At 41.8% G+C, this 135293-nt stretch overlaps 2 protein-coding genes and 2 long non-coding RNA genes across 4 annotated transcripts; all 4 read right to left on the minus strand.

The window, feature by feature from the left end:
* Nucleotides 1-20826: 20826 nt before the first annotated feature.
* Nucleotides 20827-51889, minus strand: LOC116888634. The gene is made up of 3 exons (XR_004386331.1): nucleotides 51702-51889; nucleotides 51497-51575; nucleotides 20827-24860 (listed from the first exon to the last, which is right to left on the minus strand). It is a non-coding gene; the product is annotated as an uncharacterized LOC116888634 (long non-coding RNA).
* Nucleotides 51890-60223: 8334 nt separating this feature from the next.
* On the minus strand, nucleotides 60224-66083 carry Tspyl2 (TSPY like 2). Its single transcript, XM_032889616.1, is given in 10 exon segments — nucleotides 60224-60947; nucleotides 62172-62815; nucleotides 63054-63148; nucleotides 63283-63368; nucleotides 63371-63427; nucleotides 63501-63531; nucleotides 63534-63565; nucleotides 63568-63619; nucleotides 63727-63804; nucleotides 64938-66083. Coding segments are annotated over 10 exon segments (2022 nt in total). The 5' UTR covers nucleotides 65736-66083; the 3' UTR covers nucleotides 60224-60798.
* A 932-nt stretch (nucleotides 66084-67015) lies between these two features.
* Gpr173 (G protein-coupled receptor 173) lies at nucleotides 67016-71121 on the minus strand. Its single transcript, XM_032889615.1, has 2 exons — nucleotides 69895-71121; nucleotides 67016-67985 (listed from the first exon to the last, which is right to left on the minus strand). Exon 1 carries the CDS (start codon nucleotides 71023-71025, stop codon nucleotides 69904-69906), a length of 1122 nt encoding a protein of 373 aa, XP_032745506.1. The 5' UTR covers nucleotides 71026-71121; the 3' UTR covers nucleotides 67016-67985; nucleotides 69895-69903.
* Nucleotides 71122-92456: 21335 nt separating this feature from the next.
* LOC116888347 lies at nucleotides 92457-93886 on the minus strand. The gene is made up of 3 exons (XR_004386304.1): nucleotides 93542-93886; nucleotides 92865-92954; nucleotides 92457-92713 (listed from the first exon to the last, which is right to left on the minus strand). It is a non-coding gene; the product is annotated as an uncharacterized LOC116888347 (long non-coding RNA).
* Between the last annotated feature and the right edge of the window lie 41407 nt (nucleotides 93887-135293).

Genomic DNA, 135293 nt, shown 5'->3' on the forward strand with positions numbered 1-135293 from the left:
TAGTCTATGTTGAAAGGTAAACACCAGTAAACAGTGAATATCCCTGCCCTGGGTCCATTTTGATACTAAGTGTCAATCAAGGGTCTTTTGCCCAGCCATTGGAATTAATCATGGTTTCCAATAAGAGTTGGAGATAGCAGAAGAGATACCCAAAGGAGCTTGATCTTGACATTTTACTACCACTCTACTCCAGGAAGCCAGGCACAGCACAGGAAGAAGTGGCCAAAGGAAAGGTAAAGATGGTGCCTACAACCTACAGCAACTCCTAGGCTAGTGAACTGCTCAGGCCAAGGTAGGGGTCCTTTGTGGTATGGGCCTGCCCCTTACCAAGTTCCAGACAGCCTTTTTCAGTTAGCCCTTCCCTGCCATATCCCTTATACACTTTCCGCCCTCTTCACAGTGTACATGTAGCTATTAGTGAAGCAAAACTGTCTTAATTAGGTTTCTGTTGCTGTGATAAAACCGAAACAGCTTGGAGAAGAAAGTGTTTATTTCATCTTACACCTTGTAGTCCATCCAGAGAAGAAAGCAGGAACCTGGAGGCAGGAGCTGCTGCAGAGGCCATGGAGGAGTGCTGCTTACTAGCTTGCTTATCATGACTTGCTCAGCCTACATATGGTACCCAGGACCACCAGCCCAGGGATGGCACGGCCCACAATGAGCTAGGTCCTACTATATCAGTCATCAATCAAAAAAAATGCACCCTGGGCTGTCCAATCTGATGGGGGCATTTTCTTAATTGGGTTTTCCCTCTTTGTCCAAGAAAGCACCAAATGAGTGGGCAAGTTTTACCTCAGAGTCATTTAGTTTACAGATACCATCTTGCTGCTACATCCTACCAGACAGTTCCACTCCTGTCAGGATAGCACCTGAGTATGCAGGGATGGAAAGAGATAACTGCTTCTATTAAGGACAAATCTTCCTCCTCCCCTGATCCCCATTCTCTTACTGAGACAGAACCTGTATCCCTGGCTGTCCTGGAACTCACTATGTAGACCAGGCTAGCCTCAAACTCATAGGGATCTGCCTGCCTCTGCCTCCTGAGTGCTTGGATTAAAGATGTGCCACCACATCCAGCATCTAAGTTCCTCCTTTGGCCCAACTCTGCATTTCTTCCTGTCTCTAGCTTTTCCATGCCTCCACTGTGCCTTAAATCATGTCCAAAACACTAGGTTTAATGATTCTTTAACCCACCTACCTTCAAGTACCTATTCTGAGAGTTCCTGGAGGAGAAAAACAAGAACCAGGTCTGAGTCCTCTGCTAATTCAAGGCTGAGAGTTGGGAGGTGGGAATGAATTGTGTATGGTCAGTTCAGATCAAGCAGCATTTCCAACTCTACAGTGCATGTGAATTCTGTTCCTTATGCACTGTATGAAGTCTGATGATCCAAGATGACTGAATCTGGACCATGATCACCAGAGCCCTGAAAGAGAAACATTAACCATGTGTCCTAGAAGACCTAAATTTAGGGGGTGCTTAAATCCTGGGTGCCACACTCCATGTAAGATACTTGGCAAAGTTCTTAGTACACAAGGAATAGGCCCCTAGTATAATAGGCTGGGCACAGCCAAAACTCACCAAAGTTGTGACTCCCAATTTCCATGCAAAAATACAATAAAGCCCTACTTATATCAGAAGGGGTCTAAGTAATTGGCATGTTCATGGTAGAAATTTACTGTTAGTAAACTGGGGCATCAGCAACACTGGTTAGGTGGGTAGAAGCCGGTATTGCTATTGTTCTGTGGAATCATTCCCATGCCTGTCTGTGTTAGGTATGTATTGCCAAAAGACAGTAATATGGCTGACATATTTATCTAATCTCTAAAACAAAACTATGGAGGTAAAAGCAGGAAGATTGCAAATTTGAAGCTAGTTGAGTTGTAGAGTGGGACCCTGTCTCAAACAAAAGCCAAAACTGCCGTAAAGCAACATTTAGCTGACTTCAAGGTCATTCACAGGCATCAATCAAGGTGTCAGCCAGCACAGCTGACATCTCCAGGCTTACTGGGCTAGGATGTGTTTATAAGATCTGTAGTTGGCTCTTTGCAGGAGTCAGTTTCTCACTGGCTGTTGAACAGGTTCAGTCAGTTTCTTGAATGTGGGGTGGACCTTTTCACAGGGCAGCTCACAATATGGCTTCTTGTTTCATGAGATCAAGATGGGCAAGAGTCAGAAATGACATTTCATCATTTTTACAATTGACGATATTCATTACAAGCCATTAGGAGAAAGAAAGGAGGGAAGGTCTAGACCATATTCAGAAGGAAGGAATTAAGAGGATGGGGTTTGTTGAGGGTCATCTTGGAGATGAACTATTATGATTTACTCTGATAATTATTCATGTCCCTTCCGTGTACAAAATATATTTACTCCTTAAGTTCTTTTAAGTCACATCCCATTACAACATATCCTCAAAGGTGCTAAATATGAATGAATTGCCTTGTGCATAATCCCTACATATGGCTCAAGTACTGTTTTCTCTCTATGGCTAGAGCTGTGAAACTTAAAAACAGGAGTTGTCCATCCCTACCACTTCCTAATATACAATGGAGGGAAGGCATATACAAACATTCCAGTTCAAAAAGGGCAAAGGATATGTGTATGCCTCTGGCAATTGAAGCTACTAATCTGTTACAAGTTAAATCCAGCTGGGCAAATGAAGTTCCTTGAATTGGTTCCAAGGTGGGACGATTTTCATACTGTTTTCTGGGCTCTTGCTGTCACCTGTGCTTTTTCATGAGAAGTAGCACATATTTGCCATGGGAAATTTTTTTTTCTCTACTGTTTCCTGCCAGAATTTTGGAGGACCAGTGACTTCTTGCAGAGCATGTGTCATCAGTTACCATCAAGACAAAGGGCTTAGACTTCTTTTGGGCATGTTGATCATTCAGCAGTAAACTAGAATGAGATTGGCCTTCAGGGCAACCCTGACTTAGAGCCTACCATCATGGCCACTTTGTTCAGAAGCCAGAAGTGACAGGATAGAGATGAGCCACACCCATAGAATGGGATATCACGTTTGAGATCTTCCATAGTGGTGCTTCTTTATTTGGGTCATGAAAATTCTCACATTCTGCTCATTCCAAGATGGCCAGCTATACGCATAGGCCTTTTCCCTCAGATGTCTCTTCAACATTTCAGTCTTGTTCTTCCCTAATCCTTGACTGCAGACACAATCCGTAAGCTATCTATGCTTTTGACTGTTTCTGTGATAGTAATTTTAATCAACCCAAAGTGGATCTGTAATTCTGAAATTAGCCACTTGTAGCCGACACCAGCATGTCCCGCAGAACATCTATAAGCGAAGGTTGAATATTGTATCCCTTAGTTGTCTGGTCTCAAGGAACCCCCTATGGGGTCTCAGAGGACAGGAAAAAAAGGGTGACAATGTAGCAAGTGTGCATTTCCAGACCTTCACATAATTGGGCAGACCTGATAAAATAGTTAATGCAAATTACTATTTGATGTCATGTGCTCAGATGTTCATGAGAAAATAAGTCTACTTTTCTATTTTTATCTTTCTTTGCTTCTGAGATCTTGCTGCTTGCAGTCTTACTCTCCATTTTTGTTTGTTTTGTCTTATAAATATGTTGTATCTTGGCCGTGAGGGCTGGCAGTTAGGTAAAAGCACTTGCTACAAGCCTGGTGGCCTGAATTCAACCCAGGGATCCACATAAGAGAGAAATTCATGCAAGTTGTCTTTTGTGTGTACCTTCACACATAAATAGATGTAATAAAAAATACTTTTAAAATGTTGTATCTCTTTATTCTGTTAATTCCCAGAGGAAAAATGACTTCCTCCCCAACTAGGTCCCTTCTTTATGTGATGTATATTGTGTATATTTACATAATGTATCCAGAAACTGGAAACATCTGGTATACAAAACTTCATGTATAATCTAATTCCACTCTAACTGGTGGACCATAATGATAGTCTGGGCCAGCAGACATTAGCACTTACTCAAAGTCAATATTCCATGTAATTCAAAAAGTGTATTTTTTTTTTTCACTAAAACAGTGAAGGAAGGGAAAAACTTTGACCTATACACTTAAAAAATGTGAAGTTTTTTTTGGGGTCTCTTTCCTTCATTTAAAGGGCTTCTGAACCAAGAAGAGGCTTGGGACTCTGTTAATGTTACCTACAAAATCTTTATATGATATAGACTTTGTTATATGAGTAGGCCTTTGGTTTTGTTTGTTTTGAGACAAGGTTTCTCTATGTAGCCCTAGGTGTCCGGGAACTCACTCTGTAGGCCTCTAATGTGGAGATCTAGCTGCCATCAGTTTTGGTACTAGGAAACCATACTAAAATAATCATTATAGATCACACAGGTTAGTAAAGTTCTGGTTACTGCCATGTTCTGTTATCCATTATTATCAAAACAAACCCAACCTATGTTCTCCACTGGAATCTTCAAAGCATGGCATCACTGTAGTCTTTGTCATCTACACTCTAGTCAATTAAAGGTGAAAATGACCAAGTAAGAGGTTCTTGGAGTACTAAAAAGATGAAAATCAGACAGTGGGCATACTCAATTGCAAGGAACACTGTAAAATGCCTGAATTTATTCTCAGGAGGCAAAAAGGCTACCAGGCTTCTGACTACCAGGCCTGTGCCAACTATATTTTGTAATATACTTTTGCGGGGTTCTTATGAAAGGAATGTTAATATAGTGAATTGAGTGGTTTACTATGGCTAATCTAAGATCCTGTTGCCTTAAACATTTACATTCTTTGTCTACGTTGCCCCACAGAAGTTCTGGCAACATAACTTCACTTCGTAAACTTACAGACAGTTGGACAGTTGTAATCTGTCCTGTGGGCGCTAGGAACTGGATCCAGGTCCTCTGCAAGAGCAGTACGTGCTCATGGCAACTGAGCTCGCTCTTCTACCTTCTCTTTTAAAACAGCTGATGAGTATAATTAGTCCTGCCTGGGTAAGCATGCGCAACCTTCAAGTGGCTGTACCCCTAAAGGGAAAATTACTCGTCGCCATGGGGCCCTTCTCTTAATGCCATGTATATTGTATAAAGTTAAATGATGTATCCAGCAGCTGGAAAAATCTGGGCCAATAAAACGACTCATTTAACAAATTATTGTTGAGCCTAAGTTTTGAGAAAACAATAAACAACTTTAAGAAATAGCTCGGGGTGCGGTGCACACAGCTTTCATCTTAGCACTCCAGAAGCAGAGACAGCTGAATCTTGGAGTTTAAGGTCAGCCTTATCTACATAGCGAGTTCCAGGATAGCAAGATACATACTGAGATACTGTCTCCAAAACAAACAAAAAATAAAACGCATAGCTGCTTCAATAAAGTATATTTAACATTGTGTGTACTGTGTGATTGCTAATGTCTATCCATATTGAAATGGTATCAAAAGCAAAGATATCACAAGGAAAGATGATTATAAAACACCTTTAATGATATAAACAAAATCTTCAGCCAAATCCAGCAACGAATTTAAAGTATTATACAACCATGACAAGTAAGAGTTACTCTAGGAATGCAATAGTGATTTATCATAAGAAAATGACATTAATAGAACAAAAGGAAAAAGTATGAGCATCTCAGTTCACACAGAAAATACTTTTCAGATGTAATGCTGATACCAAAACGTTGCAGAATGCAAGAACGATGCCTACAAATCAGTTTTTACACATTTATGATTCAAAATGAAATCTAAAGCAATTCCATTTACAGTAGCATCTGAAAGAAAATACTTAGGAGTAAACTTAATTATGGAGGAGAAGTTCACATTGAAAAAATGTTAAGGGATGGGACTGGAGAGATGGCTCAGAAGTTAAGAGCACTGACTGCTCTTCCAGAGGTCCTGAGTTCAATTCCCAGGAAACACATGGTGGCTCATAATCATCTAAAATGAGATCTGGCGCCCTCTTCTGGTATACAGGTGTACATAATAAATAAATCTTTTTAAAAAAATGTTAAGGGATAAAGAGATGGCTCAGTGGTTAAGAGCACTGACTGCTCTTCCAGTGGACTCGGCTTCTGTACCCACGTGGTGGCTTACAGCTGTAACTCCAGTTCTAGAGGATCTCACCTCCGAGGGCACCAAGCATGCCTGTGGTTTCAGACATACATGCAAGCAAAACACTCATAAAATATTAAAACTACAAGAAATTGTTTAAAAGTTGCTGAAATAAAAGGCCTAAAGAAATAGATACTAATATGCATGGATCGGAAGACAATGTTAAGATGTGATAGTAGCCAAAGTGAGCGACAAATTCAGTGCACTCCCTTTGAAAATTCAAACAGCCTTTTAAAAATTGTTTTATTTACATTCTAAATGTTGCCCCCCTCCCACTCCGCCCTCGAAGAGCTCTTCACCCCCTACCCTTTGCCTCTGAGAGGATGCTTTTCCCCCACTGATCCCCACCCTCCCCGAATTGTTCCTGTCTAAAAGAAATACCAGGAGAATGGAGTAGAAACTGAAGGAAAGGCCATCCAGTGATTAGCCCAGCTTGGGATCCATCCCATGGGCAGGTACCAAACCCTGACACTCTTACTGATGCCATGTTGTGCTTGCAGACAGGAATCTACCAGGGCTCTCCTCTGAGAGGCTCTACCGGCAGCTGACTGAGACAGATGCAGATACTTACAGCCACCCATTGGACTGAAGTCATAGGGACCTCTATGGAAGAGTTAGGGGAAGGATTGAAGGGGCTGAAGTGAACGGTAACCCCAACAGTATCAACTAACCTGGAACCCCCCTTTCTTTAAGAAATGGAAAAGCTAGTCCTCTGATTCATGTGGACTTACAAAAGACCAATACAATAAATAGCCCAAATAATCTTGAAAAAAGAGCAAATGATGTTGGAGATTGAATTCATCTAAATTCTCCCAGGCAACGAGTTAGTTTCTGACAAGCATAACACTATACAGTGAGAACAGTTTCCCTCACATATGATGCTGTGACAACTGAATTTCCACATACAAAGTACAAGATTAGACCCCCTACCTTTCATCATGTATCATTTACTCAAAATGAATCAATTATGTAAATTTAAGAGATAAAGCCAAAAATCTCTTAAGGATGAAATGTAGTTGGCTATGACCTTAAATTCAGCAATGGATTCTTTTTGTTTTTGCTTTAAGCCACGATCTCACTATATAGCCTGGAATAGCCTGGTGCTTACTATGTAGGCCAAACTGGCCTCAAACACACAGAGATCTGTATAAGCATGTCTGCCTCCCAAGTGTTAGGATTAAAGGCGTGCCACCGTGTCCAGCCAGCAATAGATTCTAAAACAACATAACACTAAAAGCATGAGCAACATCAGAGGCATTGTGCTTTATCAGCATTTGGTTCTGAATCAAAGGACATTGTGAAAGAAGTAAAAAGGCAACCTATAGAACTGTGTGTGTGTGTGTGTGTGTGTGTGTGTGTGTGTGTAATGTATGTATGTATGTATGATTTTAAAGTTTTATTTTTAATTCTGCGTCTGTGCATGGAGATGTGCTCACAAGTGCAGGTGACTTTAGAGGCCAGGAGAGACCATCTGATCCCACCTAGAGCAGGAGTCACAAGCAGTTTTGAACCACCCAATAATGGGTGCTGTGGACAGAACTTCAGTTCTCCACAAAAGCACCATGTGGGGGTTCTTAACTGATGAGGCAGCCCCTCAAATATGGTTTTCAATTTTTATTTAATGTATGAGTGCTCTATCTGCATGTACACCTGCATGCCAGAAGAGAGCATCATTATAGATGGTCGTGAGCCGCTATGTGGTTGCTGAGAATTGAACTCAGGACCTCTGGAAGAGCTGACAGCTGACAGTGCTCTTAACCACTGAGCAATCTCTCTGGACCTCAAATATATTTTTTTTAAATGTTTATTTAACGTGAGAACACTGTTGCTATATTCGGACACACCAGAATGGCATCAGATCCCATTGCAAATGGTTGTGAACCACCATGTGGTTGCTGGGAATTGAACTCAGGACCTCTGGAAGAGCAGTCAGTGCTCTAAAGCACTGAGCCATCTCTCCAGCCCCATATATATTTTTAATTCATGTATCTGGTAAGAATGCAATGTTTCAACTATAAGAAAAGAATTTATCAGCAAAAGGATACTACAGTTTAAAAATGGACAAAACGTGTAGGCATGGCAACATATGACTAATCCCAGTACTGAGGAAGAAGAAACAATAAGATCTCAAGTTAGAAGGTAGCCTTGTCTATATAGGGAAAAAATAAGGCCATGCCAAGCCTTATGGTGCACACCTTTAGTCCCAGCATTCAGGAGGCAGAGGCAAATAGAGCTCTGTGACTTTGAAGCCAGCCTGGTGAACATAGCAAGTTCTAGACCAGGAAGGGATACATGATGAGACACTGTCTCAAAAACAAAACAAAAATAAGTAAAAGCAAAACTAAAAAAAGGAGATGGAAGATAGAGAGATGGGTTAGTGGTTGAGAGCACTTGCTGCCCCTGCACAGGACCTGGGTTTAATTACTAGCATCTACATGGTGGTTCACCATCTGTCGTTCCAGTTCTAGGCAATCTGATGCACTCTTCTGACCTTCGCTGGCACTCAGCACACACCTGAAGCCTATGTAAACATACAGGCTGTGATAGTTTTATATGTTTGGCCCAGGGAGTGGCACTATTAGGAAGTGTGGCGTTGTTGGAGTAGGTGTGTCACTGTGGGCGTGGGCTTAAGACCTTCATCCTAGCTGCCTGGAGGCTAGTATTCTACTAGCAGCCTTCAGATGAAGATGTAGAACCCTCAGTTCCTCTTGAATCATGTCTGCCTGGATGCTGCCATGCTGGATACTGGGCTGATCCTCTGAACCTGTAAGTCAGCCCCAATTAAATGTTGTCCTTTATAAGACTTGCCTTGGTCATGCTGTCTGTTCACAGCAGTAAAACCCTAATGAAGACACAGGCAAGACACTCATACACACAAATCTGGAAAAAAAAATGCGGCTGGAGAGGTGACTTGGCAGTTAAACTGGCTGGTCTTCCAGAAGACCCATGTGGCTCATAACTGTCTGTAATTCCAGTCCCAGGAAAGCCAATACCCTCTTCTAATTCTGCAGGAAACAGGCATGCACATGATGCACAGACATCCACATTGAGAAAACACCGTACATGCATTTACGTATGGTACACAAAGAGCAATTTGAAGTTTTTTCTCCAAAGATATGAAAACAACCAAGAAACCGATTAAGAGGTTCTTAATGTTACACACACAGACACAGATAAAGACACAGACACACATGCACATATGCGCACACACATACACACACTTTTTTTCTGAGATGAGGTCTTTCTGTGTAGCTCAGATTGTCTAGGAGCTTCCTATGCATTCCAAGCTGGCCTTAGACTGGGATCTTTCTGGCTCAATCTTCCAAATGCTGGTATTAACTATCTACTTCTAATAAACATTCTTTTTAAAAAATAAACCATTTTGTGGGAATTTCTTTCAGCTTTACTTTTTAATTAGTTTTTTTAATTGTATGTGCTTTGTTGTTTTGCTTGCATGTATGTCTGTGTGAGGGTGTCAGATATTAGAGTTACAGACAGCTGTGAGTTGTCATGTGGGTGCTGAGATGTAGAGGGCCGCAATAACATGCGCCACCACTAGATGGCGCTGGCTTCCACTGCGCCCCACGTGGAAGGCCAAGTCAGTCAAGATGGCGCCAGCCTTTGCCGCGGCGTCCCGGCCCCCCTTCTCAGGAAGTTAACTGTGTGCATGTGCAAAAGAGTGCCCATGCCAGGTCTTTGCCCATTCCGGGCGTGCCTTGATGAGGTCATGAGTAAGCAAAATCAATCAGGTGTGGATGCCTGCCTGAGGGTTAAATAGCGCCCCTAGCCGCCAGCGGGCTTCTCCATGAGATAGGAATAAAAGTATCACTCATAGCAAGAATTTCTATGTCTCGTGCTTCTTTGCCGCGGAAAGTCGCGCTGACCGGACATTTGGTGCCGAAAACCCGGGACAAAAACATCATTGCCGGTGCTACGAGAAGCCTCCGTTTCACGGAAGAAATTCAGAAGCTATGGAATGCAGGTAAAAAACTCTGAGAGACCATGGCTAGCCTTGATCTGCTCCAACTCAGTCCCCTGCCGGACGAGGTAGGTGCCACTATGGTTGCTCTGGCAACCCTCGGGTGGTTTCTATTGACCTTTGAGTTTCTAGTTACCGCCAAACGGCGTCTAACAGCAAAGCAGAGAGCGTTGGGGAAGGGCGAGACAGAGCCGTCAGAAACAGAGGGTAGTGAAAAAGTTGCAACGAGAAAAGGATCCTGATCGATCTCAAGCATTAGGCCCCCCCTGCGGTCTTACCACCGCCAGAGGTGAAATATTGGGGAAAGAATGCCCCTGGTGAGAAGGAAGATGTAAAGGAACACAATATTTTGGGAGAAAAATTTTGTCTTTATGCCTGTAAAGGTGTACTTAAGCTCGCCGCCAGCTCTCGGGACGCCACAAGGTCCGGCGCTTGACAGCTTTTGTAGAGTCATGCTGATCAGATTTTATCGAGGCAGACCGCCTGAAAATTTATTCAGGAGAATCAAACAAAAGGACATCTCAGTGCCGTGCACAGCCTGATGGAGTTTATGTAATTGGGTTGTGAGTAAAAAATATTCAGGGCTGTGTTTCCTTTCCATACCATTGGCAAATGTCGGTCGTGCCGCTCAGATAATATATCTCAGTATCTTACAGGAATTGGGTTTCAACACGTTGGTGACTAGTCCAGGAATTGAGACAATCCATCGCCCATATCAACTCCACCCGAGTGGATAGTCACCGTGGACACCATATCTGCCGGTCGTACACACCTTGACTTGGTTTTAACTCGTTTCAAAAGGGAACAAATGAATAGAAAAAAGTTTCAATCAGGTCTTTGAAGCCCTGTGCCTGGAGCCAGGTGTCTAGATTAGCTGGAGGAGCTGCTTAGAGGCTGGCTAAGCGTCTACACGGGCTGATCTTAAAGGCGCTAACAGCTTCTCAGCTTTTTTGGTACAAGAGTTGATAGCTGTTTCTCTTAGAAAAATCCCTGACTGATTAATTGACTCAACAGGTGACAAGGTGCATCTCTTAAAATCATAGCTAAAAAGGTAAAAATGGTGTCTGGTGTATATATATTAAGATATGTGTAGCCACTTCAATTTTGTTTCTCATTGGTTTTAAATGTATAAATATGCTCTGCTTGTCTTGGTTGTGGACTATTGGCTTTCAAGTTATTAGATATGGTTAAAAAGGTATAATATTGGTAACAGAAAGTTGGCTTAAAACTGTAATTTGGATGAAGTAATTCTAGACAACATGTGACATTGGGCCACCCTAGTGAGACAGGTCTAAATTGAGGTAATATTTTTATGGAATTCTTATGCTAGAAACCAGGCTTCTAAAAGAATTTAAGACATTGTCTCGAAAGGTATTGGAGACCGCACCATTGTGCGTTCAAATGTAGAATTGACAGTCAAACTTTACAACATAATAGATAGACTTGGGGTGCCTTGGAGACTAGATTGTTTGTTGGGGGTTGACTTTTGCTGTGGCTTGCCCTGAAGTTATCTGTATTTTAATGCTAATTCCACTGCCACAAAAAACAGATGCCTAGCAAGTTTTGCTTTCTAAAGCTGTGGCTTGCCCTGTAGTTATCTGTATTCTAATGCTAATTTCCACTGCCCGGAGAACAGCTGCCTAGTCACGTACTCAGAACTCAGGTGACCTTGTGGTGGTGGTCTGGTGTTACAAGGAGAACTTAAGGATTTGATTAAGGATTGCCAGTGTTACATTGACTAACTCAAATTTATTTATAATTGAGGAAAAATCAAACAGGTAGAGATTGTTACAAGATTTACAAAGGATTGATGAGGTTTTAGAACTTATGAGAGCATTACAGCCAGTTTCCTTACTCCAACTGCCATTTCAAGACAGATTTAGAGGATTGATTTTATACAATTTGTTTTCGTCATAGCAATTGTGAGTTTTCATTTCGTGAGCTTGCTTATAGTTTTAGAGAGCCCATAAAGTGATATCATTAAGAATGGCTAACAGCCTTATATTATATAATTTTGTTGCTTCTTCAATGTAAAAAGTTATCACCTTGAATCTTTCAGTGTATATGAAAATTTTTACTACAAACTTTTGCTCTCAAAATGAGCTTTAATATTTGGGGAGTAGCTGTTACACTACTCCAAAAAAGAATATTTGAAACTAATTTTAAGCTACTAAAGATATGTTAATTTGGCTAAGTACCTCATCTTACCAGAGGACTTAGGTCTTTGTTATGCACATTGGAGATAAAGCTTCAGCTGTGTTAGTACAGAGTTGTGGACTGGAGTCATTGGAAGTATTTTGAAAAGAAACCTGATAAAACATATCTTATTCCAAACAACAGTTAATTGGTTATTACTAAATAATGATATTTGGCCTATTACTTATACAAATTTTTCAGGCAAAATTGATAATTTTATTCTTTACATGCTTTTGTACTTCCTACATATTTGTGCGTACTACCCATAGGAAATGCGCTTACTGTATTTATAGGTGGTTCATCTAATGAAAAGGCTACAGGTATGATTGATCACTTGCTTATTCTCTGAGTTTCTGCTGCTTCAGCACAGATTATTAAATTCCATGCTTTAGCCGCTGTTTTTAAAATGTTAAAAATCAAGCTTTACTTCATATACTGATAGTCATTGTGTGGTTTGTGGTTTACAATTGATTTCTATTACTTAATGCTTTATTGGAGACAGGTTTTCTACTTAAAATCAGTGAGTGATTCCAGTGTAAATTGTCTGACAACTCACTGTCCTTTCAGTGCTCTGGCTCAGACAACTAAACAAAACCATAGACCCAGCTCTTTAAAAATGGTAATGGGGTTGATAACACACCCTCACGAAAAGAGGAAGCTCCATTTGCTTACTTTCAACTCCCAGCCTCACCCTGCCAGCTGGACTGAATCTGGACAATGTTTATAGGATTTGACATTTCTAATTAATGCTTATGTTTAGGCAAATAAAGCTGGTGAGGGGCTGGAGAGATGGCTTAGTGATTAAGAGCACTAAATACTGTTCCTTAATAGACCATTTAAGAACTTAAACTGGATTGCCTGGGCTCCTTAACTAGGGAGGACAGATACCAGACAAATTAGGCCTTACATAAGAACAATTAGTGAAAAAATCTCATTCTTTATATATCCAATACAATTATGCTAGAGACAATAATTTGGTATACAAGTCAATTTATATATACAAGTGCTCAGTGTCCTCAATTTAATCCTCGAGGACTTACCTTAATAAATAATATCTTTACTATATCTTTATAAATAAAAAAGGGGAGTTATCCTGTATGCTAAAAAACAATGCTCCTTTTATTTCAATTTTAAAAATTTGGATGCCAAAGTTTATGGCCCTGCCAACTAGGCATACTTCTGCCTAGGTGAAATAGAGAGATCCACTTAGTGACATGTTCCTGTCCAGATATTTTATATGGGAAGAGGGAATGTTTGTGTTTTTTCTACAGGATGCTACAAGAGTGCAGCTGCCTGGGTGGTTGCTGAGACTTGCTGGATCCTGGTTGCATGAAGATTCAGCTCTCGTGGTTCCTAGAGTCATTCCTCTGCCCTGAAAGGAAGGTGGAAGATCCCCCTTCACCTTTTTGTCATCACAGATTTTGCCGTTACTGCAGTCAGTGTTACCGCTGCGTGTTTCCCGTCCCACTGTGGCCTATGCTCAGACTCTGTACACTGCTGCTTGCTGACTCCAGCTGTTACCCCTGTCCCTTCATTTCCCTGGTGACTCTTGCTGCCTTAACTGGTAACTGGTGTTGCCATTTTACAGACTGTAGCTTCACAGAAAGCCACCTGTGTAAAGCTACAGTGACTGGAGAACTCTGTCCTGGTCATACAGATCTCAGAAATTGGTTCCATTGTCTGCTGGTTGTTCCAGAGAAAAATGACTGATCCTGAACTGTCCTGGAAAAGACCTTGACACTTTCGCTGCTATTGTAGCAGCCATTACTGCTACAGACATTGTGTCTGCAGTGTCTGGAGTTATCCTCCCCCAATCTATTGTTAGACAAGTACAGTGGGTGAACTTTCTGGAGTAGTTACTAACAATTGGAAATTCTAAATTTCATTATAGGAGTGGCTTGACCATGGCCCTTGGTGGCAACAGCTGAGGAGGACCAAATGAGGTGCCCACTACTTATCGGGAGTGGGTCTGTTTGATGCAGCCCTATGCTGTGGATCAGTATTCATACCATGGTTGGTTTGCAAACTCAGATCTCAACAGTAATGTGACAAGGCCGTTATCACTCAAGCACTTGTGGCCATTGTACAAAAGGGCCTCCCCTGAATTTGGTTATCTTGCTCAGGACTTTCTGTATCTGAGTTCCCTGCTCCTTGCACCCCATGGACCTGGGTCCATTTGCACTGGGAGGAGAGGATTCTCTGTATTCTGAGTTCTCTGCTTTGCACCCCATGGACCTGGGGTCCATTTGCACTGGGATTGAGAGAGACTCAGTGATTTCCTTTGATCAGCCCCTGCACATCGCTGAGGTTTCCTCATTGCACGCGATAGGGTGATCATGACTGCTATAAAATTATAATTATAAAGGTGAGATGTAGAGGGCCGCAATAACATGCGCCACCACTAGATGGCGCTGGCTTCCACTAAGCCCCCACGTGGAAGGCCAAGTCAGTCAAGATGGCGCCAGCCTTTGCATGGCGTCCCGCCCCCCTTCAGGAAGTTAACTGTCGCATGTGCAAGAGTGCCTTCGTGCCAGGTCTTTGCCCATTCCGGGGCGTGCCTGATGAGGTCATGGTAAGCAACCAATCAGGTGTGGATGCCTGCCTGAGGTTAAATAGGGCGCCATTAGCCGTGTGCCAAGGGCTTCTCCATGAGATAGGAATAAAGTATCACTCATAGCAAGAATTTCTATGTCTCGCATGCTTCTTGCCGGCGGAAAGTCGCGCGTGGGACACTGAGACTTGAACCTGGGTCCTCTGGAAGGGCAGTCAGTGCTCTCCAGTATTGAGCCATCTCTCTGACCCTAAATATGCTTATTTTCTGAGACTGCGTAGATCAGCCTGGCCTTGAACATGTGATCCTCTCTTCTAAGTGATAGAATTCATAATAAAATTTAAAAACCAGAATATAATAAGTACTGGAGATGATACTGAATTTGTTGGTGAGAATATAAAATGGGCAACCACTGCATAAGAGAACAATTCTTCTCCTCAGTACATACTTAAAATAACTGAAAAGAGTAACACAGATAGCTATACACTAATGTTCATTGTGGTATTATACACAATAGCCTAAAGGAGAAAACCATGCATGTCAACAGACAAATGTAAACAAAATGTGGTAAAACAAATGCTGGAGTATTACTCAGGCATGAAGAGGAATGGGGAATGGAATTCAGGCACATATCATAAGATGGATGCATTATTAATCAGCTGGCTGGGTCCTTTTGCTCTACCCAGATAGACATTGTGAGTAGGTGAGAAATTCTAGTGTTGATAGTTCTGAGCCTTTAAGTGGCTGATGTCTAGGAGATGGACCGGTAGGACTCAGATGTATACCGGATAGATATAGTGTCAATACCTGAGCTCTAAGTGCTTACTGTTCCTAGTTTCAGGAGCTAAAGGTTTATAGTTCTAGCTTTTCAGGTGCAGGACTTATTACTTTGGGTTATAACCACCAACAACCCTGGTACTTGACAGCTATTTTCCTCAACCTCCAGAAGCAGTGCACACACTATTTTTAGTTCCTGGATGGGTGCCAGGGCCCTCAGCTCCTACCGTGGCCAGTGTTATGGGTTTTCAGGCCTAGGGTGTTCAAGTTTGGCTGCTCCCTAGCACTGTTTTAGTGACTGAGAACCACAGCTTGTCATCTCTGGCATTCCACAGCCAATCATTTAGCATTGGTTCTCCCTTTTCAATCACAAATATACTTCCACTTTGTCTTCCTCATTGCTTCTGCCTCTCCCAATGTTTTTTTTCCAACGCATTCTGAAATTCTTCAGCTGTCCTGTTACTACTATTGATACTCCTACCACTGCTGCTATGGTGGCAGCATGTGCTTTGCCACTGTCATGACTCTCCTACCTCTTCCTTCCACTGTGTCCTCTAAATGCTACTACTTCGGTTACTCCCTTAATGATAAAGGTCCAAAACAATATGCCAATGTTGCAACACTAGAGGGACAGCACAGGAAGTTTTGAGAAATGAGCCAAACAGCCCGAAATAAGCACAAAGTGGGTGTGGCATCAATCTATCACAGGCCTGCTTGGGACACATAGTGTTTGAAAGCCGCTGGTGCGAATGGTGCCTTCTGGGGCTGGAGTTGTCCTTCCATAGCAAGTGGCTGTGGCTACAGTGTAGGTTCCTCTAGGCCTCTATGTAGTATTCAAAGCAAGGAGGCTGACGTGAGGGTAAAAATGTGTGGCTGCCAAAGGGTTTGGTTGACTATGATTACCATAGCCAGGAATAAGAGAAGGAAGGGCCTCTCAAACAGCCTGATTTTGAAACTGTTAACAATTCACAAAACATTAAACATGAAAGGTTTTTAAAGTGAAGGCTCAATGGAAGAATCAACAACTCTAACAGGATTTAACTGTATTACTAACTAGTATTTACCAACGATTAACATCACACTTGAGAATTCCAGGGAGAGATGGTTCTACCATAGATAAACCTTAAAAGCATTCTAAATGAAATAATCCCAATACAAAAGAACAGAAATCTTGTGATTTAATTTAAGTGATATCTTTTGAACTTGTATATTCACAAAAAACAAAAAGTAGATTAGAGGTTGTCAGAGGCTGGGAATATGGTGGGATGATTACTTGGTAGAGAGTTTCTGTTTGGGGTGATGAAAAGGTTTAGAGATGGCTGAAAAACTTTTTTAACTATAACTATTGCCATGTAGTTGTAGAATCGAAAATGGTTAAAACGCCACAAAAAAACTCTGAGCTCAATCTACTATGATGATTTTTTTCTTCTGATCTAGTCGTTTTCCACTCGTGTCTGTCTCTGGGGTTCTCTCAACCTATCATAATTTGTGTGTATAAGTGTACATTCTCTCCCTCATAGTTTGGATTCTACTTCTTTTTTTTTTTTTTTTGGTTCTTTTTTTCGGAGCTGGGGACCGAACCCAGGGCCTTGCGCTTCCTAGGTAAGCGCTCTACCACTGAGCTAAATCCCCAGCCCCTTGGATTCTACTTCTTAAACATTCAAGACTCAATCTAGTAATGAGTCTGGACATTGAGAAAGATTACCAAATATCTCTTGTTTTCTTTCAATTTTTTATTAAATTTTTTATTAATCATTTCATTCATTTACATCTCAAATGATATCACCCTTCCCAACTACCCTCCACCACCCCTCCATCCCATCTGCCCCTCCCCCTCTCCTTTGTGAGGGTGCTCCGCCCACCCACCCACCCCACCCACCCACTCCTGCCCCACCACTCCAGCATCCCCCTACACTGGGGCATCAAACTTCCACAGGACCAGAGACTCCCCACCCATTGCTGTCAGACAAGGCCATCCTCTGCTGCATATGTATCTGGAACCATGGCTCCCTCCCTGTATACTCCTTGGTTGGTGGTCTAGTCTCTGGGAGCACGGGGTGGTCCGGTCAGCCAATGTTGTTCTTCCTATGGAGTTGCAATCTTCCTCCAAAGAGCAGGGGTTTTTCATCAAAGTTTATTTACTGAATCAGTGTATTGCTAAATAATATTTTGCTTCATTTTGAAAACATAGGTAACATGCCCACACCTAGTTGGTTATGGGAGGAATGAAGAATTCCAGGCAAGGACAGACAACAAACATCTCCCTAAAAATGTACATGAGCTACTTTTAGGGAATTTCAGAACATAAGGTGCTGAGTGAGTCCAGGGAAATCCATCCATGGCTGAGTAGAGCTGGGGCACCAGTAGGATTGGTATTGGGAACACAAGCTGGTATCTGGTAACTGTGTGGTTGGTAAGGAACAGGCTGCTCTGGTTTTCTGTTTATCATCCTCCCATGGCCAGCTCTCATCCTTAAGACATTGCTACTGGTGAGTACTGCGGGACCTGTACACCTTTTCATGCAGTTGCAGAGCTGGAGGGAGCAGTGGGCAACAGCTGCAGCCACATATGGTCAAGACTATAGGAGGTCTTGGGAATTCTGGCTTCAGATTAACAGAGATCAGGTTGGCCTGCCTCCTCTTGAGAATAGAATAATAAGGGGTGGAAAAGTGGCTCAGTATTAGAGTGCCTGCTTGCCTAACATATATAGGCTTCTCAGTTTGGTCCCCAGAAGCATAAAGCAAATGATAAATAGGGTTGATGAGATGGCTTAGCAGGTAAAAGTTCTTATCACACAAGTCTGATGACCTGTGCTCAATGCCCAGAACCCATAGGAGAGAAGTAATTCCTGAAAGTTGTCCTCTGACCTCCACACATACCCCTATGTATGTGCATGTGTGCACAAATGCGTGCGTGTGCGCGCGCGCACACACACACACACACACACACACACATCACAAATAAAAATAATACAAAAAACACTAAAGGATGAATGCCACAGGGAAGTGGATAACTAGGCCAAGGGACTACGGTCATCCCTTGGTACCTTTGAGGGATTGACACCATGACCCCCTGTGGATAGTAAAATGATGGATGCTCAAGTCCTTTACGTAAAATTGCATAGCATTTGCAGATCACCCATACAACTAGTCCAAAATGTGTGTTTGAGTGTGCAATGCATGTATTATTGGTCAGAGGACAAACTCGGGTGTTCTTCCTCAGATGCCACCTACCTATTTTTTTCTGAGATGGCCTCTCATCGACCCAGAATTCCCCAACTAGGTAGGTGCTCTACTATTTTTGTTTAAGACCTTGGAGCTTTGTGACAGGTGTCCTTTAGACCCACCCTGGGGCTGTGACAATCCTGGAGGTAACAGTATCTTCCAGGCCCACGTATAGAAAGGAATCTTTTTTGACTTCCAACACTAGCCAGGGAATGGAAAAATTTTTCAGGGAATAGTTGGCTTTTCCATTTTGTCCTCAACTATAAGGGTCCATAAACCCTTGAGTTTCTTGTTTGCTTGTTTAAAGTCTGACTTAAAAATATTAATGATTTATTTACTTTTATGTGCATTGATTGGTGTTTTACCTGTATGTATTTCTGTGTGACAGTGTCAGGTCCCCTGGAACTGGAGTTACAAATAGTTGTAAACTACCGTTTGGTGTTGGGAACTGAAAGACATTAGAGGCTGATATAGGCAAACTCGTGGGCAGTCAGTCATGTCAGGCAAACTTGTTAATAACCTTTTAACAACTATCAGATTAGCATGTCAGAGGAGACCACAACTCCTCATATCTAAATTTTCATATGTATCAAAGTGTGCTAGCATGCTATCATAGAGAGAATGGTGAAAGGTTAGCATAGCGAGGCAGGTTGACCTAGTGTGCTGTTTATTAGCTATGTGTCATTGCATAGAATGTGCCCATTGCCTGAATTACTGCCCTTTCACCCTTGTTTATCAACTAGAACAGGAATTACCAACTAAAAATTTATCAACTACAATAAGATTTCATCATTTAAATATCCCATCTCTTTCAAGGAACCTCATTGGTCTCCTATGCAGAACTGAAAATTCTGTAGGGATTCTTGGTCTACTGTGTCCATCACTGAACCACACTGTTGATCCTGAAATTAGGGTGTTATATCTTTTTTTAATCTTTATTAACTTGAGTATTTCTTATTTACATTTCGATTGTTATTCCCCTTCCCGGTTTCTGGGCCAATATCCCCCTTAACCCCTTCCCCTCCCCTTCTATATTGGCTTCCCCTCTCCATCCTCCCCCCATTACTACCCTCCCCCCAACAATCCCGTTCACTGGGGGTTCAGTCTTGGCAGGACCAAGGGCTTCCCCTTCCACTGGTGCTCTTACTAGGCTATTCATTGCTACCTAAGGGTGTTATATCTTAATTATAACGTATCCATCTTGATGTTGTCAGTGCAGAGCAGAAGGCCTAAGATGTAGTAGGTGGTCAGTCAAACTTTATACAACTATTCATAGAATTAGATGATTCAACTCAGTGTGCTAATGGTTACTGAACTGATAATGGCCTGGAAGGCATGGTCTATAATGATATACTGCATAGCTGTGGATATTAGCATTTTGATAAAATTAGTGATGACAGAAGTGTGTGTGTATGAGGGGGTTAGATGGGGGATAAAGGTTGGCAGCAGTTAGACAACAGCATTAGTATCCAGAGCCATTCTCATTGCAGAAACACTGGAGCCAGCCTAGTACCCAAGTGGGTCAGGGGAAAAGTCAGGACTAAAACATCAAAGCCTGTTGCTACCTTGACAATAGGGGAGGGACGGATATCCTTTCAATCTGAAAACTACCTTCTATGGCATTTACACGTAGAATGGTATTGGCTATAGACCAGACATTGTACACTATCCTCTTCTCTCAAGGACCACAGATAGTCTAACGGGAGTGATCTGCTTGAACTGAGAAACAAGATACAGTTGCTCACAAGGCAAGAGAGCCAGTGCTTTGTTCAAAGTAACAGGAAGGTACGACACCATAAGTCTGAGAGTTGATTAATGTAGGTTCAGCCACAAAGAACATAGGGCTTTGCATGATCCCACCCATTGTGAACTTGCTACTCCAGAAAACCTAGGAGTTGTCCTCAGTGTGTCTTTCTACCCAGTACCTTTGTGAATAATGGCATTTATGCTTCCTACCATGCCAATAAAGGCCTTTATGCTGACCCTATTTCTCTGAGTATTTCTATCTGTGTTTTTCATATTAAAAAATGAGGTCACACAGTCATTCACTTTATTTCACAAATATTTTATTGAATGTTCACTGAATATCATTACACACTGTTCTTGACACTGGAGTTACAGCAGTAAACAACACAGAAATCTCTGTTTTGAGGAGCTTACAGGTTATTTGGTAGAGACAAACACTAACCACAATAAATAAAGATATATCAAATAGTGATCAGTGCTTTGAGGAAGATAGAACATAAAATAGGATAAGACACAACATGGAGAGGAATATGGTTATTTTATATATGTTGGTTAGGAAATACTTCTCTAGGGAAAACGTAATAGGAATACTTAGTTAAGTCATCAAATTATTTGAGAAGAAGGATGTCACAGGTAGTGAAAACAGCAAATACAGAGGCCCTGCAGGTGGAAGGTCCCTAGCATGCTTGAGGAATAGGAAAAAGGCCAGGCTAGCTAGAGAAGCATTAGGTCGATAGCAATGAGAAGAAGGATGTGAAGGCTCTAGCCTGTGTAGGAACATCTAGGCCATGGAGATGACTCTGGCTTGTGTACTGAGGGGATTAGGGGTCATGGGAGAATTTTCAGCAGACTAGGGGCATGATCTGATTTGGATTCCACAAATAATTTCTAAAGAAGAATTTTTAATTCTTATAGAATTATTGAGAATTAGTAGCAAGTGCTACACCACCAGGAAAAGAAAAAAAATAACAATTCCTAGAACACTGGATTTTAGGAAAACAAAAAGGTGCACAGTAGAGAGGATATAGTCAGTGTGCTGTGTAGTTCAGATGTGAACAATATTTACAATGCCATACACAAAAAAGGTGAATTCTGATTTAACAAAAGCTAGGCTTAAAGAAGTAGTAGATGTAATCACAATTTGAACAAGCAACAAATGACTTAATTAGGGACACAAAAAAAGACTAGAAAGTAAATGAACCTTTTACAAAGAAAACCACAAAAAACTCAATGGAAAAATCAGAAGGCAGATTAAACAGAGCTGGAGAAGAGAATAAACTAAAATATATACCTGATGAAATGTCCTCAAATGAAGTACCAGGAGACAGAAAATATCAAAGAGTTGTTATGAGTTATGAAAAACAGGAGGTACAAAATACAAGTAGCTGGATTCTGAGGGAAAAAAAGACCCAGAAAGACTCTAATAGTTAATAACTTTCCAGAAATTATAAAAAAAAAAAAAAACTCCATGCATCTACTAAGCCATGAAACACGTTTCAAAAGCAGAATAAATAAGAAAGAAACAAGTCTAAACACGTTGGAATGAGCACAGTGTTCCCTGTGCACCCCACTCACTAACCAAATGAAAGCAAACCACAATTAGACTGATGATGTACTTTTTAAAGGCAACGAGGCATATACACGTATTTTAAAGGTTGAGCAAGCTCTCCTAAGGAGGAAGATAAAGCCTTTAACTCACAGCAAAGATTCAGGGAGTTTTATAACAGGAGAACTGAACTAAAACAACAAACACACACTGTTTTCATAAGGAAAGAGAATAATGCCATAACGGGGGGTCTGAGATGCTAGAATGTATGCATGTACATCTGAACAAATACTGTCTGTCTATACAAACAATACCAATAATATATAACTAGGAAATTACAAAACAAACAAGCAAAAAACAAGGAATAAATTTACATACTTAAAAACAAAATCAAGTGCTTAGGAGAGGAACGACTAAAAATCGAGTTTCTCAGCTTCCCGCATTCTTCAAGAAAACTGAAATATTGTTTGAACTTTGTAAGTTAAACAATCATGGTAGAACATCAAGAATAAACAAAGAGTAGAAAATAGAAAAAAACCTAAAACTAAAAAAAAAAAAAAAAAAAAAAAAAAAAAAGAAAGGTGAAAAAGGAGAAAAGGAAGCATACAAAAGTAGCAGAAAAATCCAAACAAGAAAGTAATGGCAGAAACAATTCCAAACACCCCTGAAGCAAATGTAAACTAAACTTGCTAAGTTTTAAAGGCAGAGGTCATTAGATAAGCTTTTTTTTTTTCTGAGACAGGGTCTCACTGTATAGCTTTGACTGGCCTGGAACTCACTCTGTAGACCAGGCTGGCCTAAAATGCAGAGATCCACCTGCCTTGGCCTCCCAAGTGCTAGGATTAAAAGCGTGCGCCACCACGCCCAGCCCAAGATTAGTTTATTTTTTTTAAAAAAAGTCCAGCCATATGCTGTTTTCAAGAAATATAATTAAAACACAAAGGTGTAAAAAATTCTTAAAAGTAAAAAGATAGAAAATTATATACCACCCAAACCCTAACAAGAAGAAAAGCTTGTGCTGTTACATTAGTACAAGATAACCTGGCATAATTCCTCTGTCATCAGGAATAGAGAAGGATATTACACTTTTACAAGAAATATAACAATTCTTAATTTATGTTAAAAAAGGGAAACTATAAGAAGAAAACACTCCACTGTCAGAGTTAACTTTAAAAACTCTTGGTAGATCATAACAAAAGCAACCAGTTTAGATAAATATAATTTGAATAAGATAGTTGCAAATAGACACACAAAGATTTCTATATTCAATAATTAGAGGACATACATTCTTATAAAGCACATAGGAAACAATAATTATCAATTGTGTACCAAGCAATAGAACAAATCTCAATAAATTTCAGAGTTACCACACAGACCACAGCATCTGAACACGATAGGTTTCAATAAAAGAACAAACTTAAAAATCCCCCAAACCTTTGGGAACTTAAAAACATACTTCTGTATAATTCACGAGTCAAAGAAGTAATAATAATAGATATACTGAAGCACTTGGAACTGAACAGCCATGAAATTACTTCCGCAGATGATCATGTTTGAGAGTAGTATTATTGGGAAATTCATAGCTTTCAAATAGATAAATTAGAAAACAAGAAAGACTGAAAGCTAAGCTCAGTGCCTCACACCTGCAATCCCTGTACTTGGGAGGGTAAGGGAAAAGATCATTGTGAGTTTGAGGTGAGCCTGAGCTATAGATCAGTGAGCAAAACAAACATTAAACCAAGCAAAGGGGCGGAAAAAAAAAAAGAGGCAAGACTGAAAAATGAATGAACTCAACATACAATTGAAGAAATCAGAAAAAGAGCAACAGAATGAATCCAAAAAACGTGGAAGGAAGGAGGTCAAAAAAGATCAGAGCAGAAATTAAAGAAATAGAGAACAAAGACACAATCGAGAGGAGCAGCAGAGCCAGAAGTTGGTTCTTTGTAAAGACTAATAAAATAGACAGACCTCTGCTGAGGTTGATCAAGAAGAAAAGGGAGAAGGCGCAAATAACCAGTATTAGCAATGAAAATGGAGACATAGCTACAGATAGGACAGAGCAGAGACTTTCAAAACGGGAACTTGATGCCAGTGAAATTGAAAACACAGACAAAATGGACCAATTCCTAAGGAACTATATCCAAAGTTTACTCAAGAGGAAAAATAAATTCTTAGTAGTCCCACAACTACTGATGGGACAGAAGCAATATTGAAAACTCTTCTTACCAGAAGGATAGAGAAACAAAAGTACACAGTTTTCTACTTGGGATATGGATTAGAGCTAGGTAAAGAGCTCCTGATGTCTGCAGCCCTACAGCTGCTCAGGTAGGACCCAAGGCAGTAAACCCTAGGAAGACCACGCCTTTCTAGTAGAGCCTCTTCTGACAGATCGCTAGAGAGTAGTCCTTAGTGAAGTGTGGGCCTGACAAATCTCTCTGTAGTCCCTGCAGGTGGTCAGCACTCAGAGACTGCTCTGTGGTAAAGGTGCTAAGCAAGGCCAGCCTCTTCAGTAGCCAGCTTCTGTGGTCTTCTGCTCATCGAGGACAAAGGGCCTGGAGAGCAGTCGGAGGAGTCTGGGTTCCAGTTTCCAAGAAACACCATGCACAGCCCAAGTTGTAACGGGTTGAGATGGGGCTGGGTGCAGGGGAAGCCAAGCAGGGGCTCCTGGAGGGTGTAGCTCCAGGCAGAAACCCTGAAACTCTGTCTTCATGAATATCAGATACTTCTGATGAGCCCTTTTAATGATGTCCAAGCTAGCTGCAGGGTGATGGTTTTAATAATGGTGGATGTTCTGTAAATAAGAGCTTCATCATTATTTTGAAATAGCTAGTAAAAAAGAGATAATGGGTTTGAAATCTACTCACATTATTATAGAAATTTCAACAATATATTTGTCAGTGAAACAAAATAAAAACTTGCATTTTCCCCCCACTGTTAAACATCTTTGAACATTTAAAGAACTGGTTTTAAGTATCTTATCACTTATTCATATAACAAAAGATTTTTATTGGCGGTGACTGTTAAAATTTGATAGACACATTATTACAAAGTTTTGGTTAGAGTTTGTGTATACCCATTTCAAATATAAAATGTTATATACATTAAGTAGTTTATAAACTAAATAATGTTATATAAACTAGTTTATAAGCATATAAACTATATGCTGTGGAAAGACATTTCAAAAAAAATTGAAAAGGGGAGCTGGAGAGATGGCTAAGCTGTTAAGAACACTTGCTGCTCTTGCAGAGGACCTGGGTTTCATTCCCAGTACCCACATGACAGCCATCAATCATCGGTAACTCCAATCCATTGGATCCAACACCCTCTTTTGGCCTCTGTCACTACTACATGGCATACTGCATAGCCATACATGCATAAATCTTTAATTTTATTTGTCTGTTTGTTTATGTATATTTTATGGTCATTAAGTATTTTGCATGTCTGTGTACCACGTGCATGCCTGCTCCTTGTAGAGGCCAGAAAAGGGACTTAAATGCCCTGGAACTGGAGTTCTAGGTGGTTGTGAACCACCATGTGGGTGCTAGGAATCGAACCTGAATCCCCTGGGAGAGCAACTATGCTCAAAACCACTGAGCCATCTTTCCAGTACCCATGGATAAATCTTAAAAAACAAACAAAACACAAACAAACCCCACAAAATTACTCTAACACAAGAAAAGTCTATACATTTAATTGAGCCGCATTATCAGACTATTAGAGACAAAACATGATTATCATAAGAAACAGAAAAGAATTTGATTTAAAAAACACCCTTCATGGTTTAAAACAACAAAACTCTTAGTATTGAAAAATAGGTTGAAATTTGCTTAACTTGAGGAAACCTATAGAAAGCAGATAACAATACTGTTCTAAAGAAGGAAAACTTAATGTTGTTTCTTTGAAAACACACAATTGAGGAATGCCACTGTAGCCTGTCTATTCAAAACTGTACTAGATGTCCTGGGCATCTCCTTAACACAAGAAAAATATATTAAAGACACAAAACCTCAAAAGGAAGAAAACTTGATTTATATAGTTGACAAGGTTGTCAGCATAGAAAACACAAAAGAAGAGAAGCCATCTTGGAGGAAAACAGATCTTTTTGGAGAAGTGGCTGATTCAAGGACTTCCTTGTGAAATGACAAGATGACTGTAGAGTATTTTTTAAAAAGATTTATTTATTTTCTTTATATAAGTATACTGTAGCTGTCTTCAGACACACCAGAAGAGAGCATCTGATCTCATTGCAGATGGTTGTGAGCCACCATGTGGTTGCTGGGAATTGAACTCAGGACCTCTGGAAGAGCAGCCAGTGCTCTTAACTGCTGAGCCACCTCTCTAGCACTGACTGTAGAGTATCTTATAATGCCAGAAAGCAAGTGTGGTTGTTTGAATACGTATGACCTCCATGGATTCATGTGTTTTGACCAGTGCCACTTATCAAATTTAAGATTGAGATCAAAGACTGTGGGGGCAGGTTTTGAGGTCTCCTATGTTCAGGCTCTGTCCAGTCTCCTCCTGGCTGCCTTCAGATCAAGTTGTAGAACTCTTGGCTTCTCCAGCACAATGTCTGCCTGGATGCTGCCATGCTCCCCACCATGATGATAATGGACTGAACTTATGACCCTGTAAGCCAGCCCAAATTAAATACTTTCCTTTATAAAAGTTCCTATGGTCTTGGTGTCTCTTCAAAGCAATGAAACCCTCACTAAGGCAGCAAGGAAGTCCTTAAAAACTATGAGTGAGGGGCAGAAGAGATAGTTCAGTGGTTAAGCATGCTTACTGCTTTTGTAAAGGACTCAAATTCAGATCCCAGCACCCATATCAGGTGGCTCACAACAGCCTGTAATTCCAGTACTAGGGGATCCAGTATCCTATTCTGGCCCCATGGACATCTCTACACCTATGGTATATATGCACACAGACACACAGAAATACATATAAATGTAAATGGCCAACAAGAATGAGAACATGGCAAAGGGACACAGGAGCCAATCTGAAAGAGTTGTCAGTGGGCAAAGGCGAAACAATTTGAGCATCAAACCAAAGGACAGAGTACTGGATTTATAACTTGAATTATTAAAACAAATATGCATAAGCTCATACAGATACAAACAAGTGACAGAATAATAAAAGACAAGACATAAATCATTACAGGAGAATTCCAAGTAACATATATATAGATACACCCTCTTCTAGGGGCTGAAGCTTAAATCATTCCTTCTCTCTGTGAGAGTGTATTAGATTCCTTCAAAGAACAAAATTTAAAAGGGAAAAAAAAACTCAGCGACTTTCCCTTGCAGAAACAGTAAATAAATAGCTTAGGCAATAGATTATAGTTCACATCACCAGCGATGTCATGTAGATACAATGTACTCCTTGATATATGTGATGAGAAGAACATTTAAATTCTGTGGTATTCTTTCTAAAAAGAAGCTCAGCCTAATTACAACAAACACTTCAGACAACTTGTGATGGTTGGTATATATGCTCGGTCCCAGGAGTGGCACTATTAGAAGGTGTGGCCCTGCTGGAGTAGGTGTGGCCTTGTTGGAGTAGGTGTGTCACTGTGGCCTTGGGCTTAAGACCCTCATCCTAGCTGCCTGGCAGTCTTATACTAGCAGCCTTCAGATGAAGATGCAGAATGCTCAGCTCCTCCTGCACCATGCCTGCCTGGATGCTGTCATGCTCCTACCTTCATGATAATCAACTAAACCTCTGATCCCATAAGCCAGTTCCCAGCTAAATGTTGTCTAAGAGTTGCCTTGGTCATGGTGTCTGTTCACAGCAGTAAAATCCAAAGACACAACTCCAAGTTGAGGAACATTCTATAGTACTCAAAATCATTAATGTTATAAAAATAAGGACCAACAGATGAGGGTTGTCTGAGATCCTCAAAACAATGTAGGCTATTGCTACTGCCCTTAGTTGCTACTCAGTGGCTGAAAGTTGAGACACAATATGCTTTGGACATAGGATCTGTGTGATCTGAGCTGGATCTGATCTGAAAGTCTCCTTCCTGAGGACTAGCTTCTTTTGGGACTGGAAAGTGCTGTGCAAACTTCCAAGGGAGGAAAGCAATCAATAGTCCTACCCAGCTGTAATGCCTATGAGCCACAGCACTGACAGTATAATAAGATGGCCCTGGAAGTGCAATAGTGGCGTTTACATGTTGGTGGTAACCAATAGCTGTCTAATTGGACTTAAGACCCACTACAACAGGAAGGAAACAGTCCTGATACTGGAAACCGACCAACCTTCCTGGAGCTAGTGCAGCCATGGATATGGATCTTACAGGAACACTTTCTACCTCCAGTTCATTAAAACAGCACAATTCCCAAGCACATTCTAAATACTCACAGGTAAGTGTGGCTCTCATGCCGAATCAAAGAAACTTTCCCTTGCAACACATGGAAAGCATTGCAGAAAACCACAACTGATCAAAATGCAGAGAACAACTGATCATGGGGTACCTGGTCCCAACAGATACACCGACAACCCAATTCATGCACATAGAGCTCAATGAACATCATGGTAGAAAGATTCCAAGAGCCAAAGGACCAGGAAATCTGCTGTGAGACTGTCTCCTAGAACTCAGATTGAGGCTCCACTCATGAAGTCTCACCACCATGGCTGTCTAAGCAAGACCTCAACAAGTACAACACCAACAGACATGTTAACATGGAAGGGGGAAATCAGACAGGACTCCACCCTAAATAAATAACTACAATGACTAACTGCTGAGAGCAGAAGAATATAGTCTTTCCCAGGGATGAACCCCCAATTGGTTATCCAGTACTAATTGGTCAGCCCTGAAATTATACACATACAAATAGCACTAAATAGACTGAGAAAATTGTATTCATGTACATATACATACATGTATGCATATACATATCTATACAGGTAACAATAACAAGAAAAGGAAGCCATAACTTGAGAAGAAGCAATGGTGGAAGAAACACAGGAAGGCTAGAAGGAGAAAGAGAAGGGGAGAATGATTTAATTACATTTTAATTTCAAAAAATAAAAATCACTACAAGAAAAAAGGGGACCAATAGAAGAATTGGCTTACACCAGAGAACACTGTGAAGATATGACAACTAAATACAAGGTAGTATTTTGAACTGAACAATAGTAAGAAAACTGACAAATTCTTATAAAAGTTGGATATCTAGTTAACAAGAATATATTGATGTTGCTTTCTTTTTCTTTCTTTTTTAAATATTTATTTGTTACATATAAGTACACTGTAGCTGTCTTCAGATACACCAGAAGAGGGCATCAGATCTCATTACAGATGATGTGAGCCACTATGTGGTTGCTGAGAATTGAACTCAGGACCTCTGGTAGAGCAGTCAGTGCTCTTAACCACTGAGCCATCTCTCCAGCCCCTTTGATGTTGCTTTCTTACTAACTTACTAACTTTTTTGTACAACTTGTAAAGTGTAGACATAGTGGTGCATAGCTGTAAATAACAGTTACAGCAGCAACAATAGTGGTTTATAGTGAATGATTATAATATCAACAAAAAAAATATACCTCTAGGAAATGGATGCATTATATCAAGTATGAGGAATATTAGAAAATGCATGAAGCTTTTGAATTTAATATCCAATACCATGAGAATAAAAAATTTCACTTATTACAGCACACAAATCCACAAAATACGAAGGGGTATATCTAATACAATATATAAAAGGTTTTATATAAAAAAATCATTAAACATCTATAGTCATACCACCCCAAACAGGTTGATCTTCTCTGATCTCAGAAGCTAAGCAGGGTTGAGCTTGGTTAGAACTTGAAATAGGAAATAATACTGGGAATAATACTGGGTGTTGTAGGCTAAACAAAATTATTTTAAATGTTACACTTAGACAAAAAACATGAAATTTATTTAAAATAGAAGGATATGCCAAATTTATAGCTAAGACTAAGTTTCATAAGCTTCAATTATCTTCAAACTGGTTTATATAGTAACTGCAATTCCAAAAACCTTATAAAACATAACAAGTGGACTCTGAAATATGTTCAAAATATACAAAAAAATCTAAAGAAGGTTGGGTATGGTTGTACATACCTTTAATTCTAGCAGTTGTGAGGCAAAGGCAGGTGAAATTTCTGTGAGTTTGAGTCTAGCCTGGTCTAAATAGTTTTGGGCTCCCCAGAGCTACATAGTGAGACCTTCTTGCAAATAAAAATGAAAATAAAGCAGAGTATATGGGCAAAAAGGTGGGAACATTTTGCTTTGATAGATACCAATATTTACTAGGAAACTGAAATAATTTAGGGAGTGTAATAGTGGTTCAGGGACAAAAGGTTAGGCAACAGCAAAGAGAGCCTATAATCAGACTTAACAGACAAACTGTGGCTAATACTGACTGTTAACTTTACTAGATTAATTAATACCTAGTCTAGAACATCAGTGAGGTACACCTCTTGGCTGTGGTTGTGAGGGTGATTCCAGAGATGTTTAAATGAGAAAGATCCATCCTGAATGTGAGTGGTACTGCTTGTGGGCTGAGGTCCAGAGTAATTCAAAAGCAGAAAGGAAGCCAGTAGAATGCTGACATTCACTTTTTTTCCTGTTTCCTGGACCACTGATATATGAACCAACAGCCTCCAGCCCCCTGCATGGACTGCACCCTAGACCTGTGAGCCAAAACAAACCTTTCATCCCTTACGTTGCTTATTGTCAGCTAATTCAGGCGCTTTAATGTATGACAGAAGTGGCATTAAGTTATCTATGTGGAAAATAATGAAACTAGCTCCCTACCTGATAGCACACAAAAATCAATTCCAGGTGGACTAAAGACTTAAATACAAAAAGTAAACTTTTGTTAGAAAAAAAATAAACATGTGTATGTTCATGGGCCAAAGAACTGTAGAAAACTGCTGCCTACAATAGAGAAAAGATTAATTTATTCAAACTCCTGTAAGAAAAGATGTTCTGGGACTTGGTGTAGAGTATTTGCCTAGCACTGGTAAGGTTATAGTACTCTGGCTTTATTCCCCAGCATTATAGGAAAAACAAACAAACAAACAAAACAAAACCAAACCAAAACAAAAAAACCTCACATAAAACAACAACTACAAAAAATAAAACAAAACAAAACCGATAAAACTAAAAACCATCTAATGGGGAGTATGATGAAGTTTTAGCAACTTGGCAACAGCTAGTAGAGTCATTTGAGATGGGAACCCCAATTGAGAAAATACCTCCGGGTTGGGATCAGCTCAGTGGTAGAGCGCTGCTTCAGGCAAGCACAAGGCCCCTGTCTGGCCCCCAGGCCCGAAAAAAAAAAAAGAAAAATACCTCCATAAGATCAGGTTATATGCAAGCCTGTAGGGCATTTTCTTAACTAATGATGGTGGGGAGAACTCAGCCTGGTGGGTGGAGCCTGGGCCTGAGTTTTGTAAGAAAGCAGACTAAGCAAACCATGAAGAAATTAGTAAGCAGCACCATTCTGTGGCCTCTGCATCAGCTCCTGCCTCCAGGTTCCTGCCCTGTTTGAGTTCCTGTCCTGACTTCCTTCAATGATGGAAGAGGAAAGTGTATGCCAAATGATGTGGAAGTGTAAGCCAAATAAACCCTTTCCTTCCCAACTTGCTTTTGGTCATGGTGTTTCATTATAATAGTCACCTTAACTAAGACAGAAAGGATTTGACACACCTAACTGCAAAAGATTTGACTCTAAAACAAAAGAATTTCACTTTACACTGTACAGACAAAAGAGACAATGATTACGGTTCAATACTTTTATACATTGAAAAGAGCATACGTTGTATAGTTTAAAATACTGTTTGACAGAATCCTGTCAGGCTAGACTTTTATATAGCCTATTAACCAGCAACCCCTTCCTTAGATTGGGTATACCTTAGAACAAGAGCTGTGTATGGAAAGTGGAGACACATAGAGGAACATTAAGCAGTGCTGTTTTTAAGAGCAAAAATCTGGAAAGGACCCAAATGCCCACCAATAGAAACATGGATTATTTGGTTTATGATCATCTGAAGTGTTACACATCATTGAGAGTGAACTATACAACTACATGCAGCAAATGATGTAAATCTCATTGGTATTGATGAAAAAAAAATAAGTGACCGAAAACCATACTTATAGTGTTCTGTAGTTATTTCACCTGAATTGAAACTTTCTCCAGAAGGGAGAAAGAAGGCGGGCATATGAAAACTCAAGAAGCAAAACAGATTTCCAAGGCCCAGCGAGCTCAGCAAGCGCACGAGACCTCTTCTCAAGTTTATAAAAACAGCAAGGAATTAATGGAGAGTGGAGAGCCTCAGTGGGACAGGCAAAAAGCTCCAGGGATGTGCATTTTATGAGTTATCATCCATGCTGGGATGGGCATTTCAGCAATGTGGCTGACTTTCAATCATTCATGATCCTAAAAGTAACTCTGACAAACTCTTATGATGATTAACACTGACTGTCAACTGGACAGGATCTAGAAGACTGAAGATCAAACCTGTGGGGATGTCGGTGAGATTTTATCTAAATTAGGATAACTGTGGGGGGTGGGGAGACTCACCCAAACTGGATGGTGCCATTTCTATATACTGGGCCCCTAGACTGCATTAAAAGGAGACAGTAAGCTCAGTGCATTTCTTAGTCACTGCTTCTGACTGTGGACACAATGTGGAAAACTGCCTCAAGGTTTTGCTGCCATGACCCTTTCTACCACAATGGACTGTATTCTCCAACTGTGAGTCAAAACAAACTTTTCTGACCATCAAAGAATAGGGGACAGAATGAGTGTAAGAACCAGAGGTCAGGGAACATCTGTATACCACAGGAGTGCTGTACTATAAACTCACAAGATCAAGTCAGTCAACATTCCAGCGTGGAAGGAGACAGGCTCAAGAGCCCTCACATCTAATAGAGGAGCTATTGACAGCTGATGGCTTCTGGAAGAAAGAGAATTATTTTTCTGATGTGGTCTCTGGTAGGTTGACCATATTCTGGTGGATGGCCATGAGTGTATGGGCAACATATATTAGAATCAGTGAGATATTAAAGAGGACATGAAGTTGGATGCCGATGGGGATGGCAATGGTGAAAATGGAGGAGTGGGGGGGTAAGATGATTGAAACAATTGTATGTAGGACAAGTGGGGTTGTGCATATATCTTTCTTCCCTCTCTTTCTCCCTCCCTCCCTCTCTAATGTATGTTCACCCTGCAGACACACCAGAGGAGGGCATTGGATTCCATTACAGATGGTTGTGAGCCACCATGTGGTTGCTGGGAATTGAACTCAGGACCTCTGGAAGAACAGCCAGTGCTCTTAACCACTGAGCCACCTCTCCAGCCCCGAGTATACCTTTTAATTCCAGCATGAAGGATACAGCAGCAGGTAGGTCTGTATGCGTTCTGGGACAGCTAAGGCTCCATAATCTCATCTTCTTTCCAAAAACAAACAACCCCCCCAAAATCCAAAGAACCCCCCAAATCCTTATATACATGTGAAATACTAAACAGATTAATTAAAATATCATATTTTACAAAAATAAATGTTTCTATAGGTTGCTTTTGTTGAAGCAATGTCATAAATAACTAACACAGAAGTTGGAGCAGTTTTTGTATTGCAGCAGAACTTGATGGTCATTCACATGGTGCTAGTTTTGAAGGCATGAAAGATGGATGATTGAAGGGGGTCACGAACTCTTGTACTATGGCCCATGACAAGGCTGAAGTCCCTGAAAGGCATAGGAAGCCACTGTGTGAAGCTGTGAAGGTAAAGCCATGTAAGGTCTTCAGGCAGTAATGAGCTACTCTAAGAGGTTTATATGAACTGCAGGACGCAGAGATGGAGGAGTGAGGATACTGAGGCCTTTGAGCCCAGATAATTTTATCACGAGTTTCAACTGCTTAACATAGAACTGTAGGAGTTTGTTTGTTTGTTTGTTTTTGTTTTTTTATTTTTTTTAACTCTGGTCCAATTATTCCTTGCTATGTCCCCATGCTTTTCTTTTGGAATGGCGTTTATTCTGTGCCATTATGTACAAGAAATCTGTAACTTGGCTTTCACTTTATAGGATCGCAACATCACATCTAAGAGATTGCCTTGAACCTGACAGGAGATAGTAACTTAGAACTTTTTTGAGACAGTGTCTCTCTATGTAGTCCTGTAGTCCTCGCTGTCCTGGAACTCACTCTATAAACCAGGCTGGCCTGAACTCACCCATAAACCAGGCTGTCCTGGAACTCACTCTATAAACCAGGCTGGCCTGGAACTCAGTCTATAAACCAGGCTGGCCTGAAACTCTCAGAGATCTGGCAGTCTCTGCTGCCACCACCTGGCTTGACTTTGAAAATTCTAACACTGTTGAAACTGAGATTTATGACTGCCTGAAAAAGATTCAATATAATTGTTGTAAAGTTCATTGAGAGCTAATAAAAATACAGAGTAAAAAATTCAATGTTAGCAAAAACAACACTAAATGACCAAAAGGAAAAATTAACAAAGATACTGAAATTATTAAAAAAAAATCAAACAAAAATTCTGAAATGGAAAAAAAATGTAATTATCAAGGTAGAAAATACAATATAGAGCATCAATAGAATCAAAAAGAGGAAATAATCTGTGAATTCAAATGCACACTATTGGAAAATATATAGTCAGAGTAGAATAAAAGAATGAAAATGAAGAAGCTTATGGGTTAATATCAAAAGAGCATGGGTATGTGACAGAGAAGAGGTAGATAAAGGGACAAAGCACTTAAAGAAAGAACAGAAAATGATTTGACTTTTACAAAGCTATAACTATCCAAGTATGGGGAAGTCAAATAGATTCAATCAGGTTTAATGTAAAAAGAGTCAAATTGTCAAAGCCAAGAACAAAGAATTCTGAAAGTGGCAAGAAACAAGTGGAGAGTATGGAGAGCTGCGATAAGTTTAGCATTAGATTCCTCAGCAGAGATCCTACAGGCCGGTTCAGAGATGGTCTATTCAATCTGCTATAACAAAGCAAAGCAAAACAAAACAAAACCTTCCCAATCAAGAACACTGTCCCTGGCAAAGCTATTCTTCACCAATGAAGAAACCTACCACACAAAGAAAGCCAAGGAAGTCAGCCATCCTTGACTGTCTTTTAAGAAATGCTAAAGGGAGTTCTCTCAAGTTTATACCTTTACTATGACTATTAAGAAACAAAATATTTTAAAAATAGTGCAACAATTTAACATATAATACAAAAATGTATGTTGTGACATTAAAACCCTAAGATGTCACGAGAAATAAAAGGATAGTTAATTGATTCAATCAGAGTTGTTATCAGCTTAAAATCACCTCTTACAGTTAACTTGAATTTAAGTAGATTAGGTCTCTAATCAAAAGGCTAAGTGGAAGCTGGGTGGTAGTGGTGCATGGCTTTAGTCCCAGCAGGCAGAGGCAAGTGGATCTCTGAGTTCAAGGCCAGCTTGATCTACAGAGTGTGTTACAGGATGCCAGGGCTACACAGAGAAACCCTGCCTCAGAAAAAAAGAAAACAGAAAACAAACAAAACAACCATAAAAAGCTAAATGGATAAAAACTATACCCAATTATGTGCTGCTCATAAGAGACTCAGTCTTGGGCTGGAGAGATGGCTCAATGGTTAAGAACACTGGCTGCTCTTCCAGCAGTCCTGAGTTCTATTCCCAGCATCCACGCGGTGGCTTTAACCATCTATAAAGGGATCAGATGTCCTCTTCTGGCATGCAGACATACAGGCAGACAGAGCCCTCCTTTATTAAAAAAAAATATTTTTAAGAAATTTTCAGAAACCCAGTCTTTAAGGACACATACAAACTAAAAGTGGAAAGATGGAAAAGGATAGTCTATGTAAATGGACACTGAGTGAGAGCATCACCCCTGAAGCAGAGGGATGGCTCGGGGTCTCAAGCACTTAATGCTCTCGTAGAGGTGACCTGGGTGCAGTTCCCCACATTCACAAAGAATCCTGGAAAGTGGCAAAATTGATGAAAATAATCTACACATTTAAGTAGCTCGATATCTATACCAAGAAATATCTGGGTGAAACTGGCAAGTTAATAACAAATGTCTGGGAAGCAGTAACAGAAAATTCCTTAATAAGGCAGTTCCTCCTGAATTGTGCTTGTGTTGTCAAGGTAAAGGACTCACCAAGGCAGGCTGATGTCATCTGGTTTGTGGTGTACCCATCTATCCAGCAGAGCTTACTCTAGTGGTGTGTGTGTGTGTGTGTGTGTGTGTGTGTGTGTGTGTGTGTGTGGTGGTCAGAGGGTAGGGTTGGGTATACTCTCAGCAACCCCTTAGAGCAGGTCAAAGTCTACACCCTTCAGATGGTGTCATGAGAATGTGGCTGTGCACCCTCGGACTGTAGGGTTCAGGGCTTAGCTATGACTCCAAACTGCCAGGCATCCCTACATATAATTTTCCAGGACAAATAGTAGACAGCCTTCCAGCTAATTCTATTAGTGTCTTGGTTAGTGTCAGAAGTAGGGATATTTATACAATGTTGGTGCACATAGGACAGAAACCATACTACAAGAATAAAATAAGTTCATGGAAATTCATATCATGTACAGGGGTTTTCTGTGGGGAGATCTTCAGTACAGTCAGTCATTGTTGGCTACCCTAGACCATAAAATAATCCTGAGCAAGGTGTGGTATTATCTTTAATCCCAGCACTCAAAAGTTCAAGATTATTAAGAGCATTTCAAGATCATTAAGAGCACTGAGTTTGAGTCCAGGACAGCCAGAACTGTATAGAGACCCTATAAAAGAAATTAAAGGGGGTTGGGGATTTAGCTCATTGGTAGAGTGCTTGCCTAGCAATCACAAGGCCCTGGGTTCAGTCCTCAGCTCCGGGGGAAAAAAAAAAAGAAATTAAAGGGCCGGAGTGGTGGCTCAGCGGTTAAGAGCACCTGACTGCTCTTCCAGAGGTCCTGAGTTCAATTCCCAGCAACCACATGGTGGCTCACAACCATCTGTAAAGAGATACGATGCCCTCTTCTGGTGTATCTGAAGACAGCTACAGTGTACTTATATATAATAAATGAATAATAATAAAAAAAATTAAAGAAAGAAAGGAATCTTCCTTTTTTAGTCAGTAATTCTAGTAGATACTAAAGAAGTTAAAAAATGACTATATCTACATTTTAAAGTCAAATATAGTAATTATTTTCATATTTCTAAAGGAAAAATGATGAATGGCCAGCAATGAACAATTACCTCACTTAAATATTCACTGTTTCTAGTATTTCATTATTCATAATGGCAGTTATGAATCTTCACTGTATTTTAAAGGTCAAACATTCTACAGTTCTGAATTAAACAGTGTACTATAGCTATCCTATTATGCCTAAACTATTAAACTCACCATGCTATGAGTACTAAAAGTACTCATTTAAGATTCAATATTCTTTGTATGTAATGTTGATTAAAATGTGCCATGCACCATTAGAAAATGATTAAGTAACACCCATGTAGACGGGTAGGGGAGGGTTAGGGGATGTTGAAAGGAATAACAATCAAAATGTAAATAAGAAATACCCAAGTTAATAAAGATAAAAAAAAAAAAGAAGAAATAAAATGATAAAATGTTTAAACAGAAAGGAATAAAAAAGAAAAAAAAAAAAAGAAAAAAAAAAAAAATTAAAAAAAAAAAAAAATAGGGAGAAAGAATGGGAAAAAAAGAGGGAAAAAGAAAAAAAAAAGAAAACGATTAAGTATCTTGTAATAGAAATGAAACATAGGTTAGTATATGGGTAAAAAGCAGACATGTACTTGTATAGCATATGTGACTAAAGAGAGAAGGAACATAAAGGTAGATGCATTAAAAGGAAGTCTGGAGGGCTGGAGAGACAGCTCAGTGGTTAAGACTGTTCACTATTCTCCCAGAGGATCAGTTTAGTTCCTAGCATCCACACTGTGGTTCACAACTGTCTGTAACTCTAGCTCTAGGAGAGCTAATGCTTCTGTTCCCTGTGGGCTCTTCAACAAATGTGGTGCACATACATATGCTCAGGCACAACTTTAGTTAATAAATGAAATTAAAGAAACACTTTAAAAGTTTGATAAATCATTAACAACTAATGAAGGAAAATCTAGATCCCAATTTTGGTATTTTGTACCCTGACATAGTACTGACAAGAAGTCTTGTGAGTTTTATTTCACTTACTTTCCTTGTGTCAAAGCCATTGCACAGCCTTTGTATTTGTGCTTGCCTCGATCTCTATGAGATTCCCTTTGTCTAGTAGATATTCTTTTTTTTCTTCAAAAGATAAAATCAATTTCTTGATTTAATAGATTTTGGTTGGGGTTGGGGATTTAGCTCAGTGGTAGAGCACTTGCCTAGCAAGCGCAAGGCCCTGGGTTCGGTCCCCAGCTCCGGAAAAAAAGAAAAGAAAAAAAAATAGATTTTGGTTTCTATAGTACACCTTTCTTCTTCCTTACGGGATTAAAGGCCCCCCACCAGTTTCTCAAATAACACAAATATTTGTTTTCCCCTTAAGGAAATTCTTTAATAAGAAACTAAACCATGAAACAGAAGGTAATTTTTAATGAGGTTGTATGTTTCAGAGTTGTGTATGCACTGTGAGTTAAATATCATTTAGTGCTAGTCCTGAGTACACTTATTGCTTGAGAGAAAGGTATGAAGTTTTAGTAAAATAATCTTCATAGTTTACATTTTTCTCACTATTAAACTGTTAAGTTTTGGTCACTTAAATACTTTCATTTCTATTGTCTGAAAGTTGATATTTTAGAAATGTAAGGGATTTCTTTGTTTTCCCCATTATATAATAAACCACATCACTCTTAACTTCAACAACAGATGTGCTAGTGGAGAGGCAGTGGGAGGGTAGCACTAAAGTACATGAAGGTAATTTTTTTTTCTTTTCTATTTTTTGGAGCTGGGGACCGAACCCAGGGCTCTACCACTGAGCTAAATCCCCAACCCTGGAAGGTAATTTTTAAATTGTCTCTATGTTCATGTGTGCCTGTGTGTGTGTTCATGTGCATGTACACGCATCATGGAATGCACATGGAGATCAGAGGACAGCTTTCTTGAGTAGCTTTCTCCTTCTACCTTTATGTAGGTTCTAGGAATCAAAAAAGATTCAGTCATCTGGGGCAATAGCCTTTACCCACTTAGCCATCTTGCTGGGCCTAATTGTTTTGTTTTGTTTTTGGTAGGAGATAATTTCAAAGATTATGTGGACCTTTTTGCAGCGCTCTGGATAGAACCTGGAGCTTAAGACTGCCCAGAAAGTGCTCTATCACCTTACCACTGAACTGCATCCCTGGGCTTGAAAATAGTAATATTAAACCTCATACTTGGAAGAAGCCTCAGTGATCAGTGGCTTAATGATGAGGTGCTCAAAGCAAACCTAGAAAGCACAGAAATGGATTTGCATTTGTTTTATATGAATAACCTGAAGATTACATGAATTTTATGAAGCAAACTTTTTGTTTGTGATTTTTTTTTCTTATTCTGGAGAAAGTCCCTTTCCCTCACTCCCTTCTTTGACAGCATTTTTCTATGTACATGCTCTTCTTGCTGACTTCCTGCCTCAGCACCACAGCAAACTTTGGATACACACCCAAAGTACATCATTTTGAGTTGCAATTTTAATTGTTAACACCTAGAGTAATCACTGAAAACTTAACTTAAAACACAGTTACAAAGGAATAAAAGTAGATAGGATATATTTAACACAAAAGAGAAATTGGCTGGGTGGTGGTGGTGGTGGTGGTGCATGTCTTTAATTCCAGCACTGGTGAGGTAGAGGCAGGTGGTCTGGTCTACAAAGAGTCCCAGTTAGGGCTGTTGCACAGAGAAATCCTGTCTCAAAAACAAAAACAAACAAACTCAAGAAACAAACGAGGGGGGATTAAGGATGAAAGACACACATAACAAATAGCTGTCTGTATTAGTTACTTTCCTCCTTGCTACGAAATGCCTGACCAAAGTAACATAGGGAAGGAAAAGCTTCTGGCTTACAGTTCAAGGGTATAGGCTCACCCAGTCCGGACGAGGCAACAGGCATGCCCAGAGGCTTGTCTCCTAGGTGATTCTAGATCTGTCAAGTTGTCAATTGATACTAAGCATCACACAATTCTTCATAAAACTTTTGCAAAAATAAGGGAGGAAGAAGTTGCTAAGTCATTCTAAAGTAAAACAAGCAAGCAAACAAACAAAAAATCCCCCAAACCATGGCTCTGAAACTAAAACCACATGAAGCTGTTAGGAGAAAACTGTGTCTTGTACGGAAATGTAAAAATTACAAGTGGCATATTAAAAAAATCTTGAAAAAATTTTTTAAAAAGTTACACTTAGTGTGTGTTTGCTTGTGTGCATGCCATGCCACCTCACATATGTGGAGGTCAGGTGATAACTTGGGGTGGTGGTGGTTCACTCATCCTTCCACCCTGTGACACTACCACCACTGGGTGTCACTGGCAAAGACACTCTCACAGACTGAGAGCCAAAGCAAGAAGGTCAATTTGTCAAGCAAATGGAGGCTGAAAAAAAAGCTGGGGTAGCTCTTCTAACTTTGACAAAATAGACTTCAAATCAAACGTAGTTAGAAGTGATACAGAAGGCCAGTAATAAAAGAAACAATCCAAAAGGAGGATTGTCTTAGTTAGGGTTGGAAAGGCAGCTTAGCAGCTAAGAGCAGGTGTTGTGTGGGCATTGGGGACTATGGTGCATGCCTTTGACCTCAGCACTAAGGAGACAGGTCTGTGAGCCCATTTCAGGCCAGCTAGGGATACACAGCAAGACCCTGTGTCAAACAAACAACCGAGGTGCTCTTCCCACAGAGGTCCTGAGTCCCTTCCCAGACAGCACATTATAAGGCTGACAACCATATGTAACCCTAGCTCCTGAGGCATTTGATATTGCTGGCCTCTACAAGCACATGCACTCACAGGAATGAGTCCACACAGACGTACACATGTAACTTAACAGAGCCCTTAGGATATGGAAAAAGTTCTAAGAGGGAAGTTTATAGCTATGAGTGCTATAAATCAGAGAGAAGTCAAGTATATTATTTAAAGATTCATCTCAGGGTCTTAGCAAAAACAAGAACAAGCCAAACTCCAAAGCTATAGACAGAATGAAATGATAAAGGTCAGGGTAGACAGGGCTAGGGGAGTGGCTGCTCTTGCAGAGAACCCAAGTTTGGTTCCCAGAACTCATTCAGGATAGCTCACGACCATCTGTAACTCCAGGGAGACCTGACACCTCTGGGTTCCACAGACATCTGTACTTAGGCTCCAGGGTGTACACACACACACACACACACACACACACACACACACACACACACTTTAAAAAAGGTAATTAGTGAAATGGAGACTAAAAGAATAGAAGGGAGGAGCGGGAGAGATGGCTTGGAGGTTAGGAGCACTGACTGCTCTTCCAGTGGTCCTGAGTTCAAATCCCAGCAACCATGTAGTAGTTCACAACCATCTGTAATGGTTGAACAACAGAAGGAATCAAGGAAATAAAAAAAAAAAGAGCAGTAAACCCCTAGCCAAACTAAAGACAAGAAATATGAATTTAATTAAGATCAGAGATGAAAAAGGGATATTAGTTAATTTTAATACAATCTAGAGGATCATTAGGGAATACTTTCTTTTTTGAGACAGGGACTCAGCATGTAGCCCTGGCTGTCCTGGAACTTACTATGTAGACCAGGCTGAACTGAAACTCATGGAGATCCTCCTGCCTCTTATTAGGGAATATTTTGAAAATACATTGTAGCCAGGCATAGTGGTGCATGCCAATAATCACAGCACTCTGGGGACAGCAGCACAAGGATCTGTACAAGTTAAAGAGCATCCTGATCTATATAGAAAGTTCTAGCTCAGTGAGGGACCTTGTCTTAAGAACAAATAAAGAAGAGATTAAATATTCTCAACTCACAATTAAATTTCAACTCCCCTGGAAAACCTAGAACAAATGGATAAACTGCTATGTGCTAAAATGGATAAACATCTGATGTGCTAAAATAAAAGCAAGGGTATATAAGCAACACACAGAAATCAAAATTAAAAAGAAACTCATAAGCTGGTAGAGAAATTCATATGGTTAAAGTAAGGGTCTTCAATACCCAAAATAAGCTTTTAAAAGAACAAAACTGGAGGACTCCCCCTTTTTTTTTAACTTCAAACATGCTATTCTAATATAGCCACTAACAAAGACAATGCCTTGTGTAGTGAGTGATAAAACATAGAGATGAATGAAATTTAGAGTCTAGACATTAGCCTTCATATTTACAAAACATAGTTCATTGACTTTGTCAAGACAATGTAATGGGGAAAATACTCTCCTTTTCAGCAAAAGGTGCCAAGAAAATTAGATATCTCTAACATAGGAAAGAACATGTACCCACTATTGTTTGAATGTGCCCTCCAGAAGTTCATGTGTTGGAAACTTAATCCTCCACACTGATAGTGTTGGAAGCAAGGCCATTGGAAGGGAATCAGAATGTGGTAAGGCTTGACAGTGGGGCCCCATGAGCAGATGTGTGACTTTCTAAGAAGAGATAGAGGTCTGTTTCCATCATGCAACGTTGTCAGTTCCAGTTCTGACATCAAGAAGGTGCTCTCCAGATGAGGTCCCTTGGTCTTGGACTTCCTGGCCTTAAGAACTGTGAACACCAACTTCTTTTCTTTATCTATTGCCCAGTTTCAGGCATTCTGTTGTAGCAACACAAAATAGATTAAAACAGAGCCCTACTTCACACTAAACAGAAAAATTAAGTCAAGTGGGTCATCAACCTAAACATAAAGAGCTAAAGCTATAAAGTTCCTAGCAGAAAGCACAGAAACCCATCTTTGTGATACTGAGTTAGGCAATGACTTCTTGGACCACACCAAAATACCAAGTGATAAATGGAAAGAGATTAATTGGATTTCGTCAAAATGTAAAAATTCTGTGCATCAAAGAACTCAATGAAGCTGGGCAGTGGTGGTGCACACCTTTAGTCCTAGCACTTGAGAGGGAGAGGCAGGTGGATATCTGAGTTCAAGGCCAGCCTGGTCTATAGAGCAAATTCCAGGACAGTCAAGGTTACACAGAGAGAGACCTTGTCTTGGGGGAATAAAGGACACAATGAAGAAAACAAAGGACAACCCATAGAACAGGACAAAGTATTTGCAATTACTATATTTGACAAGGGTCTTCTATTCAGACACCAAAGCAAAAACAAAAACAAAAACCTTTCATACTTCAAGACTATAAGGATAATAAATAATTCAATTAAAAGTGAGTAAGGATTTAAACAGACATTTCTTTAATGATTATACACAAATAGAGAATAAATGGACAAAAGGGTATTTCAAAGCATTATTATGAAATGAAAATCAAAACCGTGAGATACTATATTTACTAGAATATTTATAATCAAAGGCAAAACAAAAACAAAATGGCAAAATAATGTGCTGCTGCGGATGTGGAGAAATTGGCACATTGTTGGTAGGAATGCAAAATGGTAGAGGAACCTGTGCAAACAATTTTTTCTCAAAAAAGTTAAATACAGAATGTCATAAGACACAGTGATTCGATTAAGGAGAGAAGAAAACATATTCCGATAAACACAAAGACATTCAAGAAAATCTGCAAAAATATAAAAACAACTGAAATGCTTATCAACTGACCAATGGATAAACAAAACACAGAAAATCTGTACAATAGAATACTATTTTGTAATAAAAATAACATATACAACAACACGGATGAACTTGGAAAACATTTTTTGTGCATGTGCACATGGGGACCAAAGGTCAATCTTGTACGTCTTACTTTTGGTGCCACTCACCTTGTTTTTGAGATAGGATCTTTCACTGGTCTGGTTCGACAAGTAAGCTAGGCTGGCCAAGCCATTATTGAGCCCCATGGATCAGCCTATCTTTCCTTTCTCAGTGGACAGGATACAGGTGTGTACCACAATGCCTAGGGTTTTTTGTTTCTGTTTGTTTGTTTGTTTGTTTACATTCGTTCTTGGGGTGGAACTCAGGATGCTTGCATAGCCAGCACTTTACTGATGGAGCCATTTCCTTAGCCCCTGGAAAACATTATTTTTAAGTGAAAGAAGCCAGTGCAGTATATTACATGGAATCTTTTTTTTTTTTTTTTTTTTTTTTTAGACAGTCATTTTTAGATTTTCCTGGCTTGGGGCTTGCTTTTTTGAGCGGGCTGCTCTTTAACTCCCATAAATCTGCCTGCTTCCCCTTCCCCTTTACTGGAGCTAAGGGCACCCACCCCTGTGCTTGGCTACATGAAATCATTTATATGGACTACGGGGGCAGGAAGGAGCAAGGAGGAAATATTAGGAACTTACTAATAATGAGTATGAAGCATCTTTAGTAGGAGCAAGGATAAAAAAGGTTTAAAGACTGATCATGGTGATTGTTGCATGTCATTATGAATGTACTACAACCACCGACTATCCTTCAAGAAGTTAAATTTTATGGTATATAAAATATATCTCCATAAAGTTGTAACAAAAAAGATGGAAGTCGGCAGGGGGGTGTAGCTTAGTGGTAAAGCATATGCTTAGTATTTGAGATGGTTCAATTCTCAGCACCAGAAATATGGGACAGAAAAGATGGGAAGTAATAATAGAACATTTGTCTATTAATGCTGTTTTATATAGAAGATGAAACGGGTGGAGAGACGTCCTCAAGACAATATGGGGCTTTTGCCAGGCATAGTGGTACACACCTTTAATCCCAGCACTTGGTAGGCAGAGGGGGAATCTCAGTGAGTTCCAGAACAGCCAGAGCTGCAAAGTGAGTCTTGGGAGAAAAAAATCAGAGAGAGAATATGGGGCTTCTTAAAAATTGAAGTGGAAAGATTAGACTTGAATGACAGGAAGAAAGGATTAATATATAATAAGAAGACAGGTAAATGAATCCACATGGCATACGGCAGATTGTGGGGGATCTAGGGTTCTCCTTCCTCCTTTTGTGAGACAGGATCTTTGCTCAGACTTTTGTACCCAGACTTTGCCTGGAACTGATGGTTCTCACCCTCAGCCTCATGAGTGATGGCCATTTTTTCTGAGAGCTTTACATTTTAGGTAAACGGCAGGCCTCAGCATGAGGACCAAAGCATGGAGATTTCGGCTGAGAGAAGAGATGAAACTGTCTTTCTGGATGGGAGGAGAGTAGGGCACAGAACTGAGAACTGAGAAAGATCATCTATGAGGATATTAAAATCACCTACAGTTAGCCTGGAAGGACATGGGGAAAAAAGTGGGTGGCAGTGACTAACATTGTAGAAAGGCTCCTGACAAGCATGTGCAAGGTTCTGATTACAGTACCAGGAAGGGAGGAAAATGAGCATTCATGTGGTCAAATTCTTGTGGAAAAGGAGTGGCAATGCCAGCTGTTGGTCATGTGTACAACTAACATAGAGGGGCAGTGGATAGTTTAACATTTGAAATGGAGTATCTTACTATAAATAAACCACTTATTAATTATACAGAAGAAAAACCACAGGCTTGGGGCAGTGTTTATCATTCAATCCTTGGCAACAAACACAAAAGCAACCAAATAGTTTGGGTCCAGCATGAGGGCTTTATTGGGCAAATGTGTTTGCTGCCAAGTCTCATAACCGAGTTTGATCTTCAGAGCACTTGTTGGGTACAAAAAGGACTGATCCCTACAGGCTGTCCTTTGACCCCCACTGTCATGCTGTGTGTGACATGTGTGTACTCATACACATAATAAATAGATAAATAAATGCAATATAAGTACAGTAATGTGTTGTTTAACCGCAGATACATTCTAAGAAACTTGTTCGTTTTAAAGGGTCTTATGTTCTACCTAGCATGACAGTAAAACACGTCAAAAATTTTTTTCTAACCAGGCCCTGACCTTACTTAGCTTCTGAGATCAGATGAAGTCAGTCTTGTTCATGGTGGAGCTTTTCTCAAGTGTTCATTTTTATCAGCATGTACTTATACAAACCAATGTGTATGGTGTCACTAGATGATTAACTGTATGAGACCAGTGCCATGGCAGTTTGTTGTTGGCCAAAACATTGTGATACAGAATATGAATGTAACTATGGTGAAGGAACATGGCAAGCATCACATTGGATAAGTTGTCGAAGCAAAAAAGAAATGTCAGGAGCCATCTAGGATAGGCTAATGCTACCAGGTAGTCTTCCTGGAGGTGGTCCACCATGTTTTGCACAGTCTGCGATGGATGAGCTGTATGAAACAAAGTTCCAAAGAGACTTCCTCTCATGACTGCTTCTTGCCGCTGATATGCCTTCCCTCCTCTCATTATTAAATTAATATAAATAATCTCTGGGCATGAGCCCTCCCTATTGACCAGATCTCCTGCATAAAGATGAACTTTCATGAATTAATGCTATTTAGATGAGTTAATGATTCTATAGAATTCTTGATTTGATTCAAATAATTTTAGGAAGGAAGTTTTAAGAAATGGTCTCAGTTGCTTGCTAGAAAGATGTAATAAAGTTAGAATCAAGAATAGAATGTGCCCATTCCTCATAATAGTAAGTAAAGGTTGCCATAAATAAGAAACACAATGAGCTTTCATAATTACACTAAAAAGAGAAATAGACTTGGGGCAAATTTGTGTTCAAGGAAAAGCATTTAGGTCCAAGGATAAAGCCACAGGTGTGCACTATGAAAAGGCAAGGCCACATAAAAACATTGCTTTGAGCTTACAACGAGCATACAGAATGAAGTACTGCTTGGAACTTAATATCAACATCCTTCTGTAACTCCCATTTTATATAACATTCTATCTGTGAGGTAATTTCCTAAAGAACTCTTTATCTAAGAAGGTATAAAAAGGCCAGAGAAAGGAAAGTTATTGGTTGGATGGTTTGGCTAGGGGGGCTCTGCCCTATCTGTTCATCTGTCCATCCATCCATCCATCCATCCATCCATCCATCCATCCATCTGTCCATCCATCCGTCCATCTGTCTGTCTGTCTGTCCGTCCATCCATCCATCCATCCATCCATCCATCCATCCATCCATCCATCCATCCATCCAATGTATATGTCTGCTTGTCTATATGTACATGTTAGGTATATGTGTGTATGGAAGCATGCATGAATACTTGTGGAGTGTATGAGAGAGGTGATTGGGCCCAACAAAAATGTGAATGTGTTAATATGTGAGAATGTGAGAAGTTAAATGTATATATGAATGTATATGTGACTGTGCACATCTACCTGTATAACGCATCTTCATTGTTTTCCTTTCCGTCCTTTCTGGTTCACAAAGAGTTAACCAGCCAAGCAAGAGAGGCTTCTGGCTGCCTGGACAGAGAAAGGAGTGATTTCCCTGCTGCTAGGCAACAGGTGTTAATTGCCCAAGCCAGTGGTTTTTAACCACAGAATAAGCAAGAAAAATTTTAGGACATTTTAGAAGCTATCAGCCAGCATTCAGTATAAAGAACTAGAAGGTTAGAGACTATCAGTCTTTAAAGCTACCTCTGAGACCATCAGTTTTTTTTAAAACATATGCCCAACTCTGTGTACTATTTCAAACCATTCCAGGCCAGGCTGGCTCCCAGCAAAAATATTAAAAAAAAAAAAAGAATATTAGGGCAAAATGTTATCATGTTCCTCCTGAAATAACAACAAACATATCTTTTGGCATTCATGCCCAAAATGCAGACCTTAAAACTAATATAATCACAACAAGACTTACACAAACCTGAATTCTATAAAATAACTGGTCAGGATGCTTCAAAAACTATCAAATTCAGCTGGGAGTGGGGGTATGCCTTTAATCACAGCATTCAAGAGGCAGAGGCAGGTGAATCTCTGTGAGTTTGAGGTCAGCTTGGTCTACATAGTGGGTTCTAGGACAACCAGGGCCATGTAGAAACCCTGTTTTTTAAGACCCTGTCTTAAAAAACAAAAACAGAAACAAATACAAAAGTCAAAGTAATGAAAGACAAGACTAAAAGAACTGATCCAGGAAACGTGATGAATGAAACTGATGAGGAAACATGACTGAATGAAAATGTTATCTAATTTAGGCAATTTGACTGAAGTAGTTATTGAAACTCTTCCAAAAAGTTTAAAAATTTGAAAGTTTAAAAATTCTGGGGTTGGGGATATAGCTCAGTGGTGGAACACTTGTCTGACAAGCACAAGGCCCTGGGTTCAGTCCTCAGCTCTGAAAAAAAAAAAAAAAGACAAAAAAAGTTTTGAAAACACAGGCTGGAGAGATGGCTCGGTGTTTAAGAGCACTTGTTGCTCTTGCAAAGCACCTCTAACTCCAGTTCCAGGGAATACTTTGCCCTCTTCTGGCCTCTGTGGGCAGTGCATGCACATGCTGGCAAAACACATAGAAAATAAACATACCTTTTTAAAAATATGAAAACACAGTCAGGCAATGGTGGCATATGCCTTTAATCCCAGCACTCGGGAGGCAGAAACAGGTGGATGTGAGTTCCAGGCTAGCCTGGTCTACAGGACAGCCAGGGCTACACAGAGCACCTTTATCTTGAAAAACAAAACAAAAATTAAAACATAGGACTGTAGAGATGGCTCAGAGGTTGAAAGCACCTGTTGCTCTTTCAGAGGACCTAGGTTCAATTCCCAGCACAACCATCCATAAACCCAGATCCAGGGACCTTATGCTCTCTTCTGACCTTTTTCTGCACCAGGCACGCACACAGTGCATATGCATATATAACGGCTAAACACTCATACATATAAAATTGAATAAATCTAAAAAAGAATACCTAAAAATATCAGAAAACAGGGCTTGGATATAGCTCAGTGGTGGAGTGCCTGCTTAGCATTCGAGAGACTATGGGTTCACTCCCCAGCACTGGAAGTAATTAGAAAACAAAAACAGGGTTAAAAAGCAAAGAAAATTCATCCAAACTATTGTTTAAGTTTAAAGAATTCTGCGTACTCATTTCTAATTTATCCACTTGACCAACATTTAAAGAAAGCCTGTCATGTACCAAGTAGTGTTTTAGGTACTACAAACCCATCCGTAAGTGGATACTGAATGGATAATTAGAAGACAAACTACAAACACAATAGAAGTAAACAGCATATAACCACACACTGTATAATGAAGTTTTGGTCCACAATGACCTGTTTAAATGATGTTCATCTCATAAAACTGTATTGTGTGGTGATGTCACAAAGGTCTTAGTTTGAGTAAGCACTCTATATTTTGAACAATGACAAAATTACATATTTCCTCGAGATATATTCCTATTGTTAAGCAACACAAAACTGTACTTTGTAAGATGATGGAATGCAATGGAAACCAATAAAGGTGAGTTAGTGTTCGGACTCTGATGGATTTTTTAAGCAGGATCATCATGGTAGACCTCAACAAGAAAATGACAACTAAACAGAAACCTGAAGAAAGTGAGGGAATGAGACCTGTGGACAATTTGGGGAAAAGTAATGTAAAGGGAGGGAAAAGCCTAAGACAGCCCCCCTCCAGGCATAAGTGTGCCTAATGCATTCAAATAACCTTAAGGAGGCTATTATAGGTGTAATGGAATAAAGGAGCAGAGTGGTATGAGGTAAGGCTAGAGGAGTTAGTGAATAAGGATATTCATTTATATTTGCTTCTCTAGAAATCTAGCACTCATACAGAGAGGCATTTACACATTCTTTTGTTTAGAACTTTATGAGGAATTAATTCATCATTTATGGAAATGGAACTATATCCTCCCTATGGTTTCTGAGTCACCACTCAATCAATACACATGTAGCTGTCACATGCACAAGTCACATTCTTGAATTAATGTGTAAAATGATTTCTTTTAGTGAAGTCATATCAAAGCATTTACATATTGAAGTGCATACTGTTTTATTACAAAAGTTTCTTCAGCCCCAGCACTTGGGAGGCAGAGTTTGAGGCCAGCCTGGTTTACAAAGTGAGTTCCAGAACAGCCAATGCTGTACACAGAGAAAGCCTGCCTTGAGAAACAGAAACAAACAAGCATACAAAAATAAATTGCTCGCCATTATATTACAATGAAAACATCATTATAAGCTGTGGAAGGATTGTGTATATAGTCTACTTTTTATGCTCTTCATTAAAAAAATAGTGAAGGAGGAAAACTATACATTATAAAAATAGAATATTGGATCTATAGTTGTCAGGATGACAAAAGTATAGCAAGAATATTGAAAAGTTAGGGCAGCAATGGGAAGAGATTTGTGGTACTTGACAGTGAGTTTCAAAAGATGTGATCTAGAAGGCCTCCTGGATGAGGACAGAAAAGATGGGGATATAATTAGAAGATCCTTGGACTATCTGTGGTGACCAACATTACATAATGGCTATCAAACTGTTTTGTGGCTCTGGTGGTGGTACATGTCTTTAATCCCAGCACTTGGAAGGCAAAGATAGGCGGTTCTCTGTGAGTTCAATGTCAGCCTGATCTGCAGAGTGAGTTCTAGGACAGTCAGGCCGTCACACAGTCCAAACCTTTTCTTAAAAAAAAAAATGTTTTGTGGGGGTCAGTGGGGGGGGGGGCAAGACACTGTTTTACATTGTAACCCAGGTTTACTTTGGATTCACTATGTAGCTGAGGCTGGCCTTGAACTTGTGGCAATACTGAATGCTGTGAATATATAGTCATGTACCACCATCAAAGCTATTGGAAAAGTAGTTTTTTTTTTTCTTTTTTTTTTTTTTCGGAGCTGGGACCGAACCCAGGGCCTTGCGCTTGCTAGGCAAGCGCTCTACCACTGAGCTAAATCCCCAACCCCGAAAAAGTAGTTTTTAATATAATTTTCTCCCCATTCTTGGTGTCTCTACCTGAACAGAAAAGGCCGAGGAGCAAAGAGCTCTTTCGTCAAAGAGACTTAAAACTAGCCCAAGACTAGGCTCCAGTTTTGTACCTTACCTTTGGGTTACTCTCATTGTTATAAATACTGCACCTCCAACTACACTACATTAGGAATAGAAAAGAGTTAGGTCCCGTGTAGGGAGAGAGGATAGAAGCATTCAAAAAAGATCCAGTGGGGAGAGGGTCAGAGACAGACACGGGTGGAAAAAAAGTCAGAGACTAAGAGAATCAATATTCTTTCAATCACAATCATCATTATTTATTGAAAAAAATTTCTAGGGACCAAGCATGCGTATTGGCTCAGGTAGAGATATACCCCCATTTAACAGTTGATGAAATCGAGATCCAAAGGAATAAATCGGATAGTTCAAAGTTTCATAGCTGGTTTCAAGGGGTTAGGTAAGATTAGGCCTCCTGAGTCTGGGATATCTTAGTACGTCTCAGAGAGAGACAGAAAATGTTGGGTAGCGGGAGATATGGAGTCAAGACCAGAACACAGACAATCACGTGAGCAGCAGACCTGCACGAAATCTTTTCTCCAGAGACTGGGATGGGGAAGCTCAGAGGTTGGGCATGGGTGGTGGGTTCAAGGGGGTACTACTCACCTGGGTATCGTCTGGAGAGGATGCAGGAGCACTCGCCTTCCTTTTTTGCTACGCAAAGGATCCTCCACCACCCACGGACCTAGAGTCGAAAGGCCGCCCAGGTAAAAGCGCGCCAGGTCCCTCCCCACAGGCGTTCTGGGCCATTCTCTCCCCTCCCGCCGTTTTCTTACCCACCGCCCCATCTTTACTGTTTTTCTTGAAATACCTCTAGTCTCCGTAGGTTCTACGGCTGCCACAGGAGAATGGATACCTGGCCCACAGCAAGATCTCGCAGATACACGGACGCTTCACGCAACGCTCCGCCTAGCCCTGGCAGGGTAGCGATGCTCCACACAACCGCGGGCTCCTCAGCTCCCATTGGAGGATTGCCTTCCTGCCTTTCCTCAGATTGGTTGGAATTGGAAGTACCGATGAAAACTCCACCCTATCGAGGGTGTGATTGGCTTAGGAGCCAAGCCCTTCCGTTAACAACACTGGCCAGGAAAGGATTACTGCTCAGTCCTTTCGCAGGTCCAGTGGATTGGGCTTCCGGGGGTTGCTTGTGAACACGCAGGAAACCCTAAACCAGACTAAGCACAAACCACCGAATAGAATTATTGCTTCCGTGACATCTTCTTTCTTTCTGTAGCCGCATTGCCCTTACACCGTTTTGCTAAGAGACACTGCAACTCTGCTTCCAATTTCCCATAGCTCCACACCCACTTGTAGGAGTTTCTGAGCTAGGTTTCTCTTTTTCCTAGTAAGCACTGTTCCTAATTCCATCTACGAAGAAAAAGGTTTTCCTACTTTGTGGTCCTGGCTGACTCACCGTGTAAACCATGGAGACTAAGGTGATTCTATTTTGTAGCCCACGGCATGACTAGCCATGTAAACCAGGCCTGCCTCTGCCTTCTGAGTGCTGGGCTTAAAGGTATGAGCCATTTATACGCAGCAGATTTTATTTTTTAATTAGGTTTATAAGTGGTCAGTGCTCAAGTAAAAGAAGCCATGGCCTGAAAAGGCAAATTTGATGAGAAATTGGTAGAATAGTGGGGAGCATAGCTGCCTTCCAGTGAAGCGAATTTACTGGCCTGAAATTGTGAAATTACCTAGGATAAAATCCAGCTGTCTTCTAAAGGAAAGGCATTTACGAAGGAAGCGAATACAGGAAGGCTCATTCTATTAGCCAATTTTAAATTTGGGTAGCATAGATCCTCCAGCAGAGTCTTGGGGTATAGCTTGGGAGCGGGGAGGAATAACTTGGGTGCGAATCGATTTGTATCTTTATTTGTTCAGCAAAATTTAGCATGTTTTCAATAAAGGGTGTAATTCACCATGACACTAAGAGTAATTTTGGTGATTGTTATCAGTGGGAATCAGAGAGAATTGCCTATCACAGTATAAAGTTGCAGCTCTTTCAAATATGTAATCTCTGAAATATATAATCAGTGCTTAAAAATCATGATAATCGGGAGCTGGAGAGCTAACTCCATGGATACAAGTGCTTGCTGCTCTTGTAAAGGACTTGAGATTATTGCCAGCATGAATGTCAATTGTCTGTAACTCCTTCTCCAGGGGACCAGATATCTTTGTCTGGCACACGCCTTTGCATAACACACACGTACAGGTACAGGACCATATACACACATAAATAAAAATAAATCTTAAATCTTGATAATCATTGTAGTCTTTTAAACCAAAGCATCCTATGATGTAATGGATTAATAATACATATATGACTCTAGCACATTTGTGTATTTTAATATTTCAGTAGTTGGCTTTCTTTCTAATTCTAGATGTATTTTTTTCTGATTTTAAAAGATTTTTTGGGGGCTGGAGAGATGTCTCAGAGGTTAAGAGCACTGACTGCTCTTCCAGAGGTCCTGAGTTCAATTCCCAGCATCCACATGATGGCTCACAACCATCTGTAATGGGACCCAGTGCCCTCTTCTGGTGTGTTTGAAGACAGATACAGTGTACTCACATAAAAAAAAAATAAATCTTTTAAAAAAAGATATTTTTGTGAGGTCTATAGACTTCACTAGATCACAAAAGAAATCAGTGACACAAAATTGAACTTGATCTCTTAGCTCCAACAGGACAGAGACATGTTTTCTATTGTTTCCTTGCTGTATTTATTTTTTTTTCTTTTCTTTTTTTTCAGAGCTGGGGACCGAACCCAGGGCCTTGCGCTTGCTAGGCAAGCGCTCTACCACTGAGCTAAATCCCCAACCCCTCCTTGCTGTATTTATATTAGTCTAGTATGAGGCACTTAGTTGGTACTCAATGAAATATGTACTGAACAAATACTTGACAGAACAAATGCTGCTTTTGTTGTTGTTGTTGTTGTTGTTTTGTCACCTAAGGAGGGATAGTCCTGAATCTAGTTTTGTCCTTGCTGATCTGATTCTGGCTACAAAAGCAAATGGCACTTTCATGACACCAGAAGATCTTGGGACATTCACACCTAGTAGCAGGACCCTTTGTTGCACAGGGCTGAAAAATATGAAATCTATCAAAACAAGTAGTTTCAACATGAGAACCAGCCCTGGGGAGCAGGGGACCCTCATTATTCATTCTCTTGGTTTCTGTTTACAGTCCCAGTTAATAGTGCTCATGTTTTCTGATGCTTGCTATATGCTATATTTTAGAGCTAGGTTTGACCTTAAAACATTCTAACCTTCTTTTTGAAGATCCAGGGTGAGAAAGGAGAGTACTGGTAACGAGATGTCACTCTGTGCGTGAAGAACTTTCTCTTGTTCCATACTTCAGCTCAGAGCATGGGCACTCTGACCAACCATATTAGACCCATAATGGGTGTTTAAGAGTGTCCCAGAAGACCTAGCTACTTTTGAGGTAGGGTGGCTAAAGAAGAGCTTCAAATGCCAGAATGAAGAGTGGAGGATTTGACTTTCAGGGAGAACATGATATAAGACTAGACTTCAAAGACTAGCTTCATGTTTGCTGACAGAAGCCTGGTATAACTCTCTCCCGAGAGGCTCTGCCAGAGCCTGACAAATACAGTGGAGGATGCTGGTGGCCAACCATTGAACTGAGCACAAGGATCCCAATGGAGGAGTTAGGGGAAGGACTGGAGGAGATGAAGGGGTTTGCAACCCCATAGGAAGAACATCAGTATCAACCAACCAGACCCCTTACAGCTCCCAGAAACTAAACCACTGTCTTAGTTAGGGTTTTATTGCTGTGAACAGACACCATGATCAATGCAAGTTTTATAAAGGACAACATTTAATTGGGGCTGGCTTACAGGTTCAGAGGTTCAGTCCATTATCATCAAGGCAGGAGCATGGCAGCATCCAGGCAGGCATGGTGCAGGAGGAGCTGAGTTCTACATCTTCACCCAAAGGAAGCCAGGAACAGACTCAACATCCTAGGAGAAGCTAGGAGGAGGGTCTCCAAGCCCATCCCCACAGTGACACACTTCCTCCAACAAGGCCACACCTTCTAATAGTGCCACTCCCTGGGCCCAGCATACGCAAACCATCACATTCCATTCCCTGGCCTCCATAGGCTTTCAAACACATGTGTCTATGGAAGCCATACCTAAACTTAGCATAATAAAAAAGTACATTTACTTCAACTTCCAAAGTCCCCATAGTTTATAGCAATATCAACAATATTAAAAGTCCAAAGTTCAGTCTCTTCTGAGATCCATCCAATCACTTAATTGTAATCTCCTAATTAAGACAGGCAACCAGCTGGGCAAACTTCAAACTCTGCCATCTCCAGGTCTGATGTCAAAGCGGTGGTCTTCAGATCTTCAACTCCTTTTTCGTCTTCGTTGACTGCAACAAATTTCTTTCTCCTGAGCTGGTTCCACTCCCAGTTAGCAGCTGCTTTCCTCAGCAGATAGCCTGTGGCTCTGATATCTTTAACATCTTTGGGTCTCCAAGGCAGCTTCTTTCAATGCCTTGGATCCACACACGGTCCTCCAAAGGGCTGGCTTCACTTCTCCAACTCTTGTCCTCTGTAGCTCTCAGGTTGAGTCACTCCACTGCCTCAGCTGTTCTTGATGATCATCCCATAGTGCTGGCATCTCCAATACACTGGGGTCTTCTGTTGCAACTAGGCTTCACCAGTAGCCTCTCACAGGCTCTTTTCCTGGTGCCAAGCCTCAACTCCTTTGCATGACCCCTTCAGTCCTGGGCCATCAATTGCAACTGAGGGTGTACCTTCACCAATGGCCTTCCATGGCCTCTCACGGTGCCCAGCCTCAGCTGTTTCATGACCCCTTCATGCCTTCAAAACCGGTACCACCTGGGTGACTCTTATACATTACCAAGTCCAGCCACAACACAAGGTACAACCTTGGCATCTCTGGAACACAGCTCTCAAATAACACTTCCCAGAAGATTTCACCTCAGTGATACTGATCTCTTTCTTAGCTCCAGGTAACCAGCATCAATTGTCCCAGTGGTCTCCCTCTCCTCTTGAATATAAAGCCAGAGACGCATGGCTGAAGCTGCTGAGTTCTGCTGCTTGTAGGAGCTGGAACATGGCCCCCTTGTTCTATTACACTGTCACTAGCTTCCTCTTTTCCAACTCCTTCACTGCCTAAACTTGGCTGTCTTGGATCTCACTCTATAGATTGACCTTGGATTTAGAGATCTGTGAGTCTGTCTCCTGGGATTAAAGGTTTGTACTAAGTTGCCTGGAGTTAACTTAGCTGGGTGGGATCTTGCCCCAAGGTCATTATTCCCTTAATTCAATTTAATACTTGAACACAGAATTCAGCTCCATTCCACTTCTGGGTGTCCCTTTAATACTTGAACGCTTATTTTATATTTTTCCTTTCTCAACTTCCTTTTTTTTTCCCATTAAAATGCTCTTCATGAGACTTAACCAGAGAACAAAATCTATAATGGGCATTTCTGAGACTTCCTTTGTCAATGCAATTAACATTTTCACCTTAGCCTCAGGCAGACTCTTCAGACAAGGGCAAAAAGCAGCCACATTCTTCACCAAAATAACTCAAAAGCAGTCTTTACAGCACAAACTGAAATTCTTCTCCTCTGAAACCTGTTGGGCCAGGTCTGCACAATTCAAATCACTCTCAATAGCAAAGACTTCAGCATTCCTACTAAGATAGCCCATTAAGCCCCATTTAAAGCACTCTACTGCTTTACAAATCCAAAGTCCCAAAATCCACGTTCTTCCAAACAAACACACGGTCAGGCCTATCACAGCAATACCCCAGTCCCTGGTACCAACTTCTTTCTTAGTTAGGGTCTTATGGTTGTGAACAGACACCATGACCAATATAAGTTTTATAAAGCACAACATTCAGTTGGGGCTGGCTTCCAGGTTCAGAGGTTTAGTCCATTATCATCAAGGTGGGAACATGGCAGCATCTAGGCAGGCATGGGGCAGGTAGAGCTGAGAGTTATACATCTTTATCTGAAGACTGCTATCAGAATAGTGACTTCCAGGCAGCTTCGAGGAGGGTCTCCAAGCCCACCCCACAGTGACACACTTCCTCCAACAAGACCACACCTTCTAATAGCGCCACTCCCTGGGCCAAACATATGCAAACCATCACAATCACCAACCAAAGAGTATGCACAAAGCAACCTATGGCTCCAGCTTCGTATGTAGCAGAGAATGGCCTTGTTGGGTACCAATGGGAGGGGAGGCCCTTGGTCCTGTGGAGGTTCAATGCCCCAGTATAAGGGGATGTTAAGGCGGTGAGGCAAGAGTTGGTGGGTGGGTGGGGGAGCACCCTCATAGAAGCAGGGGGAGGGGGGATAGGATGGGGGTTTTCAGAGGGGAAACCAGGAAGAGGATATCATTTGAAATGTAAAAGAATAAAATGATTGGGCTGGAGCAATGGCTCAGTGGTTAAGAGCACTGACTGCTCTTCCGGAGGTCCTGAGTTCAATTCCCAGCAACCACATGGTGGCTCACAACCATCTGTAATGGGACCCGGTGCCCTCTTCTGGTGTGTCTAAAGACAGATAGAGTGTACTCACATAAGATCTGATGCCCTGTTCTGGTGTGTCTGAAGACAGCTACAGTGTACTCATATACATAAAATAAATAAATCTTAAAAAAAAGAATAAAATGATTAATTAAAAAACAAAACAAGAACAACAACAACAACTACAACAACAAAAAACCCCAAAGACTAGCTTCAAAGCTAGACTGCATACTGGGATCTTGGACAGAGTGCTACCCTTCAGCTAATTTTCCCAGAATAATTAGGCTTAAGTAGTAATTGGGAGGCTCGAGGCCTGCTAGAGAGGATGAGGGAATTACACCAGTTAGGACAGATTGAATCAAGAGGAATCAGGCTTGCTCCCTATTAGACTGACAGCTATTAGACTGGCTTTAGATAGTTCAGAGATATAGTTTCATATTCTCCACGAGATGCCTTAGCTTAAGATCCTGTTCTATAAATTCTAGTCTTGAGATACTGCATTACCTTGGATAAGACTTCACCTTTTTTAATAGCTTGTTTTTCCTTTTGAGGAAAACAGACAATATAGAGTGTGCTATGTTGCTCAGGGTGGTCTTGCATTCTGGGCTCAAGCAATCTTGTTGCCTTGGCCTTCTGACTCCTTACAGGTGAGCAGCACCATGCCTGGCTGAGGCATTCCTCCCTTCTAACTCTCAGTCCTGTTTACTTAACTCTGACAAGGTGAGTCAAGGTCAGAATCAGAATCATCAAAATCTATCTTTTCTCCAAAACATTATCAAGAATATGTTTTTTAAAAAAAGGAACAAGTAAATCTATTTCCAAGATCTAGCATTTGGACCATATCAAAGAGGAGATCCAGAAAGGAAGGGGGCCTTGTCAAGGACCGCACAGCAACCTGAGATCATCTCTACTCCTTTATTCTCTTTCTTTCCATAAGTAAAGGCAGGGAGATTTCTTGTGCATTAGAATTTCAATTAATTTATGTAGTTACTTTTCTCTTAAGTAAAAGTAGTGTAATTCTTCATTTTTAAAAGCATGGGCTGCACCTAGCTTTTATTCAGAGCACAGACAAGGGAGCAACAGCAACTTTAGGGTAGAGAAACCCGATAGACATTACCTTGGCAAGGTGATCAAAGTTAACATCCACGATGATGTCATATTGATAGCTAAGTACCATTGATGTGAAGTGATCCAAAGGGTATGTTATATTTGTGGTCTTCCTCCCTCAAACCTATTATGTCCTTTGAAAAGTAGAAAACCTCAGAGAATTCTCAGTCAGAGGACATTCTACCAAATATTTCTCTGGTGTTGACAACTCCAGGGCATCAAAAACAAGGAAACTCTGAGAAAGTGCCATAACCAAGTGGAGCCTCAGTAGATATGATGATTAAACGGAGTGTGGTATTCCGGATGAGAACTAAAGACAGAAAAGGACCATAGGTTAAACTAAGAAAACCTTAATAAGACCCAGACTCTGGGTAATCATAATGTGCTGATCCTGGTTCTTTAGTTGACTAATGTGAAATATAAATAAGGAAACTGGCTGTGAGGAATTCCAGGTTTCTCTAATTTTTTTTTTACAGTATTTCTCAAATCTAAAACTAAAAAAATAAAAAAAAAAAGAACTTTAAAAGAATCTCCAAATTCATCCACCCTATACCACTCTCATCTGAGATACAGACAACCCTGTTTCCACACTGCTCTCCTTCAATGCTCCTGACAGTCAGCAGAGGGCATTTTTTAAAAAGCAAATTTGAGGAAGCTGTCCTGCAAAATAAGGGAGATATATTAGGGAAAAAACCCGCTAGGCTGTCGACTTAAAATACACCTTTGGGGATTGAAGGATAGTTTAATGGGTAAGAGTATGTATTGCTTTTCCAGAGGACCAAAGTTTGGTTCCTAGAGCACCATCATGCACCTCTTTACATTCTTTGATACCTGCACTATCATACACACACACACACACACACACACACACACACACACACACACACACACACACACACACACCCCACACTCAAAAATAAATCTATCCTAAATAATACAAATATTTAAAGCTTAGTCATCATCATGATCGAGTGTATATGGTAAAGTTTTGCTGTAATAAAGTTACTATATCTCAAGTTTAGTACTCGCCGGTCTATCCAAGGTCTCCTAGATTAAAACTTGCTTTTCAGATGCCCAGCTCTGAGCCTATCTCACCACACAGCTACATAGTAATTTCTTTTCTCTTTCCGGTTATATCTTCAACTCCTTGACCTAAGCCATCTTTTCTCCTGCCTCCCCGAGGACATCCGGCCCAGGGCCACGAAGGAACCATGCAACCCACCCCCACCCCCACCCCGCGGCTAGATTTCTGCGTGACTCGGTTGCGCTGTCTAGACTACTGTCGTGACTTTTTTTTTTTCATTTTAAACTATATATGAACAAGAAAATAGCTCCTCCAACTTAGCTCGAACTAGGCCTGAAAAAATGGTTTGACGCACTGTAAATGAATAGATGAATCACCAAATAAATTGATGTTCTGGGACGCAGATCTCTCTGCGCATGAGCCAGAGGAAAGGCGTGGGCAGCTCTTTTCTACCTAGCTGGATTTCTTAGGTCTCAGTGTGTCTGTGTGTGGGGTGGGGGGTGGGGGCTCAACCTTGTCCAGTCATTGGCTAGGATGGTCCGCATTGATCTGACGCAATGCTTTTGCAGTCTCGCGGAGCTCTACTCGGCCAGTGAAACTGTTTGGTACCACCATGGTGCCAGGGCGTTTCCTGCTGGCTTAGCGACAGCACAGAAGTGGACAAAAAAGACTCAAAGAGCACTTTGAATTTGCTCAGTTTTATTAGACTCGTCAAGGGTCACGGGGGGAGGGGCGGGGCTTCTGGGGAGCAGGAATACCACAAAGGCGAAGCTGCCTGGCAAAGACACTGAGGCGGGCTAGTGGTCAGGGCTGGTGAAGGGAAGAAAGGGATTGGAGAGAAACTCTGGAGAAAGGAAGGGGTAGTAGCAGAGTCTCGAGGCCACAGTGCAGGTGTCACGAAGGTCACATAGGCCCTTCACGCTTAGTGATAGGATGTCCACGCAGCACGGAGAGAGGGGCTTGGGCCTAAGCTCACGAGAAGGGGGCTAGAGGGGCCCTGACCAAGGCATCACAATAAATAAGATTAGCAGCACACAGAAGCCTGCAGTGGAGGAGGGCCGAAGGGGAGGGTGACCCCTCCTCCAAATAAGTAACTCTGCAGTTACTAAACCATAAAAATAAACTTTAAACCCGTGTAATCAATCGGTCTCCCCCCAGAAGTGCAATATGGGGCCGCACAGCCCTAGCTGAAGAGGAGGGCAAATGGGATAGGGTATGGGGTAATATATAGAGAGGCCCTAAAGGGCAAGATGTTTATCCAATTTTCCCTTTCTTCCCCAGGCTGGCCCAAGCATTTGGGACTGGCAGCACTTCCTGGATATCAGAATCTTCTGAGTTCACTTCACTCCCTTCCTCCTCATAGACTCGTTCGTCTTCATAGCTGTCCTCGCTTAGCTCACTAGCTGTGAAGGAGAGAGGACACGGGGCAGGTGGTTGGATGCCCCTTGAAAAGTGAACAGACCAAATACCTGTGGCTTTTGAGGGCCTGGGACCACTAGTCACCAGTGCCTCTGTTTGGGACAGGGAGGAAGAGAGAGGAGATAAAGTGCCACTCAGATTGTGCTCAGACCCAAGGTTAGAAGAGGGCAGGAGGGCAGGAGGGCAGGGCATTCATCTTTGTGAGGTGGAAACATATATTTCCCTTTCTTCTGCCCTCACACTCCTCAATGTGCTTCTTTCTGAGTGAGGCCTTGGCTTTATACTTATCAGTTACTTTTTGCACCTCGTGTGACCCAAACAGACTCTAGTCTGCCTTCTTCAGGCCAGTTCCCCACCCCCACTCCACTCCAGAGTTAGGCAACTCTGCTTCCCATCCTTGAGTTGAAGATGCTGTCAGATTGGAGGCAAGAGTTTCTTGAATTCCATTAGTTTCCCAGCCTGCCCAAAATATGTGTGCACACTTTCCCTCACTTCCTCCACTTCCCTCACTGCACACTTTCCCCCTTGGTGCCTTGCTTCTTTCTTCAATGGAAGTTTGCCAGGAGCCTCAAGACCGAACCTTCAGAAGTGGATGGTTTTCCTAACCCTGCCACCTACCCCTGGGGCTCACCTCTCCTCTGTCTGCCCATAGCCAGATTCGAATGAGTTCTTTTCCCAGTCTGCCAGGTCAGAGCTAAACCTGAGAGTCAACCTAAATACTGCATTATCCCTCAGACATCCATGTGCAATCTTTCCTAAGCAGTTTCCCAAATGTATACAGTGTTGGACAAAGAACATGTTTTGTGGTCAAGAAGTCTGGGAAATGTGGAGCTCTGCAAAGTAAAATAGGGGTTTTAAAGGCAGGATTCTTAGAATGTGTAGAGGATATTTATGCATTATCTGCCTAACCATTGGATCAACAAACTCTTCCACCAGAAACAGCTTTCAGAATGAGTGAAGGGTCCTCTGATAATCTTGGAAGCCTTGCCAAACATTGTGTCGCTAATCCATGCCATGGAGAAGGCTCCACCTTAATGGTACCTCCTTTCCCTAGTTCCCCCTCTCCTTTCCCACGCCTGGAGGTGAAATTAACTGCCCTGTCGTCCACTGAGTGTAGAGAACACATTCTGTTTACCTCACCACCAGTTGCCCAAAGAAGCCTGAGTGTTCTCAGAAGAGAAAGGAAGGGGGAGGGGCCTATATCTCACCTTCCTCACTGGTCTCTTCCTCTTCTTCCTCAACTGAGTCTTCAGAGATGATTTCTACCTCCTCCTCATAGACATCTTGGTTGGTGCGGTTATCCAGAGCCTTGTCAAAGACTTCGAAGCCATTCTTATAGTATTTAATGTCCCTGTCATCATCATCACTGCCCTCATTGTCACCCTCATTGCCATCATCATCTTCATCATCACTACCCTCATCTCCATTGTCACTATCACTGCTATCTTGGATATTAATAACCTGCTGGTTGTCACCTTCTAGGGTTTTGTCGTCCCCATCAGCTTTCTCACTGTTGGAATCCTCACTGTCATAGGTATTCTTTTCCTCTGGCTTGTCACCGTTGTCATCTGGACCGGTGGCAATGCTCCCTTTGTTGTCAGTGATCTTGTGGGAGCCCTCACTGTGGTCAGGATTCTCACTGTCGCACAGGTTCTCATTGGCATCAGTTACCTCATTATCAGTGGTCTCAAAGTAGTCAGTGGTCTCCATGAAGTCAGAGATCTTGATATCGTGAATGGTCTCATTGTCAGTGATCTCATCAATTTCTGAGATTTCACTGAGAATGTCTTCAACGGCATAATGGTCATGAGCATCTTCCATGATCACCATTTCATATTGATTCTTGGCTCTACTGCGGGGAAGTTTAAAACTTAGTGTAAGGTTAATGGGAGTAACTGGGAAGTTTCTAAGAATGGGAGAAAATCTCATTGCCACTTCTGGGCATCAACGGTCATTTGTAAACAATGTATGCATTGGGTTACCTCAATGGTCCCCTGTGCTTCTATAAATCCTGTGTGACACCAGGATAGTCTCTGCCCTATTTAAAAACAACAACCCCCCCCAACCTCTTAGGCGCCATTTCTCATCACCTTTCCTTTCCTAGTTGCTTCTTTCTGCTTGTTCTGTAGCCACCTCCTCTCATGTAGTAGCGTACTGGGTTAACCCACAGGTCATTCTTGATAATCTGTTGAGGGGTGGGGAGGAGGAGAGCGAAAAGGGCCATGAGTTTAAGTCTTAGAACCCACTCACAATTTCTCAGGCACTCAGGGGCAAGTCTGGCAAGGCTTTTCCTGGCAATGCCGGGGGGGGGGGCTTCACCTCAGCAATTCTGTCAGCTTCTGGGGGGCTGTGGTTGGAAAACCAGTTGAAGAAGCTTTCTCTGGTGTCGTGGGTTCTCGTTGTAGGCCTGGGGGTTCCTGTCCCCCATGCCAACGCACAGGGGTAGAATGAGACACCAACCGACCTAGAAGAGGAAGAGATGCAGAATGGAGGGGAAATGATAATATAGGGGCCACAAGTTTATTCTGGGACCCCACCACTTACCTGAGCGCCGCGCTGGAACTCCTGACAATCACCTTCATGTTTGTGAAGTATGGGTTGTCTGGAAGTACAGCTTCATTTTGTAGCCCATGGAGATATGTCTGAGATCCTGTACCTGCTCAGGGTGGGGGTAATAGTGGTATATATCCCTTCCAGGGCCCTTCCCCACCCACCCCCTCACCTCCAAAGACCAGATTCCTTGGTTTTCTTCCTTGGCCTGACCTGAAGATTGGTCAAGTAGCGGAAGATGTCTTCATCGCGTTGGTTGATCAAGATTGAAATTCTGGGGTGGTTGAGGAACTAATGAGTGGAGCAGTTTAGGTCAAGGATTAACTGTTCAAATGCCAGGGAGGGCAGAGCAAAACAGGCTGAAGCCAGAGGGTTCCTTCTGTGTTTGAGTGATCTATGTGGAGGAGGTGGGTGCTTATGCAATGTTAAACCTCAGTGTTAGGGAGCCTTGCTGTGGTTCATATTTGCTGTATGTCTAGATGCTAAGGGTCTCTGACCATGTGCATGTGACTCTTGTGCTTATGTTAACAAAATACTATGTGTTTGGGAGCTCAAAGCCCAAGTCTAAGTAATGATGTATTTGGTTACCAAGGGCCTGTATTTAAATGATGTTACATGTATAGATGTTGACAGTCGGTGTCCACACAGTGTATGAATGCCTCTAGAGGTTTGTGTGCGTAGGCCCAGTTGCCTCATGTCTAGATATGGAAGTTATGTATTTACATGATACCCTGTGCCTGACTGCTGAGAGCCTGTGATCATGTGATGCTTTATCTATATTAGTTCTACTAAAATGTTAAACCTGTGTATTTCAAATGTTTCATACATGTTTCTCTGGGGGTGAACTCAACAGTCACAAATAGTGGATTGTATTCTTCTTATTCTATCTTTCCCTTCATTTAACCACTTGAGCTCCACAACCAAGTGATCTTTCTCCTGATTCTTCAGGGTTCCATCCCATTTCTATCCTCCCCTCTCTAATGGACAGGACGGTAGACAGATTTGAGATTTCTAGGTATCTAAGCAGAGATTCAGGCTTACAGAGACTTGTGTGGTTTGAGCACACTTCCTGAAGAGTTTCTGTGCCCTCCCTCCTTAGTCAGTTCCTCACCTGTATTCCCCCTCCTCTCCTCCTTTATCTGCTGTTCTGTTTATGGGTTGTGTGCCTTCTCTGTTACCCCTCCCTCTTTTACTGTCTGGGATCCATTTTCTTATTAAATGTTACAATGCTACCTTTTTCCCATCTGCAGTCCAGTTTTAAATGCGATTTTGCCCTCTTGTCATCCCTCTTCTACTCTTTCTAGAATCTTCTAACGGGAGATTCATTCCTATCTCTGACCCTCCCCCACACCCCTTGTTTCTCTTTTGAACATCTCCCCTTCAGGCATGGGCTTCTGGCCCATGCATACTGATGAGAAGGATACTGCTTTGACCCAGAAGCCTGGGATATGCTGGATGATGAGGTCTCTGCGCTCCAAAAAGGGTCTTCGCATCTGGATGAACTTGCGTTTGAGACGCAAGAAGGCCTTGCCTGCCTTGATGTTCACCGCCTCCAGGTCCATTTGAATGCTCTCCAGGGCCTGCAGTATGCTTTCCATCCTCTGCGCACTCCTCTCTCTGCTCTCCTTCGCCTTCCTCTGCTTCCTCCTCCTCCTCCTCCTCCGCCGCCGACGCTGCTGCAGCCTCCTCATACTTTCCTTTTCATCCTCATCCTCATCTTCCACTATGATGATAGCCTCCTCCTTCCTCTTTGGACCGACTAACATCTGGGGCCCCCACCCTCCAAAGCTACAGGTTTCTAGGGCCTTCTCTCCAAGGCTGCTGTGCTCTGCAACCTGAAAGTCAATTTCCAGGCTTCCCCTAGAGGCTTCTGAAGACGGGAGTGTTTCTATGATCTCTGTGGACGGGACCTCCCCGAACCCTGACTCAATCGCAGGATCCCAGCCCCGACTCTCAGCACCCAGAGTGAAATACGCACGGATACCCCCCTCCTCGAGAATGACATAGGGCAGTGGTGGGGGCAGCGTGGGGCCCACCCCCCTCATGTCAGCCAGCACCTGTGCAGCCTCGGTCTCTTCCTGGGGTCTCGGACGCTGCTGGGGTGGAGGCAGGGGCAGTCGCAGGAGTGGTGGGGGTGGCGGGGGCGGCAGGTCGCGCTGACGGGATTCCGAGCTGCTCAGGCGGGGGATCTTGGCCGGAGGCCCCTCATCCGGGCGGTCCATGGTGACCGCGCTCAAAGCACTGGCTTTTCGGCTCTCAGACAAGGCCTCAGGCACCAGTCACACTTGAAGCGGAGCCGCCACACCTCACGCGACCAGCTCGGCTCACCACCTCGCTCTGACGTCCCCTCCCACAGCGCCTGCCCTACTCCCACAGCGCCAGTCGCCGAGGCCCCGCCCACTCCTTGGCATGGCGTCTGCCCACCATTGGCTGCAGGCCTTGGAGCTGGCGTTAGCGTTCCCTCAACCCCTGCCTTCTCTCACGCAATCCGCTTGCCAACACTACACATCATCATTTTCTAATTGGCTCCCTTCACGCCCACCAATCATCGGGCTGACTGCCCCCTAGTGATGAGAGGAAAAGTGCGGGGCGATTGGCTGTGAGGAAAGCTAGGCTAAGAACCCCTCACCCTCATTCTCGCAATGTTTTATCCAATGGGAAAAGTACCAGTGATTCTCAAGACCACAGGACTGGTCCCGGGGAGAGTGGCTGGGAGTGCGCAAGCACCAGGGGACGAGATGTGCTCAAATGAAATCAAAGAACCTCGCTATATTCTCCCCGCCCCGCTCCCTTGAACAACTACGCACTTTAAAAATCTGTCCCTTCCCCCACCAGTTTATGCCCGTGTGGTGAGCTCTGTAGCCCCTCGGGCGCAGGCTGCCTTGATGTGCTAATAGTTTAAGTATCTGAGGTCTTTGCTTTGGTGGTCAGGTTTTGACATGGCTTTTTCCATCTCTGCAAAATGGCTCCAGAAACAATCACAGATGCAAAAAGGAACTTCCTCTGCGTCATAAAAAAAAAAAATGGTTGTGATTCAACTAATTTGCTAGATGTTTTTTCTAGAACTTTAAAACTGTCTGCACATTATTTCTCCTCCCAGCCTTTCCTAAATGAATACTGCTATTAATTTTACCCTAATATTATATTTTATTTGTAATCAGAGATGGCTGGTCTTTGATGAGGCACGATGGTGGAGTTTTGGCTTTGGTTCTAGAATCCACATAGCAGGTGACTTCCACTGTGACCCTAGCCAAATCACTGCCCCTCTCTGAGCTTGTTTCCTCTAAATTAGATGTTCCTATGGAGAGGAGATAATTGCCCATTGCAGCCTTGCTGTGGTAGCAGAGGGAAGGAACCTCAGAATCCATCACCAGGAGAATGGATAAAATGTGATATATGTTTTAGATGAACCACTCGAATGAATTTGATCTGTGTATAGCAACATGGCTGGATTTTGCAAAAACAGAATGTTGAGTGAAAAAAGAAACAGAACAAGATTTATAGTACAATACTGTTTATGTAAATTAAAACACATCAATATCATATATTTTCCACAGATACACATAAGTAAATAAACACATGAACGGTGGTTTGGAAGGACACACATTAAGTACATAAGAGTGGTGCCTATGTGGGATTGGGAAGGATGGGATCAGGGATGGGTGATGAAGGGGACAAAGCAAAATAATAACAGGACCTTGCATGGACCAATGATGATATAGTATGCTAAGAACTGAGGAATAGGGTCAGCTCAATTCTGTGCACCTGAAGGAATAAATAAATAAATAGTAAATTAATTGAGGGCCTAGGGAATAGGCCAGTTGGGTAGACCCCTAGACTCGGGCTTTTTTTTTTTTTTTTTCATGCCATCTTTCCTTCTGAATTTAGTCAAAGCTGAACAAAGTCCCAGCTGTATACAGTGGAACCTTAAGAAGAACTTCCAGTTTAGGCTGAGCAGTTCCTCTAAAAGCCTTTACATTGCAGGGGGCCATTTCTTAACCCTATTACCTTCATGATTGACCCCTCCTCCATTCCCAGTTCCTATTTCCATGATGGTCCAATTTAAGAAATACCTTGTTTGAATTTTGGGTGAGGACTGAATCTCCAGACACTGGGAAGAGATGGGGTTCTAAAGTATTCTCTCCTTACCTGGTGCTCAGAAGCTGGGCCAAGGGAAGACAACCTTATGAGATGGGAGTTGACTCTCTTGACACATACATACATAAAAAATTTCAGGTTCCATCTCCTAAGCACTCTATTTCCTGCTGCAGGCACATACTAAGTTTTGTCTCCTCTCCAGTGTGTGTGTGTGTGTGTGTGTGTGTGTGTGTGTGTGTGTGTGTGTGTGTGTGTTGTGTACTTTATTTCTTCACATATATGTATTTGCTCACATCTGTGCACTAGGCAAGTTTTCCTCAGGGTTCTTACCCACACAAAGTCACACAGACACACACTATCTCATTCAATCATACCTCCCCACGTGATCATACACAGATAGAAGACACAGACAAAGATGTGTGCAGGGGCGCATGTGTGTGCGTGGGCACACACACGTATACACACACACACATACACACACACACACACACAGAGAGAGAGAGAGAGAGAGAGAGAGAGAGAGAGAGAGAGAGAGAGAGAACATCCAATATAACATTGTTCATTTCACTTTTTCCATTTACAAAATCCAATGATGAATCCAGGCAGTTAGAAAAGGGAAATGGAGGAAAACCCTCCTGAGTCTACCCTATTTGCCCTCCCACCTTGGTCTTTGCACCCCAGCCCTCAGAAAGGCATTCCTATCATCATCACTGAGAGAATAGCCCCACCCCAAACACATGTTCCCAGCCTCTTAGCTCCTCTGGCTTGCTTTTCCAGGGCCACTCCACAACCAGGGTCACAATATCTCTTCTGCCTAGAGTGCCCCCTTCATTGCTTTTGGGTCAAGACTTCCTCAGTTCAGTGCCTATCTTGGGGTAGAGGTGGAGTTTCTGACAGGAGCTTATAAGGAAGGAAAAGGGATGGAGACACCACTGCCCCAAACTTAGGCAAAGAATTCCAACTTGGTTCACCAGTCTACAGAACTGGCCTTGAAGTTGGTCTCTGTCCATGGAAAAAAAGGCTTGAGACCTTCCAGCTTTGCAATTTGGGTGTAGTCTGCTCCACTTTGGACATAGGTAGGAGTGGATGGAGAAAGAAAAAACTTCTGGGAACGATGCTTGGGGCCCAACCAAGGAGGGGCTCAAGGACTGTGAAGTTAGGAAGGGACAAAAAGAAGAGGTCAAGCAGGAATGGATTCAATTCCACAGTGCCTTCAAGTCTGGATAACTATTGTTGACCAAGGCCCCCAAAGAAATTTTCACTTTGGGGGGAGTAGTGTGAACCCAAGAGACAGTTGTGGGGTTGAATTTAGCTCTGACCCCACAGTCTGGACTCTAGCTCCTCTGGAGAGTTCAACTATCTCCCTATACTTCCATGGATGACTTTTCCTGTCAGCATGTACCCACATCATCCCTAGTGGGGACTAAAGTGGATATATATTCCTAGGTGGAAAGGTTAGGGGAGTCAAGAGGAAGCTTGAGTGAATGTAGCTAAGTTTGGCATATTTTGGTTGAGGAGCACATCTCTCATTCTTCTCTTCATCTAGCCTGGGCACATCATGGAGGCCCTTCTTTGTATGCTCTTGTCTTCTCAAACAGAGCCTCAAGAAACACCTTCAAAGTCTGGACATGGTAGGGAGGGGTTGGAGACTGGGCTTTGGATCAAGGTTAGCCAAAAACAACATTGCACACAACATAGCAATTTAAACATCCTTGCTCCCAAGGAATACAGCACCCTATTTGGTCCCTCTTGTCTGAAGACTTAAGTCAATATTTCCTAAACATCCAAGTCTTGCTAAAGGATTTAGAAGGGGAGGGTAAATGGGAGCCCAGGGGGCAATAAGATCTCTGGGAATCTATTTTACAGTAGAAATTTCCCATTTCTTGACAGTGTCAAAAGGAGGGACATTTTAAGCAAGAAAGCCTGTTTCCTCAGCTGTTATTATTAAAAACCCTGCATTTTCAGTTTGTTTTCATTTACTGAATTGTTATTTTAGAAAGATAGGAGAAGGGAAAGGGAAGGGAAGGAAGGGAAGGCCTGGGAAAAGGAGATTGTAGAAGTGGAGGAGGCTGAGGGACATGCCCCACAAAACTAGAAATGCCTCTTTTCCAGTTCTTCACCCCGTTTCCAACCCTAGCGAGGTGTTGGCAAAATGCCTCAGTTATGGATAGTTTGAGAGCCTGGACTGAAGCTCAAAAAAAAAAAAAGGCTTCTGTATGGGTCCCACCCTTCCCCTGTTGGCCCCAGTATGGTGATCATGACTTCCCCCTGCCTATCACCTACTGGCTTGCTTCACATGACACAGTAGGGTTCTCTGGGAGCTGGGGCACCTCCTGTGCCCCAGCAAGGGGCATGAGTCCTCAGGCACTTCTTGAGGTCCTTGTTAAGCAGGAAGCAGACGATTGGGTTGACAGCAGCCTGGGCGAAGCTCATCCAAACAGCAGTGGCCAGGTAGCGGTGGGGCACAGCGCAGGCTTTCACAAACACTCGCCAGTAGCAGGCCACAATGTATGGTGACCAGAGGAGCAGGAAGAGCAGTGTAATCGCGTAGAACATTCGGCCCAGCTGCTTTTCACCCTTGACCTCGTCCATGCCCAGTAGCCGCCGGCTAGCTGCATGCCCATTCTGCCGGATACCCAGCAGAGTTGGTGGCATGGGCCCACGGCCAAAGCCAGCGATCCAGTTGGCAGCAGCCTGGCCGGTAGCCCCAGGGCCATGGAATGTCCAGTTTTGGCTGATGGCGGGCACCATCTGCACTGGCTTCATCTTGCGGTGACGATACTCGAAGAGTAGCAGCTTGCCATAGACAGCATGTGTGGCTGCCATGAGCACAGCCAACATAAGCATAAAGCCCAGAGTGTCATTTGCTTTGAAGTAGCGATGCTCAAAGATGCACTGGTCCTCCTCTCGGATAAACTTGTAGGTGCCCACATCAAAGACAGGTGGGAAAGCCATGGCCACAGACAAGGTCCAGGCCATGCAGATGACAGCTGCGCATGTCCAGAGTGTCATGCGCTTGGCATAGAAGCGGTGGTGGGCGATGGCCATGTAGCGGGTGACGCTGATGCAGAACAGCATGAAGGCCGCATGGAAGCAAAAGAGCACAGCCATAAAGGCCACAATCTTACAGCTGAGTGCACTGAAGGTCCATGAGGAGCCATGGCGCACAGAAGCCAGTACAAAGGGGAAGCAGATGGCAGAGCGTATGCCATCGGCTAGGCACAGGTCCAGCAGAAAGTAGTAAGGAGCCTTGTGCAGGGCACGCTCCTTGAGCACCAGCAGGGACAAGATGGCATTGCCTGCCAGGCTTACACACATGATCAGTCCCAGCAGCACCAGCTTCACATAAGCCGATGCTGATGGCAGGGACAGTGCGCCGCTCACCTCTTCGGGCTCTCCGGCGGTGTTGGCCATACTGAGGGGTAAGGGCTACCCCTAACCCTATGGGATCGGCCAGTTCAGTATTTGATGGGCCCTGGCGGACTCCATCAGTTTTCTTGCTGAGCTACACCTGCAAATGGGAACAATGGAGGGAGATGCAGACAGAGAGACAGAGATGAGGGTAGGAGACAGAAAAATGCAGAGACAGAGTGGTAAATGAGATTGAAAAGTGGAAACAAGGATGTAAATTGATAGAAAACAACACTGAAGTGGAAGGGATGGATCAGAATAAGGGGAGGGAGAAACAGACGAGAAAGAAACAGAGAGGGCAGGTTAGTGTGTCTGAGCCCTTTCCATTGACTCCCCAGCTACTCCTGCCCCTCCCCTCCTTGCTGGGTATAAGTGCTTTATGTCTCCTAAGGTCCTCAGATTCCTTTCTTCCTCCACTCATGGATCTGTGGGGTTGTACATGTTGGTACAACTCTGATTCCCTTTTACAAGCCCTAAGGTTGTAGTCAAGCATTTTTTATTGCTACCCATAATCCAGTACAATTATGTGTGTCACACACACACACACACACACACACACACACACACACACACACACACACACCCCCTCAACTACAAGTTTTATGCACTATTTGTCCTAATTGTAATATACTTATGCACTTCTATTGTACTTCATGTTTTGTTTTGTTTTTTTTTTTTTTTCTTGGTTCTTTTTTTTTGGAGCTGGGGACCGAACCCAGGGCCTTGCGCTTCCTAGGCAAGCGCTCTACCACTGAGCTAAATCCCCAACCCCTCATGTTTTGTTTTGTTACACTATTGGCAGTCACTCATTAGATGTCTGTGTTTTTCTCTCTCCTATTCCCTTCCTCGCTTACTTTTTTCTTTTCTTCTCTTCTCTTTCTTTCTTTCTTTCTTTCTTTTTTTCTTTCTTTCTGCCATACTGGGGATTGAATTTAGGGTCTCAGGCCATCCAATGAGCTATATCTCTAAACATTCTTTAAACCTTTTAATTTTGTAATAGGATCTTGTGAAGTTGACCAGGTTGGCTATGAACATTTTTTCCCAGTCCAGGCAGGCTTTGAATTGGGATCATCCTGTCTCAGACTCCCATGTCTGAGGATTGCAGTTCTATGCCACCATGCCCAGAAATATATCCTTATTCATAGTTGGAAATATGTGCATCATGCTCTGTGAGCAATGAGAAGATCAATCTTGTTAAATGGTATATTTCAGAGATACAGTGGTAGGAAGTGAAGTCACAGAAGACCAAATATTGTAGGCATGTGGATTATGATGAAGCCTCTGGCTTTATTTTGTGTTAATTTAGGATTCTGTATGAACATACAAATATAGGTATGTTTGTGCTGGTCCATTGAAAAATATTTCTTGAATTTTGGTCATGTACTGTTTTATGCTCTGGGAATACAGTTGTGAATCAAACAGATAAAGGATTGCTACTCTAGCACTTGGGAGGCAGAGAGGCAGAGAGGCAGAGGCAGAGGCAGAGGCAGAAGCAGAGGCAGAGAAGCAGAGAGGCAGAGAAGCAGAGAGGCAGAGAGGCAGAGAGGAAGAGGCAGAGGCAGAGAGGCAGAGGCAGAGAGAGAGAGAGAGAGAGAGAGAGAGAGAGAGAGAGAGAGAGAGAGAGAGAGAGAGAGAGAGAGGGAGAGAGAGAGAGAGAGAGAGAGAGACAGAGAGAGAGAGAGAAAGAGAGAGAGACAGAGGCAGAGAGGGAGGGAGAGGCAGAGGATAGAGAGAGAGCAGAGAGAGAGAGAGCAGAGAGGGCAGAGAGGCAGAGGCAGAGGCAGAGAGAGAGAGAGAGAGGGAGAGAGAGAGAGAGAGAGAGAGGGAGAGGCAGAGACAGAGGCAGAGAGAGAGAGAGAGAGAGAGACAGAGAGAGAGAGAGAGACAGAGAGAGAGGCAGAGAGAGAGAGAGCAGAGGCAGAGAGGCAGAGAGACAGAGGCAGAGAGGCAGGCAGAGAGGCAGAGGCAGAGAGACAGAGGCAGAGAGGCAGAGCAGAGGCAGAGGCAGAGGCAGAGAGAAGCAGAGGCAGAGAGGCAGAGGCAGAGAGGCAGAGAGGCAGAGGCAGAGAGGCAGAGAGACAGAGGCAGAGGAGGCAGAGGCAGAGGCAGAGACAGAGAGACAGAGAGGCAGAGGTAGAGGCAGAGACAGAGAGACAGAGAAGCAGAGGCAGAGAGGAAGAAGGAGAGAGACAGAGAGGCAGAGGCAGAGAGACAGAGGGCAGAGAGACAGAGAGGCAGAGAGACAGAGGCAGAGGCAGAGGCAGAGAGCAGAGGCAGAGGCAGAGAGGAAGAGGCAGAGAGGAAGAGGCAGAGAGGCAGAGAGGCAGAGAGACAGAGACAGAGGCAGAGGCAGAGAGAGAGGCAGAGGGCAGAGGCAGGCAGAGAGGCAGAGGCAGAGGCAGAGAGGCAGAGAGCAGAGGCAGAGGCAGAGAGACAGAGGCAGAGGCAGAGGCAGACGCAGAGGCAGAGGCAGAGGCAGAGGAGAGAGGCAGAGAGACAGAGGCAGAGAGAGGCAGAGGCAGAGGCAGAGAGAGAGAGGCAGAGAGAGGCAGAGGCAGAGGCAGACGCAGAGGCAGAGGCAGAGGGAGAGAGGCAGAGGCAGAGAGGGAGAGGCAGAGAGCAGAGAGGAGAGGCAGAGGAGAGAGGCAGAGAGAGAGAGGGCAGATAGGCAGAGGCAGAGGGAGAGGCAGAGAGGTAGAGAGGCAGAGAGGAGGCAGAGAGGGAGAGGCAGAGGGCAGAGAGGCAGAGGCAGAGGCAGAGGCAGAAGCAGAGGCAGCGGACAGAAAGAGAGAGGCAGAGGACAGAAAGGCAGAGAGACAGAGGCAGAGGCAGAGGGAGAGAGGCAGAGAGGCAGAGGCAGAGAGGCAGAGAAGCAGAGAGGCATAAGAGAGGCAGAGGCAGAGAGGCAGAGAGAGAGGCAGAGGCATCAGAGAGACAGAGGCAGAGGCAGAAACAGAGAGGCAGGGAGGCATGGAGAGAGGCATAGGCAGAGAGGCAGAGGCAGAGAGAGGAAGACAGAGGGACAGAGAGACAGAGGCACAGAGAGAGAGGCAGAGGGTGAGGCAGAGAGAGAGAGACAGAGAGGCAGAGGCAGAGGCAGAGAGATAGAGAGGCAGAGACAGAGGCAGAGAGACAGAGACAGAGAGGCAGAGAGGCAGAGGCAGAGTCAGAGGCAGAGATGCAGAGAGACAGAGACCGAGGGCAGAGGCAGAGAGGCAGAGAGGAGAGAGGCAGAGAGACAGAGGCAGAGGCAGAGGCAGACACAGAGGCAGAGCACAGGCATAAGCAGAAGCAGAAGCAGAGGCAGAGGCAGAAGCAGAAGCAGAGGCAAGCAGAGGCAGAGGCAGAAAGAGAAGCAGAGGCAGAGGCAGAGGCAGAGGGAGAGGCAGAGATGCAGAGGCAAAGAGGCAGAGAGACAGATGCAGAGAGGCAGAGGCAGAGAGGCAGAGGCAGAGAGGCAGAGGAGAGCCAGAGGAGAGGAAGAGAGAGGCAGAGAGAGGAAGAGAGAGGAAGAGAGAGGCAGAGAGGCAGAGAGGCAGAGAGGCAGAGAGGCAGAGGCAGAGGCAGAGGCAGAGCAGAGGCAGAGGCAGAGGCAGAGGCAGACGCAGAGGCAGAGATGCAGAGGCAGAGACAGACAGAGGCAGAGAGGCAGAGGCAGAGAGGCAGAGGCAGAGAGGCAGAGAGACAGAGAGGCAGAGAGAGCAGAGAGCAGAGAGGCAGAGGCAGAGAGGCAGAGGCAGAGGCAGAGAGGCAGAGAGACAGAGGCAGAGAGACAGAGGCAGAGGCAGAGACAGAGAGAGAGAGGGAGAGAGAGAGAGAGAGAGAGAGGCAGAGAGGCAGAGAGAGAGACAGAGGCAGAGGCAGAGGCAGAGGCAGAGGAGCAGAGAGGCAGAGAGGCAGAGGGCAGAGAGGCAGAGGCAGAGGCAGAGAAGAGGCAGAGGCAGAGGCAGAGAGGCAGAGGCAGAGGCAGAGGCAGAGAGAGGCAGAGAGGCAGAGGCAGAGAGGAAGAGGCAGAGGCAGAGGCAGAGACAGAGGCAGAGGCAGAGGCAGAGAGGCAGAGGCAGAGGCAGATAGAGAGATAGAGACAGAGAGACAGAGGCAGAGAGGCAGAGGCAGGACAGAGAGGAGGCAGAGGCAGAGAGAGGCAGAGGCAGAGGAAGAGGCAGGGGCAGAGGCAGAGGCAGACCCTGAGTTCGAGGCCAGCCTGAGTTGCAGATAGAGTTCCAGGACACCCAGGGCTTCACAGAGAAACCCTGTCTTGAAAAACAAAAACGAAAACAAAACAAAACCCCCAAACCAATCAAACAAAAAACCCAAAACATCAACCCAAAAGATTCCTACTCTTGTTATAATCGACATTCTAGGTAACCAGAAGAGACATAGGTGAAGTTGATGACAATAGTGTAAAATATAATTGTAAAGTAGGGGAAGAGGATTTAAAGTGCTAGAGGTGAGGAAGGTATTGCAGTTGTTGATGAGGTGGATAAGGAAGGGTCGACAAAGGAGGAGTCATCTAAGCAAAAAGGTGAGGATGTAAGTTCATTGGCTGTTTGGGAGACTAGAACTCTAGGCAGAAAAAAAAAACAGGACAAAGGCTCTGAGATGGAGCTATTCATGGCACACAGGGAAAGAGCAAGGAAGTCACGGTGGGTGGAATATTGAGCAAGAGGCAAGTGTTAGGAGGTGATGTCAGTCAGAGGGTTGGCGAGGATGTAGCATAGAGGCCATAGTGAGGACTTTGATTCAGAATTACTTGGGAGGCTTTTGAACAAAGATAAGATGTGATTCTGGTTCAGGGGTGAATAAGATTCTATTTGTTGCTGTGAAAATAGGGCATGTTCCATAAAGGTAGATGTAGGGAGATTAGTGAGGCTTCATTATTAATCCAGGTAAGAGATCATAATATCTCCATGCCCCTTTCCTTTCTTACGAGAATCTCTGTCTTCTAATTATATCATTTACTCTTCAAATTTAGATTATTACTTGCCTCATCCTATTAGAACAGAAGCTCCACAAGGGCAGGGTGGGTAGGTACCCTCCCCTCTAAAAGGTCAGTAACATGCACAAAGTAGGTTCCTGCTGAAAAGATGCCAAGTTAATTGGCTGAAGAACTAGACTGAACTGAGTGTAGAGGGCTCCATGAAAGTATTCATCCTGGATTTGCTGAAAGAATAGCATTAGGAGTAGGAAAGTGCCTGTTGTGTGACAGCATTTCCTAGAGGGAAGGGAGCTGGGCCAGGCCACATGGAACTGGAGAGGCCCAGGATTACCATTAGAGTATGAAGTGAAGGCTAGGTTAGGGAGATGGGTCTTGAATCAAATGCCTTCTTGCCAACTCCTTAGTAAAGTTGTCCCCTTTGCATTGTTTCTAGCTCAAAACAATCTGGCCTGTCACCTAAAAGCAGGAAAAACAGGAATTTTTTTTTTAACAGTACCAATAAATCTCATAGCCAATGCCCTACTTAGAAAAAGAAGGTGCTAGGGCAGGAGTTAGAGAGAAAGGAAGATAGATCTCTTTCAGTCCCTCAAGACTTGATGTCTCCCACCCTTTCCAGGACTGCAGACAGTTGTCCATCATGTATAACCGAAGGCGCGCGCGCGCACACACACACACACACACACACACACACACACACACACACACACACACACAATACACCTTCGCCTTAAGGGGAGACAAGGGGTAAAGATTAGGCATAGAGACAGATTGATTGTAAGTGATAGTTAGATACACAGGGAGTGACAAAGAAAGACATTCATGTGACAGGCATCTAGATGGTGACATAGGAGAAGGAAAGACAGAAAAAACAGAAAAAGGACAGGGGAAGAGACAGAAATGGAAAAAAGAGGGGAGGAAGAGTGACTTATAAGAGACAGATAACAGAGCAACAGTGAATGGGCAAGAGAGGAGACAGAAAAGGTAGAGAAGGAAAGCCACAGGAAAAACCAACCAACCAACCAACCAACCAACCAACCAACCAACCATTCAACTGTCTAGAACACAGCTCCTTAAACCATTGTTTGTAACTGAATGAATTACTAACCTATGGGGCTGCATAACTGAATATGGAGGGTTCAATTTCTGGATATGTAATGACCAAAATTTAATTAAAAATCATAAGTGTGATGAATCCCACATGTTTCTGACAGCAGTTGTTCATGCTACATTGTAGGTGCAACGTTACTGAAGCCATGGCTTTGAGCATACAACACGAACATTTTGCACTGTACATGCCACTATACAGCCCAATGACAATAAATGGTACCTGAAATGCCCCCGTGAAGACTTGACAATAATGTATGCTATGAATTGCAGTGTTTTTGTTGTACATACAATTGTTTTTCTTTTATAAAACAAATGGTTTAAATGCAGAAAATTAAAACCTTTAATACTTTCCTACGGTCATGTAAGTATCAAAATAGCATGCCATTATATTGTATTGTATTAGAATATCTGATTTAAAAAATGCCATTTCAGATGGATCTCTGTGAATTTGAGGGCAGCCTGGTCTACATAGAAAATTGCAGGGCAGCCAGAGCTTACAAAGAGAGACCCTGTCTCAAACACCTGCCAAAACAATTAAAAAAAATAAAAATTTGCCATTTGAGTTGTTGGTTTGAGTGTCATAAAAAACCATTAGATGAGTTTTGGCTTGTAAATAGGGCAGAATTTCCATCAAACTTTGGAATGTCCCTAACTGTACTTCTGCCATTTTGTACTATGTGTTTAAGTGAAGTGAGGTTCTTAGCATTGACAGCTATAAAATCAAAATGCCAGTCAACTCTTAAAAACATTGAAGATGCCTTATATGTTTCAGTATCAAATATTCAGATAATATTTAATTATTTATGTAAAAAAGCACATCTAAGCATGCAAATTTACTTTTGTCTTGAATAGTAAAATTATATGCACGTCTGAGAATTGTTTCAAATAAGCTTGTTAATAGTAAATGTTTCCTAGTTTTTTTTTTTTTTTTTGGAGCTGGGGATCGAACTCAGGCCTTTGCGCTTATAGGCAAGCGCTCTGCCACTGAGCCAAATCTCCAACCCAATAGTAAATGTTTGATTGTATACTTACTTTTAAAACTATACATCTGGGGTTGGGGACTTAGCTCAGTGGTAGAGCGCTTGCCTAGCAAGCGCAAGGCCCTGGGAAGAGCAAGGTCCCCAGCTCCGGAAAAAAAGAAAAAAGAAAGAAAACAAAACAAAACAAAACAAAACAACAACAACAAAAACAACAACAACAACAAACCCAAAAAAAAACAAACAAAACAAAAAAACAACAAAAGGTTGTATTAATGAGGTTAGGGGCTCTTAAAGCACAGTCTGGCAGTTGTAGCTGAGGCCCAGTTGAGCCAAAGGATAAATGTGTGCACAGAAAATACCTGCCTGTGTCTAGACACCTTGTGGATAGACCTACACACTCACAGGCTTTCCCAAACTCATGGACAGTCGAGATTATATATATATATGCATACACACACATGCACAGTGCTTGAGAGGTAAGCCCAGTGGTACACACACACACACACACACACACACGCACACGCACACGCACACACACACACACGCACACACACACACACACACACACACACACACACACACACACACACACACACACACACACACACACACACACACAATGCACCAGAGGTGAGCAGGCACAGATGAGGTAGTTCTTAGTACCAGGGCTTTGTCCTTTACAAAGGCATTACTGCCCTCTAGAGGACATTTTGGAAATCTATAGGAAATCATTTGGAATCTGAGGGGAGGGGGAGGGAGAGTGAGAGAGAGAGAGGGAGGGAGGGAGAGTTCATCACTTAGTGATATGTGGGGTCTTCTGACATTACTAACATATGACCTGCAACTCCTATGATTTTGAGCTCATAATTAGCTGAGCCTAGAATCCTTTTTAAAAGACTTATTGATTATATATAAGTACACTGTAACTGTCTTCAGACACACCAGAACAGGGCATCAATCTTATTACAGATGGTTGTGAGCCACCATGTGGTTGCTGGGATTTGAACTCAGGACCTCTGGAAGAGCAGTCAGTGCTCTTAACCACTGAACCATCTCTCCAGCCCCCTAGAATCTTTTTATATTAAGATGAGATTTTTTTTTCTTCATCTAGTTTCAGCATACCAGGAATTACCCAGGGATGTGGCTGTCCTATGAATCAAGAGGAGATTGTAGTTTGCTTTTCAGTGAAGTTCATTAGTTTGTAAAATGTCAATACGAAGCCTCTGCTTATCATTTTCCTGTCCTTTGTGAGCCTGACTTCTCTTGTAAACTACATTTATTGTAAGTCTCCAATTATTTTTTGAATCTCCTGGAGTGCCATATCCAAACATTTATACATCTAAATAAAAATTATGATAAATAATTTCTTATTTGTATTATAGTTAATACAATATGTACATTACGTAGGTACAGTATGGATTTCTTTGGAAATGACATGTACAGAAATGTATTATCTACAAACTCCATTTCCAGATAGTAAAGGGCAAATTTTATGTAACGAGTTTGTTACATAAAAGGCACGTGAAGTGAGGGCCGAGAATTGGTCATCAGTGTAGACACTGTCTCACATACACATATGCAATGGTTTACAACTCTGCCTTCCCTTAGCATTCTCCTAATACACATCACACACACACACACACACACACACACACACACACACACACACACTCAAACCTACTGTCATTTTACACAGAGACTTCTATATAACCACTGAGCTGATATATCTGATTGCTTAAATACTCCCACATAGGTGAAAATTTCAGAGCATCATCACATATACAAACACTATTATATTAAATATCACTCACATCGTCAAATTCACAAACACTTGAAACGTGCTTCTTGGTTATGTATACACAGAATCCCCCTGAGATACCTACAGATATCTTTGCAGGCAAGTAAAGATTGCTCATATATACGAGTATCCTTTACCACAAAGAAACCAACTTATTTCCCCTCACATAGATTAGGCACCCCCGACAATATAGATATCTACATCCTGCCACATAAGTGTACCTGTCTATTAATATATAAACTCCCACTGATATATGGAAGTGTAATAGCTCTAACATATCTGCAAAAGAACAGAGAGGATCATACTCTCACATATACTTTAGCAATATGCAAGTGCAATCAGACAGACAAAAATTCACTTGGATGTGCAGATATTGGACTATAAACAGACATTGCATATGGACAAATGTGTGTAAACATACTAATTTGCTTTTACACACATTATACATATCCAGCAACAGAAATAATAAAAATCTGCTCATGTGCAGCAGTCAGCTAACCCCTGCAGGTATACGGGGAAATATGAGTAGAGAAGCTACCTGGCTGCTAGGGTACTTGCCACACCAGGAAGCTTGAGTAAAGACAGGCACAGGAGGCTGTGGCAAGAAGTACACTGTTTTTCAATAGCTTCTTAAAAACATCCCAGACAGCTTGATTATTATCTTCCTCTTATTTATCATAAGTGAGATTTTTGACTTGGCCTATATCTACGTGTATGGTGGTTTGCATTTTTGTTTTTTTTAATCTGTTTTTAAATTTTATTCTTCTTCTTACTTTTTCCTCACCTAAAAATAGAAGAGTTGGGGTGTGGCTTAGTGGTGCTACCTTTGTGTAGCATGCATATGCTCACAGGGGGAGGAAACGGATGAGGAGGGTGGAGGGGTGAGTGTTGTATGATTATTGCTACAGACTACAGCTTGCTTATCTCTCATCCAAAAATGCTCAGGAGTAGAGGTATGTTAGATACTGGACTTTTTCAGATTCTGGAATATTTGTCTAGATACAGTGCGTCATCTTGGGGTGAGAACTAAATGCAAACGTGCAGTTCATTTGTATATTGTATAAATCTTACACACAGCATAAAGATGATTTCATGCAATATTTTAGCATGTCTAACTTTTGCCTGTGACCTGTCACAAGACGAGGGGGAAACCTACCACTTGTAGCATCAATGTTAGCATTAAAAAAATTCAGATTGTGGAGCATTTCCGATTTCTGATTATGCATTGTATTATTGTATTTGGTGTTTTTTTTTTTTAAGATTTATTTATTGTATATATGAGTACACTGTAGTTGTCTTCAGACACACCAGAAGAGGGCACTGGATCTCATTACAGATGGTTGTGAGCCACCATGTGGTTGCTGGGATTTGAACTCAGGACCTCAGGAAAAGCAGTCGGTGCTCTTAACCACTGAGCCATCTCTCCAGCCCCAATATTTGGTGTTTCTAAAGAGAGTATAATCATTCAATTAATTTCCTTGACTGTTATTTTTTTATAAAAAGAACTCTTTATCCTAGTTATTTCAAACATTAAAATGCAAGATGGAACACCACAATGAACCTTGATGAATTCAATGCCCAGATATTCCATTATATATCCAGAGGCTAATTTTTTTCTGTCTATAACCCTATCCACTTCTCTTAACCCTCAGTTTTTTTTTTTGGTTCTTTTTTTGGAGCTGGGGACCGAACCCAGGGCCTTGCGCTTCCTAGGTAAGCGCTCTACCACTGAGCTAAATCCCAGCCCCAACCCTCAGTTTTGTAATCTGTAAATATCATAATATGTTTTTTTATTATTTCTCAGTCTATTTATTGATTTACTCTCTATTGGCATCCACTATTAAAACTTAGCCAAATCTGATTCTTGGTGGATTCCACATTTATGTCCTTGTAGTTTAAGGTGAAAATATTTGTTGATAAATTAATGAGGCTATACAATAGCTGTGCTGGTTAGTTTTTTGTTAACTTGACACAGCTAGGGTCATTTGGGAAGAGGGAACCTTAACTGTGAAAATATCTCCATAGATTGGCCTGTATGCAAGTCTGTAGGGGATATTTTCTTGATTCATGGTTGATGTGGGTGGTGCTATCCCTGGGCTATTGGTCCTGGGTTATGTAAGAAAGCTGACTGAGGAACAAGCCAATAAGCAGTGTTACTCCATGGTTCTGCTTCAGTTTCTGCCTGAAGGTTCTTGCCTTGAGTTTCTGCCCCAATTTCCCTTCATGATGTACTGTGAGCTGTCAGCTGAAATAAACCTTATCCCCCAAGTTGCTTTTGGTCATGGTACTAACACAACAATAGAAAAGAAACCAAGGTAATAGTTTAATTGAATTGATTTATCAAAGGTCAGCCTGGGATTTTATGATTTTTTTTTTTTTCTCAGTGTTTCTTTCCAAAGAATGCAGTGAAAATTCAGTTTCAGAAGCCACACATTGTTGTACCCTTCAATAAAAAGATATAGGAACTGGGCATGAAGCTTAATGGTAGGTAGAGTGCTGGCTTACCATGTAGGGGGCCTGGGGAAGTTCGTGAGAGAGGTAGGAAAAGAGGAAAGGAGAAAGGGGAAAGGGGGAATGAAAGAGAGAGAGAGAGAGAGAGAGAGAGAGAGAGAGAGAGAGAGAGAGAGATTCATTTGGATTTAAAAAAAAAAACAAAACAAGGTCTAGGTAGCCATGGATGACCTCATAACCACCATATTCACTACATAGCCTCAGGTGTCAATAAACTCCTAATAATCCAATAATCCTCCTGCCTTAGCTTCCTGACTACTGGAATTATAGGACTGTACCACCACAGCATCTAAAATTCAGATTTAAAAAAGCACTTGGGGCTCATACTGGTAGCACGAGTGAACTCTGAGTTTAAAAAAAGAAAGCACAGGGCTGGAAAGAAGGCACAGAGGTTATGAACCTTGTTGCTCTTGGGGAGAACCTGGGTTTGGTTTTCAGCTCCCACGTTATTGTTCACATCCATCTCTAACTCCAGTTCTGAGAGATCTGACACTGTACTACCCTTGCGGGCACCAGGTATGCACATAACACACATAAACACATGCATGCGCATACACTAAGAATACATAAAATATATCTAAAATAAATATTTTAAAGCACTTGGAAGTCCAAAGTAAGGAACCGAAATATTTTATGATGGTTAGACTATTCTTATACAGAGCTCAGTCAGTTAGTGATAGGGTTGCAAACTTAACAAGAAAAGCTAAACAAAATCTTACTGCTAGCATTCTGCAGGGAAATTGTCCACAATATATTTGGGATGGATGAAGTAAAGAGAATAAGCAAAGGGGCAGTTTTAATTATTGCTATTAGAAGACACACTGCTATCAGATCAGATGTGGCACTAGCTTAAAAAAACTGTTGAACTGAAAGGAATTTACTATATACTGACTTATAGATATCGTTCACATATGCTTAGTCTGCAGTACCAATCAGAGATCTTGAAGAGAAATGCAATTAGTAGAAAATAAACTAAGAAATTTACTCACGCATAACTTGAAATATGGAAATTGCATAGGTCTATGGATTGATGGTACTGGTTTTTGTTTTGTTTAGAGACAGGGTCCCATTATGTATCTTTAACTGGCCTGGAGCTCTGTATGTAGACGAGACCGGATGCTACTGTTGTGATGACAAGCTGGTTTTGGTAACACCAGAGTCACTTGTAAAACTTGGTAAGTCTAATTTCTACAATACATGATGAACTGACTAACTAAATGATGAATTTAACCAAGTGCAACGCAGTTTCCATGTATCTTTTAGTTTCGTGTGAAGAATTGAAATCAGACATATATTTTTCTGTTTCAAATCTAAGTGTGTAGGAATTTTATAAAAAAATATCAGGAGTGGTAGTAAGATATGGCTCAGAAGGTAAAGGTGATTTCTGTCAAGTCTGAAGACCTAATTTTGATTCCTGGGACCCACGTGGTTGAGAGAATGAACTCCTGCAAGTTGTCCTGTGACTTCCACATGTATTTAGTGGCATATGTGAACCACCAGTCCCCTTACCAAATAAAAACATAAATAAACATTAATTTTTAAAAAGTATTATAAGCTAAAAGCATTCAAATTACTTCTTTGTGTCTGGTTCTTTTGCAGATTTGATATTCAACTGGCTTCAACATATCCCCCTTTTAACATATGAGGATAGAATTACATAAAACCAATAGCCATATATTTTTTTTTTATGCATCAGGGTGTTATGTAGCCTTGCTCGTTCTTGAACACTCTATGTAAATGAGGATAACCTTGAACTTCTGATCCTCTTGTCTCCACTTCCCCAGTGCTGAGGTTATAGACAGGTACTACTACACCTGTCTTAGGGCTGCTGGGGATTGAACTCAGGACTTCATGAATGCTAGGTGAGCACTATGCCAGCTAAGCTACATGCCCAGTACTGTATTTGAAGACACTCAAACATCAAAGTAGACAGCATTGACATGGCTTATAGATTCACAGTAAAACTCCAAGTTCGGAAAATGGAGGTTAAGTATGGCTCCTGGAGTGATGTCTACTTGGTGTTGCAATAGGAATGATAGAATATGTATAGAGCCAAGTCTATGTCTACTTAGAGGCAATGTTTCATCATAATTTTAAGATACTTCAAATGATAATTATCTGTTAGATTCATAATTCATGCGCACCTATTACAAGACTTTTATGTGCATCTGTGTGTGTATGTGCAGTGTGGGCACACATGTGTGGAGGTTAGAGGACTATCCTATGTGTCAGTCCTTGCTTTCCACTTTGAGCGAGGTCTTTATTGTTTGTTACTGTCTATGCCATTGCTAGCTAGCCCCAAAACTTCTGCGGAGTTTTCCGTCCACTTCCCATCTCGTGTAAGTGCATGATTAGATATGCTCACTGCTGCATCTGGGTTCAAGAAGGCTCTGAGTATTTGAACTTGGGTCTTCATGCTTGCATGGCAAGTCTTCCTTCCTTTTTCTTTCTTTCGTTTTTGAAATGGGCTTTGTTGATCTGTAGAATCATATAGCTGTGTTTTATACATTCAAGTGAATTATGAGAAAATTAGGGCAAATGTGCCCGAGCCAACTCCTCGGTTACCTTGTACATGGCTCCCAAGATTAAGTGGCAGGCCATGTAGAAGTTTATATGTGCCAAAACTGTATGTTATTACTTGATGCTTTTTGTTGCTGTCGTTTGTAGTTTTCACCGAGAAATACAATTACCAAATTGATTTACTGAATCCAGATAAAAATGAGCACAAAAAAGAATGGATTGATAATATCAGAAGTCATGGTAGTCATGACCAAAGGCTCACAGAAAGTAGCCATTGATGACCACTATGTATTCCCATCAGTGAGTAAAGCTATACTCTGAGCTGAGCATGGTGGTGCATGCCTTTAGTCCCAGCACTCAGGAGGGTAAGGCAGGTAAATCTCTATGATTTCGAGGCCAGTCTGGTCTACATAGCTAGCCTCAGGTTGGCCAAAACTAAATATTGAGACCTGTCTTGAAAAAAAAAATTACACTCTGACCTAGGCGTGGTGCATCCCTGTAAACACATTTGGGAGGAAGAAGCATGTTTTTATTTACTTTTGTTTGCTTTTTTGAGACAGGGTTTCACCATGCGACTCTGGCTATATTGGAACTTACTATGTAGAGCAGGCAGAGCTAAAATACAGAGATCCGCATGTCTCTGCTTCGAAAGCACTGGGATTAAAGGTGTACTCCACAACGTCCTGCTAAGAAGCAGTTTGAAGCTGTGCCTGGGTAATACAGTGAGCTGTGGGCTAGTAAGACACTGTTTCTAAAAAAAAAAAAAAAAAAAAAAAAAGAAAGGAAGGAAGGAAGGGAGAGAGGGAGAGAGGGAGAGAGGGAGGGAGGCAAAGCAGATGTTATGCATTGAGAGGAGCAATCTAGTGTGTCATGAAATAATCTGCAAAAAGACTTTATTTGAAAGCTGTATACAAATTTAATACTTAATAAATCCCCTAAAACTTTGCAGTTTCTTCTTATAAATGTATAATATGAAGAAAATGTTGGGAATGTCTGTTTATCAAACTCCTGCACCTCTAAATAGACTTTAGTTTACTGAAGTGTGCCATATAGATTTTACTTTCTCTGGATGTTGAGTTGTGTGAATGTCCTAAAACACTCACATCTTGTCACATTGCATATACACACAGACACACAGACAGACACACACACACACAGACACAGACACACACACACACACACACACACACAGATAAATCCAAAGCACTGGGATTAAAGGTGTATATTATATGTATATGGGCACATGGACATTGAAATCTGCATTCACATACAGAGTTAAACCAGCTGATAAATCTCTCTGTCTCTGTCTCTTCCTCTCTCTCTCTCTCTCTCTCTCTCTCTCTCTCTCTCTCTCTCTCTCTCTTTCTCTCTCTCTCTCTCTCTTCTACACAAAGAAAATGTAATCTGGCATCCGCTCAACACCAAATCACCAAGGACATACAGCATCCAGATATAACATAGGGATAGGCAAAGACACATTCACCATCAAAAGGGCACTTGGAAATGTGCACACGCATAAGCCTAACTGCATGGACTTACACGTTCAGACACACTCCTGCTCGTGCAGGCACAAGAATCGACATTTAGACAGGGCTCAAATCTTGCTCACGATCCAGACCTTCTCGGCTTCACACTGGCTCTTACACTACAACATTGAAGCTACTACATTTAATTTTTATTGTAAGGAATATTTATTTATGTGTGTTCGTATGTACTCCATGTACACATGCAGAAGTCACAGAACAACTTTTGGAGTTCCCTCTTTCTACCATGTGGGTCCCAGTTACTGAACTCAGGTGGTCTGCCTTAATGGCAGTCAACTTTGCCCACTGAGCCATGTCATTGGCCCCCAAACCTAGTATTTTATAAGAAGCCATTGTCACAAATCTGCCCTGGTACACAGTCATTTGCACACAGCATTGGCTTACTTGCAGGCATCGTACTCAGGCTCACAGCTGCACAGAGAGGCAATCAAGCAGATGAAACAATCCAGACTCATGCATTGCAAAGCCACATAACCACCGAGGCTTGGAAATACATAAACACAAATCTTCAGATGCACACACATTGATTCACACATTCCACCCTCACTGAACAACACAGATGCACACATTCTAATACATGCCCACATGTTTTAGACACAAACCCACACCACACAAATGTTTCCACTGCATTTATCACATATAAAGGAATATCAGCCTTCTGAAATTTACAGGCAGAACAGAGAGACTCACACGCACACATGTAGATACGGACAATTGTAAATCTAGTTCCATAGTCAAATAAACATACACCAGCATGTGTATATACAGAATCATGTTCACATATGAAGTGTATACTAGCAAATATACACAAAGGGCTCAATGTCCTTCTATTTACCCTTGAGCAATTCTTTCTCACATATCTGTGTTTCTATATGAACATTGAGATACTTTACAACTATTAACAAATTTTCACGTACAAAGACACTCTTACAGAAAAAGAGGTTAAGCTCATTTTCTTGGACATACACATGGCACATACAATGAGGCAAATATGCATGTGAAAACCTCTTTTGCAGGGATAATTGTAACAGGTATACACAGATGAAAAAAACAGTTAATATACTGTTGTTACCTGTAATAAGTAATTCCTCGTGAGAGGGTTCATTATGTGCTAGGCACTGTTCCATGCACTCTTAGTGTATTAACTCATCCTATCCTAATGCTAATGTTACAAGATAGGTAGTTTTATTTCCTCCATTTTGCAGACAAGAGACTGGGGCTTTGTTGAGGTTATGTGATTTACCCAAACCACACAGCTAATAAACAGTAAAACCAAAGGTTGTCTCTAGAGAACTTGCAGACTCAACTTATTCACATTTAGAAATATATTCACCTCAAAATAATTTGAAATATATATATATATATATATATATATATATATAATTTCAATCATGTGCATGCATAAGCCAGTTCCCATTTACTAATGCACTTAGGTACAAATGGTCATTCATACCAAGTTATGGACAAGTTCACATTACAGACATTTTAGCAGAAATATATATGCCCAAGAAAATATATACATATGTGGTCACCATCACAAACTCTACTCATAAATGACCACACTATTGAATACACAAAACATCTAAATACAGCACCTATAAAATAGCTATGTGAATCCATGTTAGATACCTTCCCAACCAAAATATACAGAACCACACACTATCCAGATATACCTGCACACATGCTAGATTCAGTCATCTCACACAAACATACGTTCCCTCACACATACCACTTAGATTTTTCTCTTCCCCATCCATCCAGAAGATTCCACATATCCTAGTTAGATATACCCACATTCTCACACGCACCACTCAGATACATCCACTTTCTCACATATACCCGACACCAATACACCCACACTTTCATACACATCCCATTTATATAATCCATTCTCATATATATGCACATCAAATATGCTTACACTTACAGTCACTCTATCCAATTAAAGTCACACTTATACAATCTCCAACACAGTATGCCCACACTCTTACATACAGTATTTAGATACTCTTAAATGTATCCTCATCCCAACGTGGAGCACTCTTACCTGTCTTAGGTGTACCTATGATCTCTTTCAAATGCACACTCTCAAAACACACCCAAAGTGATATGTGTATCCTCTCAAAGCACTGCACTAAGACGCACCACCTAGATATATTCAGTTTCCAAAGCCAAATTGGTGTACCCAGAGGCACACATTGGCATATCACCCAGATTCTAACCTGATTCAGAGAACTATGTGTGTTAATACTTTCTGTTTGTTTGTCTTGTCTCTGTCTGTCTGTCTCTCTCTCTCACACACACGTACATACACTTTGCCACCTAAGTATATCCATGCTTTAACCTGCTTACTATTCAAACACACCTAAATTCGAATCAATTCTATTCCAAATGTGCCCACACATGGTCTCACACACAGCCAGAATATACCCATACACTTTCTCTCATGTATAATCCCAATACACACACTCTCATGCCCACCAAGTCCACTGATGTAAACTGGATGGTGTCTATGAAGAATGTACATTTGTGTGGGAAGTACTGTGCAGAGTGTGGGTTGGGTATATCCAGATGGTGTGGAGGAGAAGAAAGCATGGGTGTGTTTGGGTGGTAGGTTTGTGCAGAGGCATACACAGATTGTTTGTGGACAGTTGAAAATATTTGGGTGGGATGTGTGTGTCTGTCTTTGTGTTTAAAAGAATCCTTCCCTCCCTAGTATACACAATCATCTCACATGCACACACCATGTAGAAATACATATAATCTCTTACATATACACACTTCTCATATTCATGCCCTGCCCATACCTACTATTTTTCTAAGATATACTTTCACTTATACATATTTATTAACAGTTACATTTCTGCCCGGTGGCGTAATTTGGATACTCTCTGTGAAATGTCCAGATGTACATACCTACTTTCTCATATTATCTGTCACTTTGTCCTTTGTCTTTCCCCACACACACACACACACACACACACACACACACACACACACACACACACAAACACACACATGTCACACACACTCCAACCAAAGTTCTTAGTAACCCAGGCACTATTATGATGCCAGTGGTGAGAAAAGAGGAAGATTTTTTATCTTTCAAAGTTTTATCACAGGCTCCAATGGTCATTGGTGAACATGTGGAGACTACAGTGCAGAGTGGGTGCATGCATATCATGTGGACGAAATGAAAGCTGGGTGTATTTGGGTAGGAAGTTTGTGTAGAGGTCAGTCTGCACAAGACCAAGGCCAAATCTCATATCCGATAGGCAGATGCACAAATACCTTTATTTATTCACACACAGGCACATTTCCATTGGACTTAGTCACAAGTACATCCATTTACTCTTTAAAATAGGCTATATTCACATGATATACCATGAATGACATGCATCTCACTCACAAAACACAAGTGGGGGGACACAGAAAAGTATTTTTACATATCTACAGAGATATGTAAAAATATATGTATCATATCTAAAGAGATGATAAAGAAATATGGGTACAGAAGAGGAAGCTCCCAAGTGTGTATACATATATCCTCAAACATAACCACAGAAGTATATTCATACACAGACACACATACAAACACACACGGACGCATACATATCTGTATAGGCGTGTTCACACATATCTGTACCCAAATATGCAAATGCTTATAAATGAGATGAAGTATACATATGCAGATATTCTAACATAGACTTGTATACACATCTGGTCATGTACACATGCTTATAGTTTGTACATACTTTAATTCATTCTTATAGGTATACAATTAAATATAGAAACGCAGATACTCACAAAGCACACAATCACAGTCAAGTATATGTACACTGTTACATTCACACACCCATTCTGAGAAGCCACATAAATGAAAGAAGAGTAACTTATATGTACATTGGAATAGAACATAAGGGCATATTTCAACACATGCACATATAGAAGTACACTCATGTATTCTTGCATGCGCACTTGTTGATCTGCATAAGAAAATTTGACCCACATATCACATACATACATGCAATGGCATCTTAAATAAATGCATACACACATAAATGTACTTGTGAATTAAGAGTGGCATGCACATAGATTTAAATACATTATTCTATAATATATGCTTTAGACCAAACCAAGATAAATACAAACATACAAATGCAAATAAAAACTGTGCAAACTGGTACTTCACACTTTTGTGTATTGAGATGGGCATACCCACAGGCTTATTCAAAAAATATACCCTTAACTGTGTTTCACAACACATGCCTATGTACAGATATGTTCACCTGAATATATGCAAGTCAGGTATTAGCAAATACTAGCATATATATGCACAGTCACTCAAGACATTCAAATACACAGTCACACTCAAAAATTCAAATAAAACACATATTGAGACACATGTGCCCAAGTATCCTGCAACACTCATGCATACCATAATCAGATATGCACTTACAACAAACTACAAATGTACCTATTCACCTATGCACACAGCCTTGTGGCCGAATATAATGCACACTGCTGTAAACGCCACAGTCTGTGCACACAAAAAATATTTTTCATTCATATACTCTTCTCTTATCCCCATGTGTCTATTTATACTTACATTTCTTTAAATAGATATGAACACAAAGGCTTGTTTAGAGACAGTAGACACTCAAACATGCACATGCAGACATATAATGAAAAATGCTAAAGAATCTATACAGACTTTTACACATAGGCCTGTTCACACAAATATATGAGATACACCTACAACACATATAGGCATGTTCACACACAAATACATTCTCCTATGTGCATGGGACATATGTATCTATTTTTACACTCACACAAATTAGATGAATGCACACTGAAAGGCACACATGGAAAAACAGGAATATACACAATCAGCACCAACTAGGCATTGCACGCATGCACACGCACACACGCACACACACCACACACACTCAACAGGCCTAATACAGGCTCAGAGAAACACACCAGTACTTGGGTCCGAATCAAACATGACCATTTACTCCCCCAGGAAGACATGCAAAGCCGTGCCCTCCAGTACAGACACAAACCTATTCAGACACCCACATAATCCCATATGCCATCATAGCCTGTTCACACACATATAAACTCATATCCACCTACAGTGCAGTGATGAGACATGTACACAGAGACTAGACGTGCAGTCATTTGGCTTCATGTATATCTATATATATATGCCTTGTTTTAGGTTGAGATGACCCTGGGCAACAGGCTAGTTCCTCTCTTTCCACATCAAATGCTTCTTCAGGAAAGTCATGTCTCAAAGAATCTATACAGACTCATGTTCCAAAGGGTCCAGCCTCCTGTCCCTCAGAGGAAATCTGGTTTCAATCTCTCCCCTCCTTTGGCTCCTCTGCTGATTCCCAACCCCTTGGTATTCTACCACATCTCCACACCTAGAAACCAGCTAGGAAACCCTATTCTCCCCAGCCCAGGGTCTAGATGGGCAAACTCTGCTACAGATAAGGCTACTGCATGGACCACACCCCAGCTCTACTGAAAGCCCTATAATCTCAAAAGCTTCAGCCTTGTCTCCAGTCCCTGCCAACCACTGACCACAAGCCAAACTCTTGCTAATTTCCCCTCAACAGAGGGACACATACCAGGGCCAGGAATTCTGCAGGCTGCAAGCCAGGCCTCTGCTGGCTCCCAGTCTGGTGTGTGTGTGTGTGTGTGTGTGTGTGTGTGTGTGTCTGTGTGTGTGTGTCTGTGTACACAAAGAAGGGGAAGTATATGGAAAGAACCCTGAGTAGGGTAGGGATGACTGCCCACAACTAAGTATCATTCTTTACAAATGAGAAGGAATAACATAAAGCTTTTCTGCTTCCCTCTACTTCCCACCTTCCTTCCTCCCACCTTCTGGCTTCCCTAGATTTCTGCTGAGACCCTGGAGAAAAGGTGCTAATCCTTCCCCTCATCCATAGCAATGCTAATCATGAACAACCAGCAACATAATAGTGACCCTGATCACTGCTCAGCACCATCCTATAAACACATTTAATTGTTTGCATGCACCAATTTATTTAATCCCTGCATACATCCGTGAAGAAAGGGTTACCAGTCTCTTTGACAAATGGGAAAATCAAGGTTCAACAAGTGACATGCCTCCACTAAAGTTGCGAGCTAGTAGTTAGGAGCCGTGTCCCTAGTAGAATCCATGTTCTCCATATACCAGGTTTTCCTGCACCTCCAGATACAGGGACCTCTGGCTACTGTGTCATAGATCTGGAGGTCCCAAACACAATATGGGTATCTGAAACAGAAACAGAGAGCCATGTGATAGAAGCCAGGGCCCACAGTGTGGGGACCACTATGTTATTCCTGTCCCCAGTTTATTGTCATGGGGATTGGTTAAAGCGCTCTCAGAGCCCAGGGCCTGAATGTGTTCCCTACCCCCACCTTACCTTCCTCTATTCCTATAGCAGCTTCCTCCCACTAGCTGGGACACATCTTCCAGGGTGAGTGAGCAAAAGTATGTTACCTGTAGGTAGAGACTGGGAAAAGAATAAAGGAAGGAATGAGGGGTGGTCTGCACTAGGAGCAGCTTCCTCGTCAAATCTACCCACCTGCTTGGTGCCCAGGTTCTCTGTCTCTGTCTCTCTTACAGACATAGACAGACAGACAGACACACACACACAGAGGGAGAGAGAGAGAGAGAGAGAGAGAGAGAGAGAGAGAGAGAGAGAGAGAGAGAGAGAGAGAACAAACAAACAAGCTAAGGAACCTGGAGAAGGAGGAACGGAGGCTGCAGACATTGTGAGAACAAGGTTCAATGGGCTCTCAGGTACCCCTTCCACAGCTAGCACATAACGTGACCATAATGATAGAAACAGACCCGGTGAGGGGTTGGGGGTGGGGAAACAGGTGGTGGTTCCCTTTCTTCTGGGACATTCAGGATTAAAGAAGATGGGGAAAGATAAGCAGTCTTGGGAGTTGAGTGTTGTCTAGTCAGTGATGAAGCAGAGACTAACAGAGAGACAGGAAGCATGACAGTGATAGAGACTGAAATATATGGAGAGACAGAAGAAAGTCCCAGCCCCCTCCTCCTTAGCTCCTTCATGGAAGAATGCTGACTACTTACCTGGGTTTTCTTAGCAGGACTGTCTTGGAATTCAGGAAGGAGGCTCACTCTGTTTCATCCCGGATAAACCACAGCCCAGGCCACATTGTGGGACCCTCACTGATCTGGCAGCCAGTGACACTCCTGCTTCTGTTGCCGTGGATACAGCCTGGTTGGTCTAAATCGCTGGCAGCAAGAGAAGCAGGTGCCAGAGGGGTGCACTTGGTAGAGCTGGAGATTTTGGGGAACACCAGGTGGGCAGCACACAGCTTTGGGATGCCCAAGTAGTGGGCAGGTGGGGGTCCTGGTAGGTGCTTCTCCCACTACACACTCCCAACCCCATCTTCATGCCACCAGTCTGGGAGGGGCCAGCTTCTGGCTCACTGTTCTGCCTGCTTAGCTACCACGGTTCCCCACCCCCACCCCCACCCAGTCTGCCTGCTGGCCGCAGCCTTTTGTCCTCAGAAGACACGGTCCCAGCGGGGCCTCTGCCAAGCTTCTAGCAGATGCTCAGGGTCCTGGACTCCTCCCTGGGAACACATGAGCCATGGCCTGGGAGGGCCCCAGGTTAGGGGCACACTCTCATCCAGGCTAACCCCACTCTCCGGGCCTGGCGAGGATGGAGAAGAGGTGCAAGTCCACAGCCAGAGGCAGCAGCAGAGGTGGTGTTGGGGAGGGGATGGACGCCAGAAAGAGGGGGAGGGGTGGAGGGAGAGAGAGGCTGGCCTGATAGCCGTGTCCCAGGTTTTAGATCCGGGTTGAGAAGGGTGGCTCAGAGCATCCAAGGGGGGTCCTGAAGCGAGACGAAGGTACAGTGGACCTGCTGGAAGGAATTCCTGGCCTGGGAATCACCCCGCTTCATACAAATCCAGGTTCCATGATGCGGGAACACCTAGCTTGCAGAGGGTCCTCAGTGAGGAGACCTGGCCCCTTAGCTGGACCCTGTGTAGCCTGTTGGTCCTCCCCTCTCCTCGATTTGCACAGTCCCTGCCCGAGGGGCGGGTGGAGGAGGGAGGGAAGCAGGGAGAGCTAGGGAGGGAAGAAGGGAGGCTGAGCAGCCGGGAGACTCCCAGCCACCAGCAAGGTCCTCCCTGGGGCGGGGCGGCTGGGGTTGGGGGAGGGGGCTGGCGAGACCAGGAGAACTTGGCTGCCTGGCTGACTGAATGGGGATGTTTGGTGTGGTGGTTGTTCTTGCCAGGACAATAGCTAGCTGACAAAATCAGGCTCAGGCCTTTCTGACTTGAAAGAGGCCTGTGTGGAGGTGAGGGGAAGTAGTCAAGAGGTTGCTGAGAAAGCAACTTGCTTAGGCTACTCATGCAGCGAGGGCAGGGCTTTGTAAAGGTCTGGGGTCTGGCTTGGGACAAAGATTCGGGGAGGGGGGAGTTTCTCAGGTTTGGCATGGAAGGCTTGGAGGATAAGATAGATAACCTTATTTAGGATGGGGTTTTATGGGTAGGCTCTGGAAGCTGTCTTGGAGAGAGGTGGAGGAAGAGTCAGACACCCAGCTCAGAACCCCTGTCAGGATATCCCTAGTGATACTTCTACTTTTTCTGGGCCAGGAGGCAGGCATGAACCCTACTTAAGGCTGTGTTTCAGGACAGCATAAAGTAAAAGATGAGATGGGGAACAGAAATGGGAAGACCGGGGAATACAATTCTATTTTGAATTGGTTTAAATAGGGACCAAATGCCGTGGTGGTTCTTCTAATTTATAGCAGTCAACAATTCCAGTTTTCGATATAAAAATTGTATTTTATTTGTCCCCCCCCATTTGTTGGTTCATTCATTAAATAGCTTTATGTAGGTCCAGTGCTGGGCTCAGATGACTTGGGTAAATCAGACTTGCTGTCTGCCCTAATGAAAACCATGATCTGCTACCAACCTGGGGGCCAGGAAGTCATGCACCTGTATCTGGATCCTTCTGGTACCTGTGAAATGTAGATCCCCAGGCCTGCTCTCTGGAAATATAAATCTGGTAGGTGGGAGAGGTGTGAAACATTTTTAGAAAACCTTTAGGTGGTTATTTTTATAATCTCTAAATTTGGGCACCATGCTTTGGAAAGGGATAAACTCCAATGGACTGAACATAAATTCGCAGTGGAAATTAGAAAGGACCTTGGATTGATCTAGAATCTTGTGAGATGCTTCTAATAAGACTGTGTGGTAGGATGATTTTTTTTTTTCTTTTTTTCGGAGCTGGGGACCGAACCCAGGGCCTTGCGCTTGCTAGGCAAGCGCTCTACCACTCAGCTAAATCCCCAACCCCGGTAGAGATGATTTTGTATTAAATTCACACACACACACACACACACACACACACACACACACACACACACACACACCTAAAAAGGAAGAGCTGGTTCTGTCTTAAGTTGGAAAAACACATTAAGTAAGATAACACATTGGACTAAAGGAAGGCAGAGATAATAGAAAATAGAGCTAAAAGAGAAGATCCACAAAGCTAAAGGCTCCTTGACAGATCCTCGAGACATCTTGATTTAGGAAATAAGAAAGCATGTCAGAAGGATAAGGAACAGAGGGGCACTACACTACTGAACATTAAGTTAGAATGAGAGGCTGTTAGAATTATATTTTTATGCTTGCAATTTTGAAAAATTTGGTACAAAATTTGCTAAAAGTCACAGGAAATATAGATATCTGAGCAATCTTAAAATTTTTAAATAAACTGAATTTATGCCTTTAGAAGCTTGATATATATATATATATATATATATATATATATATATATATATATATATAGAGAGAGAGAGAGAGAGAGAGAGAGAGAGGGAGGGAGATATGTCTTCAGGAGGTAATGCAAGCATGAAAAGCTGAGTTCATATCTGCACTCATGTTAAGCCTGGCATGGCTCTGCCTGCCCGTAACCCCATCATTGGTGGGCAAGGGCAAGTGTATCCATACAACTTGCAGGCTACCCAGCCTAACCAAAGCACAGTGAGCTTCCGTTCAGTGAGGGACACTTTTTTCAAGGCTTTTCTTTTTTATAGAGGGCAATAGAGGAAAAGCATCTGATGTTTTGCTCTGGCTTCTGTCCACCTACACGCTCTCCAGACCCAGACACTGTCCAATAGTAAATTTTGCAAAATATTCAGAAAAAAACCTCTACTAATTTTCTATTTTTTTTTTTTTACAAATTCTTCAACGGATTGAAGAAAAATTACAGGTGCAAAAGAAAAGTACCCAAACAAACAAAAAACTCATAGCAAACTTAAGTTTTCTAAAAATTTAAAGAAGTCTATTAAAATACTATACTTTTAAACATCACACTTAGTGGGGAGATATTGAAGACTTTTGTGCTGTTGTCTACTTGATGCAAACAAGAATTACTGGAAAGTGGGAACTTCAATTAAGGAATTGTCTGTAGCACATTGGTCTGTGGGCATGTCTTGATTGATGATTGATCTGGAAGGACCCAGACCACTGTGGGCAATGCCACCTCTGGGCAGGTGGACCCAGTGTGTATTAGAAAGCAAGTTGAGCAAGCCATGGAAAGCAGGCTAGGAAGTGACATTGCTCTGTGGTCTCTGGTTCAGTCTTGACTCCGTGTTCCTATCCTGACATCCCTCAGTGATGGACCTGGAATTGCAAGACGAAATGAACCTGTTCTTCCTCAAGTTGCTCTTGGCCAGAATTTATTACAGCCACAGAAAAGCAAAGTAGGACACTTCCTAAGATTGGGAACAAGACTAGGTTGCCTGCTATAATCACTTTTATTCAAATTGTACTGCAGGTCTTGGCCAGTCTAAGAAAAATATATATAAAAGGCTCCAGATAGGGGTTGGAGAGATGTCTTAGTGGTTAAGAACGCTGACTGCTCTTACAGAGGACCTGGGTTCAATTTTTAACACACACACACACACACACACACACACACACACACACACACACAGTGGCTCACAACTGTCTGTAACTCAGTTCTAGGGACCAACCCCCATAGACATATATTCAGGCAAGACAAAGCTGATAAAAAAAAATAAAATACTTATAAAAAGGCTCAAGAAAAATGTTGCACAGCATCTACACAATGGAATATTACTCAGTATCAAAAACAACGAATTTTATGAAATTGAGAGGCAAAATGGTTGGACCTGAAAATATCATCCTGAGTGAGCTAACCTAATCACAGAAAGACATACATGGTATGCACCACTGATAAGTACATAGCTACCAAAATGTTGAATTCACCCTAGTTGCTCTAGAACAAATGAAACCAAGACGGATGATCAAATGTGAAGGCTTCTACCTTCTTTAAAAGGGGAATAAGAATACCCTTTGGCAGGGAAGAGAGAGGCAAAGATTAAAACAGAGACTGAAGGAACACCCATTCAGAGTTTGCCCCCACATGTGGCCCATACATATAGAGCCACCGAATTAGACAAGATGGATGAAGCAAAGAAGTGCAGACCCCACAGGAGCCGGATGTAGATCGATCCTGAGAGACACAGCCAGAATACAGCAAATACAGAGGCTAATGCCAGCAGCAAAACCACTGAACTGAGAAACGACCCCGCTGAAGGAATCAGAGAATGAACTGAAGAGCTTGAAGGGCTTGAGACCCCATATGTACAACAATGCCACAACCAGAGCTTCAGGGACTAAGCCACTACCTAAAAGACTATACATGGACTGACCTGGACTCTGACCTCAGAGGGTAAGCAATGAATATCCTAGTAAGAGCACCAGGAAGGGGAAGCCCTGGGTCCTGCTAAGACTGAACCCCAGTGAACTAGGACTGTCGGGGAGAGGGCGCAATGGGGGGGAGGAAACACCCATATGGAAGGGGGGAGGGAAGGGGATGTTTGCCGAAACCGAAAGGGAATAACACTTTCAAAATGTACATAAGAAATACTCAAGTTAATAAAAAAATAAATAAAACCAAAAACAAAAAAAAAAAAAATGTCAGTACAGGGCATGGAATACTCAGCTATGAGTTTTTGGTCAAGGAAGCCCCAGGTGTCTTCAAAATAACATAGGTTATTGCTCTTGTCAATGGGTACCCACCGTAACTATATAGTAAGGCTTTACCGAACACCTTGGTTGCAGGGCATAGAGAAATCAATCTCAAACTGAATAAGTAACTTCTTCCTCTCTGGCTAGCTTTCATAGTGCCAGAAAGAGCTTGGAAGGTAGCTGAGGGAAAGAAAAAGTATCAATGGTCTTACCAAGTACAATACCTTGCATGCTACAATTATGACCTGCCAGGTAAAAGGTACCCACTGGTGCAATACGGAAACAACTATTATGGGATAACTAAGCACTTTCTGATTGGACTTGAGGCCTGCTCCATAGAAGGAATTTTCATTCCAAGTACTGTATACCCTAGGGTAGAGCCTGCTATTATTATTTTGCTAAATGGTTATGCTGTCAAATTGATTTCTAATATGATCATATTCTATTACACATGTATATGGAATTGTCAAAAATAAAGAAAAATGGAAAAGTTATATACATTAAACATACTAACATTTTGTATATCAGTTATAAAAATTAAGCTGTCTGATAAAGAAATAGAAAAGACACAAGAAAAGTAAGCATGCAAATATTTACAAATATGACTGTACAGCATTAAAATGTATTTAAAGTTATTAGAATTAGAAAAATTATCAGGGTTATGAGACAGAGTTAATTCTAAAAGTAGGCCTTTCTCCTTTCTAAATGCTCTCAATAATACGTTAGAAAAACGAAGAAGACATTATTAAAAGTTCTTTTATTCTTTGAGAATTTCATACACACATACAATGAAATATATTCGTATTGACCCCTCCAACCATTTTCCTCCAATTCTCACCCAACACCTCTGCTTCCTGACTTCATGTTGTAGTAGTCTGAATGAAAAGTATTCCAAATAGGCTCCGGTACTTGAATTTTGGTTCCTCTGTTGGTGGCCCTGTTTTGGGAGATTTGGGTGATCCAACCTTGCTGGGGGAAGGATGACATTGGAGGTGGGCTTTGAGGTTAAAAGTCTCTTGACAGTTTCAGTTCTTTATCTCTGCTTCATGCTTATGATTTAAGGTGTGAGCTCTCAGCTTCCTGCTTCTGCCACCCTGTCTGCTACTTGCCGTCATACCTCTACCTTACCATTATGGGCTCTTGGATCTCTAGACCCATAAGTCAGAAAAGAAATTTTCTCTTCTTTATGTTACCTTTGGTCATGGTGCTTTATCATAGTAGAAAAGTAACACGCATGTTACTACATATATGTTACTTGTGTGCAAGGGTGTGGAGTAATCCACTAATGGTCACAACTTCAAAGAAGGATACTCCTTCCTCAGCAGCTATCAACTACCAGTATCTCTCTAGTAAAGGGCCAGGACTGGAAAACTTCTCTCCCATGTATTCAGGAATTTTGGGTGGTTTGATTTTGTGTAGGTCTTGTGTACTTAATCACAGCTGGTGTGAGTTCATGAATGCATGCCATGCCCAGAAGACAGCATCTCACAACCCTCTTCCCCATCCTCTAGCTCTTATATCCTTTCTGTCTCCTCTTCTCTGATGTTCCCTGAACCTTGGCTGGAGCAGGAGGGAGTGTGTGCACGCGCGTGCATGTGTGTGTGCCTGATAAAGATGTCTGATTTAGAGCTGAACACTCACTCCATCTTTCATTCTCTGCACTCAGACCAGTTATGCATCTCTGCACTGAATGCAGTCCTCTGCAAAAGGAAGCTTCTCTGACCAAGGTTTCGAGCAATGTAGGTTTATAGGTATTTATAAATAAATACGAATATTTAGAACACAAATTGATAGCGTGATGATTAGCAAAATAACAATAGAAGATTCTACCATTGGATCTAAGACTGGTCCAGCCATGGGCTTAACTCTTTTTTTATTAGTTCTTTGAGAATTTCATATGACATGTTTTGATTATATTCACTCCCATCCCCAACTCTTCCCAGATCCATCACTCCTTCCTCATCTATCCAACTTTGTACTCTTTGAAAATCATTCCTCAAGACCAATCTGTTCTACCCAATTATTCTTTGGAATGTGTGGTCTTTCCCTGGAGTGCAGTTGACTACACTCTTAGAGAAAACTGTTTTCTTCTTTCAGAAGCTAGTGAGTACCAGTCACTGCATGGCTAGGAATGAGATTTTTGTACTGAAATCCAATCTCCCTGTTGAGATTTTGTCTCATTTGGCTTGTAAAGGTCTTATGCATGCTGTTACAACATTGTGTGTTCATATGTACAAATGTCAGGTTGTGTCCAGAAGACAGTTTCCTTGTAGACATCTCCAATCTTTGGCTCTTACACTCTTTCTTCTCCCTCTTCCACAATGCCCACTGAGTCTTGGGAGGAGAGGGTGAAGTACACATGTTCAATTTAGGACTGATCATTCTACAGTCTTGCACCTTGGCCTTTTGTGGATCACTGCTAGTCATCATCTACTGCAAGTTGAAGCTTCTCAGATGAGGGTTCAGAAATACATTGGTCTATGAGTATAATGATAAAACATTAGGAGTTGTATTTAATACTATGTTCATTTAGCAGAATAATAGTAAAAGGTTCTCCCATAAGGCCTATGATCTTTCTAGTCACAAGTTATTGGCTTGATAATGGTCCCAGATACGGGTTTCATCTGTGGAGTGGGACTTATGTCCAATCAGAAATTGGTTTGTCACTCCCATGATGTTGATGTTATTATTGCACCAAATGAGCATGTCTTTTCAGGCATGTGATTATTGTAGGTGACAGGGATCACAGATGAGTGTGGTTGAGGATTACTTTTGTGTTCTGGTAGTATACATAGGATCTTCCATCACCATGAAAGCTAGCCAGTAGGATGAAGCTTCTGTGTCAGTAACAACTTGATTCCTTATGTTGAATGACTCAAGTACATGCTATCTTCAGCAACAGGATCCTTCCTACTGTCCAGTTCTGGAGGGTAACCAAGAACAATGGCAATGGCCTGTATTGTTTGTTTGTTTTTCTGGTTGAGGGAGTCTATGGGACCTCATTGTTTAACAACTCCAATTGATTCCTGGCACTGAACACCTTCTTCTTCTCCTCCTCCTCCTCCTCCTCCTCCTCCTCCTCCTCCTCCTCCTCCTCCTCCTCCTCCTCCTCCTCCTCCTCCTCTTCTTCTTCTTCTTCTTCTTCTTCTTCCTCCTTCTTCTCTTCTTTTCTTCTCTTTTTGTTATCTTTATTAACTTGAGTATTTTTATTTAATATCTCCCGGTTTTGGGCCAACATCCCTTAACCCTCCCCTCCCCTTCTATATTGGTGTTCCCTCCCCATCCTCCCCATCCTCCCCGCATTACCGCCCTCCCCCCAACAATCACGTTCACTGGGGGTTCAGTCTTGGCAGGACCAAGGGCTTACCCTTCCACTGGTGATCTTACTAGGCTATTCATTGCTACCTATGAGGTTGGAGCCCAGGATCAGTCCATGTATAGTCTTTGGGTAGTGGCTTAGTTCCTAGAAGCTCTGGTTGGTTGGCATTGTTGTTCATATGGGGTCTCAAGCCCCTTCAAGCTCTTCCAGTCCTTTCTCTGATTCCTTCAATGGGGGTCCCTTTCTCTTCTTTTAGTTTGTGTGCATGTGTTTTGTTTTTAATTTTGTTTAAAAGATTATTTTCACACAGTATATTTTGGTCATGTTCTCCCTCCCTAGCTCCTCCTCCTATATCATCCCTACCTCCTAACTACACAACTTCATGTGATCTCTTTTGTCTCAACTTAAAAAACCACAGGAAAACAAAAATCAATACAGACTAAATGAAGAAAATCACTAAGAGAAAACCCAAACCAACCCAATACAAAACCCCAAACAAAATATGCATACAAAAATGGAGTTCATTTTGTGTTGACCAGCTACTACTGGGCATCAGTCCTGCCCTGCAGTGTGTTTTATATGCCTAGTGACCTTCCGTTGAAGAAAATGGGTTTCCCCTTTCTCAGCATATATTGACTGCATATAGCTTCTTGGTTAAGAGTGGGATTTTGTGTCCACTTCTCAGTGTTGAGATTTTGTCTGGTTTGAATTTGTGTAGGTCTTGTACATGCTGTCACAGTCTCTGTGAGCTCATATGTGTATCAGTTCTGTTGTGGCTCTTTCCTAGGAATCATCCACTATTTCTGCCTTTTCTTCTCTAGAGATCACTGATCCTTGAGAGGAGGGGTTTGATAAAGACATCCCATATAGTGCTCTGAAGTCTCTCTCTGCACATTGTCCTATTGTAGATCTCTTTGTTAATTACTATCTACTGCAAGAAGAAGCTTCTCTGATGAGGATTGAGTGATACTGTGTCCCATGACTATAGCAATGTCATTAGGGAGTTATTTGATTGCTATTCCTTTAGCAGAATGATTGTTAGGCTTTCCCTTTAGGCACATGACCTATGTAGTCTCAGATTATTGGCCACTTTATCAGTGTCAGATATGGGTCTTAAGTCCAATTTTTAAAAGTTGTTGGCTTCTATAACTTTTGTGCCACTACTTCACCATTGTATCTTGGAGACCTATGTTGTAAGTGTCAGGGTTTTTAGATGGGTAAAACTGATGAAAACTTTTCTCACCCAGTGGTGTTCATAGGACCTTCTAGCACTGTGAATGCTAATCAGTAGTGGTGAAGCTTCTACTTAGTCACCAGATCAATTTCTCCATGTTAAATGACATAAGTAAATGTTTTCTTCAGCTATAAGGTCTTGCCATCAGGTTATGGAGAGCAACCAGTAACCTTGGCAATAGCCTGTGGTAATTGGGGGAGGGGACGTCTATCAGATCCATTTGGTCAATGGCTTAACAAGATACAACCAATTCCTGGCACTGGAGGTTTTATTTGGTGGCATAAGACATCTAGTGGGGGCATTGTCTCCTCCATTGTATGGTGACTTTATTTAAATTTCTGTCATTTGGGTATATATTTTAGGAAGTTTCTTCAGTAGTACATTTCTATATGGTTTTCAAGTAGCCTTTAATGTTAGTTGTCAATCCTCATATTCCTTTCTTCACCCGGCATTCCCACCCCCCTCTCAATTTTTTTTTTTTTTGGTTCTTTTTTTCGGAGCTGGGGACCGAACCCAGGGCCTTGCGCTTCCTAGGCAAGCGCTCTACCACTGAGCTAAATCCCCAACCCCCTCTCAATTTAATCCTCCGATTTTAGTTACTTTTTTATCTTTTTATAACACTACATTTCACATTCCTTAGAAGACCCCTTACACTTCTCCACCTGTGGTTATTTACTAGATACATAATCTCTGTGGTTATTTGGAAAGAAGCACACACATAGAAAGCTTAAAAGCTAACATCCACATGTAAGAGAAACATTGAAATATTTGTTTTGTTTTTGTTTTTGTTTTTTTTTTTTTTAGGTCTGGATTACCTCAGTCAGGATAATTGTTTCTGGCTCCATCCATTTACCTGCAAATTTTATAATTTCATTTTTTAAATAGATGGATAGTATTCTGTTGTATAAATGTACTACATTTTCATTATCTCTTCACCAGTTGATGGGCATCTAGGTTGTTTTCAATCTCTGGCTATTATGAATAGAGTGGCAATGAACATGCATGAGCAATTATGTCTGTAGTAGGGTGTAGAGTCCTGTGGGTATATGCCCAAGAGTGTTATAGCTGAGCTTGTGGTAGATTGATTTTCAGCTTTTAGAGAAACCTCCACACTCATTTCCATAGTGGCTGTACCAGTTTGCACTCTCACCAATAATGGAGAAGTACTCCCTTTTCCTTGCATTCAAACTAGCATGTGCTGTCATTTGTTTTATTGATCTTGGTCATTCTGACCAAGTAAGAGGAAATCTCAAAGTAGTTTTGATTTGCACTTCCCTGACAGCAAAGGATGTTGAACATTTCTTTAAGTGCTTTTCAGCTATTTGTTTTCTGTTTTGAGAGCTCTGCTTAGATTTGTACTCCATTTTTTAAATTGGGTTATTTGTTTTCTTGTTCAGGTTTTTTTTTAGCCCTTTGTTAACTCTGATATTAATGTTATACCAGATGTATAATTGGCAAAGGTCCTTTTCCATTCTGTAAGCTGCCACATTGGTGGAATGATAGCGTCATTTGCTGTATAGAAATAATTTTTTTAGCTTCATGCAGTCCCATTTGTTAATTGTTGGGCTTAAAGCTTGCGCTATCAATATCCTGTTCAGAAAGTCCTTTCCTGTGCCATTAAGTTGAAGCCTATTCCCTGTTCTCTTTCATATAAGGTTCAAGATATATGATGTTGTTGTCCTTGATCTTGTTGAGTTTTATGCAGAGTGATAAGTATGGATCTATTTGGATTCCTCTACATGTAGTCATCTAGTTTGACTAGTATCATTTGTTGAAGATGCTGTCTTTTCTCCACTGTGTATTTTTTACTTCTTTCTAAATAATCAAGTGTCTGTAGGTGTGTGGAATTATGTCTGGATCTTCAATTTTATTCCATTTATCAATGTGTCTGTTTTTATGACATTAAAATGTGGTTTTTATTACTGTAGCTCTACAGTTTGAAATCTGGGATGGTGATACATCTTTTATTATTCAGGTTTATTTTATCTATCCTATTTTGGTGTGTTCAGTAAGAAGTTGAGGATTGTTTTTTTCAACTTCTGTGAAGAAAGGTGTTGAAATATTAATGAGGATTGCATTGGATCTATAGATTGCTTTTGTTAGGATGGCCATTTTCACAGTATTAATCCCACTGGGATTCTTTCCACAGGTGATCTTTCCATTTTCTGGTATCTTTTTCAATTTCATTCTTCAATGCCTTAAAGTTTTTATTATATAAGACTTTTGCTTAATTAGAGTTACCCCAAAATATATTATTTTGAGACTATTGTGAAAGGTCTCATTTCTCTGATTTATTTCTCAGTATGTGTTTAATTTGCACATAGAGAGGCTACTGATTTTTTTTAATGTACTAATTTTGTATCCTACTATTTTTCTGAAAGTGCCTATCAGCTGTAGAAGTTTCCTAGTGGAGTCTTTTGGGTCTTTTATGTGTAAAAGTCTATCATCTGCAACTAAAGATACTTTGAATTCTTCCTTGACAATTTATATCCCCTTGATCTCTTTCAGCTGTCCAATTGCTCTAAGAGTTCATTTCCTCTAACAGGTTTGGAGAGAGTGGACATCCTTGTTTTGTTTATGATTTTGGCTGACATGCCTTGAGCTGTCCATTTAGGATGACGTTGGCTGTCTTGCTGTAAATTGCCTTGTTGTGTTGAGGTATATTTCTTGTATCCTTAGTCGCTCCAAGACTTATCATAAAGGGATGTTAAATTTTGCCAAAGGCCTTTTCTCCATCCAATGCAAAGACCATGTGGTTTTTGTTTTTCAGTCTGTATATGGTGGGTTGTTGCGGTATCTCCAACCCCAATAAGCCCACGCAAAGAGCACACAACTTAATTACAATATTTATAAACTATAGGTCTAGATTGGGCAGATCTACCACCACACTACTTTATCCCTCAGCTATGAGATCCCTTGCTATTTGCAGCTTCTCCAGGCCACATAGTTATGTTCTATCTTCCTTCCACCTCCTCTTTCTCCATCTCCTGCTGTCTCCTCATCTGCCTCTCTTCTTCCTCTCTTCCCTCTCTCTAAAACCTCCAGCCTCGCCTTTCCCTTCCACTGCCCATTCACAGGCTCTAGCCTTTATTTGACCAGTTAAAATGGGCATAAGGTTCACGTGTATGTGAACCACTCGTTAGGGCAGCCCTTCTTGAGGAAATGGAATTAACATAAAAATACAAACAGCACCAGGGCAATCCACAACAGTTGGTTACTTTTATTATTTTTTGATGTGATTGTTTTTTTTTAATTGGATATTTTACTTATTTATATTTCAAATGTTATCCCCTTCCTGGTTTCCCCTCCACAAGCGTTCTATTCCATTTCCCTCTCCTTGCTTCTATGAGGGTGCTCCCTCACCCACCCATCTACTCTTGCCTCACCGCCCCTAGCATTCCCCTATACTGGGGCATTGAACCTTCACAGGACCAACAACCTCCTCTCCCATTGATGCTAGTAAGGCCATCCTCTGCTACATGTGCAACTGGAGCCATGGTCCCTCCATGGGTACTCTTTGGTTGGTGGTTTAGTTCCTGGGAGCTCTGGGGTGTCTGGTTAGTTGATATTGTTGTTCTTCCTATGGGGTTGCAAACTCCTTCAGTTCCTACAGTCCTTTCCCTAGTTCCTCTATTGAGGTCCCTGTGCTCAGTCTAAAAGTTGGCTTCATGCATCTGCATCTGTATTTGTCAGGCTCTGGCAGAGCCTCTCAGGAGACAGCTATATCAGGCTCTTGTCAGCAAGCACTTCTTGGCATCAGCAATAATGACTGGGTTTGGAGGCTGCATATGGGATGGATCCCCAGGTGGGGCAGTCTCTGGATGACCTTTCCTTTAGTTTCTGCTCTACTCTTTGTCCCTGTATTTCCTTTAGACAGGAACAATTCTGGGTTAAAATTTTGGAGATGGGTGGGTGGCCCCATACCTCAATCTGGGGCCATGCCTAACTTCTGGATATGGTCTCTATTTATTGACTTATGCATGTTGAACCATCCTTGTATCTTTGGGATAAAGCCAACCTGATGGTCAATAATCTTTTTTCCCTTTTATTATAAATAGATTTTTTCTTACATAATATAACATGATTAAGGTTTTCCTTCCCTATCCCCAGTTCCTCCTCACTCTGGCTGCTATCTAGATTCACCTTTTTGTCTCTAATTGAGAAGAGGTTTCTATGTAGATAATAACAATATAAAATAAAACAAACAAACAAAAAACCCCTAACCCATTGGAATTGAACAAAGCATACAAACAGAAGGAAAGGAGTCCTGGAGAAGGTACAAGATTCAGGGACCCACTAGTTTGTACACCCAGGATTCCCATTCAGATACAGAAGTGGAAGCCATTGTACATATAAACTGCAGAGGACCTGGTGTAGACTTGTGTGCTCGCTGTGCACGCTGCCTCAGTCTCCATGAGTTTACGTGAGCTTTGATTATGTTAATTTTGACGGCCTTGTTCTCTTGGTGTCCTCCACCCCCTCTGACTCTTAGAGTCTTTCCGTCTCCTGTTCCTTGGGGTTCCCTGAACCCTGAGGAGGCATTGATGAAGACAGCCCATTTAGGACTGATTGTTCCAAGGTCTCTCTCTTTCTGCATAATCTCTGGCTATGGGTCTCTGGATTTGTTCCCATCTGCTGCAGGAGGAAGCTTCTCTGATGGTTGAGTAAGGCACTGGTCTATAAGTATAGCAGAATATCATTAGAATTTATTTGATTGCTACTTTCTCTTAGAAAAGCAGTCGTATTTGGTTTTACCCCAGGTAAATATGTATATGTCACATATGTAAATATTCTAGGAAGCTTCTACTGTATTAGGTTTCCATATCCCCCACCCCTGCCATGGCCCTAAATTTTATGTCTCTCCCTACATTTCTTTCATTATTCCACTCTCCCCTGACATTTTTTAAAGATTTATTTATTTTATGTCTGTGAGTACACTGTTGCTGTCTTCATGCACACCAGAAGAGGGCATCAGATCTCATTACAGATGTTTGTGAGCCACCATGTGGTTGTTGGGATTTGAACTCAGGACCAGAAGAGCAGTCAAGTGCTCTTAACCACTGAGCCATCATCTCCCAGACCCTGCCCCTGACATCTTGATCCTCCAGTTTTAGCCCTTTTACTTGGTTGGTTAGAGTTACTTCAACATATTTTATATTTGAGGCTATTGTGAAGAATGTTATTTCACTGATTTCTTTCTCAGTCCATTTGTTATTTATATGTAGGAGGGATACTTATTCTTGTGAGTTAATTTTGTATTTAATTAACCATCTACCTTGATGTGTTTATCAGCTATGGGCCTACTGATAGATTTTTTTATGGAACACTTACGTATATTCTCATAGCATCTACAAATAAAGATACTTTGACTTCTTTCTTTTCTATTTGAATCTCCATGATTTCCTTCAGTTGGACAACCTTGCCCTGTTCCTGATTTTAGTAAAATTGCTTTGAGCTTCTCTCCATTTATGTTGATGTTGGCTACAGGCTTGCAGTAAATTTCCTGTATTGTTTATGCGTGTCTCTTGTATTTGCAATCTTTTCAGGATTTTTATTATGAAGGTGTGTTAGATTTTGTCAAAGACCGTTTGTGTATTTAATCGGATGATCACGTGGGTTTTTTTTCTTTCAGTTTGTTTATATGGTGGGTTATACTAACAGATTTTGTATGTTGATCATCCTTGCATCTCTGGGATGAAAGCCTCCGTGATTACAGTGGATGATCTTTGTGATATGTTCTTGGATTCAGTTTGCAAGTATTTTATTGAGTAATTTTGCATCAATGTTCATGAGGAAAATTGGTCTGTAATTCTCTTTCTTTGTTGAGAGTATTTGTGTGGTTTGGGTATTAGGGTGACTGTGGGCTCATAAAATGATTTTGGAACTGTTCCTTCTATTTCTATTTTGAAGAGTACTGGTATTAGCTCTTCTTTGAAAGTCTGGTAGAATTCCTTCCCTTGGCTTTTTTCCTTTTTTTAATTGGGAGACTTTTAATGACTGCTTCTAATTCCGTTAGGGGTTATAGGTCTATTTAAATTGTTTATTTGTTCTTGATTTAACTTTGGTAAGTGGTATCCAGCAAGAAAATTGTCCATTACTTTTGTATTTTCCAATTTTGTGGAGTAGAGATTTTTTTCTGGTTTCACGTTTTTATTGGGGTTTATTATGGGCAGGAGGAACTGCCACCATAAAGTATGCCCCTCCCACTTGGTAGGTCCATTCTAATCCTCCTCCCTGTGCCTTCAAGTGACTTTTTCTTTTTTCTTTTGTGCTGCTTTTGTGCAGCTAAGGCAGCAGCCTCAGGCTCCCAGAAAATTTCCTTTTTCTTAGGGGTGGAGTGAGATTTTTGGAAGCAACACCTACTACCCTTTTGGATTTCCTCGGTGTCTGTTGTTATGTCCCCCTTTTTATTTCTGATTTTGTTAATTTGATATTTTCTGTATTCTAGTTATTTGGATATGGGTTTGTCTATCTTGTTGATTTTCAAAGAGCCTCTGCTTTATTGTTTGTATTATTCTCTTTTGTTTTCTATTTTGTCGATTTCTCTGATTTGTTTTGCAGTCTACTCTTGATGTTTTTTTTTTGTTCTTTTTTGTTTTTTTCTCAGAACTTTCAGATGTTCTTATTACGCTACTAGTATGAAATCTCACTAATTTCTCTATGAAGGTACTTAATGCTATGAACTTTCCTCTTAGCACTGCATAAGTTTGGGTGTGTACTTTTCATTTTCTTTTTGAATTTGTGGAAGTCTTTTAATTTTTTATTTCTGCCTTGACCCAGTGCAGTCATTTGGTAGAGAGTTAATTCAATTTCCATGAGAGTTTGTAGGTTTTATGTTGTTTGCTTTTGTTGAAATCCAGTTTTAGTCTGGTCTGATAGGATACAGGATCATGTTATTTTAATTTTCTTGTATCTTTTTGGAGACTTTTTTGTGACTGATTATATGGGTCAATTTAAGAAGGATCCATGAGTTGTTGAAGAAAGTATACCTTTGTGTTTGGGTGAAATATTCTGTAGGTATCTGTTAGGACCCTTTGAATCATAACCTCTGTTAGTTTCATTATATCTCTGTTCAGTTTTTGTCTGGATGATGTGTCATTTGGTGAGAGTGGGATGTTTAAGTGTCCTACAATTAATGTGTGGAGTTCAGTGTGTGATTTAAGCTTAAGTAATGTTTCTTTTACAAATGTGGGTACGCTTGTGTTTAGAGCATAGATTTCAGAATTGAGATGTCATCTTGGTGGATGTTTTCTTTGATGAGTATAAAGTGTCCTCTGTTGCTTTTGATTAATTTTGGTTGGAAGTCTATTTTGTTAGATATTAGAATCACTATAGCAGGTCTATTCTTGTGTACATTTTCTTGGAAATTCTTTTTCTAACTTAACTTTGAAGTAATGTTTATCTTTGATGTTGAGGTGTATTTTTTGTTTATAGCATAAGGATGGAGCCTGCTTTGACATCTATCCTGTTAGCCTATTTATTGGGGTATTGAGTCCATTATATTGAGAGCTATCAATGACCAATGATTGTTAATTTCTGTTTTGATATTGGTGGTAGTGTGTGTGTGTGTGTGGAGAGAGAGAGGGGGGGGAAGGGGGGAGGGGAGGGAGGGAGGGAGGGAGGGGAGGGAGGGGAGAGAGAGAGAGAGAGAGAGAGAGAGAGAGAGAGAGAGAGAGAGAGAGAGAGAATGAGAATATTCCCATCTTTTTGTTTTGTTTGATGTGAGACTATTTATTGCCTTTTCTTTTTAGGTGTAGTTAACTTCCATGGGTTAGAGTTTTCCTTTCAGTACCTTCTGTAGGGACTTTACTTCCATTTTCATTCTTGACTCTTTCAACTGTTTGTTTTTTCTTGTCTTTCTTTAAGGGACTTATTAATTTCCTCCAATTGTGTGTTTGTGTTTTCCTGAATTTCCTTAAGGGATCATTTATTCATTTCCTTTTTAGGGACCGCAATCATCTTCATAAAGTTGGTTTTAAGGTCTTTTTTGTGTTTCTGTTGTGTCGGAATATTGAGGGATTGCTGTAGTATTTTCTGGGTTCCAGTGGTGATATATTGCCTTGGTTGTTGTTGATTGTGTTTCTATGTAGGCCTGTAGTCATCTGGATTTAGGGTATTATAGGTCTAGGTACCAATTTCTGAGTTTATCTTTGTTGGATGGATGTTTTCTTCCTAGGTTTCTGTTTCCTCTCTGGTTTTCTGGTTCTGTGTAGCCTAGGTTTCTTGATGTCTGGGTGGTCTTTAGTAGATCAGGGAGCCTCTGTCCTAGTTGGAGGCTCAGGCAAGGCAATTAGGAGGGTATAGGACTGAGGATAAGTTGGGGGGACACCAAGATAATGAAAGAGTTGGGGAGTTTTGTGGGGGGGCAGCCTACATGGACTTTTCCCAGTCTGTGTGGTCTCTGTTGAGTGGGGAGTCTCTGCCCCAGCAGTAGGCTAGGGTACAGCAAGTAGGAGGGTACAGGACTGGGGATAAGGTGGGAGAACAATGAAATAATGAAAGAGTGGGGCTGTTAGGCAGGTAGGCAGCCTCCCAGTTCCCCCCCTCCATTTTTATTATTTAACAGTTTCTTTGTCTTACCTATCCATTTCTTCTACCTTGTCTTCAAGGCATGATATTCTTTCTTCAGTCTTTATAATCTGTTGCTGAGGCCCAAATTTATCATTTCCAGCTTTTTATTTCTAGATTGGTTTATTTTTTAGTGTTTTTATTTATTAGTTAAATTTCTACCTGATGTCTTGATATGTTTTTGCTATTTGCTCAACTGTTTTTGTTTTCCTGTCTCATTAAGGCATTTATTCACATTCTCTTCAAGTTCCTAGGACATATTCATAATTGCTATTTTGAAGCCTTTGTATTGTATTTCAGCTAAATTGCTGCTCTTAAGGCCTATTGCAATAGTGCTTTTGGCTTCTGGAGGAGGCATATTGTCTTGGCTGTTTATATGGTTTTTGTACTGAGTCTAGGTATCTGGAATTTATGATGCCTGAAGTGTTCCTTAGTTACATATCTAGCTGTGTTTTTGATGAGTGGGTGTTCTGTTCTTTTGTTGATGTTACCTATTCTGGATCTTTGCCAAGTGTAGTAGCTGTGGCTTCCTGGTCAAGAACATTTCTATGGGTTGGCAGGTGACATAAAGAAATGAAGATGGGCTAGGGGGGAATTGCTGAGAAGAAAGATGAGAAAAAGCAGGGGAGACCCTGGTTGCACACCAAAATGCAGAGTCCCCAGAGAATAAAGATGAGTCAGAGGAAGCGCTCCTGCAAGCAGACTGCATCAGGACTGAGTATTTCTGGAGAGAAGGGAATGCATAACAAGAAGGATAGTGAAAATTGTCTATCTGAAGCCCAGTCCACTGGTAGAAAGTGTTTTTTTGTGAGCTGTGGGTGACCCAAAACAGTGGAATTGAGCTAGAAGGGAAGACTGAGAGGGTGACAGGAAAGAGGTAGAGTCCCCAGGGAATGGAGGTAAGGTCTTAAGAAGGACTCCTGCAGGTATACTGAAGCAGAACTAAGAGTTAATCAGGCGACCAGAATGAAAGAGCTCTTATTGTTTTTTAATTTAATTAAAATATTTTTAAACTTTATATCTCCCTCTGTACCCCTTCCCACAATCTTTCTCCCCTCCTCCCACTCCCCTTCCTCACTAACCAAAGAACATACATGGACCTAGGCTCCCCTGCTCATATGCAGCAAATATGCAGCTTGGCCTTCATGTGGGTCTTGAACAACTGAAGTGGGGGCTATCCCAAAAGCTGTATACAGGATATATTCTACTAGCTGGGCTGCCTTGTCTGACCTCAGTGGGAGGGCAAGCACTTAGCCTCACAGAGGCCTTGAAGATACTTGAAGTGCCAGGGTTGGGGGTCATACTCAGGGGGCAGGCAGGGGATAGAGACTCCACAGGAAGACCAACAGAGTCAACTAACCTGGTCCCTGGGGCTCTCAGAGTCTTATTTTTTTAAATTAAAATACACTACATTTTCCTTTTCTCTTTCCTCCTTCCAGCCCTACCAGTGTCAGCTTTCTTTGCTTCCTTTTAAATTTATGATCTCTTTTTATTTAATTCTCTCCTTCCCCCCTTTGTCTGTTTAGTGTTACATGTATGTGTGTTTCAGGGATGAGCACTTGGTATTGTAAACAATTAGGGCTCCCAAGGGTGGGGAGCAAGCTTGAGACAGAAGAACCCCACCTGGGACTGTGGGCCCTAGGTCTGCATGAGCCCAAGACAGATGACCTTTGCATGGGGCCACTTGGGTGGGTCCAGTTGAGGAGCAGACCTGAGATGACCACCTGCTCTATGGGGCCCAGACAGGGAGCTGGTCTGAAATGATTACCAGCCTGAGATCATGCCCAAGATGACCCCTGCCTGGTGTCATAATGCACAAGCTGGGCATATCATTTCTGAGACGAACCCAGACACTCAGAGACCCCAGGTACTTCTAAGAGGAATAAGTAAGTGGTAGGGAAATGGAAGGGAAAGAAACAGAAGTATGTGGGCACAATGAAGAGAGACACGACTGGAGACTGGAAGATAATGAGGAACAGCCTGATGTGAGTAGCTGGTGATGCCACTTGGGACCATGGTGGGGTCCTGGCCTGGGCTGTTACTGGGGATCATGTCTGGGTCTGTGGCCCTGCAGCAGCAGGGGTCTGTTAAGTGGCCATCTTTGGTCTGGGCTGGTGCCTGGGAACATGTTAATGTCTGAGGGTGAGGCCCCACTACTCACCTGGTCATTGTGGGAGACATTGCCCTGGGGGTGTGAGATCAGGAGAGCTGACCCCACCCCTAGCCAGCTGCAGTACTCAGGACATCGAGCATTGCACATTGCAGGAGTTGTAAGTGAGCCTCCCCTCCGGGTATGAGTGTGGGAGATCAGGCCCTCCCACTCATCTCCCATGCAGTGGCAATGGATGAAGGAGAGATGTCCTCCTCCACACTTGCCCCTTGCGACCTGTGGCAGGTGGATGATCTGACCCTGGGATCATGAGAACATGAGAGCTGCCTGGTTCTTCATCAGCACCTGGGAGATGGGCCCTGCACCTTGCCTGGACAGCACAGAGCTGATCCTGGTGGAGGGGTGCATGTGAGCTGGCCCCTGAATGTGGGGCATGGGAGAACTGGCTCTGCTGCTTATCTATTGCCTCGACATGGACGAGGAAATCCTCCTCCTTGTCTTCCCTTGTCACCCTATGGGGCAGGAGAGCTGGCCCTGAGGTCATCAGGCTCTGCTCCTCACCTACTGCAACTTGCCTCAATAGTGCAGCTGGTCCTGGATGTGGGGGCTGGGGATGAGCCAGCTTCGATGGCATGAGTGCAGGAGAGCTGGCCTTGCCTCTTGTCTGCTCTGCAGTGACATTGGTGAGGGAGAGATGCCCTCCCCTCCCTTTTGCCACCTGTGGCAGGTGGGAGAGCTGGCCCTCATGAGAGCTAGAAAGCTGGCTCTGTTGCTCACCTGCTGCAGCACTTGGAGAGCAGGCCCAGCATGTCACTTGGTAGTCAAGCTGTCCCTGGACATGGGGGTTGCATGTGAGTCAGCCCCAAGGGAGTGAGGGCAGGAGAGCCGGCCCTGCTTCTTGTCTGCTGGGAGGTGGTGTTGAGAGAGAAAGATGCCCTCCTCCCTTCTGCCATCCCTCACTCACCTATGACAGAGCTGCCCCTGGGATCATGAGAATGGGAGAACTGACCATATTCCCTCACCAGGTGCAACACGTTGGAGAACAGGCCCTGCACCTTGCTTGGGCAGCAGGTAGAGCAGGCCCTGGTTCCTGGTGTTGCAGGTGAACAGGCTCTGAGAGAGAGCACGACAGCTGGTGAGCTGACCAAGTCAGATATCTCTCAGGCCCAGATCCAGGGCTTTGAATTGGCCCACCCCAATCTACCCCATTGATGAAGCTGGAATGCATGAAGGGACTGTTCCTACACATCCAAAACTATAGAATCTCCATGACATACAGAACCACTGAGGTTGCAGTATTGATAGAGTAGCAGAAGCCAGAGCACTCATACCAGACCAATGAGTCACTGCAATGAACATTTGCAAGCAAAGTATAGACAAAGGGTATACGTGGGACACACTGTGACACACTACAGCTTCCACAATGAGATTTTTCTATGTTTGGGGGAGGCTGCAAGGGTGGAGGGCGGGTTCAAGGAGAGAGGAAAATGAGTGGGATTGGGGTGCATGATGTGAAAGTCACAAAGAACCAATAAAAAGTTGGAAAAAAGACTTTGTTTCATATTCCTTTACCTAAGGTTTGCAAAACTTTACATATGAGTCTTATATATACTTTGTTAAGCTAAATTAGGCATCAGGTCACATCACATGGCTTTTGTGCTTATAGTAAATGATATTAGTTTTTATTTAAATTTTAATTGTCTGTGGCTGGGATGGAGAAATAGAACTGATTTTCCCATAAGTATCATATAGTGTTAGTTATCAGCTCATGTAGTTTTCATTATTTTTACAGAATCAGACCTTTTTCGTAAATAAAAGCTGTTTTAATTTTTCTTGTGAGCAGTCCATAAAACATTGACTAGAAGTGGTAAAAGCACACATCCTTGCCTTGTCCTCAATATGAAGATAGAAAGTATTTACTTTCAGTTTTACTAATTTTGAAACATCAGCGTACAAAGTAGTGGGTTTCAGAATGGCACTTTTTTTTTTAAGATTTATTCATTTATTATATATAAGTACACTGTCACTGTCTTCAGACACACCAGAAGAGGGCATCGGATCTCCTTACAGATGGTTGTGAGCCACCATGTGGTTGCTGGGAATTGAACTCAGGACCTCTGGAAGAGCAGTCGGGTGCTCTTAACCACTGAGCCATCTCTCCAGCCCCAGAATGGCACTTTCATATGTATTTTCCTCACTCCCTTGCTCCCATCTATCCGTTCCTTTCATGCTGATTTCTGTCTTCCCCTGTTAGCCCCTTTCTGAATTTATGTCACATGTATTCTCTTACTTTCTTTACCCCAACCCTCCTTTAAGACCTCTTCCCCTGCTCCCCCCACCCCCTTTATGGTTCTTTTTCTAGTTTCATGACCTAGTTTCATGTAAAGATGAGTATCTTTGCAAACTATACTTCAAACTGACAATTTATAGCTAGAATTTATAAAAGAACTGTAAACATCAACCACCTCCAAACCTGAATAGTCTAGCTAATAAATGAGCTATCAATGGAATGGCTTTCAAAAGAAGAAACACAAATAGCTAATAAACATTTTTTTAAAGTGTTCAACCTCTTCAGCCATCAGGGAAATACAAATTAAAATAACTGTGAGATTTCATTTCACCCTAGTCAGAATGGCTAGCACTCGGTCTTTTGCAATGAAAGATTGTTAACTTTAGATATTTTGCAGATTACACTTACCATTATAAAGATGTTCATTTCTATTTCTAGTTTGCTGGTAGTTTATATACCGTGTTGAATTTTATCAATTTTTCTATTTTTTGTTTTCTTGAGATAGGCTTTCTGTGTGTAGTCTTGGCTGCCCTGAAACTTGCTTTGTAGACCAGGCTGGCCTCAGATATCTTTCAAATGATTGAGATGCTCAGTTTTATATGTGTGAAGTACAGAGATTAATTTCAAAATGTTTAGTCCACTTACAAACCATGGTACAAATCCCATGAGGAGATAAAATTTCACCTTAAATATTTTTATTTGCCTGCCTGCCTGCCTGTCTGTCTGTCTGTCTGTCTGTCTGTTTGTCTCTTAGAGACAGGATTTCTCTGTGTAGCCCTGCCTTTCCTGGAACTCTCTCTGTGGACCAGGCTGTCCTTGAACTCACAGAGATCCACCTACTTCAGCCTTTCAAATGCTGAGATTAAAGGCGTACTCCACCACCTCCTGACCTTTCCTTTTTAATTTTAAGTTTTTTTCTGCTAACAAACTGCTAACATTTTATTTTGGATTATCATGTCAGTGCTTATATGTTATTGGTCTGTAATTTTATTTTCTTAAAATTAAATGTACTGGGTGTAATAAGGTAATACTGACTCTCTAATGCTTTGGGAAAGTTTGGTTTTTCAGTTATCTGAAAGTTTGCATAGAGTTGGGATTATTTCTTTTATATATGTTTGGTGCTTTTTCAAACACTTGAATTCAATCACTTCAATGAATATAGACTATTGATATCTATTTCTTCCTGACTGATGTTTGCCACGTTATTACTTTTCAAAGAATTTCCCCATTTCCTTTAAGTATCATTTTCTAGATAATATTTTATATATCTTCTTATGATTAATTTAATACCTGAAGAATTTGAACTTTTGGGATTATTGATATTTCTTATTTCTCTCTCTCTCTCTCTCTCTCTCTCTCTCTCTCTCTCTCTCTCTCTCTCTCACACACACACACACACACACACACACACACACACACAGTTTTTTTAAAAACCTGACACTGACTGATCTTTTAAAAATAACTTACTTTTGATTTTATTGTTTTATTCTAGCAATTTTGTCATTTCTGTTAGATAGTTATCTGAAAAATACTTATTTTTTGTCCTTATGCTTCTCTTGGATTTATTTATTCTGATTTTTTCTAGATTTAAAATTTTGTTTTTTGTTTTTGTTTGTTTTTTCATAATCTGATATCTAGGCCAGACTGACTTAAAATTCACTATGTAGCCCAGGATAGACTCAAATTCAAAGCCCTCTCCCTTCAACCTCCCAAGTGTTAGGATTATAGATGTGGTCCTTAAGGTGAAAACTTAGATAATTGTTTTGAGGCCACTGTTTTATAATCATTTTATATATTTAATGACAGAAATTTTCTCTCTACACTGATTTTAGTTTCACTTCAGAAATTCTCATACATTGTTTTCATTTTCTAACACTTGTAAAATTCCCCTTTGATCCTAGCATTATTTTAAAAACAACATTCAATATGAACATATTTTGTAATTTTTTTCAGATGTCTTGCTTTGTCTAATTTCTGTTTTAATTATTTGTTGTCAGATAACTTATGGTTCTGGTCCTCTGACCTTGTTGAGATTGACCTTATGGCCCAGCACATGGTCTATATTGGTGAACATTTTATTTTTATAATAGGAGAATATGCATTCTTCTGTTATTGATGTACAAATAATTATTTCAAAACAATTCAGTGTTAAGTTATATATATGTATATATGTATATATCTTTTTAATTGAATCTTTTGTGAATTTTACATCATGCACCCCAATTCTACTCATCCCCAATATATCCACCCTCTGCCCTTGCAACCTCTTCCCAAAAGAAAACAAATGAACAAACAAAATCTCACAATGGAAGCTACAGTGTGTCATGGTGGTTCATACAATATACCCTTTTGCCCAAACAGCTTTTCTTACAATGTCTGTTGCAGTGAGTATTTGCTTTGGTTCAAGGACTTTGGCTTCTGCTAAACTATCAATAATGAATCATCTGTAGGACTCATCTGGGTTATCCTGTTGTTGTTCTGTGTCATGGACATCTTGCAGCTTTTGTTCTGGAGGACAGCTCTTTCATACTCTCCAAAAGTTCAGAGATGGGGTAGACGTTGGAATGGGTCAACTCAAAGTCTTGGTTCTGGCCCTGGGTAGTAGTTGAGTTGGTGAATTTGACAGCCCCGCCCCCAACCTCTCCTGATCGCTCCACCTGTGACAGCTCTCCAGCAATACCCAGGCAAGGAGTGCGGTCATCTCTTCCATATGCCACAGGCAGTGATGAGGGGTCAAGCAGTTTTTACCTTGTTTATATTCTCAGGGCTGTCTCACCTGCAACCCCCTCTCCCCAACCAGGACCAGCTCTATTGTGTTTCCTGGGTGAGGTACAGGGCAGCTGGTGAGGGGGAAGGGCCAATTCTGCACAGCTTACAGACTGCAACATGGCCCCAGGTGTCAGCCAAGAACAGGGAATATGCATGGCCTTTGCTGGTAACATGGACCACTGACATCGACACAGAGCCCTGATGCTCCAGGGCCACAGAACCAGACATGGCCCAGGACCTCACTATGGCCTCAGGTAGCATTGCTGGCTACTCACATCAGGCTGTTCCTCTCCAAGCTCGAATCTCCAGTTCTGCCCCTCTTTATTGTGCACACCATTCTGCTTTCCTTTCTCTTCTCTCTCTCTCTACCATTTGCTTGTTCATCTAAGTGGCCACCCCCAGCCTCCAGGTGTCTTCCATGTGGCAGCTGGCAGGGCTTGTCTCTGCTGTGTTCTACTTTGATCATTCTGGGAGGCCCTGGGCTGGCAAAGTCTTTTATATATTTCTTGATTGTTTTTTCTTTTTTGTCTTCTTTTCATGGAAGAATATTGGTCTTTCCAAATATGTAACTATGGAACTGTTTGTCCCTCCCTTCTGTTCTATCAGGTTTTAGCTCTTGTATTTGGAAAATGGACATATATTCATTCATTTTCATGGGATGAAGCCTACTTGATCATGATGGAAGATTGTTTTGATGTGTTCTTGGATTCGGTTTGCAAGAATTTTATTGAGTATTTTTGTGTCGATATTCAAAGGGAAATTGGTCTGAAGTTCTCTTTCTTTGTTGGGTCTTTGTGTGGTGTAGGTATAAGAGTAATTGTGGCTTCAGAGAAGGAATTGGGTAGTGCTCTGTCTATTACTATTTTGTGGCATAGTTTGGATAATATTGTTATGAGGTCTTCTATGAAGGTCTGATAGAATTCTGAACTAAACCCATCTGGTTCTGGACTCCTTTTGGTTGGGAGACTATTAATAACTGTTTCTATTTCTTTAGGAGCTATGGGGTTGTTTAGATGGTTTATCTGCTCCTGATTTAACTTTGGTGCCTGGTATTTGTCTAGAAAATTGTCCATTTCCTCCAGAATTTCCAGTTTTGTTGAATATAGTCTTTTGTAGTAAGATCTGATGATTTTTGAATTTTCTCCCATTTCCGTTCTGATTTTGTTAATTTGGACACACTCTCTGTGCCTTCTGGTTAGTCTGGCTAAGGTTTTATCTATCTTGTTGATTTTCTCAAAGAACCACCTTTTGGTTCTGTTGATTCTTTCTATGGTCCTTTTTGTTTCTACTTGGCTGATCTCAGCTCTGAGTTTGATTATTTCCTGCCTTCTACTCCTCCTGGGTGTATTTGCTTCTTTTTGTTCTAGAGTTTTCAGGTGAGCTGTCAAGCTGCTAGTGTATGCTCTTTCCAGTTTCTTTTTGGAGGCACTCACAGCTATGAGGTTTCCTCTTAGCACTGCTTTCATTGTGTCCCATAAGTTAGGGTATGTTGTGCCTTCATTTTCATCAAATTCTAAAAAAGTCTTTATATCTTCCTTGACAAAGTTATCCTTGAGTAGAGCCTTGTTAAACTTCCATGTGTATGTGGGCTTTCTGTCATTATTGTTGTTATTGAAGACCAGCCATAGTCCATGGTGATCTGATAGGATGCATGGGATTGTTTCAATCTTCTTGTATCTGTTTAGGCTTATTTTGTGGTGGATTTTATGATCGATTTTGCAGAAGTTACCATGAAGTGCTGAGAAGAAGGTATAGTATATTCTTTTGTTTTAGGATGAAATGTTCTATAAATATCTAGTAAATCCATTTGGTTCATAACTTCTGTTAGTTTCTCTGTGGCTCTGATTAGTTTCTGTTTCCATGATCTGTCCATTGCTGAGAGTGGAGTGTTGAAGTCTCCCACTATTATTGTGTGAGGTGCAATGTGTGCTTTGAGCTTTAGCAAGGTTTCTTTTATGAATGTAGGTGCCCTTGCATTTGAAGCATAGATATCCAGGATTGAGAGTTCATTTTAGTGGATTTTTCCTTTGATGAATATGAAGTGTCCTTCCTTATCTTTTTTGATAATTTTTGGTTGAAAATCAATTTTACTCGATATTAGAATGGCTACTCCAGCTCTTTTTTTTTTTGGGGGGGGACCATTTGCTTGGAATTTTTTCCCAGCCTTTTACTCTGAGATAGTGTCTGTCTTTGTCATTGAGGTGGGTTTCTTGTATGCAGCAAAATGTTGGGTTCTCTTTATGTATCCAGTCTGTTAGTCTATGTCTTTTTATTGGGGGGAATTGAGCCTATTGATGTTAAGGGATATTAAGGAATAGTGATTGTTGCTTCCTGTTATTTTTGTTGTTAGAGGTGGAATTATGTTTGTGTGTTTCTATTAATTTGTTTTCATTGCAGGGAGATTACTTTCTTGCTTTTTCTAGGGTGTAGTTTCCCTCCTAATGTTGGAGTTTTCCATCTATTTTCCTTTGTAAGACTGGATTTGTAGAAAGATATTGTGTAAATTTGGTTTTGTCATGGAATTTCTTGGTTTCTCCATCTGTGTTAATTGTGAGTTTTGCTGGGTATAGTAGCCTGGGCTAGCATTTATGTTCTCTTAGGGTCTGTATGACATCTGCCCAGGATCTTTTGGCTTTCATAGTCTCTGGTGAGAAGTCTGGTGTAATTCTGATAGGACTGCCTTTATATGTTACTTGACCTTTTTCCTTTACTGCTTTTAATATTCTTTCTTTGTTTTGTGCTTTTGGTGTTGTAACTATTATGTGACAGGAGGAATTTCTCTTCTGGTCCAATCTATTTGGAGTTCTGTAGGCTTCTTTTATGTTTATGTGCATCTCTTTCTTTCAGTTAGGGAATTTTTCTTTTATAATTTTGTTGAAGATATTTACTGACCCTTTAAGTTGGAAGTATTCACTCTCTTCTATACCTATTATCCTTAGGTTTGATCTTCTCATGGTGTCCTGATTTCCTGGATGTTTAGGGTTAGGAGATTTTGTGTTTTACATCTTCTTTTGACTATTGTGTTGATGTTTTCTATGGTATTTCCTCCTGAGATTCTTTCTATTCTTGTATTCTGTTGATGATGCTTGTATCTATGACTCCTGATCTCTTTTCTAGGTTTTCTATCTCCAGGGTTATCTCCCTTTGTGATTTCTTTGTTGTTTCTATTTCCATTTTTAGATCCACTTTTAGATTGGTTTTGTTCAATTTCTTCACTTGTTTGTTTGTGTTTTCCTGTAATTCTTTAATGGATTTTTGTGTTTCCTCTTTAAGGGCTTCTACCTGTTTACCTGTGTTGTTCTGTATTTCTTTAAGGGAGTTATTTATGTTGTTCTTAAAGTCCTCTGTCATTATCATGAGATATGGTTTTAAATCCACATCTTGCTTTTCTGGTGTGTTAGGATATCCAGGATCTGCTTTGGTGGGAGAACTGCGCTCTGACAATGTCAAGTTGTTTCTGTTGCTTAGGTTCCTGGGCTTGCCTCTCACCATCTGGTTGTCTTTGGTGTTAGCTGGTTTTGCTGTCTCTGACAGTGGCTTGACCCTCCTGTAAGCCTGTTTCAGCACTCCTGGAGAACAGCTTTCTCCCAGTGTTATCTGGGTACAGAGAGCTGTGTCACTGGGTCAGCTCCAGGCCCAGGCAGAAATCTGAAGGATCTTGTCCCAGACTGTTCCTCAGTTGCTGTGTCCAGCGGGCTCCAGGTGGATTCCTTTTGGGCCAGGAATGTGAGTAAAAGTGGTGATCTCTATCCTCATTTCTGTGGATTTTGTGCACCTGCCTTTTGTGAACTCCAGAGAGGGCGTTGCAGAGTCTGGTTTAGTGCTGTGGAAATGGGCTAGTTTAGAAGTTGTGTTGTTTGGAAAGCAGGCATGTTGACTTTTAGGAAGAAAAACTGTGACAATGTGTAGACACTTCTTTTAAAACCAGACTGCAGCTTAACACTTGATTTCAGACGATTAGGTTGTTTTTGTTTCTGAGACCCTAGCACCTGTATATTTGCAAGGGACGGGATATCTATACATTGACCGTGTGTTTGAGATGTTTGAAAATTGTTCCATACCCTCACTATCAAATGAATAAATGACTGGTTAAAATAATCACGCCTGCAGAAATGGTCAAATGGTGGTAAAGACAGAAGGGTCTAAACTGAAGGAGAAAAACAAAATTACTGTCATTGTCATCCAATCCCAAGGAAAGAACACCTCCAAGGCAAGGCAGGCATGGCAGTTCTAGCTGAACACTTACACATTCAGTCTTGCAGTGGTGCTTTAGAGATCTCTGTAGCACGTGAGGCTCTGTACAGGTGGGGATTTAGGTACAGAGAGCTATGGTACCTGGTCAGTTCTGGGTGCAGGCTGAAACTGGAAGGTTCATTTTATATTTTATTTTTCATTCAAATCAATTCATTTTTAAACTATCCATACAAGTATATTTTATATGTTGATCATGCTTATCTCTAAAGCCTCCTGCTCCCCTGTTTCCTCATGCCTCCCCACTGATCATCTCCTCTGTCTCCCTAGACAGTTTTACTTCTATTTTCATGTCACACATGTACAAATGATTTTACATGTCTTTATAAATTCAATTTATGAACCACAAGTAAGAGAAAGAACACAATCTTTATCTTTCTGAGACTGGTTTGATTCATTTAATACAACTATATCCAGTTGGATTCATTTTTCTATAAATGACTTTGTCTTGGTTTTTGAGATAGTGTCTTACTATGTACCCCAGGTTGTCCCGGAACTCACGTTGTAGACTGGGTTGGACTTGAACTCAGAGATCTGCCTACCTCTGCCTCCTGAGTGCTGCCAATAAAGCTGTGTGGATCATCATTATCACTTATATTAATTATTGTTCTGAAGTCTTTTTTGACAGTAATTTAGTCCTGTGTGGTTGTTTGAATGAGACTGACCTCCATAGTGTCATGCATTTGAATGCTTGGGCATTTTGAGTTGATGGGAGATCAACATCCCAGAGCGAAGTCCAGCCTGTCTTTGGATCTGTATGTCACATCTTTAAAGGCCTGAAATGTTTGGTGATCACATCGTCAAGACCAGACATGAAGGTGTCTGTGACTCTCTCCAGATGTTTTTCCTAAGACTTTATTAAACCACCACAATTTGTTCACAATTTAAGACGTCAAGAAATAACTTGAGGGCTCAGAATAAATTTACGTTTCTTCAAAATAAGTGCCTATGGTTGGAAACAAAGCCAGGTATCCATAACAGGTTCCCAGAAGCTGTCACTGCCAGAGGCTGAGGCAGCAGAAGACCAACAGACTGAGGCAGACACAGGGCAAAAAAATTGCCACTAGGGTCTTAGTCTCATGGACACACATGCTTATCCCATGTCTTCTCTGAGAAAGGTACTGCCCTAGTTGTTGGGACAAATCTGTAAGTAACCCTGATAAAATTCCTAAGCTGGCAACCAGAGTCCCAGTGCTGGGGGTGGGATGAGCATGGATATGAGATCCTATCATTAACTGAGAACCTATCACCAATTGACATCCACTTGCAAAGGAAAAACTAATTGTCTCCAATGGACTATCACTGAGTATATTAGCCACACTTAAGGGTAGGCTTAATAGGATGGCCAACCCAAAATGAACTCAATAATACTTTTGTAGCATTTTTGTCTGATATCACTTTATTTGGGCATTTTTTTGTCTTGCTGATTTTTTGTTTGTACATTCTGGTTTCCAATTTATTGTTTGTGTGTGTGTGTGTGTGTGTGTGTGTGTGTGTGTGTGTGTGTGTGTATGTGTGTTTGTGTGTGTTGTGCTTTCTCTGTATTTTTTAAAAATTCTGGTTTGTGTGCTTTTGTTGTTTTCCTGTTTCAGAGAGAGAGAGAGAGAGAGAGAGAGAGAGAGAGAGAGAGAGGAAATGGAAGGAATGGAGTTGGTGGGTGGGGAGGACCTAGGAGGAGTTGGGGGAGGGGAAATCACGACCAGAATATTATCCTTATAACAAAGAAAAAGAAAGGAAAATATTTCAGGAAAGCTTTCACTGGGCCTACAGAAAAAGAGACACGCCTATGGCTTTTCTTTAAAGTATTATTACTTGTTTAAAAATATCTGCTTGTTGCTATCTAGATGCAATCTGAGAGCTTAAAAAAGCTATCAATGTGCCTTGTGAAAGAAAACAAGCTCATGCTTCAAAATATGTGAATTTTTTAGCAGGCTAATTCAAGCATTAATACAAAAGGAAAACTGGGGAGAAAAAGAGAAACCCCTGAGCATCCAGTTCCTGTATGGGAAGTGGAAGGTGGCAGATGACAAACTCTCAGCATAATGGTCTGGCAAGTGCAAAGTGCAGCTGCTAGCAAGGGATGCTGGAACCAAAACTGGAAAAAGGGCCAGCAAGATGGCTCAGCCAAGTCTTATGACCGGATTTTGATGCCCGGGATCCAAATGGTAGAAGGAGAGAATCAGGATAGTTGTCTTCTGATCTTCATGCCCAATGCATGGCATGGGTGTGAGCAACCCCACCTAAATACAGAAACACACACACACACACACACACACACACACACACACAAAATAAGTTTGAAATGTTATTTGAAGAAGAGGAAAGAAGGAAAAAGAAAAGCTGTACCAATTGTGGTAACAGGATTGAAAGCTTGGGCAGGAAGTAAGGTAGTGGCAGCTTGGAATATGAAGCCGAGTGACCAGAACAAGCAGCATGGAGAGAATGATTTCCTGACGTTAGTGTAAAGGAGGACTCAGCCAAGTAGATATCTGAGGCTTGAGCTTTCCAGATAAAGAAAACATCTGAGGAGAGTAAAGCAGAGACCACCAGCACATGGAGAACACCATGGCAGCCAGTAGAGGACAGAGCTGAAGGAAAGGTGGTAGGTGCTCAGGGTGCTGTCTGGCAGAGATGCTTTTGCTTGGTAATCCTGACAGAAAGGACAACTGAGGATCGCAGATGCTGCCAGCAAGTATGTACAGTTCAGGCAAAAGAGGGACATATGGAAAGAGAAGTCAGCACATTGAAGGGCTTGGACAATGGGCTAGTATCTCAAGTAGGTGAAGATCTGTGTTCTTGCCCTTGTCTCAGGAAGCATCTGCATTCTAGTCATAGAATCACATGCTCAGTTAGCCAGCCTGATTTTGCCCACTGGCCTTCCAATTGAACCTATATTTGAGGGGCTGACTATGTTCACTGGACCCTGGGAACGTGGACAATTTGATGACTAGTAGAAGCAGTTTCTCCATGAGGCCAGATCTGAATCTGACAGACTATAAGAGATTAGCTGACTTGTACAACAGAAATTTGTATCCTTTTTAAAAAATCACTTTTATCTTATGTGTATGCCTGTTTTGCTTGTATGTGTGTCTAATGTATGTATGTGCACCACATACAAGTAGTGCCCACAGAGGCCAGAAGAGGACATCAAATTCCTTAGAAATGGAGACACAGACGGATGTGAGCCACCATGTGGGTGCTGGGAACTGAACCTGGATTCTTTGCAAAAGCAGCCAGTGCTATTAACCTCCGAGCCAGCTCGACAGCTCCTATAATCTTCTTTTAGTGGGAGATCCAGGATTAGGGATGGGAAGAAAGATGCAATTTTCCTCTCAGTCCAATTGAAAGAATCTGATTACAGAGACTATAATCCTTCTCCTGTCTGTATCACCTTCCTGCTCCATTCCTACTGCAGAAATAATCGCAACAATTAACAACTACCCGCTATTACTATTGGCCATGTAACTTGATCTTTTGATCAAGCAAGCAATTTTGAAGCTTCAGGTGAAGAGTACATCTTTAGGTACAGGACCTGATGAGGAATTTGGGATGATTTAGATTGCATCTTTGCAGGAAGATGCTTCCATTCTGGTGTAGTGTGAGGAGAATGATTCTAGAGTTTAAGTAGCAGTACCCTGGAAATAGAAGATGGCTCCCAACCCTCCAGAGGAGAACGTGGAAGGGCTTGTACAGGAGGGATATGGGAGATGGAATGTTTATGAAGTAGATAACTACATATGTAGATGTGCTACAGAGTCAAGACAGGTGAAGAAAATTGTCTACATAGGCATTGCTAGGTTTCCATCATTAGCCAGGTGGGTCCCATGCCATCTCTGGGGTCTCCATAACTCTTCAGATGTTCTGTTGCCAATAGAAAGACCCCTTCCGGTTCTGTTGGCTCCTACTTTATCTTCCAGGTAGAGACTGAAACTGAAATGTGTCACATAACTTGGGCTTGGAGGTGGATCATTCAAGTACCTCTGAATGGCAGTGTTTCCACAAGGAAAACAAGAAGATAAAGTTTTTCTCAGCAGGGCTGTTGGATAAGGGCAACACTGGAGAAGGCTGGCATAGTAGTATTTTAGAACCTTTCAGGGGTGGCCTTGCCAGAATGGACACTCGCCTTTCACATGTGGACATGGTGTTGCAACAAAGAAAATTTTACTGGTGTACAGTGCCACTATCTTACCAAGTGGAATGTAAGCAAAGGGTGTCATCATGACTGGAAATGCATCCTAACATGTCTTTCCTGAGCAAGTCCTTATGTATTTTCCATAGATGAGGAGAGTAAAGTGCTGTCTTTGGTGATTTTCTTTGGCTGGAGTCAGGTAGACCAGGGATATAACTTCTCAATTAACCCCTTTTCTGTGTGAGACACCAAACATCTCCCACTTTGCTTCTTCTCTTTGCACTTGGCCCCATTTAGTGACCTTTATGCCTATCTCTCAAGCGTTACACACTACAGGCATCTTCCACCTAGACAGTCTCTTTTTATGGTTTATTTTCTTGGGGCTTGAATACTTACTTTTTTGGGACTTTGGGTCTGTTGTTTTATTTGTTTGATTGCTTGTTTTTGCATGAGAGGGAATTGAATTCAAGGTCTCACATATGCTAAACAAGTATTCAATCACTGACCCATATTCTCAGTCTCTCTGGACCTTTGTACATTAAAAACCATACATATACACAATAGCTAGGCTTCAGGAAGAGTGATCCTAATGGGTCTAATGTGTTTACCCATTGGGTTACTTAAGAGTAACATGTTAATATGGAGGGCATAATACAGGGATTTCTGAGAAGCTAGCCAACCCTCACACCACATTTGAGTGTGACATGTTGGTGGTGGGATTAGTAACACTCACATCTCTTCTTGTTGTTGCTTACTTCTTCAAAATACTCTGGTTGTTGTGTTTTTTTATAACTTCATTTATTTCTCAGTTATATCTAGTAGTTGGAAGATAGTGTATTCTTGGATGGCCAGAAGAATGTATCTAGAACATATTCTGACATTTTCTAAGAACAAACTTAAATTTTTACAGAGAAATGTGTACTTGCATATGCATATACCTGCAGGGGCACATATGGCACATGTATGGTCAATGTCAGGTTTCTTTCTGAGTCACTCTCCATCTTACTTTTTGAGATAGGATCTCTCTCTAAATCTGATTTGGCTAGAGGCTGGCTGGCTAGTGAGCTTCAGGAATCAGCCTGTCTCTGCCTCTCCAACCTGAGATTGCAGATATGCCCTTGTGTCCAGATTTTGTATGTAGGTGCTGGGGATTAAAATTATCATTCAGGAAAGTCAGGATAGAATAAGAAACTAATGCAGAGGCCATGGACGGTGCTGCTTACTGGCTTGCATAACTTGCTTAGTTTTTCTTATACTACCTAGAATGACACAGACCACAGTGAGTGTAGCACTCCTAATCAATCATCAATGAACAAAACACAGCACAGGGTTTCCCACAGACAAGCTGGTAGGGAAAATTTCTCAGCTAAAAAATATCATCATGATGGGAGGTATGGTATCTTGCAGGAAGACTTGGTGCTGAGGAGTCAAGAGTTCTAAGACATCTTGATCCAAACGCAACCAGAGAGGTGACACTCTTGCAGGGAGCCAGAAGGAGTCTTCCACCTGGGTGGAGCTTAAGCATGGGACCTCAAAGTTCACCTTCAGTGCCTCACTTCCTCCCAAAAGGCCACATCTGCTTCAACAAAGCCACACCTCCTAACAGTGTCACTTCCCATAGGCCAAGCATATTCAAACCATCACAACTACTAAAACATGACCTTTCTTGTTGTCCAAAAGATATCTTGTTAACATAATATACAACATAAATTATTTTCTTGTGAGACAGGGCTTCTCTGTTATAAAGTCATGACCATCCTAGAAATCAAACATAAGACATTTAAAAAGTCTCACAGTCCTTACAAATTCAAACATTCAACACTTCAGCTTCTTTAAAATAGCCAAAGTCTCTAAATTTAAATTTTTCTTTAAACTATCCATGGTCTCATAATTGTAGGTTCCTGTACAATCCAAAACCAAGTTAAATATTTTTTCTTTTTTTTAAAAAATAATTTATAATACAGGGTGTATCCCCCAATGCCATGCAGTGAGTTGGTGTTAATATGCATTTTTTTATTGGTCACATTTCTTCCCTGCACATATTTTGTGAGATGGATAAGCTTTACTTTCCTTTTTTATTGGATTTTTTAAATTTACATTTTAAACGTTATTCCCTTTCCCAATTTCCCATCCATAAGCCCCCCTATTCCATCCCCTCCCTCTTCTATGAGGTGTTCCCGCCAACCACCCACCCCTTTCTATCTCCCTGCCCTGACATTCCCCTACACTGGGGGTCCAGCCTTGGCAGGACCAAGGGCTTCTCCTCTCATTGTTGCCCAACAAGGCCATCCTCTGCTACATATGTAGCTGGAGCCATGGGTCTGTCCATGTGTACTCTTTGGATGGTGGTTTAGTGTCTGGGAGCTCTGGTTGTTGGTATTGTTCTTACGGAGTTGCAAGCCCCTTCAAAGAGAGAAGAACAGGGTTGGGGTGACATTCAACCAGTGGTTCAAGGAGACATACCTTCCACCTTAGACCATGGTCAAGTTCATCGGCAATTTCTCGGAGAAGGCACGGTCGATGGTGGGTGCTGCCATGACTTACTTGAAGCTTCGATTGACCACAATTTGGCACTGCACCAAGCTTGAGCTGGTTCCCCCAACCCCAGTGAAATACCTACAGCTATTCAGAATGTGAAAAAAAATAATTCAAAGTGCTAAAACTGGTAGCTTCAAACACCTTACAGTTAAAGGAAGCTGTGCTGAATGGTTTGGTGGCCACTGAGGTGTGGTGTTTATATCGGAGAGATCATAGGCAAACGAGACATTGTTGGCTATAATGTTTGAAGACCAACCTTTAACTTCCAATTTGAGTTCTTATTTGAATGTTCTTGGACCACACTAGCTGTTGAATAAAAAAAAAAAAGGAGAGAGAAGAACAAGGGCATAATTACAATTAAATCTAAGCAAAACCAAAGTTCATACCACACACACAAACACACACACAAAACCCTCAGTGCTCAATGTCAGGGACCCACTCAGAATCATCTGGGCTTTAAAGGGGCCCAGCAGCTGCTAGATTTGCTTTTGGGGCCTGCAATCTGCAGCACTCACACATTTTCTCTTTGTTTAGGTCGAATCTGACCCATGGTTGCTACTGTCCTTGGCAGTCATTCCATGGTACTGGTATCTCTAAAATGCTGACTCTTCTATTGTGATTGTACTACACTTTCCCCAGTAGCTTCTTCTGGGCTCTCTTTAGGGTCTCTAACCCTGGCACATGGTGTCAAGCCTTAGTTTCTCAGCATGGCCACTTCAATCCTGGGCACTGTACTACAACTGAAGCTGCACCTTCACCCATGACCTCCTCTCCTTGCCTCTCTTCAGGGACCCCAGCCGTGCCACACACTACCAACTCTTGGCTGCTTTCTATAACCCTTCTATGCCTTCAAAGCCAGTATCAACTGGGTGAACCTTACACTACCAGGTTTGACTGCCAGCATGAAGTACAATGTTGGCCACCTCTGGAACAGAGTTTTATGTGCTGACCCTAATAAAATACTCCCAGAAGACTTCATCCATGATGCTGGTCTCTTCTTAATCACTGCCAATTTCTCGCTTCACTTGAACAGTATTTATTGTCTCAGCAAAGTAAAGTATCTGTATTTTATACTATAAAATAAATATAAAAATAATGACATTTAAAGGAAATAAAGCTGTGCATTTAAAGACCTTTCAGAAAAGGAATAGGATGCATAAAGCCTAGATCTCTTCTTAGTTCTTATGAAACATTATGACCAAAAGCAATTTGGGGGAAGAAAGGGTTTGTTTAATGTTACAACTTGTAGTCCATCATCCATGGAAGTTAGGGCAGGAACTGATGAAGGCCATGGAGATCTCGATTATTGGCTTGCTCTTTCTTTTTTTTCTTTTTCTTTTTTTTTTGTATTTTTTTTTTATTAACTTGAGTATTTCTAATTTACATTTCGACTGTTATACACTTGTCCGATTTCCGGGCCATGATCCACCTAAACACGACCCCTCCCCTTCCTTATGGGTGTTCCCCTCCCCATTTTCCCCACATTGCCGCCCTCCCTCCAACAATCTAGTTCACTGGGGGGTTCAGTCTTAGCAGGACCCAGGGCTTCTCCTTCCACTGGTGCTCTTACTAGGATATTCATTTCAGCTTTCTTTTTTATACCACCCAGGACCATCAGGCCTGGGGTGGGGTGGTACCACAATGAGCTGGGCATTCCCATATTAATCATGAATGAAGAAAATGCCGCACACACAGACTTTCTTACAGGCCAATGTGGTGGAGGCATTTTTTTTCTCCAATTGAGACTCCCTTTTAAAATGTCTCCTGCTTATGTCAAGTTGACATAAAACAGTCACCACAATATGGTATGAGGGTAGCATCAGGTCATGTGAAAGCAGGTTGAACCAGCTTTGGGTTTGATCTTTCCTCCAGATGTGTAGGAACTGACTGAATAACCTCTCACTGTCTGTAGCGCCTACTGAGGGCAACTGAAAAACACTAAATAGCACTAAAAAACACTGCTGAGTCCGTTCTAGATTCCCTGACTAGTAAAATGGAGATTTTGAGGCCCTTGAAGATCTATAGCAGCCTGTCCCGTGCAAAAAGGTTACAAGTCAGTACAATTTGTCAGTGTCACTAATCTTGCAGTAAATAAGTATCTCACACTAAAATGCATTCAGCAATGGTGACCACTCCTGTTTATTCCTTGGTCCAAGGATGCCATGAGGTGACACATTCTATCTTCATTTCTGTTGTTCCCTCTTCTGTGTGAGGTATGTCCTTAGCCTGGGTTCCAGAGTTCTTGCTTCAAGTTCAAATGCAACAGTAGGTCCGTAAAAATTAAGAGGGGATCTAGGCTATATGCACCCTATTCCTTTTCTGAAAGGCCTTTAAATGCATGGCTTTATTCTCTTTGTCATTATTTTGATATTTACTTTATAGTATAAAAAACAAAAAAATGTTCTATGCAAGATAGAGAGTGAAATGTTGGCTCCATTCAATAAAACTAGCTTTTCACCTTCCACAGTTAGCTCTATGTATTTTACCTTCCTTTAAGCATTTCTCAGAAAAATTTGCTCTCAGATTCTACTGCAATTAGTCACTCCATTTGGGGATTTTAAAAAATCACCATCACTTGCCCATCAGTCAAAATATCAAAACTTCTGAGCTTGCCTTTTCATTCAGCCACACTATACTTAAGATGAAAGTAGCTTTACTTGGCCTAGCTAAGACGAACTGAGAGTTAATTGGGGGTCAGGCAGGAGAAAAGAAGACACACATGACAAAGGAAAGTCATCTGGGAGGCTGTAGAAATCAGAGAAAGAAATAATAGAGCCAGTGTGGACCACGTAAAAGAGTGAAAAATAAAAACCTATGTGGTGGTTAGAATTGGGACTAGAGTGCAGCAACAAGAGGGATATGCTGCAGATGAGGCTTTTTGGGTTAGGTATGGCCAGATGTGCCTTGTGAAGGAGGTGGAGTCACGATTCTAAGTGCAGGAGGCAGGTCCTCCAGAATCTGGAGGGGTCATCCCTTACTAGTAGGCAGAGAGGTCCTTATGACACTAGATTAGAGAATGAGTTTCCATTCTGCCAATGATACTGGCAGGAAGAGTAGCTATAGATTGAGGGTTGTGGTGGTCTGAATAAGAATGACCCCATAGGCACATATATTTGAATGAGCAGCTTTAGTCACCAGGGAGTGGCACAACTTGAGAGGTTAACAGGATTAGGAGGGTGGCCTTGTTAGGAAAAGTGTGTTTCAAGAGATAGCTTTGATATATCTAAAAGCCACACTAGGACGGTTCTCCCTCCCCATCCCCGTCTCTCTCTCTCTCTCTCTCTCTCTCTCTCTCTCTCTCTCTCTCTCTCTCTCTCTCTCTCTCTCTCTCAGTCTCTCTCTCAGTTTTTTCCCTGCCTGTGGATCAGCATATAAAGCTCTCAACTCCAGGACCATGCCTGCCTGCAACCACCATGCTCCTCACCATGATGTAATGGACTAAGCCTCTGAAACTGTAAGCAAGTCCCCTATTAAATGCCTTCCTTCAGAAGAGTTGCCTTGGTCGCCATGGTGTCCTCTTCAAACAATAGAACATTGATTAAAACAGTGATGGTGGTTTTTCAGGACAGACATGAGGATGGAAGTGACAAGGGGGCTAGAACATGGACTCTCAACCTTTGTCCACTACTGACTCCCATTGCCTGAAGTTTTATGTGACCTGGGTATAAAGGGTATAAAACCAACATTTACTGATGGTAAATCATAAAGAGGTTAATTATAAAACAACGTTTGGTATATGCTAGAATTGATTACAGATGTCTTGGCTACAGAAAGGGCCTAACACAAAATTATTCTTAATGAGTGAGCCTTATCAGGAAAAAAAGAATCATAGGACCATGGTTCTGTCTTAAAGTACGAGAGCATTAAAAGGGATGTTACATTATATCAGAGCCACAATGAATGGGGCCTTAAAAGAGAGAGTTGTCCTTCAAACCCTGGAGAAAAAACCCTTAAAAGGAATGGCAAAAATAAACATAAGGGAAAGAGCCAGGTGGTGGGTGGGTCAGAAATCTCCCATCAAGGAGACTGTCTGACTTTATACCCTCTCAGAAGGTGGCAGGGTGTTCGTCACCATATGTTTTAGTTCAATATGGCCCCGTATGACAAAAAAGACCATGGTAGGACCAAGTAGGAACTTTAAAAAAAAGGGGGTGGGGTGGCAGGTCTCTGCAAACACCATGGTCAGTGTCAGTCTGAGTGAGGCAAACTGGAAGTCTGGCCCAACATGTCTCAGTAGACTGTGTTGGTTGAAACTTTGAGAGTCTGACACCAGGCAGTCTATTTTTTGAGGTTCGGCCACAGTTCCATACCTCTAGGGAGATTTAATTGAAATGTGTCCTGGGGTCTGCATATAGGGTCTGAATCCTCTATGCACAAACTAGATAAGATGGATGTACATGTAGATCTGAAACTCTTTTCAAAGTACATGTCCCCCGTTCTTCCACAAACATGGGATCTAAACTACTTACAACAAGTATTATCTTAAGGGTCTGAGGAGGATCTGGTGTTGTTTCAGTCATCCACATAGGAGGGCTGGGGGGATGTTGGCAGAAAGTCACTTTGGCTATTATTGGAAAAAATATAAAAAAGAAAAAAAAAAAAAACTAACTCCAGTCCTATTTTTTTCTGAGTCTTGGGAGCCTGATCTGGTGTTGTTTCAGTCATCCACATAGCCCAGCCAACTCCAGTCCTAGGATAGCTCAGAGCTCACCCAGGCTATTAGCCACACCCATTCCTAGGATTCTGAGTAGAAAACAGATTATACACTTTGCTTTGAGCAGACAACCCTGCATGCTTAACATTTCTGGTTTGTCCCAGTGTGTATCTGTGAGCACAAGGACCTCTGTGCCCACAAAATAAAACATAAAGCAGAACTGGCTTTGACTCTTGGTTACAGAGAGTAGTGGTAAAGGGAATGGGGTGAATTCTTCAGGATTTGAGATCCAGGTAACTTGCAGCAACCAGTGTCTTAGAGGGACAGGCCCATGATCTAAAAGTATACAGAAGATTTTACCACCTACTAAGGATGGAAGCAAATTCACACAATAATGAGACGGAAGTGCTTGTTTATTTTTAACTACAAAAATAAATCTTGATCTGCAGGAATTAGAACATTTTTAACATTTCTTACAGTTGAGTGACAGTTTAATTTTATAATCAATGCAGAGAATGCAGTTTCACCTAAATATGTAGTATAAAACTGTGTAACAGAATTCTGTGTAAACCAATTTCAGAAATCCTTGGAAATTCTGTCCTAACATCAAGTCAAAATTCATTTATCCATTAAAAAATTTAACCTGGACTGGCACTTCCGTTTCTGTGGGGTTCAAACTTGCTGATCCTGGCCCACAGCCTCCCTTGCTCCTAAACCCTGTGGGAGAGGAGAGTTCACCTCCCAGACAGGTGGGCACCCTGAGACTGCAGGCAGAGAGACCTCAACACTGCCCACCGCTGCCCACATCCCTGCCAATAGGAAACCTTATAGGGCCTCTGGGGAAGGTAAGATGGGGCACTCATCACTGTGGTCCAGACACCAGATCTGAAGGGGACCCAGTCAAACAGCTGTTGCAAATCCGGAAATAAACCTTCAGAGGG

This window comes from Rattus rattus, chromosome X (assembly GCF_011064425.1).
Source record: "Rattus rattus isolate New Zealand chromosome X, Rrattus_CSIRO_v1, whole genome shotgun sequence".
Taxonomy (NCBI): domain Eukaryota; kingdom Metazoa; phylum Chordata; class Mammalia; order Rodentia; family Muridae; genus Rattus; species Rattus rattus.

What these genes read in the sequence shown, in the direction of transcription:
- Gpr173 (XM_032889615.1), bottom strand. Translation starts at nt 71,025, where the DNA reads ATGGCCAACACCGCCGGAGAGCCCGAAGAGGTGAGCGGCGCACTGTCC.